The sequence below is a fragment of the Stegostoma tigrinum genome, unplaced genomic scaffold, assembly GCF_030684315.1.
Source record: "Stegostoma tigrinum isolate sSteTig4 unplaced genomic scaffold, sSteTig4.hap1 scaffold_149, whole genome shotgun sequence".
Taxonomy (NCBI): Eukaryota; Metazoa; Chordata; class Chondrichthyes; order Orectolobiformes; family Stegostomatidae; genus Stegostoma; species Stegostoma tigrinum.
Window position 1 is genome coordinate 574297 of NW_026728092.1, and position 134765 is coordinate 709061.

Here is a 134765-nt window from a genome sequence, read left to right on the forward strand (position 1 = left end):
GACAGTGAGGCACTCCCTCAGTACTGACCGTCTGACAGTGACGTACTCCCTCAGTACTGATTCTCTGACAGTGAGGTACCCCCTCAGTACTGACCCTCTGACAGTGAGGTGCTCTCTCACTCCAGTACTCTCACAGTGCTGCAATAACCATCATCCAATGGTACTCCCTCAAATCTGACTCTATGACAAAGAGACCCTGCCTCAGAACTGACTTGCTGACTGAGGTACTAACTCAATCCGACTAATTCGCAGTGCTGCAGTGGGAGCTGTGTTTTTTCATGTTGATTTACAGTGGGCTTTCTGTTTTAGGCTTTATTAACTGGAGGTCCTGTGTTTTGGGGTTTGTTGCAGTCGCCTCTGCGAGTTTATTTGCAGGAGCCTTAGTTTAAGGGAGGATTTGCTGGGGGCACTGTGTTTCAGGATTTATTTACTTGGAGCTCTATGTTTTACACTTTATTTGCAGGGACTCTGGCTTTTATGGTTTCTTTTACATTTTATTTCCTGAATGACCCTTCTTAGGATTTATTTAAAGGGGTGTCTGTGCTTGAGAGCATATTTACAGGGTTAACAAGGTGTAGAGCTGGATAAACACAGCAGGCCAAGCAGCAGCAAAGGAGCAGGAAGGCTGGCGTTTTGGGTGAGACCCTTCTTCAGAAATGGTAGGGGGAGGGGGATCTGAAATAAATAGGGAGAGAGGGGGAGGCAGACAGAAAATGGATAGAGGAGAAGATCGGTGGAGAGGAGACAGACAAGCCAAAGAGGCAGGGATGGAGCTAGTAAAGGTGAATGTAGGTGGGAGTTAGGGAGGAGATAGGTCAGTCCAGGGAGGATGGACGGGCCAAGGGGGCAGGATGAGGTTAGTAGGTAGGAGATGGGGCTGGGTTTTGAGGTGGGAGGAATGACAGGTTAGGGACCCTGTACCCCAATGGTGTCAATGTGGACTTGACAAACTTCAAAATCTCCCCTCCCCTGACCGCATTTCAAAACCAACCCAGCTGGTCCCTGCCTCCCTAACCTGTCCTTCCTCCCACCTATCCCGTCCTCCCACTTAATTTCTCCTCTATCCGTCTTCTATCGGCCTCTCGTCTCTCCCTATTTCCTTCACAACCCCCTTCCCCTCCCCCATTTCTGAAGAAGGGTCTCGGCCCGAAATGTCAGCTTTTCTGCTCCTCTGGTGCTGCTTTTCCTGCTGCGTTCATCCAGCTCTTCACCTTGTGACCACAGTCACAATGATCTTTAATTGTAAACTAATCTGTCATATAATTTGATCTGTTAAGGTTACAATGGTTCCCGTGCCTCCTATGGAATACACAGATGCTCTCCCTCAGCTCTGTCTCTGGGAATGCAAAGCTGCTTTCTTCCACGCTACCCTCAGAGATAACACCAGCTTTAAACCTAAGCCTAGCCTCAGCCCTAATGTTCACACTTGCATAAACATGAAACCAAGCCTCAGCCCTAAATCTTATTTACTGGGGGCTGTGCGTTTATGGTTATGTACTTTATGTACTTGAGCTCTGTGCTTTAGGTTTTATCTAATGTGGGTTCTGTGTTTAATAAGAATCAAAAGAACTGTGGATGCTGTAAATCAGGAACAAAAACAAAGTTGCTGGAAAAGCTCAGCAGGTCTGCCAGCATCTGTGGAGGAGAAAAACGAGTTAACTTTTCAGGTCCAGCAACCCTTCCTCAGAATAGAAGGGTACCCAGGCTCGAAAAGTTAACTCATTTTTCTCCTCCACAGATGCTGCCAGACCTGCTGAGCTTTTCCAGCAACTTTGTTTCTGTGTTTAATAGTTTATTTACAGAAGGTTCTGTGTTCTCGGTTTTAATTACAGGAGGTTCTGTGTTTTCGGGCTTTTTACAAGGGACTCTGTGTTTTAGGAAAATTTACGAGCGGCTCTTTGTTCTGAGTTTCTTTTTTACAGTGATCTCCGTGTTTTAGGGAATATTTACGGTGAACTCTGATTTAGAGCTTGTTTATAGAGGGCACTGTGTTTTAGGGTTTATTTACAGCTAGCTTTGTGTTAGGGTTTATTTACAGGGAGCTCTCTGATTGAGCGTTTGTCGGTAGTGAGATCTGTGTTTAGGGTTTATTTACGGTGAGATCTGTGTTTTTAGAGTTTATTCACAGGGTTTTCTGTATTTCATGGTTTATTTACAGGGTTTTCTGTGTCTTTGGGTTTGTTTACAGTGATCTGTGTTTTAGGGTTTATTTACAGTGAACTCAGCGTTACAGGGTTTATCTTCAGGGCCCTCTCTTTTTTGGGCTGATTAACACGGTACTCTGTGATTTAGGGCATATTTACTGGAAACTCTTGTGTTTTCGGGTGTACATAGATATTAGAGGGTCAGTATGGAGGGAGTGCCAGGCATCAGCCCTCACCCTAACCTGAGCCCAAACCCTAACCTTCGCCATCGGCCTAACCCTAACCAGAACAGGAAAGAGCCGAAGGGGCCAAATTGTGGGTACGTACCCTTAAATGGAAGGAGAGGGGCACCTTCTTCCCCCTCTCCCCCAACCCGACCTACACCCCCACCCCCACACCCTATCTCAGCCCCCATCCCAAAACCCTATTCACACTCCCCCTCTACTTTTTTTTCTAAAGAGGAATCCAAAATTAGCGGTGTGCACCCATAATCCCTATTTCTGGGGGCGCTAGATAACCCCCAGATTAGGGTTGCGCCAAAATAAATGCAGCCTCTGGCTCCCTCTCGCCGTGCACCCCCCCCCCCCCCCACCCCGCAACCTGACCTTTATGATAAGGGGGTGGGTGCCTTCCGCCTTTAAAGGGTTGGTTTGTCGGGAGGGCGGGGATGGGGAACCGATGCTGCCTTTCGGGGACCGATCCGGCCGATCGCAGCAAAGATGAGCACCACCACGGGCGGGCCGCCAGGGGGCTGCAGTCACAAGAAACATCGCATGGGCCCAAGCTATGCCTGCCTTTTTGTAGGTCGCACGGAACAGTCCCTCTTCCGCAGTTACACTCGCCCTAAACCCACCTCTTCCTCCATAACATTAACGACTGTATCGGCGCCGCCTCGTGCTCCCACCAGGAGCTTGAACAGTTCATCCACTTCACCAACACCTTCCACTCCAACCAGAAGTTCACCTGGACTATTTCGAATACCTGTTCACCTGGACTATTTCTAATACCTGTCTCACCTTCCTGGACCTCTCTGTTTCCATCTCCGGCAACAACCTAGAAACTGATATCTATTTCACCGACTCCCACAGCTACCTAGAATACATCTCCTCCCACCCACCTTCCTGCAAAAATAACACCCCCTGTTCTCAATTCCTTCACCTCCACCACACCTGCTCCCAGGATGAGGCATTCCACTCCAATACATCTCAGGTTTCCTAATATTTCAAGGACCGCAAATCCTCCCCCCGACCCCCACAGTGGTCGAGAACGCCCTTGACCGCGTCTCCCACATTTCCCGTAATTCATGCCCCCTCTCCGCAATAACAACCAAAACACAATCCCCCTCATCCTCACGTATCACGCCACCAACCTCTGGATCTAACGTATCATCCTCCAACCATCATCTTCAATCCGACTCCACCAAAGACATTTCTCCCTCCCCACCCTTATCTGCTTTCTGGAGGGACCACTGTCTCTGTGACTGCCTTGTCTGCTCCGCACTCCCCTCCAGCCCCAACACACCTGGCACATTTTTCCCTGCAACTGCAAGAAGTGCTACACCTGCCCCTACACCACTCCCCTCACTCCCCATCCCAGGCCCTAAGAACACTTTCCACCTCAAGCAGATGTTCACCTGCACATCTGCCAATGTGGTATACTGCATCCACCGTTCGCGTTGTGGCATCCTCTACATTGGGGAAACCAAGTGGAGGCTTGGGGACTGCTTTGCAGAATACCGACACTTAGTTTGCACTGAAAACTGCGCCTCCCAGTCGCGAACTGTTTCAACACCCCCTCCCATTCCTCAGATGACATGTCCATCTTGAGCCTCCTGCAGTGCCACAACGATGTCAGCCGAAGGTTGCAGGAACAGCATCTCATATTCCGCTTGGGAACCCTGCGGCCCAATGGTGTCAATGTGGGATTCATAAGCTTCAAACTCTCTCCTCCCCCTATCGCATCCCAAAACCAGCCCAGCTCACCCTTGCCTCCCTACCCTTGTCCTTCCTCCTACCTCAAGCCCCAACCTCCGCCTCCTACCGACTAACCTCATCCCGCTCCCTTGACCTGTCCATCTTCCCTGGACTGACCCAGCTCCTTCCTACATCCCCATCTACACTCACCTTTACTGGCTCCATCCCCACCTCTTTGACCTGTCTGTCTCCTCTCCACCTACCTTCTCCTCTATGCGTCTTCTATCCGTCTCCCCCTCTCTCCCTCGTTATCTCAGAACTTCCTTCCCCTTCCCAATTTCTGAAGAAGCACCTAGGCCTGAAACATCAATCTTCCTGCTCCTCTGATGCTTGACCTGCTGTGTTCATCCACCTCTACACTTTGTTATCTCAGATTCTCCAGCATCTGCTGTTCCTACTATCTCTGCTAATGCAGAAAACTTGTTTGATATCCTGCAAGCTATTCAAGCCCTGGGAGACGGTTGCTGAGGGCTGATTAATATTATGCTTCTTCAAACAATGACACGATGGTATTGTTCTGAATAGGTTAGAAAATTAACATGTACTCAGGGATAGACACTGATGTAGACACACGTTTTGCAGCTGTCAGCAAAATAAAGCTGTGAGGATTAAAACTGTGAAAGGGCTGTAAATGGGGTGGAAGGAGCATTTTAATTCAGTCTCCCTTTCATAGTGAAAGGTATGACAAGATGGCAATTTTATGAATGAAATGCGGTAATATTAAACAAGGTACGCCAGTCAGAGGTCAGTAAAGTTATGGATGAATGAGAGCGTGAGAGCGCTAATATGTAGTGCTTGTGGGTGCATTGGTAAAGAGGACCTTTAGTACAAAAGTATAGTAAAGAGGCTTGCACCAGTAATTATTTACCAAAATTCACTGGAATCTGGGTTGGTTCCCGCAGATTGTAAACTTCCTTTTTAAACAGTGGTGTCACATTAGCTGTTTTCCAAAAAGCACGTAACTATAGGTCAGTTAGCTTAATTTCGGTTGCTGGGAGAATGCGTGAATCCATCATTAAGCAAGACAACTGGATATAAATTGTCTCATTGGGAACAGCCAGCATGGGTTGATGAAGGGGAGGTCATGATTAACTAATTTGGTGGAATTCTTTGCGGACATACTTGCATGGCGGACAATGGTGAACCTGTGGATATCATGTATCTGGATTTCAAGAAGGCATTTGACTAGATGCCAAGGCTGCAACATGAGATAAAGTTGCATGACCTTACAGGTAATGTATTGGCATGGACAGAGGATTGATTGACTAGCAGAAAACAAAGAGTACGGGTAAATGGGTGTTTATCTGGTTGGCGGTCAGTGGCTAGTAGTGTGTCTCAGGGATCAGTGTTGGGACTGCAAATGTTTACAATTGATACAGATGATTTATAGTCGGGGATGAAGTGTGGTGTGTCAACATTTGCAGATGACACTAAGATGAGCGGTAGAGCAAAGTGTGCAGAAGAACTGAAGGCCTGCAGATGGTTATACAGTCTCAGTGAGTGGGCAATTGTCTGGCAGATGGAGTTCAATGTCAATAAATGTGAGGTCATCCATTTTGATAGGAATAACAACAAAGTAGGCTATGGTTCAAATGGTAAAAAAATTGCAGCATGTTACTGTGCAAAGTGACTTGGGTGTCGTTGTGCAGGAATCGCTCAAAGTAATATTGTAGCAGGTAATTATAAAGGCAAATAGAATTTTGTCTGTCATTGCGAGAAGGATGGAGTTTAAAAACAGGGAGGCTATGCTGCAGCTGTATAGGGTCCTGATGAAGCTCCACCTGGACTACTGTGTGCAGTTTTGGTCTCCTGACTTGAGAAGGGATATACTCTCACTGGAGGGGGCACAGAGGAGACTGACTTGGTTGATTCTAGAGTTGAGAGGGTTGGAATATGAGGAGAGACTGAGTTGGCTGGGATTATACTCATTGGAATTCAGAAGAATGAGGGGAGAGCTTATAGAAACATACAAGATTATGAAGGGAATCGATAAGGTGGAGACAGGGAGGTTGTTTCCACTGGCAGGTGAAACGAGGACGAGGCGGGTAGAGCTCAAAATAAAAGGAAGCAGATGTCAGGACAGGAGGAACTTCTTCACCCAAAGGGTTGTCAATCTGTGGAATACCCTGCCCAGTGAAGCAGTTGAAACTACCTCGCTGAATGTGTTTAAGGCAAGACCAGATCACGTTATGAACATGAAAGGAATTTAGGCTTATGGTGAGCGAGTGGGTGAGTGGAGCTGAGTCTCAAAAAGATCAGCCAGGATCTTATTGAACAGCGGGGCAGTCTCGAGGGGCCGGATGGCCTACCCCTGCTTAGTTCTGATGTTTTTCTATTATAATGTTATAGAGCCTCACAGAAAAAGGATATTTTAAAGCAACTGACCCTGCATTACTGAAGACGCGCCAGCCAGAGGTTCTGAGGAAGGATCACCTGACCCAAAACGTTAACTCTTTCTTTTCCCTCACAGATGCTGTCAGACTTGCTGAGCTTTTCCAGCAACTTTGGATATTTTCCCTGATTTGCAGCATCCGCAGTTCTTCCGGTTTTTACTGTGTGTTTTGGTATTTATTTACAAGGGGCTCTTTATTTACAGCCAGCTCTGTCTTTTAGGGTTTATTTGTAAGGGGCCCTGTTTTACGGATAATATACAGGTCGGCTCGATGTTGGGGTGTATTGACAGGTGCTCTGTGCCTGCGGCTTTGTTTAGAAGGAGCCCGGTATTTCACCTTTTACTTCCAGGGGGATTTGTGTTCGTGTTCGTTAGATACGGGGCCTCTGTTTTCGGGTTTAGTTAAAGGGGCCTTTTTTTGAGGAGTTATTTACAGGGCGCTCGATGTTTTAGGGTTAGACACCAGCGACCATCTCACAATGATCACTCCCACAGATCTGACCCGCCGACAGTCCAGCAATCTGTTTGTCCTGAGCATCTAATCATGTAGCACTCCCATCAATTCTGACCCTCTGAGAAAGAGGCACTTTCTCAGACCAACACAGTGACAATGCCACAAGAGGCACTTTCTCAGACCAACACAGTGACAATGCCACAATTCCTCACTACTGACAAAGTACTAACTTCTGACAGAGGTAATTCCTCAGTATTGAGCCTCCAATAGAAATGCAATACTTCCGTACTGACCTTCTGAATGGGTTGCTCACCATTAATTCTGAACCCGTTCCAATGAAGCTCCTCCTCTGTGTTCAGTCTCTCATAATAATACACTCTGGCTGTTCTGATCCTCTGACAATGCTGCAATTATGTATGAATTATTATCTTGTATTATCAGTACAGGACTCCCTCAATGCTTCCTCCATTACACTGAGGTCTATCGTTTATATAGGCTCCAGCAAACCTGCTCTTATTTATCGGGCCAGGCATTGCTTCACTTGTACAGATTTTGTCAAGTCCTGCTGATGTTTGTGGGAGGACTTTTTCTGACACCTCAGAATTGACCCCTGACCATGTTGCACTCCCCCCTCCCTTATGACTGCACCTGAGCTGCAATACCTCGGGGCTAAACTCCTAATTATGTAGCACCCATGAATTCTAAGCCCCTAAAATGAGATACTGCCTCAGTATTGACCCTCTGTTACTAATGCACTGAGTCAGAACAACCCTCCAGCAATGTGACCCTGCCTCAGAACTGACACTGAGAATGAGGCACTCCTTCAGCACTGCATCTCTAATCATACATTACATTGAGACATTCCTTGTGTACTGACCCTTTGAACAATCAGGCATTCCCTCAGTGCTGACAGTCTGACGATTGTGCACTCCCTCGGTACTGGACCTCTGATAATGAGGCACTCCCGTAGTACTGACCTCTCATAGACCTGTAACACCTCAGCCCTTCTGCTCTGACAGTGCTGATCTCCTGACAATGAGGAGCTCCATCAGATTTGACCACCTGACAGAACTGCAATACCTCAGTATTGCCCCTGTAATCAAGTGGCACTCCCTCAATTCTGACCCGATCACAATGAGGCTCTGCCTCGGTACGGAGTGTCTGAAAATGATGAGATCGCTCAGTGCAGACCCTGTGACAATGAGGCCCTCTCTCATTCTGACCATCTCACGAAGCTGCGATACATCATTACTGATTGTGTAATGTGTGGGTCTCTCGCAATTCTAACCCATTTTTCATGAGGCACTGCGTCAGTTTTGACGCTGTGACAATAAAACAGCCCCACAGTTCTGATACGCTGATAGTGATTCAATACTTCCGTCCTGACTCTCTGACAACGAGTCAGTGCCTCAGAACTGCCCCCCTGACAATAAGGGAAACCGTCATACTGACCCACTGCTTCTGAGGCCCTCCCTCCACACTGACCTCCCAGTGCAAAACTATTTCAGTACTGGCCCTTGAAATGTGTGCAACCTCCTTCATTCTGTCCCCCTTAAATGGCAGCACTCCCTCAGCATTGACCCTTTGACAATAACGCACTCCCACATTTCTGACCCTGTGACAATGAGGCACTCCCTACCCCTGATGCTCAGACAGCGCTTCAATACCTCAGTACTGATACTCTGGCAATGAGGCACTCTGTCAGGACTGACCCCAGGATAGAACTGTAATATGTCACAACTGACTTGATAATTGTTTAGCAGCCTCTCAGTCTGACCCCACTACAATGAGGCACTGGATCAGTGTGGACCGCCTCTGACAAATGCGCTCCATCAGAACTAAACCTCTGACAAAGAGGGACTGCCTCAAGACAATGCTGTGATTGAGTCAATCCCTTAGCCCTGAATCTCTGATCATGTGGCTCTGTCTCAGCTCTGTCACCATTACCTTGAGACTTACCCTCCGTAATGTTCCTCTAACAATGAGGCACTTCCTCAACGCTGACCATCCAGCATGGAGTCACTGCCTCAGCACTGACCACTTGACAACGAGACACTGGTTAAGAACTGACCTGCTCACAGAGCTGCAATACCTCAGTACTGACCCTCTCATCAAGGGACACTATCTGAATTCTGACACCTGCATAATGAGGCACTGCCTCAGCGTTCACCCTCTGACAAACTCCTGACGACCCCCTGTAAAGACTGACAGTCTCCCTGGACGTCCTATAATACTGACAGTCTCTCCTGGAGCCACAATGAACACTGAAACACTTCCCAGGGACTCTTTATAAATACCCACACACACACACACACACACACACACACACACGCGGACACCCTGTAAATATTGACACACACACACACAGGGACACCCTGTAAATATTGACACACACACACAACCTGTGACACCCTGGCAATGTCACACGACCTGGCAATCCCCTGTCAAGGCCAACAGAGTCCCCGGGGACACACTGTGAATATTGACACATCTGTGTGACCCCCTGGAAATACTGACAAAGTCCCTGAAATCACCTGTAAAACTGACACACTCCGTGGGACCCCCTGTAAATATTGACACAGTCCCACCAAATCCTGAAAATACTGACAGTCCCTGGGGCCCTCTGCAAAGACTGACGCATTTCCCGGGGCCCCCTTTAAATACTGAAAAATTCCCGCGACCTACAGGGGTTCAGGGACTGTGTCAGTATTGACAGGGGCTCTTGGTGAGAGTGTCAGTATTTACAGGGTGTTCCGGGGAATTTGTAATTATTTACAGGTGCTCCCGGGAGTGTGTCAGTAGTTGCAGGCGGTCCCATGGAGGGTCAGTATTTGCAGGGCGTCTCAGGGATTGTGTCAGGATTGACAGGGAGACTTGGGGAGAGCGTCAGTAGTTATTTGGGGGCCCGTGGACTTTGTTTTTTCAGCGGGTGTTAGGGAGAGCTACAGTATTTCAAGGTGGTCCCAGGGAGTGTGCCAGTGTTTACAGGGATTCCAGGGGAGTGTGTCAGTATGCACCGAGACCCAAAAATTCTGACACGCTCCGCAGGACTCCCTGTAAATACTGACATAGTACCTGAGAATCCCTGAAAATGCCACCACACTCCCAGGGACCCTCTGTAAACGCTGACACATTTCCCAGGGCCCGCTTTATACACTGAAAAATTCCCTCGGCCTCCTCTGTATACTGACACACATCCCCGGACCCTTGTACGTGTAGACACACTCTACGCAACTAACCACAAATACTGGGATATCCCGTAAATACCGACACACACCTCACGACACACTGTAACTACTGTCACATTCCCTGGAATCCGCTGTAAATACTGAGAAACTCCCTGGGGCTGCATGTAAATACGGACACATTTCCCAGGGACCCCTCTAAACACGAACACATTCCCCGGGACTTCACCTAAACACTGACACATTCCACGGAACCCCCGTGAACACTGATAAACTCCCTGGACCCCCGGGAAATAATTACACATTCCCCATTCCCCCTGTAAATACCGATACACACCACGGAACTCCCGGAAACACTGACACACTCCACCCCCTGTAACTACCGATACTCTCCCTGGGACACCCTGCAAATGCTGACGCAATCACCGGGACCCCTGTAAATTCTGTCACACTCCTCGGGAAGCCCTCGAAATACTGACACAGTCCCTAGACACCCTTTAAATACTGGCAACGTCCCAGAGAACCCCTGAAAATACTGCCACACTCCCCAGGACCCTTTGTAAATATTGATATATTCCCCGGGACCAGCTGCAAATATTGACACATTCCCTGTCCCCGCGAAAAGTACTGAGAAACTCCCCGGGACTCCCTGTATATAATGACACATTTCCCAGGGTCCCCTCGAAACACTGACACATTCCCCAGGAGCTCCTTCAAATACTGACACACAGCCCCAGACCCCTGTACAGACAAACTCCCTGCGACCCACTGTAAATCTTGACATACTCCCTGAGACCCCCTAGAAATACCGACACACCACCCCTCCCGGGACCCCCTGGAAATACTGTAGGGATTCTCTGATTCTATTCTATGATGCCCTTGTCCTGTGAATGAATAAATAAAAAAACCTGGTGAAGCCGCCAAACAGCATAACCAAGTGATAGGTATAGCAAAGTGACCCCACCATCAATGGATCAAATCTGAGCTCTGCAGTCCTGCCACATCTCTTCATTTACTGTGGTGCACAATTAAACAACTGATTGGACGTGAAGACTCCACACATATCCCCATCCTCAATGATGGAAGAGCCCAGCACATCAGTGCAAAAGATAAGGCTGAAGTATTCATAGCAATCTTCAGCCAGAAGGGCCAAGTGGATGATTCATCTCGGGCTCCGCCAGCATCACAGATACCGGTCTTCAGTAAATTCAATTCACCCCACGTGATGTCAGGAAACACTTGGAGACACTGGATACTGCAAAGGTCACAGGCCCTGACAATATTCTGGCAATAATACTGAAGACTTGTGCTCCAGAACGTGCCGCTCCCCGTGCCAAGCTGTTGCAGTGCAGTTTCAACACTGGTATCGACCCGACAATGTGGAAAATTGCCCACGTATGTGCTGGATTGCAAACATAGGACAAATCCAACCTGGCCCTATACTGCCCCATCAGGCTGTACTCAATCATCAGGAAAGTGATCGAAGGTGTTATCAAGCAGCACCTGCTCAGCGACGGCCAGTTTGGGTTACGTCAGGGCAGCTCAGCTCCTGACCTCATTACAGCCTTGGTTCAAACATGGACAATACAGCTGCATTCCAGAGGGGAAGTGAGAGCTCCAGCCTTTTACAACAAGACTACATTTGACCAAGTGTGGCATCATGAAGCCCGAGCAAAGCTGGACTCAGTGGGTCTCAGGGGACAAATTCTCCACTTGCTGGAGTCATACCTGGCACGCAGGAAAATGAATGATCTTATTGGAGGTCAGGTATCTTAGCTCCAGGGGATCCCTGCAGGAGTTTCTCGTGGCAGTGTCTGAGATATAACCATCTTCAGCTGCTTCATCAATGAACTTGCGTTCATCATAAGGCCAGAAGTTGGGATGTTCCTGATGATTGCACAATGTTCAGCATCATTCATGATTCCTCAGATCCTAAAGCAGTCCTTGTCCAAATGCAACTAGATCTGGGCAATACCCAGGCTTGGTCAGACAAGTGGAAGTTACATTCACACCACAGAAATACCAGGCAATAACCGTCACCAACAAGAGACAACCACCCCTTGACAAACAATTTGTTACATTCACTGCATCCCACACTGTCACCGTCGTAGGGGTGAGCTTTGAACAAAAACTGAACCAGACTCACCAGATAAACACAGTGACTATAAGAGCAGGTCAGAGGTGAGGAATGCTGCGGCGATGAACTCACCTCCTGATTCCCCAAAATGTGTCCACTGTCTGCAAGGCACAAGTCAGGACTGTGATGGAATGCTCCCCATTTGCCAGGATGGCCGCAGCTGTAACAACATGCAAGAAGCTTGACTCCATCCAGGACAAAGCAGCCCAGTTGACTGACACGATATCGACAATCATCCACTCCCTCCACCGCCAATGATGAGCGGCCTCAGCAGCACTGTGGACGATCTACAAGATGCATGGCAGAAATTCGCCAAAGCTCCTCATGCAGTCCCTTCCAAACCCATGACAGCTTCCTTCTCGAAGGACAAGGGCATCAAGTACACGGGAACACCTCCTTCTATCCCACTCCAAGCCACTCGTGATTCTGACTTCGAAATATATCCGGAATACTTCACTGCGACTGTTCAATAGCTGGGAATTCCCTCCCTCATGGCACTGTGGGGGCAACCCACAGCAGGTGAACTACAGCAGTTCGAGAAGGCAGCTCACCACCAACATCTCCAGGGCAATTCGGGATGGGCAATAAATGCTGGACCAGTCAGTGACACACACATCCAACAAATAATTGAAGAAACAAACTCTTATTAATTACTCAGTGATTTTTCACAGTCTCACAGCCAGCCATGCCTCATATACACACATCTTAGTGACAATATGGTGACCGTAACCAGACCCACAGTGAGCCTGGGCTCATCCACACTCCTCCCAGTCACATTTCTGATTTGAAAAATACACCTTTTTCACAAGAAATCTCTTTGTATATGTACAATGTCACAACTGCAGTTGCGTTCTGTCCAGCTGCATATCAAATAAACAAATAAAGCATTGGACTTTGGCTCCACCCAACAAACCAAAGACCTCTCTTAGACATACAACAAAACTATTTACATACATGTGAGACACGGGGAGGGTCCGATAACTGAATGGACCCTCATTTACCTTCAGCAGGAAAACCTCAGACAGTGGTCCTTCCCGACTGTGCCTCAGCAGCAGCAGCCCCATCGTCCCAGTTATGCCCCAAGCTTTTCGTGCATCAGTGGTAGCAGGAAGGCCAACCCCTCACTCTTTCCCAGTGGGGTCTACATGTTAATTACTCCGGGAAGCGTTTCTGTATGAGCCTGGCCTGATCTACACATCTCCCACGAACTATATGGTAACTGTAAACAGTCTTAAAGTGAGCCCGATTGATTCACCCTCCTATCAGTAATTGCCAATGATTATTGCCTGTTTCATAATCAGTCCAGTCTCATCTACTCTTCCTCTGAGTGAATCCTTTCTGTCCTCTTCCATTCAGCCCGTGCCTTGGAGAATACAGCCAGATTCCCCTTCAGGCTGCATTTCATTCTCCTCACTGTCTCGGTGCTGCCACATACATCACCTGTCTCTCCACTTCCCTCTGTAATAGTTCTTGTGAAACCCATCCCCCTCCCCGCCCCACCTTCCAGCTGCAATGTTGGAATATCACCACATTGGGCATTGCCATTAGTGCTCCAGCTCATTCATATTTCTTCACAAAACAGAAACACAACTCATCAACAAGAGTAAGTGGCAGGCAAATGAGATACATCATACATCGAAAAGCAGTTTGTTGTTCAAAAGTGGAACTAACTTTAATTTGTATGCGTATAATAGAATCAGGAAGAATAATACATATATAGCATGCAGCTCATTTCACTGAACACATTTGTGCAAATAAATGATATCTCTGCAGTTCAACCAATTCCAACAGCATAACATTAGAGACAGAGCATTTGGAAATGATACAGAAATTTCAGATACTAATGATTTAAAGAGGAGTACAGATTAAGATCGGGGAAACTGAACATGGTGTACACACAAAAATCCATTTCGCAATTGGAATGCCTCATTCAGGCAATTACATCTCTCTCCCTCAGTCTCAAATGGTGGTCTTCCCATTCGATTTTCTTCCACTCTCTGGGCCACCCCCAATAAGCAGTTCCCTTCCCTCCCCAGTTTAGCCTCATGCCTTCCTTTGCACTGGTATGTAATGGTACCTTTCGAGTACTTGTTTGATTTTCGACGAACACACCGCACTGGTTTGTGATCAGGTCGGCCAGTTGAACATCACAGAATATGAGTTGCCTGATTGGTCCATATTAATAGCCCAAATCAGGGAGCCCTGGCTGACAGATAAGTCGTGTGAGGGTCAGAGATGCTGACACCCTGGCAACTATCTCTGAATGAGGCAGTGCTAAAGTTGAAGACAGTTCATTTGTAAATACAAGTTGAATTGGAGATCGACACTGGCCTCAGTGTATTTAAAATACATCTCCAGCACTGGGTTTGAATATTATTGTTATCCTTTTGTTAACAAACATCTCTGTGTGCAGTGATCAGCAGGGTTATAACATGGAGATGTTGGAACAGGATTGTTTAGATTCCCTACAGTGTGGAAACAGGCCCTTTGGCCCAACAAGTGCACACCAAACCTTGGAGCATCCCACCCAGACCCATGCCCCTGAACACTATGGGCAATTTAGCATGGCCAATCCACCTAGCGTGCACCTCTTTGGACTGTGGGAGGAGACCGGTGCACCTGGAGGAAACCCACGCAGACACAGGGACAAGGTGCAAATTCCACACAAACAGTTGCCTGAGGCTGGAATTGAACCTGAGCCCCCAGTGCTGTGAAGCTGCAGTGATAACCACTGAGCCACCGTGCCGCCCCATATCGTGTTGCTTTTGCACAAACTTTGACAAAGAGGAAAGGCCACTGATAATGGCAGATGCTGGAGAATCCAAAATAACCAAGTGTGGAGCTGGATGAACACAGCAGGCCAAGCAGCATGTCAGGAGCACAAAAGCTGACATTTCAGGCCTAGACCCTTCATCAGAGAGGGGGATGGGAGAGGGAAGTGGAATAAATAGGGAGAGGGGGGGATGCGGACCAAAGATGGAGAGAAAACAAGATAGGTAGAGAGGACAGTACAGGTGAGGAGGGAGGGAGGGGATAGGACAGTCCAGGAAAGACGGACAAGTCAAGGAGGCAGGATGAGGTGGTAGGTAGGAAATGGAGGTGTGGCTTGAGGTGGGAGGAAGGGATGGGTGAGAGGAACAACAGGTTAGGGAGGCGGAGACAGGCTGGGCTGGTTTTGTGATGCAGTCGCGGGAGGGGAAGAACTGGGCTGGTTTTGGGATGCAGTTGGGGAGGGGGAGATTTTGAAGCTTGTCAAGTCCACATTGATACCATTGGGTTGCAGAGTTCACAAGCGGATGAGGAGTTGCTGTCCTTGCAACCTTCGGGTGGCATTAGTGTGGCACTGCAGGAGGCCCATGATGGGCATGTCGTCTAAGGAATGGGAGGGGGAGTTAAAATGGTTCGCGACTGGGAGGTGCAGTTGTTTGTTGCGAACCGAGCGGAGGTGTTCTGCAAAGCAGTCCCCAAGCCTCCGCTTGGTTTCCTCAATGCAGAGCGGGTCAGGAGTGAGGGGGCAGGTCACTGTGAGGGGGGTCAGGACTGCAGGGGCAAGTCACTGTGAGCGGGTCAGCACGGAGGGGTAGGTTGCTGTGAGGGGGTCAGGACAGAGGGGGGAGACGGCTGTGAGCGGGTCAAGACTGAGGTGGGCAAGTCGCTGTGAGTGAGTGAGGTCGGAGAGGGCAAGTCCCTGTGATTGGGACAGGACTGAAGGGGCGTGTCGCAGTGAGCGGGTAAGGACTGCAGAGAGAAGTCGCTGTGAGCAGGTCAGGACTGCAGGGGCCAGTCACTGTGAGTGGGTCAGGACTGCAGGGGTGAGTCAGTGTGAGCGGGTCAGGACTGCAGGGGCAGGTCGCTGCGAGCGGGTCAGGACAGAGGGGACAATTCGCTGCAAGCGGGTCAGGACTGCAGGGGCAGGTCGCTGCGAGCGGGTCAGGACAGAGGGGGCAAGTCGCTGAGAGCGGGTCTGGACTGGAGGGGCAAGTCGCTGTGAGCGGGTCAGGATGGAGGGGGCAATTCGCTGTGAGCATCTCACTGAGGCACTGCATCCCACTTCACTCCGTCACGGCATCCATTCTGCGTGGTCCATGCTATGCATAAATGTGGCATAAAATCCTTACTTGGATGTTCATTTCCTCTTGTAATAACATGTGGCATCATTCGCACCCTTAATCACTTGCATTTAATCGGAAAGCCTGGTACAAACACCAGATAACATGACAGTCCTAACAGAGTGCATTTTCCAATGCTTTCAACATATAGTCATGTGTGTCTCAGTGAATAAAAATCCTCCTCATTTTACCCCAATTATATCTCATAATAAAGGGAGTATGTCTGAAAGTCGTCTCATCCGAAGGAAAACAGACTTGCTCCAGGAAAGCTGCTAAAATATATCAAGAAAAATATATATGAAATGATTCTAGAAATTTCTGCAACACAAAGATCAAAGGAAACAATAGTTTGATGAACACACTGTTAAGTGTTGCACTTACACATCACATTTTGGAAAACAAACCACACTGATTTTCCACTTTATATAAAAAAATTGTTCCAAGTCTTCATTATGCAGCACTGCAGTGAACTGAAAAGGTGTAGACTTTTAACCTGCATAGAAAGCATGTGCAGAAATTAAAACAAACAAAAAAAAGCCACTTCTGTCCTAAAAAGACAGTATTATATTACAAAAGGCCAGGGAAGTTGGAGAATGCAGCATCATGCTTCCTGCAGAGATCAAGTTTTGTCTGTGTTGTAAAAAACAAAAGAACTGTGGGCACTGTAAATCAGCAACAAAAGCAGAAGTTGCTGGAAAAGCTCAGCAGGTCTGGCAGCATCAGTGAAGAGTGAGATCTGAGGAAGGGTCACAGGACGCGAAACATTAACTCTGACATTGTCGACGTCATAGTGAGTTATGTCTATTGCTTCAGCAAAATCGAACCAACTCTGAATGAAAATCAATGCTTAAGAAATATCCAAAACATCCGCTGTCCCCGTTGTGGCTTCCTCTACATTGGGGTAACGATGCAGAGGCTTGGGGACCGCTTTTCAGAACACCTGCGCTCAGTTTGCAATAAACAACTGCACCTCCCAGTCACGAACCATTTCAACTCCCCCTCCCATTCCTGAGAGGACACGTCCAACCTGGGCCTCCTGCAGTGCCATAATGACGCCACCCCAAGGTTGCAGGAACAGCAACTCATATTCTGCTTGGGAACCCTGCAGCCCAATGGTATCAGTGTGGATTTCACAAGCTTCCAAATCTCCTGTCCTCCCACTGCATCCCAAAACCAGCCCAGCTCGTCCCCGCCTCCCTAACCTATTCTTCCTCTCACCCATCCTCCCTCCCACCTCATGCCGCACCCCTATTTCCCCTCATCCCGCTCCCTTGACCTGTCCGGCCTCCCCAGACTGACCTATCCCCTCCCTGCCTCCCTACCCATACTCTCCTCTCCACCTACCTTCTCCTCCATCCATCTTCCATCCGCCTCCCCCTCTCTTCCTATTTATTCCAGAACCCGCACCCCCTCCCCATTTTCTGAAGAAGGTTTTCGGCCCGAAACATCAGCTTTTGTGCTCCTAAGATGATGCTTGGCCTGCTGTCTTCATCCAGTTCCACACGGTGTTATCTCGCATTCTCCAGCATCTGCAGTTCCCATTATCTCTCCAAAACAAAGGCTGCTGTCTTTCAAAACCCAATCTCAGATTTTGCAGATAGTCCTTACCCTGAAAAAATACCAAATATGTATAAACAGGAAAACTGGAGGTGAAACCATTCAAAAAATTTTCATTGGCACAACAAATGTTCAAACTGTAAAAGCAGGTTAAGCACCTGTATATAAGGAAACTTTAAACAGACACTTACAGCCAACAAATGTGAGAAATATCCATTTCTTGCTGGATTACCAATTTTGCTGTTGGGAAAATAGGCCTAGGCTTAGCAATGTAAATTCAAACAAGATAGCCCCCTCTCAGAACTCAGAACTCAACACTCACAGTCGTAGAGTTCTGTTTTCACAGGTTGGAGTATAATAGCATCAAGCACAATACACCAAATCTTCTTTGGCACCTTTTCCTTCCATAAAACTGCTTTTAGTAGATGCGCACAGAATTCATTTTATACACGTTGAACAGTTGCTAAGTTCAAGAGGCCAGTTCCAGCACTTTGACTTGCATCTGCTTCATCATCAAAACAGAACAAAATAAAGACCCACTCTTTGTAAGTCACGTTTTCCATTTTTAGTGACAAGGTGAAGTGCAAGAACTGCTCACTTGATGTTAAAATCTCTTAAGTATGTACCTATATATTTCAATTCTGTGAAATATGTGGAATGAGTTCGAGAGAAGGATTAATTTTGTTGCGCTGGGAGAGAGCTGGGACAGATAAAATAGGTTGAATGGCCTCCTCCCATGCTAAAAATGTCCATAACTGTTCTTGGCCCTGCTAAATTGAAGTGGCCATCCTTTCATTATGACTGTGAGACGCAGCATGTTACAATAGATGGCATAATGAAGAAATCCTTTGTTATTAATGAACTTTTCAGCACTCGGCATTCTTCCCAAGTCAAATGTTCGATATGTACCTGTTGCACTGACTTGGTTCCAAACAGTTATGTGGAGGTGCTGGTGTTGGACTAGGATAGACAAAGTCAGAAGTCACATGACATCAGGTTATAATCTGACACGTTTATTTGAAATCACACAAGCTTTGGGAGTGCTGTCCCTTCATCAGGTGCGGTCAGGGAGGAAAACACACAGACACACAATTGATAAGCAGACAGATCAAAACATCATACAACTGGTGTGAGTGGAGTGTCAGATAATAAGTCTTCATCCAGGATGTTTGTTTGTTTGCAGATATTTTGTTGAAGAAACACACAACTTGTAGTTACAGTCAGTGTGGTATCTTATAAATTCTTGCTTTTGAAATAAAGGTTAAAACTCTAAGACAGATTCTGAACACAAGCCTCGAACCTACAAGTCAGAGTCTGACCTGAGATGTCACCTTTTGTACATTCCTGTTGCGCTGCCTGATTATCATGACAACACAGCACTGACATTGACTTTATAAACGCTTTACTTGCCTCTAACACTCTTGGTCACCTGCATAGAGTTATTATCTGACACTCCACTCACGCCAATTCTATGATCTTTTGATCTCTCTGCTGATAAGCTGTGTCTCTCGGTGGTCACCTCACTAACTGCACCTGATGAAGGGGCTGCACTCCAAAAGCTTGTGTGATTTCAAATGAACCTGTTGGACGACAAGCTGGTGTCATGTGACTTCTGACTTCAAACAGTTATAGAATGTGTTTTCAATCCTATCGTGACTTGACAATAAGTCAGCTTCTTAAAATTTATAAAATGAGAATGTCAAGTGAAGTATGTCTAACCTTGAGCGCTTAGAAAAGGAAATATTGCAACCATAGTCTAGTCAGACAGTAAAGACAGAAGGAATGAATTCATCGACTGTGTCTGACACCACACAATTAATCCCCCTGATGGAAGAAAGGTTGGCTGCGTTCTCTTTCTTCAGGAACATCCAGCTAATACCACCTTACTACTGCTTGTTTTATTCATCTGGTGTTCCATCTAATTCCTTGCAGTCTTGGTCAAACCTTCATGTAATTTATTTAGATTTTCAATAAAATAAATTTAACTTTATATTCCACAATTTTAACATCTCCTTTTAAGGTTTGAACGGTTCACTTCGTACACTGCACATGTTGTGTCAACAATTGGAGAACATGGTGGAAAAATCAAGATATATTGACAAGTAAACAAATGGCTAACTTCTGTTTCCTTGTCAGTAATGCCTTTTGAACAGAACATAAAGTTGCGCAACTATGTAGAGATAACAATTTAAAACTGGGAAGACCACTTTGTGGTCCCCACACCAATCTCTATTCACGACCTACTGACTGCATTACTCCGCCTTGGCAACAATGTAATATTACACTTGTGTCAGCACAACCTTGGCATCTTGTTTATCCCATGATGAACGTCCGACCACACATTCATGCAATCCCTAAAGCTGTCTCTTTACATCTTTTCAATCCTGCCTACCTGTCTTTTGTCTCGGCTCATTAGCAGTGAAACCTTCACCTGGAACTACTTCACTTCTGGACCTGACTATTCCAATGCATTCCCTGATGGAGACCCACATTTGTCCATTGAACACTTGAGGTCGTCTAAAACTCCACTGCCTGAGTCTCAACTTGAACCAATTCCTATTCTCTGTCCTTTCTACCTGACTGATATTATTAACAGTAATTGTATTAACTTCTCATTTTTGTTTACAAATCGTTACTTGGCTATGCCTATCGCTATTTTGGTAATCTCCACCAGTCCAACCATACTTCAGGATATCTGCACTCGTCTAATTATGTCCTCTTGCCCACTCTTGATTTTGAACGGCCCACTACTAGTTGCCAAACATTTAATTGTGTCGGCTTCAAACCCAAGAAGAGACTTCCTACACCTTCAGCGAGCAAACTCACATCCAGAACCTCAACCCAAGCAACAAATCCTCTCAAAACTCGCTAACTTCCTACACCTCTTAGCCTCTGTACATTTCCTCTTTTCAGGCACTTTTTCAAACAATCCTCTTTCATCAAGCTCTTGATCATCAGAACTAACAACTTAATAAGGCTCAGTTGTATTCTGGGATCGTTAATACTCCAATCAGATGCCTTCAAAGTTTCCCTCCATTAAAGAGATTTTATTATTGGTTGAAGTCATTGCCAAGCAGAGGAGGACGAATTGGGGAGTTATTTCAAAGAGCTACGATATGCCAAACGACCTCCTTCCACACTGGCCAACTCTGATTGTACAAAAACAAAAATGATTTTCAGACTTGGGAAGATCCCTCAAAAATGTCACAAGTAACCAGCTTTTGGGCAGAGTCGAGCTGCTGAGATGATAGACCAGGATTTAGGGGTACCAGGAGTGATAATATGCTGAACACAATCAAATTTTGAGGTTGTAGAATGATGTGGTCTTCGGCATTTTTGACACTTGGACCAGTTTCCTTCCTTTCCACAGAACAAGTCAAATAGCGGCAGCACAATGTTGCATGGCCGCTCAAGCTTGCTCCACCGTTGATGATGATTGTGGCTGGTCTTCCACATCAATTCAACTTTTGCTCATATCTCATCCTCTTTTCAAAACATCGATCTATTCACGTGTAGTATCCCTCTTGCTAACTTACTGAGAATTCATTCCAATCAATGAACTCCTAACGCTGACCCACCCCACGTCAAAAAATTCAGCTGAGATCAGGAACTGATCTCGCCTGTATGGCTGAGCTGGCTTTTAAAAAGTTTGCCGGTGAGAAAGTCCCAGTGAGAAACATTCATTAAAAAAAAAATTGCATGGATTGCTCTCCAATCCTAAACTCTATTCAAATTCAGTTGGTTTGTGATGCAGAGTGATGCCCTGCAGAGAGGGCTCAATTGCCACACCAGTGAGCTGACCACAAAGGGTCTTCGCCTCAACCCCTCTACTTCCCTGACGCATGGTGATCTTCAGGTTAAATCATAACCAGTTGTCTCTCTCTAAGGAGTCGCCAAATGGCGTGCTAAGACTTTACCTTTCACCCTGATAACATGGCAACAAGCAGATAACTCAGCTGATGTCACTGACTAATAGAATCCTCAACTATACTAATATTAACCATGTGATATCATCAGAAGGCATGCTCAACTAAGTTTTAATTTGCAAATTAAGTTAACAACCATTCAATCAATATTACTGAAGTACTCATATTACTGATCGTCTCGATACAACATTGTGGTTACATCTGTTCATAAGTGAAGTGTAATGTAATTGCACTTACTGTGGTTTTATCAATGTGATCCTGCAATGCATCAATAAGCAGGTCACCCACAGGTTGCCAATCAGTGTGGACCCCCTCAGCTGTTCTCACATGGGCCTCAAGATCATCCAGAGCTTTCTGCAGTTCTTGAAGTTTCTCCAACGCCCTTTTCCACCTGTTTCTGCCAGTTGCTCGCACGGATTTTCACTTGTTCCCAATTTTCCTTCACTTCTGTTGACTGTTTGCGGTCAGCTTTGGCAATTCTCTGGGCTCTCTCTTCCGGGGCACATTCTGGAAATATGGAATGCAAATAATTTATCAACTATTCATGATTTTGATCGATAGATTTTCTTTCTAATCCCCTTTCCTTTAAAAGGTCTCTCTGGACTTTCTCCTGAAATTGGGATATATAGTATAAGACGAAAGATTTTGGTACAGGCTCATCAATGATAAATTCTGTAATTAGCTGGCAGGTCGCGGAGCCATCAACAGACAATCACAGAGAACCAATACAAAGCCAAATAAAATTCTGCAGATATTTGAAATTTGTCACTACCAAGGAAACTTTAAAGAATGAAAAGGATTAGTGACTAAATGGGTACAATTCTCAACAAAAGATTTGAAAAATCCTTTCAGGATATCTTTCATAGCTATGAGACAAACATCCAACACAAACCAACTTTCATCTTTCAGGACTGGCAAGTTAGAATGATAAACCCAAAGTCGACCCTGCATAGTTCGCTCTAGAACTCACTTCATGAGGTTGTTAAGAGATGTAGAGATAACAAAGTGCGCAGCTGGATGAACACAGCAGGCCAAGCAGCATCTGAGGAGCACAAAAGCTGACATGTTGGGCCGAGACCTTTCATCAGAAAAGGGGGAGGGGGAGAGAGTTCTGAAATAAATAGTGAGAAAGGGGGAGGCGGATCGAAGATGGATAGAGGAGAAGATAGGTGGAGAGGAGACAGACAAGTTAAAGAGGTGGGGATGGAGCCAGCAGAGGTGAGTGTAGGTGGGGAGGTAGGGAGGGGATAGGTCAGTCTGGGGAGGACGAACAGGTCTCCGGGGCGGGAAGAGGTTAGGAGGTAGCAAATGGGGGTGGGGTTTGAGGTGGCAGGATGGGATAGGTGGGCTGGTTTTGGGATGCGGGAGGGGGAGGGGTGATTTTGAAGCTTGTGAAGTCCACATTGATACCATGGAGTGCAGGGTTCCAAGCGCAATATGAGGTGCTGCTCCTGCAACCTTCAGGTGGCATCGTTGTGGCACTGCAGGAGGCCCAGGATGGACGTGTTCCCTGAGGATTGGTAGGGAGAGTCGAAACAGTTCGCGACTGGGAGGTGCAGTTCTTTCGTGCAAACTGAGCACAGGTGAAGCGGTCCCCAAACGTCTGTTTGGTTTCCCCGATGTAGAGGGAGCCACAATGGCAACAGTGGATACAGTCTACCACATTAGCAGATGTGCAGGTAAACATCTGTTTGATGAGGAAATTCTTCCTGGGGCCTGGGATGGGGGTGAGGGGGGAGGTATCGGGACCAGTGAATTTTAAACGTTGTGATGACAACATTTATGGATATGCAGGGAAAAGTGCTGGGTGTAGGGAGTGCTAGAGGGGAGTGTGGAGCGGATAAGGGGGGGGGTCACCTAACGGTGGTGGGAAAAATGTCTTTGGTGGTGGGGTCGGATTGCGGATGGCAGAAGGGTCGGAGGACGACGCATTGAATCCGGATGTTGGTGGGGTGGTACGTGAGGGCGAGGACGACACTGTTTTGGTAGTTATTATGGGGTGCGGGTGTGAGGGATGAGTTGTGGGAAACGCGGGTGACACGGTCGAGGGCGTTTTTGACCACTGAGGAGGGGGAAGTTCCGGTCCTTGAACAACCCTCAACAGTTTCTCTTTCAATTCCTCCCACTTCCTACAGACAAAGAGGGTGGCCAGGGTAGCCAAATGGGCCCAAGCTATGCCTGCCTCTTTGTAGGTTACATGGAACGCTCCCTCTTCCGTACCTACACTGGCCCTCAACCCCACCTCTTCCTCCGTTACATTGATGACTGTATCGGCACCGCCTCGTGTTCCCACAAGGGGCTCTAACAGTTCATCCACTTCACCAACACCTTCCTCCCGAACTTGAAGTTAACCTGGACAATCTCTGATACCTCTCTCTCCTACCTGGACCACTCTATTTCCAACCACTGAGAAACAAATATCCATTTCAACTCCACCAATTCCCACAGCTACCAAGATTACACCTCCTCCCACCATATTCCTGCAACAATTCATCCCCTATTCCCCATTCCTTTGCCTCTGCATCTGCACTCCCAGGATGAGGTATTCTATTCCTGTATATCTCAGATGTCCTCATTTTCCAAGGACCACAACTTGCCCCGCTCTGTGGTTGATAACGCCCTCGACCGTGTCTCCAGCATTTCCTGCAACAAATCCCTCTCACCCCCACCCCGCAACAACAACCAAAACAACGTCTCCCTCGTCCTAACGTACCACCCCACCAGCCTCCGGATACAACGCATCATCCTTCGAAACTTTCAGATTCTCTGGGAGGCTACGGAACAGGCGGTGGAGCCTTTGGCCTTGATCTTTGAATCCTCATTGTCTACAGGTTTAGTACCAGAAGGCTGGAGGGTTGCAAATGTTGTGCCCTTGTTCAAAGAGGGCAGTAGAGATGACCCAGGTAATTATAAACCCAATGAGCCTTCCGTCTGTTGCAGGAAAAGTTTTGGAAAGGATTATAAGAGATAGGATTTATAATCATCGAGCAAGCACCAATTTGATGGGAGATAGTCAACATGGATTTGTCAAGGGCAGGTCGTGTCTCACAAGCCTCATTGAGTAATTTTGGAAGGTGACCAAGCACGTGGATGAGGGTCGGGCAGTTGACGTGGTGGACATGGACTTCAGAAAAGCCTTCGATAAGGTTCCACATGGTAGGCTATTGGAGAAAACGTGGAGACATGGGATTGAGGGAGATTTAGCAGGTTGGATTAGAAACTGGCTTTGGCTAAGGAGGCAACCAGTGGTGGTTGATAGAAAATATTCAGCCTGGAGTCTGGTTACTACTGGTTTGTCTCAAGGATCTGTTTTGGGACCACTGCTGTTTGTCATTTTTAGAAATGACTTGGACGGAGGCATTGGTAGATCGGTTACTAAGTTTGCAGATGACACTCAAGTCGGTGGAGTGGTGGACAATGTGGAAGAATGTTGCAGGTGACAGGTAGACTTGGATGAACTGCAGAATTGGGCGGAAAGGTGGCAGATGGAGTTCAATGCGGATAAATGTGAGGTGATTCACTTTGGGATGAATAATAGGAAGGCAGAATATTGGGTCAATGCAAAGATTCTTGGTAGTGTTGCTGTGCAGAGGGTGTCCATCTATGTCGATCCCTGAAAATTGCCATCCAGGTTGATAGTGCTGTGAAGGCGGCTTACGGTGTTTTAGGTTTTATTGGCAGTGGGATTGAGATCCAGAGCAACTGTCCAAAAAGCTGGTGCGGTCTCATTTCGAATACTGCGTACAGTTCTGGTCGCCCCATTACAGGAAGGATGTGGAAGCATTGGAAAAGGTGCAGAGGAGATGTTGCCTGGTCCGGAGCGAAGGTCTTCTGAAGAAAGGCTGAGGGACTTGGGTCTGTACTCATTGGAGAGAAGTTGGTTCAGAGGGGATTTAATAGAGACATACAAGATGATCAGTGGATGAGACAGGGTGGACAGTGTGCGTCTTTTTCCGAGGATGATGACGTCAGCTTGTATGAGGGGGCACAGCTAAACAGTGAGGGATAATATATTTGAGATAGATATCAGAGGCAGGTTCTTTACTCAGAGAGTGGTAAGGATGTGGAACCCCCTGCCTGCCAATGCAGTTAGCTCAGCCACATTCGGGGCATTTCAACAGTCCTTGGATAAGCATATGGATGATAATGGGATCGTGTCGGGGGGATGGGCTTAGATTAGTTCACTGGTCCATCCACATCATCGCAATGAGCAAAAAAGCACACCGTTGTCTCTACTTCACAGGAGGCTAAGGCAATTGCGTGTGCCCACAAGGGCAACTTTCATTGATGTACCACAGAAAGCATCCTATCTGGATGCATATCACAGCACGGTTCCTCTAGCAAAACAATCCCTAATTATTATGGCTCCTGCCTTTCTTCTTCCAGGCAGAATTGGTTCTGCTTTGTCATAACTAATTTGGGAGAAAATCCACGCTCAGTCTAAGTTAATTCTTCCAACAATTCAGATACCATGGAATACTGAGCAATGAGTTGGTGTGTGAGAAAAAGAGAGAGAGAGAGAGACAAAGCCAGAGAGGTTGGGGGGGTGGGGGAGGGAGACAGAGAGAGCGCGCGCGAGAGAGCGAGCACGAGAGAGAGACAGCGCGAGAGAGAGACAGCGCGAGAGAGAGCGAGCGAGCGCGAGAGAGAGAGCGAGCGCGAGAGAGAGAGCGAGCGCGAGAGAGAGAGCGAGCGCGAGAGAGAGAGCGAGAGAGAGAGACAGACAGACAGAATAGGTGACAGAATGTGAGTGTGTGAGCGCCTGCATCAGACAGTGAGGTGTTGCTGAGGTGGAGACAGTTGAGAGTGTCGATCACCAACAATCTCTCCTGGTCCATCCAGATCGTCGCAATGGGCAAAAAAGCACACCACATGTCTCTATTTCCCCAGCAGGCCAAGGTAATTTGGAGTGTCCGCAAGGTCAACTTTCATTCATGTACCAGAGAAAGCATCCTATCTGGATGCATGTCACAGCATGGTTTGGCAACAGCTCTTCCTAAGACCACAAGAAACTGCAGAGTCATGAACACAGCATAGTCCATCATGCAAACCAGCCTTCCATTCGTTGATTCCACCTCTACTTCCCGCTGCCTCGGGAAAGAAACTGACATAATCAAAGGCCCTTCTCACCCCACAATTACACTCTCTTCTCCCTTTTTCTGAAGGGAAGATGTAAAAAAAGTTTGTATACATGCGTGAAAAGATTCAAGAACAGCTTCTTCACCGCTGTTATTGGACATCTGAATAGGACACTGAAAAGCTTAAATCTAATTTTGATCTTGCTCTCTGTGCATCTTCTCTGTCGCTGTCACTATGTTCCGTTTCACTAATGCGGCTTGTTTGATATCACCTGTCTATACTGCATGCAGAAGAAAACTTTTCACTGTACCTGGGCACATGTGACAAAGATGACTCAAATCAAGATAATAAAATGTGAGGCTGGATGAACACAGCAGGCCAAGCAGCATCACAGGAGCACAAAAGCTGACGTTTCGGGCCAAGACCCTTCATCAGAGATGCTGCTTGGCCTGCTGTGTTCATCCAGACTCACATTTTATTATCTCGGATTCTCCAGCATCTGCAGCTCCCATTGTCTCTGACTCAAATCAAATTGACTGTGTGCAAGAGAGAGGTGAGCATATGATTGTGCTCAAGAGTGCAAAGACAGTGCATGAAAGTGTGTGTGTGCGCACGACAGAATGTGTGTGCCAGTGACTGTGCTTGAGAGTGTGTGAAAGGGAGTTAGCACAAGAAGGGAGTGTTACAGCATGCATGAGGGAGTGAGTGTGTCTGTAAGTGTGAGTGAGCTTGACAGCAAGTGAATTTGCAAACCTAAGTGTGTGAGGGAGAGATTTGTGGTAGTGTGTGTGTACTTGAGAGTAAGAGCATTGGCAAAAGATCCTGCGACAGTGCATGCAAGTGTGCCACAGAATGTGTGCAAGACCGTGTACGACTGTGTGACGGTATGGAGTATGAATGAGTGAGAATGTGACAGAGCGTGTTCGTGAGAGACTGTGTTCCTGACTCTTTTTTTGTGTGTGTTTAGTGTGTTTGTGCATGAGGGACAGAATATGCATGCGCAACATAGTGTGACTGTGAACCTCTGTTGGTGCCTGTGAGTGAAGTGATGGGGGAGAACAGGGAGAGGAGAGATGAAGAGAGAGAGAGAGAGAGAGAGAGAGAGAGAGAGAGAGAGAGAGAGAGAGGGAGAGTGAGAGAGAGAGCGCGCCTGAGAGAGAGATGAGATGAGGAATTAGAAATTATGAGTGGTCAATACCTGGAGGAAAAAAAGAACAGTGTGTGAGTGTTAAGAGAAGTCGCTGGATGTAATATGGAGGCTATTGTTTTATTGATTGTACTAAATGAAAAGCAAGTGTCACCTCTCAGTGTTAGGGGACAAGAGATGTGCATGAGAGAAGGAGATATAGTCAGCCTTGTCAGAGACAGCAGACAAGTTGCAAATGCACAGAAACTGACATTAAAGCTTTCTTATCAATGTGTAAAGAGGTGAGACAAATATGACGAGTCAATATTGTACCTTTGCGCTCAGTAAAATCATGGAATCATGAATCAGGAGAACCCTTACAGTGTGGAAACAGGTCGGTCAGCCCAACATGTCCACACTGCCCCTCACAGCATCCCACCCAGACCCATCCACCTATAACTCACCTAACCTACACATCATTGAACACCTTGGGAAATTTAGCATGGCCAATCCACCGACCTTGCACATCTTTTGACTGTGGGAGCAAACTCGAGCACCTGGAGAAAACCCATGCAGGCACATGGAGAATGTGCAGACTCCACACAGAAAGTCACCAAAGGGTGGAATTGAGACAGTGGTGTTAACCAGAGCCACTGTGCTCTATATTATGCGAATTCAGCTGCAAGCATTTTTTTTTAAAGAAGGGAAACTTACCATCGTCACAGGATTAGAGTGGTTTCAATCTTCTATCAGCTTTGAGAACCTTATCCATATCTGCCTTCACAAGGGCAAGGTGAAGGTAATGGTGAGAGACCGGTTAGTATGCAGCAGCTCGCCGTGCAAAACATTAACGGCACTTTCATTGCTTTTTTCCTAGGGGCATAACAGAAAGACAAGAACATGAAAAAATCCTGAAATCTTTCTCCAATTTCAATCTCAAAGGGACCATCCGTTCCTCAAAAGTCATAACCAAACTGAACATGGGCCTCCTGCAGTGCCACAAATGATGCCACCCCAAAGTTGCAGGAACAGCAACTCATATTCCGCTTGGGAACCCTGCAGCACAATGGACATGGCTGACAGCTCTGTCAACACGAATGCAAGGAATGCTCAGTTGAGGAAGAATGCAGACATTTCGGAATCCCTCCAGCAGAAGATGATATCATTAGAACAAATGGATCTGTCTGGACAGTCCTGTTTGTAGATTTTGGGAAGTAAGACTCTATTGTTTGTCATCAAGGATATGGTTGAGTGATCATATTCAGACTGAAGAGACCAAGAATGTGAGGCTGGAGAACGGGTGCAGAACCATGCCTCTCGGAATTCCTGTGCGTGTCTATGCTTGGCTTGGGCTACTACGGTTACCTTGTCGCAGTGTCCTCTGAGAGGCGTGATTCTCCACCCATAATGCAACCAACAAACAGATACAATTGGACCCCCACAGACAAACCCATACAGATCAAAACCGGAAATGACAGTACTCATGGTAACAGACTGGACAGTGTCAATTCCAGACAGAGTAGAATAACATCGTTTCATTGGAGGCTGTACCGATGATGTCACCGATCATGGTGACGAAACGTCTGAATGAGAAGAAGCCAGCTCGGCGAGCAAGTCCACAACCTCAATCAGAGAACTGGCTGTTTTGAACTACCTTGTTCAAGAGTTTCAGTTTTGATTTTGAATGTTAAATCTCGCTCCCACATAGGGATGGAGGATTACTGTTAACAGCTGCATTCTAACTAATTCATATCGAATCATTATTGTTTTGACCAGTCTTCGGGTCAGGCTCCCTCGGTGACTGAGTCTCCCAAATTGTTAAGTTCCCTCGTGAAAGACTCCCCTTCTTTGCACACCCAACTAGATCCACCTCAGTTGGTACGAATTAAGCTGATTAAAAAGGATCTTGGTCTTGTGGATACCTTCCTATGTTTCAGAAGGAGTCAAGATAACTCAGGGTGACACGGTGACTCAGTAGTTAGTAACGCTACCTCACAGCACCAGGGACCTGAGTTCCATTCCAGCCTCCGATGACTGTCTGTGTGGAGTTTGCACATTCTCCCCTTGTCTGTGTGGGTTTCTGCTGGGTGCTCTGGTTTCCTCCCACAGTCCAGAGATGTGCAGGTTAGGTGGATTGGCAATGCTGAATTACCCACAGTGCCCACGGATGTCTAGGTTAGGTACATTAGCCATGGGAAATGCAGGCTGACAGGGATAGAGTAGGGGAATGGGGATGGGTCTAGGTGGGACGCTCTTTGGAGGGTTGCTGTGGGCTTGTTGAACTGAGTGGCCTGTTTCCACACTGGGGATTCTATAAAACTAGCTTCTCCTGAACTCGTGAGAGAGTGAGTTTATCAATTGCTAAATGCAAGAAGTCATAAGGCACCACAAATATGCACAAGTCAGAAACAAGAAATTAGCTCAAAAACCATAAAAGTTAAGAGGGATACGGATACTTCAGCCTTTGGATTGTTTGTGAAGACTAGAAAGTGGGATGTTGTGGCCACTAAGTTGGGCGATCCCCGTAATGTTGATATGAATTCAGCAGTTAATTTTGAGATTCTTGTTGAAATTCTTTTGACCTTGTTTCCCTTTTGACATTGCCCAGGTTTGCAGAGCTCAGAGCAAGAGATTTTCTTTTCTTCTTACCTGCAGCATAGGGCGATGAAACGGCTGTCCCAGAGCCGTGACCTCCGCAACTCCTGAGACCACACGAGCACATTCGCCCAGGAATACACACGGACTGATACGAAAGAACTATCGGGATAACAATACTCAGCGTGGTACTGGAAAAGACAGCATGTACAAACAGAAAACAGCTGTAAATAGTGTCAAGAGGTGAAATCAAGTGATAAAGCTAAATTCATGGCTCTTTGCTTGCGTGCTCATTGTATTCAGAACAAAATCAACAAATTAATAGCACATTTCTAGGTTGACGGGCATGATTTTATAGCTATTACAAACACATGGTTACAAGGAGATCAACACTGGAGCTAAGTGCGCAGGGCTATACGACATTCCAAAAAGACAGGCAGGAGGGAAAGTGACTGTAAGCAAAGAAATTACTATGAGAGCAAGAAACGATCTTGGATCGGAAGATGTAGAATCCAATTTTATTTATTTGTTAATGGGAGGAGGACATCCCTAGCTACGCAGTGTTTATTGTCCATCCCTAATTGCCTAGGGGACAGTTCAAAGTCAATCATATTGCTGTGGGTCTGCAGTCACATGTAGGCCAGATCATGTAAGGGTGGCAGTTTCCTTCCCTAAAGCACATCAGTGAACCAGGTGAGTTTTTCTGACATTTGGCAATGAATTCATGGTCATCATTATATTCTTAATTCATGATTTTCTTTTATATTGAATTCAAATTCCACCATCTGCTGTGCTGGGATTTGAACACAGGTCCCCAGAATGTTATCTCAGTCTCTGAATTAACAGTCCAGCAATAATACCACTAGGCCATTTCCTCCCCCATCGTGGAACAAGAAAGCCTGCAGCTGACTCCCACTTGGGAAAAACAGTGAACCAGGAGCTTCTTAAATGGGCGATCGCATCTCCTTACATTTTAAGACAGCCATGGATAATCAGGACCTTGTGGGAAGGGACGAAATTGGGGGAGGGAAAATTACATCAGTGTTAGGTAGGAGCTGAGCAGTATTAATTGGGAGGAGCTTTGATTGAACAAGTCAACATTTGATACGTGGGAGTTATTTAAAGACCTACTCTTCAGTTCAGAACTGGCCTATTCCAGGGAAGGAGGAATGACAAGGATGGCAATCTAAGGACATACGGACATAAGAAATAAAACAGGAGTAGGCCATCTGTCTCTTCCAGCTCGTTCCGCTGATCTTTTTTGCGGACTCAGCTCCACTTACCCTCCCATTCACCATAACCCTCAATTCCTTTCCTGTTCAAAGATCTATCTGTTTTGGCTTTCAAAACATTCAACAAGGGAACCTCAACTGTTTCAGTGGGCAGAGAATTCCACAGATTCACAACCCTTTGGATGAAGAAGCTCATCCTCAACTCAGTTTTAAATCCGTTCACACTTATTTTGAGGCTGTGCCCCCGAGTTGGAATTTCGCCCATCAGTGGAAACAATTTCCGATCCATTTGTTTCATAATTTTAAAAGTTTCTATTAGATCACCCCTCATTCTTCTAAATTCCAGTGACTGCAATCCTAGTCTACTCAATCTCTCCCCATACAGCGACATTTTTAGTTCTGGAATCAACCTCGTGAACCTCCTTTGCACCCCCTCCAGTGCCAGTACATCCTTTCTCCAGTGAGGAGACTAAAACTGTACAAACTACTCCACACCAAGCCTCACCAGCACCCTATACAACTGTAGCATACCCTCCTGGTTTTTAAACTGCATCACTCTCGCAATGAAGGACACTATTCCATTTGCTGTCTCAATTACCAGCCGCATCTGCAAACTACCTGATTCAGACACAAGGCTGCCCAGCTCCCTCTGCGGAGCAGCATGCTACAATTTTTCACCATTTAAGCAAGACTCCATTTTTCCATAATTGCTACCAAAATGGATACCCTCACATCTACCATCATTGGACTCCATCTGCTAGACCCTTGTCCATTCACTTAAACTTTCTGCATCCTTCCGCAGATTTTCATTGTCCTCTTCAGACTTTACTCTCTCACTCATTTTAGTGTCATCTGTGAACATAGAAAAATACAGTGCAGAACAGGTCCTTCGGACCTCGATGTTGCGCCAACCTGTGAACTAATCTAAGCCCGTTCCCTCACACTATCCCATCATCATCTATATGCTTATCCAAGGACTGTTTAAATGCCCTGAATGTGGCTGAGTTAACTGCATTGGCAGGCAGGGCATTCCACGCCCTTACCACTCTCTGGGTAAAGAACCTGCCTCTGACATCTGTCTTCAATCCATCACCCCTCAATTTGTAGCTGAGCCCCCTCGTACAAGCCAACATCATCATCCTAGGAAAAAGACTCTCACCGTCCACCCTGACTCATCTTTCTCTGATCGTCTTGTATGTTTCCATTAAAGGTCCTCTTAGCCGCCTTCTCTCCAATGAGGACAGACTCGAGTCGCTCAGCCTTCTCTCATAAGACCTTCACTCCAGACCAGGCAACATCCTGGTAAATCTCCTCTGCTCCTTTTCCAATGCTTCCGAATTCGTCCCGCAATGGAGCGACCAGAACAGGTCGCACGAGCGTTTTGTGCAGTTGCAGCATGACATCACGGCTCTGGAACTCAATCCCTCTACAAATAAAGTCTAACACACCGTATGCCTTCTTCACAGCACGATCAACATGGGTGGCAACTTTCAGAGATCTGTGTACATGGACGCCAAGGTCCCTCTGCACATCCGCACGACCAAGAATCTTTCCATTGGCCCAGTATTGTACCTTCCTATTATTCCTCCCAAAGCGAATCACCTCACATTGAACTCCATTTGCCACCTTTCCGCCCAATTTCGCACTTTATCCAAGTCTCCCTGCAACATGCGACATTCTTCCACATTGTCCACCACTCCACCGACTTTAGTGTCATTTGCAAACTTACTAACCCATCCACCTCTGCCTGCGTCCAAGTCATTTATAAAAATGACAAACAGCAGTGGGCCAAAAACAGATCCTTGAGGCACACCACCAGTAACCGGACTCCAGGCTGAACATTTTCCATCAAACACCACTGGTTGCCTTTTTACCGAAAGCCAGTTTCTCATCCAAACTGCTAAATCTCCCTCAATCACATGGCTCCATATTTTCTCCAATAGCCTACCATGTGGAACCTTGTCAAAGGCTTTACTGAAGTCCATGTACACTACATCAACTGGCCTTCTCTCATCCACATGCTTGGTCACCTCCTCAAAATCTCCATGAGGTTTGTGAGACACGACCTGCCCTTGACAAATCCATGTTGACTATCTCCAATCAAATTGTTGCTTCCGAGATGATTATAAACCCTATCTCTTATAACCCTTTCCAAAACTTTTCCTGCAACAGACGTAAGGCTCACTGGCTGTAATTGCCTGGCTCATCTCTACTGCCCTTCTTGAACAAGGGCACAACATTTGCAATCCTCCAGTCCTCTGGTGTTAAACCTGCAGACAATGAGGACTCAAAGATCAAAGCCAAGGGCTCCGCCACCTCCTCCCGAGCTTTCCAGAGAATTCTCAGAAAAATCCTCTCAGGCCCAGGGGATTTATCTAGCTTCACACCTTCTAGAATTGATAACATCTCCTCCTTACTAACCTGAATCCTTTCAAGTCTAATAGCACGTATCTCAGTCGTCTCCTCGATGATATTCTCCTCTTTCTCAGTGAAAACAGATGAGAAATATTCATTTAGCACCTCTCCGATCTCTACCCGGTCCACACACAACTTCCCACTTCTGTCTTTGATTGGCCCTATTCCTACCCCAGTCATCCTTATATTCCTCACATACCTTGAGAAAACTTTATGGATCTCCTTTATTCTACCTGCGAATGACTGCTCAGGACCCCTCCTTGCTCTTCTTAACTCTCTTTAAATCCTTCCTTGCTCATCTGTAACTCTCCATTGCATCAACTGATCCATCTCATCTCAACATCACATAAGCCTCATTCTTCTGCTTAACGCGAGATACAATTTCTTTAGTAAACCACGGTTCCCCTACCTTATCACTGACCCCTGCCTGACAGGGACGTACCTATCAAGGACACGCAATATCTGTTACTTAAACCAGCTCCCCATTTCGATTGTCCCCATCCCCTGCACTTTGCTACCCCATTGTTTGCCTCCTAAGTCTTGCCCAATTATAATTGCCTTCCCCCATCTCTAAGTCTTGCCCTGTGGCATGTTCCTCTCCCACTCCATCGCTGAACTAAACGTAACCGAATTAAGGTCACTCTCTCCAAAGTGCTCATCTACCAGTAAATCAAACACCTGGCCTGGTTCACTGTCAAGTACCAGATCCAGTGTGGCCTCCCCTCTTGTCGGCCCTTCGACGTACCCTGTCGGGAAACGGTCCTGCGTGCATTGGACGAAAACTCATCCATCCGACGTACCAGAGTTACAGCATTTCCAGTCAATGCTTAGGAAGTTAAAGTCTCCCATAATGACCACCCTGTTCCTTTCACTCCTGCCCAGAATCGTTTTGCCAATCCTCTCCTTCAGATCCCTGGAACTTTGCAGAGGCCTATTAAAAAACTCCCAACAGTGTGGCCTCTCCTCTCCTGTTTCTGACATCAGCCCATCCCACCTCAGTAGACCAGTCCTCCTCAAAAGTTTTTTCAGCCTCCGTTATACTGTCCTCGACAAACAAAGCCACACCTCCCCCTCTTTTCCCACCTTACCTGATCTTACTCAAAGATCTGAACCCTGGAACCTGCAACATCCATTCCTGACCTTGCTCTATCCATGTCTCCGTAATGGCCACAACATCGAAGCCCCAGGTACCTATCCATGCTGCAAGCTCACCTCGCTTATTCCGGATACTCCTGGCAGTCAAGTTGACACACTTCAATTCAGCTTGCTGTTTGCCAGCACACTCCTGTGACACTGAGATCCTGTCCATGTCCTCTCTATTCTCTTTCTCCTGTGTACTGAAACTACACCACAGTTTCCCATCCCCTTGCTAAGCTCGTTTAAACCCACCCGAACAGCACTAGCAAATTTCCCGCCCAGGATATTAGTGCCCCTCTGGTTCAAGTGGATACCGTCCTGTTTGTCGAGGTCCCACCTTCCCCAGAATGAGCCCCAATTGTCCATGTACCTGAAGCCCTCCCACCTGCAGCATCCCTGCAGCCACGTGTTCAGCTGAAATCTCTCCCTGTTCTTTGCCTCGCTATCACTTGGCACGGGTAACAAACCAGAGATAACCACTCCGTTTGTTTGAGCTCTCAGCTTCCAGCGGAGCTCCCTGAAATCCTGCCTGACGTCCCTATCCCTCTTTCTACCGATGTCGTTGGTACCTGTGTGGACCATGGCTTGGGGCCGGTCACCCTCTCCCTTCAGGACCCCAAAGACACTATCCGAGACAACACGGACCCTAGCACCTGGAGGCAACGCACCAATCGTGAGTCTCTTCGGTTCCAAACAAGCCTTCTATCTGTCCCTCTAACTATTCAGTCCCCAATGACGAACACTCTCCTCCTATACCCCCTTCCCTTCGTTGCAAGAGCGACAGACTCTGTGCCAGAGACCTGCACCCCGGTCAGTATTGAGGTAATGCCTCATCGTAAGGAGGTCAGAATTGACGGAGTGGCAGATATTTAGAGGGTCAGTACTGAGGCAGTGCACAACCGTCAGAGGGTCAGTACTTAAGGAGAACCCCATTATCAGAAGGTCAACACGAATGGAGAGTCACATCGTCAATGGTTCAGTCCTGAGGAACACTTCATTATCATAGGGTCAGTCCTGAGGCAGTGCTTCATTGTCAGAGGGTCAGTATTAAGGTTTAGAATTGAGGGAGTGCTATCTGATTATGTCACTCTGACAATGAGGCACTGCCTCAGGAATGAGCCTCTGACAATGAGGCACTTTCTCAGTTCTGAATCTCTGACAAGGAAGCATTCCCTCAGTGCAAACTCTCTGTATGGACCCGATGTCAATGAGGCACTCGCTGAGTACTGACCCTCTGACAAAGTTCCAATAGCTTACTACTGACCTTCTGATCATGTGCCCCCTACCCCATTTCTAAATCTGTTACATTGAGGGCACTGCCTCAGAATTGACACACTGGCTATAAGGCAGTCCGTAAAGACTGGCCCGCTGATCATGAAGCTGTCCCTCAGTGAAGCCCCTCTAAATATGAGGCACTCCCGTAATTCTGACCGTCAGGAGCTACCTCAATGTTGACTCACTGCTTTGGAGGCACTGCCTCAGAGTTGACATGCTGACGATGGGGCACTTGCTCAGGACAGACCCTCTGATAGAGCTGCAGGTTTGATATTAGAGCAGTGATGCACCGCGAGCAGGTCAGTATTAAGGGAGTGCCACACAGTCAGTGGACCAATATTACGGGAGTGCCACACTGTCAGAGGATCACTCTTAATGGAGTGCTGCACTTGTGGTGAGTGAGTACTGAGGCAGTGCAGCACTGCAAAGGGTCAGTAATGAGAGAAAGCTCCATTTTCAGAGGGTTAGCACAGAGGAAGTGCTTAATCAGAGAGCTATTTCAGAGAGAGTGCTGTATTGTCAGAGTTTCGCACTGAGGGAGTATCACACAATCAGAGGTCCAATATTAAGGAAACAGTGCACTGTTGGAGGGTTGATATAAAGGGAGGGCTGCACTGTCAGAGGGTTAATGATGTGGGAGTGCTGAAATATCACAGAATCAGAGATAATGGGAACTGCAGATGCTGGAGATTCCAAGATAATAAAATGTGAGGCTGGATGAACACAGCAGGCCAAGCAGCATCTCAGGAGCACAAAAGCTGACGTTTCGGGCCTAGACCCTTCATCAGAGAGGGGGATGGGGGGAGGGAACTGGAATAAATAGGGAGAGAGGGGGAGGCGGACCGAAGATGGAGAGCAAAGAAGATAGGTGGAGAGGGTGTAGGTGGGGAGGTAGGGAGGGGATAGGTCAGTCCAGGGAAGACGGACAGGTCAAGGAGGTGGGATGAGGTTAGTAGGTAGCTGGGGGTGCGGCTGGGGGTGGGAGGAAGGGATGGGTGAGAGGAAGAACCGGTTAGGGAGGCAGAGACAGGTTGGACTGGTTTTGGGATGCAGTGGGTGGGGGGGAAGAGCTGGGCTGGTTGTGTGGTGCAGTGGGGGGAGGGGATGAACTGGGCTGGTTTAGGGATGCAGTGGGGGAAGGGGAGATTTTGAAACTGGTGAAGTCCACATTGATACCATATGGCTGCAGGGTTCCCAGGCGGAATATGAGTTGCTGTTCCTGCAACCTTCGGGTGGCATCATTGTGGCAGTGCAGGAGGCCCATGATGGACATGTCATCAAGAGAATGGGAGGGGGAGTGGAAATGGTTTGCGACTGGGAGGTGCAGTTGTTTGTTGCGAACTGAGCGGAGGTGTTCTGCAAAGCGGTCCCCAAGCCTCCGCTTGGTTTCCCCAATGTAGAGAAAGCCGCACCGGGTACAGTGGATGCAGTATACCACATTGGCAGATGTGCAGGTGAACCTCTGCTTAATGTGGAATGTCATCTTGGGGCCTGGGATGGGGGTGAGGGAGGAGGTGTGGGGACAAGTGTAGCATTTCCTGCGGTTGCAGGGGAAGGTGCCGGGTGTGGTGGGGTTGGAGGGCAGTGTGGAGCGAACAAGGGAGTCACGGAGAGAGTGGTCTCTCCGGAAAGCAGACAGGGGTGGGGATGGAAAAATGTCTTGGGTGGTGGGGTCGGATTGTAAATGGCGGAAGTGTCGGAGGATAATGCGTTGTATCCGGAGGTTGGTAGGGTGGTGTGTGAGAACGAGGGGGATCCTCTTGGGGCGGTTGTGGCGGGGGCGGGGTGTGAGGGATGTGTCGCGGGAAATGCGGGAGACGCGGTCAAGGGCGTTCTCAATCACCGTGGGGGGGAAGTTGCGGTCCTTAAAGAACTTGGACATCTGGGATGTGCGGGAGTGGAATGTCTTATCGTGGGAGCAGATGCGGCGGAGGCGGAGGAATTGGGAATAGGGGATGGAGTTTTTGCAGGAGGGTGGGTGGGAGGAGGTGTATTCTAGGTAGCTGTGGGAGTCGGTGGGCTTGAAATGGACATCAGTTACAAGCTGGTTGCCTGAGATGGAGACTGAGAGGTCCAGGAAGGTGAGGGATGTGCTGGAGATGGCCCAGGTGAACTGAAGGTTGGGGTGGAAGGTGTTGGTGAAGTGGATGAACTGTTCGAGCTCCTCTGGGGAGCAAGAGGCGGCGCCGATACAGTCATCAATGTACCGGAGGAAGAGGTGGGGTTTGGGGCCTGTGTAGGTGCGGAAGATGGACTGTTCCACGTAACCTACAAAGAGGCAGGCATAGCTGGGGCCCATGCGGGTGCCCATGGCCACCCCCTTAGTCTGTAGGAAGTGGGAGGAGTCAAAAGAGAAGTTGTTGAGTGTGAGGACGAGTTCCGCTAGGCGGATGAGAGTGTCGGTGGAGGGGGCCTGGTCGGGCCTGCGGGACAGGAAGAAGCGGAGGGCCTTGAGGCCATCTCCATGCGGAATGCAGGTGTACAGGGACTGGACGTCCATGGTGAATATGAGGTGTTGGGGGCCAGGGAATTGGAAGTCCTGGAGGAGGTGGAGGGCGTGGGTGGTGTCACGGACATAGGTGGGGAGTTCCTGGACCAAAGGGGAGAAAATGGAGTCCAGATAGGTGGAGATGAGTTCGGTGGGGCAGGAGCAGGCTGAGACGATGGGTCGACCAGGGCAGGCAGGTTTGTGGATTTTGGGAAGGAGATAGAAACGGGCTGTGCGGGGTTGGGGAACAATGAGGTTGGAGGCTGTGGGTGGGAGGTCCCCTGAGGTGATGAGGTCATGAATGGTGTTGGAGATGATGGTTTGGTGCTCGGGTGTGGGGTCATGATCGAGGAGGCGGTAGGAGGTGGTGTCGGAGAGTTGGCGTCTGGCCTCGGCGATGTATGCCATACTACCACTGCGCCACCCTTGTCTGCGGGTTTGATGGTGAGGTTGGGGTTGGAGCGGAGGGAGCGGAGGGCTGCCCGTTCTGCGGGGGAGAGGTTGGAGTGGGTGAGAGGGGTGGAGAGGTTGAGGCGGTTAATGTCTCGACGGCAGTTGGAGATGAAGAGGTCGAGGGAGGGTAGGAGGCCTGGGGGTGGTGTCCAGGAGGAGGACTTGTGTTGGAAGCGGGTGAAGGGGTCAGTGGAAGGAGGGTTGGGTTCCCGGTTGAAGAAGTAGGCATGCAGGCGAAGACGGCGGAAAAACTGCTCTATGTCCGACCGTGACTGGTATTCGTTGATGTGTGGTTGTAGGGGGACAAAGGTGAGCCCCTTGCTCAGGACTGACCGTTCGTCCTCAGTCAGTGGGAGGTCTGGGGGGAAGGTGAAGATTCGGCAGGACTCAGGGTGGCTGTCTCCTCTGGGGTTGCAGGCTGTGGAGGTTGTGGGCGGAGCGATGATGTCGTCGGCCGTGGGCGGGGTTCCGTCGGCCGTGGGCGGGGTTCCGTCGGCGTCGGCCGTGGGCGGGGTTCCGTCGGCGTCGGCCGTGGGCGGGGTTCCGTCGGCGTCGGCCGTGGGCGGGGTTCCGTCGGCGTCGGCCGTGGGCGGGGTTCCGTCGGCGTCGGCCGTGGGCGGGGTTCCGTCGGCGTCGGCCGTGGGCGGGGTTCCGTCGGCGTCGGCCGTGGGCGGGGTTCCGTCGGCGGTGGGAGGATCGGGGTGGGCGGCAGCAGCTGAGGTGAGGGTGGTGTGTGGGCTGTAGTACCTGGACGTGGAGGTGGACTGCAGCAGCGGTTCCGGAAGTTCTGTGGCCGGCGGAGGCCGATGTGACGTCATCGGTGGGGTCTCCGGCCGTGTCCTCATGGTCAATGGCGGCGGGTGCATGGTGGGGGAGGGGCAGGGACAGAGTCGGGATTTGGGAGGCGCAGGAATCCTCTTGTGGGTGGCAGGGGCCCGTGAGTTGGTTGTACTTACGATTTTTGGTGTCCAGTAAAGCTGAGTGGAACTGGGTGTTCAGTCTGTGGATCCTGCGGAGGATAAAAAACAGCAGAGGTCCTTTGCAGGTCTGGGAGAGGGAGGCTCTGAGCTGGGGCAGGCTGGATTGCAGTGCCTGGAGGTGCCGGCGCATGGCTGCAAGTGTCTGTTTCAGGACTCGCAGGGAGAACCGCTTCTGAAGGGTCTGAATATTCTGGGTGTAGAGGTGGTCACGGTTGGGGCCAAATTGGGAAGGCTGAAATGTGGACTGTAGTCCCTTGGGGATGATCTGGTTCCGTAGGCAGGTGCTGAGAAAGGTGATGTGGCTGTGGTACCTGGTTTGCTTCAGGACATGGTCGAGCAGTTTCAAGGCCGAAGAGATTACAAGAGAGTTGCAATGGGAGAGAGATTCCCTGAGGTTGGTCCGGAGGGAGGAGGGTAACTTCTTCAGGTTAGGCATCCCTGGCAGAGGCTTCGCAGTGAGGTTAAAATAGTATCAGAGATAATGGGAACTGCAGATGCTGGAGATTCCAAGATAATAAAATGTGAGGCTGGATGAACACAGCAGGCCAAGCAGCATCTCAGGAGCACAAAAGCTGACGTTTCGGGCCTAGACCCTTCATCAGAGAGGGGGATGGGGGGAGGGAACTGGAATAAATAGGGAGAGAGGGGGAGGCGGACCGAAGATGGAGAGCAAAGAAGATAGGTGGAGAGGGTGTAGGTGGGGAGGTAGGGAGGGGATAGGTCAGTCCAGGGAAGACGGACAGGTCAAGGAGGTGGGATGAGGTTAGTAGGTAGCTGGGGGTGCGGCTGGGGGTGGGAGGAAGGGATGGGTGAGAGGAAGAACCGGTGAGGAAGGCAGAGACAGGTTGGACTGGTTTTGGGATGCAGTGGGTGGGGGGGAAGAGCTGGGCTGGTTGTGTGGTGCAGTGGGGGGAGGGGATGAACTGGGCTGGTTTAGGGATGCAGTGGGGGAAGGGGAGATTTTGAAACTGGTGAAGTCCACATTGATACCATATGGCTGCAGGGTTCCCAGGCGGAATATGAGTTGCTGTTCCTGCAACCTTCGGGTGGCATCATTGTGGCAGTGCAGGAGGCCCATGATGGACATGTCATCAAGAGAATGGGAGGGGGAGTGGAAATGGTTTGCGACTGGGAGGTGCAGTTGTTTGTTGCGAACTGAGCGGAGGTGTTCTGCAAAGCGGTCCCCAAGCCTCCGCTTGGTTTCCCCAATGTAGAGAAAGCCGCACCGGGTACAGTGGATGCAGTATACCACATTGGCAGATGTGCAGGTGAACCTCTGCTTAATGTGGAATGTCATCTTGGGGCCTGGGATGGGGGTGAGGGAGGAGGTGTGGGGACAAGTGTAGCATTTCCTGCGGTTGCAGGGGAAGGTGCCGGGTGTGGTGGGGTTGGAGGGCAGTGTGGAGCGAACAAGGGAGTCACGGAGAGAGTGGTCTCTCCGGAAAGCAGACAGGGGTGGGGATGGAAAAATGTCTTGGGTGGTGGGGTCGGATTGTAAATGGCGGAAGTGTCGGAGGATAATGCGTTGTATCCGGAGGTTGGTAGGGTGGTGTGTGAGAACGAGGGGGATCCTCTTGGGGCGGTTGTGGCGGGGGCGGGGTGTGAGGGATGTGTCGCGGGAAATGCGGGAGACGCGGTCAAGGGCGTTCTCAATCACCCTGCAGCCATATGGTATCAATGTGGACTTCACCAGTTTCAAAATCTCCCCTTCCCCCACTGCATCCCTAAACCAGCCCAGTTCATCCCCTCCCCCCACTGCACCACACAACCAGCCCAGCTCTTCCCCCCCACCCACTGCATCCCAAAACCAGTCCAACCTGTCTCTGCCTCCCTAACCGGTTCTTCCTCTCACCCATCCCTTCCTCCCACCCCCAGCCGCACCCCCAGCTACCTACTAACCTCATCCCACCTCCTTGACCTGTCCGTCTTCCCTGGACTGACCTATCCCCTCCCTACCTCCCCACCTACACCCTCTCCACCTATCTTCTTTGCTCTCCATCTTCGGTCCGCCTCCCCCTCTCTCCCTATTTATTCCAGTTCCCTCCCCCCATCCCCCTCTCTGATGAAGGGTCTAGGCCCGAAACGTCAGCTTTTGTGCTCCTGAGATGCTGCTTGGCCTGCTGTGTTCATCCAGCCTCACATTTTATTATCACAGAATCAGTCCTGACAAGTGCTGCACATTCAGAGAGTTAGTGCTGAGGGAGTGGTCTAATGTGAAAAGATTGATATCAAGGGGCACTGCCGAAGGATCAGTAGTGCAATACTGTCAGAAAAACAATATTGAGGCAGTTCTGCTGTGTCAGTGGGTCAATATTACAGGATTGCTGCACGATCCACGTATCAATGTCAGACAGTCAGTCCTGAGGGAGTGCTGCACTGTTGGAGGGCCAATATTGAGTGTGTGCGACTCTCAAGAGCATCATTTTGTTGGACTTGTGCACTGTCACAAGTTCAATTGTCAGCAAGTGCCACACTGGTAGCGGGTTAATATTATGGGAGTGCTGCACTGTCAGACGGTTAAAGATGAGGGAAAGCTCATCATCTGACAGGGCATCACTCCCTTCAGACGAACCCTCAGGCGGTGCAGCACTCCAACAAGTTAGTTTCAGAGGCATGTTGTCCCATCAAATTGACCCTCTGAGACAGGAGCATGCACTAAATATCGACCCTCTCACAATGCTGCACTGCCTTAATATAGGCCCTCTGGCAGGGCGGCTCCCTTTCAGTACACACCTTCCAACAGCACAGCACTCTCCCATCATTGACTCTCTGACAGTGCAGTACTCTCTTAATACTGAATGTGTCACACTGCACAACTCCATTAAAATTGACCCAAGCAATCCATGAATATTTGCCCATTGACAGTGCAGCTCTTCCTCAGTTCTGACTCTCTGACAGTGCAGCACTCCCCGAAATACTGTCAGAGGGTCAATACTGAGAGAATGCTGCACTGTCAGAGTCAGCTCCCTGCAGTCCTATCAGATGTTCAGTATTAAAGGTATGCCGCATTGGGAGTGCGTGAGCGTCAGTGAATTCTGCACTGCAAGAGGGTCAACAATGAGGAAGAACTGCAATGTCAATGTAACAGGGTCAGAACCGAGTGCCTCACAATCAGAGGGTCAGGATTGAGGTCAGAATTGAGACAGTTATGCAGGATTAGAGTGTCAGTGCTGTGGTCGAGTAGCACTCAGAGGGTCAGTACCGAGGGAAAGCTTCATTGTCAATGGATCACTTCTGAGGCTGTGCTACTTCGTCAGAGGGCCGTAAGAATGCGGTGTCTCATTGTAATGGGATAAGAATTGAGGGAATCGCACAATCGGAGGATCAGTACTGAGGTCCTGCAGCACTATCAGCAGAGGGTCACTACTGATGGAGTGCCTTATTGTCAGAGGGTCAGTGCTGAGGGAGTGCATCGTTGTCAAAGGATCAAATTGAGATGATGCCTCATTTTAATATGGTCAGTTTGAGGTAGTGCAACACTGTCAGGGGGCCAGGAGTACTGAGGAAGTGCTGAAAATCCCCATGATTAAGGGAAGACCCTCATGTTTAAAATGTCAAAACAGAGAGAGGGCAGAATGGCCAGAGGGTCAGTTCTGAGTTTGTACCTTGTTGCCAGGCGGCTAGTTATGAGGGAGTACCGAATCTCTGGGAGTGGCTAATCTGTCAGAGAGTCAGGACTTGAGGGACTGCTGACCGTCTCTCAGTGCTGTAATTCCCCAGCACTGACCCGCTGGCACACTCTTACTCTTGACCCTCTCAGAGGGCAGTTTCCCTTTGTACTGACTCCCCTCAGTGTAGCACTCCCTCATTGCTAACCCAACTCTGTGTAGCATACCATTAATATTGACCCTCTGACAGTGCAGTGCTCTGTGATGACTCACTGTTCTGACAGTGCAGTTCTCCCTCAGTAGTGACACTCTGACAGTGCAGCACTTGCTAAAAATTGGCCTTCCGACAGTGTGGAGCTCACTCATTGATGACACTGACAATGCAGCACTCCCGCAACTTACTCTGCAACACTTCAGCACGTGCTCATCATTGACCCTCTGACAGTATTGCAGTCACTTAATATTGAGCCTCAGTCCTGGAGCACTGTCTGAAGATTGACCTCCTGACAGTGAAGCTCTCCCTCAATATTGACCCTGAGAGGGTGACTTTCTCTCAGTGCTGACCCTTCAGTGGTGTCGCATGACTTACCACTTTCCCATCACCACCTTATGCTACCGCTCCCCCCCCCCCCCCACCGCATCAACATCACCTTTCTGAAATTGTTGCATTCCCTGAATTTTAACACACTGATAATGCAGAATTCCTTCATTATTGACCCCATGAAAACATAGCAGACCCTTCTTCTTGACGCTCTGACAGTGCAGTTCTCCCTGAAAACTGGCCCTCCCTCAGTGCAGCACTCCCGTAGTAAAGAGCTCCCCCCCGGCCCGACCCCTATTCAGTGCTGAGCTGCACTCAGTGCTGAACCCCCCCACCCCGAGTGCTGACCTCCCGTAAGCTGAACCACTACAGTGCTGCACTCCCTCATTGTTGACCGGCCACTGAGTGCACATCCCCGCTTAGTGCAGCTCTCCCACTGTGCTGGCTCCCCCTCAGTGCTAACAACCCACAGTGCAGTACCCGATCAGTGCTGGCCACTTTCAATTCTGACACCGCACTCCTTGTCAAGGAGACAGAATCAAGGCAGTGCGACAGAATTAGAGTGTCAGTGCTGTGGTACAGTAGTACTCTGAGGGTCAGTACACAGGGAAAGATTCATTGTCAATGGGTCAGTTCTGAGGCTGTGCTACTTTGTCAGAGGGCCATACTAATGCGGTGCCTCATTGTGGGGTTGACACTGAGGGCGGTGTGGGTGAAAAGAATGAGAGAGTGTTGCACTGAGCAGGGACAGCATCGAAAGAGTGCTGCACTGAGCAGGGTCAACACTGAGGGAGTGCTGCACTGAGGTCGGGTTAGCATTGAGAGGCGGTCAGCACTGAGGCAGTGATGGGGTGTTAGCACCGAGGGAGTGCTGCACTGAGGTCGGGTTAGCATTGAGAGGCGGTCAGCACTGAGGCAGTGATGGGGTGTTAGCACTGAGGGAGTGCTGCACTGAGGTCGGGTTAGCATTGAGAGGCGGTCAGCACTGAGGCAGAGATGGGGTGTTAGCACCGAGGGAGTGCTGCACTGAGGTCGGGTTAGCATTGAGAGGCGGTCAGCACTGAGGCAGTGATGGGGTGTTAGCACTGAGGGAGTGCTGCACTGAGGTCGGGTTAGCATTGAGAGGCGGTCAGCACTGAGGCAGAGATGGGGTGTTAGCACCGAGGGAGTGCTGCACTGAGGAGTACTCAGCACTGGGATGGTGTCAGCACTGGGGAAGTGCTCCATGAAGGGGGTTTCAGCCATGAGGGGCGAGTTTGCACCGAGGGGGATCCAATATGAAGGAAGTACCGCACTATCTGACGATCAATAATAAGGGTGTGCTCCACTCTCGGAGGGTCATTCTTGAGGAAGCGCCGCGTTGTTGGACAGTCAGTACTGAGGGAGTGTTGCATGGTCAGTGTCATCACTGCGGGAGCTCTACACTGTTGGAAGGTCAATACTAAGAGTGTGCTGCACTGTTAGACAGTCTCTGATGAGCTAGTGATGCATGTGCGACATTCCCTCAACTCTTATCCCATTACAATGAGGCACTGCATTAGTATGGCCCTCTGACAAAGTAGCACAGCTTTAGAACAGACCCATTGATCATGAAGCTTTCCCTCAGTACTGAACCTCAGAGTGCTCCTCAGCCACAACACTGACTCTCTAATCCTGCTGTACTGTCTCAATTCTGACCTCAGTCCTGACCCTGTTACATTGACATTGCAGTTCTTCCTTACCATGGACACTCTGGCCATGGGACAACACTGTTGGCCCTGTTGCAGTGCAGAATTCACTGACACTCACCCTCTCCCATACCTTCAATACTGAATGTCTGATAGGACTGCGGGCAGCTGACTCTGACAGTGCAGCATTCTCTCAGTATCGACCCTCTGACAGTAATTAGGGGACTGCTGCATTGTCAGAGAGTCAGGACTGAGCAAGAGCTGCACTGTCAGAGGGCAAATATTAATGGAGTTGTGCACTGTCACAAATTCAATATTAACAGAGGGCTGCACTGTCAGAGAATCAATGATGACGGGGCAGTGCGTTGTGAAAAGACCTGTAATAAAAGGCATGCGGCCTGTCAGAGGGACTAAACGGAGAGCTTCACTGTGAGAGGGCCAACATTAGTAAATGCTCCAGTCTCAGAGGGTCAATGTGATGGGAGAACATCTCTCTGACATGATCTTGTTGGCGGGTCAGCGCTGACGTAGTGCTGCACCGTCCGAGGGGTCGGAGAAAGGGAGTGATGCACGACCAGGTGATCAGGGAGTGCTGAAGTGAGGGGGTCGTCAGCGATAACTGGGTGAGCTCTGAGGGAGTGCAGCACAGTGTGGGGTCAGCACTGCGGGAGTGCTGTTCTGAGGGGGATCAGGACTGAAGGGGGTCAGCACTGAAGCAGGTCAGCGTTGAGGGAGTGCTGCACTGAGGGGTTCAGAATAAAGGGTATGCTACACTGAATGGGTCAGAAATGAGAGGGGGGTCAGCACTGAGGGAGAGCGGCACTTGAAGATGTTCAATATTACTGTGTCCTGCACTGTGAAAGGGTCAGTATGAAGGCAGCACTGCAATATCAGAGAGGCAATGATGAGTGTGTGCTGCACTGCTGAAGGGTTAAATTTGAAGTGGTGTCCCACGGCCAGAGTGTCAATGGTAAGGGAGCGTGGCATTCTCAGAGTGTTATTGCTGAGAGAATACCAGTATGACGGAGGGTTAATACTGTGGCAGAGATGCACCGTCAGAGAATCAGTCATCAGAGAGTACGCAGTGTTGGAGGGTCAGTACTGAGGGAGTGTTTCACAATCAGAGCGTCAGTTGTCTGGCAGTGCTGGAAAAGCTCAGCAGGTCTGGCAGCATCTGTGGAGGCAAAAACAGAGCTAACATTTCGGGTCCAGTGACCCTTCCTCAGAACTGTTCTGAGGAAGATCCCCAGTTCTGAGGAAGGGTCAATGGACTCGAAACGTTGAATCTGTTTTCTCCTGCACAGATGCTGCCAGGCCTGCTGAGATTTTCCGGCAACTTTCTTTTTGTTCCCGACTTACAGCATCCGCAGTTCTTTTGGTTTTTATGTCTGGCAGTGCTTGTTTGCTTGTGACCTTCTGAAAGCACAGCACACCCATAATCTTGGCCCTGTGACAGGCCAGCACTCCCTCAGTACTGATCCTCCAACAATGGAGCATTCCTTCAAGACTGACCACCAGCGCAGCACTTTATTTCCGAGAGTAGTCTGAAAGAAACTACCTTTGCTTACCGAGAGACACAGGGAGAGCAAGTGCGTATTCTGTAGGTGACTCAGGATGTATTGTAACCTTAACAAGTCAAACAGTATTTCAGATTAGTTTATAATTAAAGATTATTCTAACTGTCTTCCTGGAAAAGTACAGTCCCTACAACATGGGGCTGATACTAATACACTCACTCAGAAGTGACCCTCCAGCAAAGCAGCCCTGCCTCAGAACTGAGCCTGTGACAATGAGCTACTCCATCAGCAGTGAATCTGTAATCACGTGGCACTCCCTCAATTCTGAAAACATTACACTGAGGCACTCCTACAAAGGCCTCTGCGTTTTAGGGATTATTTACAGTGATCCCTGTGTTTTACAGGTTATTGAAAGGGGTCACTGTTTTCAGGTTTATTTTCACCCTCCAATCTTGCAGCACTCCCTCAATTCAGGCGTGTAGCAGTAACGTCTCCAGACTGAATCTCGACAAGTGTTGCAAACCCTCAATTCTGATCTGCTCAAAATGAGCCACTGACTGAGTATTGGCCTTCTGACAAAAAGTCACTTATTCAGAACTGGCCTTCTGACAATGTGACACTCGTCCACATCTGACCCTCCAGCAATGAGGTACTGCCGCAGAACTGATCCGCTGACAGTAAAGCACTGCCCCCTCAGTTCTGACCCTCTGACAGAGCTGCAATACTTCAGGACTGAACTTCTAATCATCTTGTACTCCATCAACTCTGAATCCAATGCACTGAGCTCCTGACTCAGTATTTACAGTCTGCTCCTAATACACCCTCAGAATTGACCCTAAGGCAATGTGACCCTGCCTCAGAACCAACTCTGTGACAATGAGGCACTTACTCAGCGCTGAATCTATAATTGTGTAGCACTCCCTCAGTTTTTAGGCACTCCTTCCAGACTGGCACACTCTCAAGGCTGATCCTGCAGCAATGAGGAATTGCCTTACAACACAGCCACGAACAACAAGGCCCTCTTTAGGACAGTGTCTGATAACGAGGCACTCACTTGCTTCTGAGCCTCTGACAATGAAGCACTTGCTCAAGTCTGACCACATTAAAATGAGGCACCCTCAAACTGATCTGAAACACCTCAGTTTCGACCTTCTGATGGCTCTGAAATGCCTCAGTTTATATCCTCTGACCGGTCTTTTAATTCTGACACAATTACAGTGAAGGTCAGCCTCCGTGCTGACACTCAGAATACATCACTCCCTCTGACAGTGTTGCACACCCTGAGCATCACTGACAGTTTCAGCGTTCCCTTCATATGGACCGACTCACAATGCAGCACTCCCCTAACATTATTATTTATATTGACGATCTGACAGCACAGCCCACCTCAGTGCTGACCCTCCGACAGCGCAGCATTCCCTCATTACTCACCCTTTGATACTGTAGCCCACCTTTGGTCATGACACTCTGACAGTGTCACACTCCCTTACTATCGGCCCTTCAACAGTGCAGCACTCCCTCAACGATGACACCGTAACGATGCAGGATTCCCTCAGTCCTGGCTCTGCAACAGTCAAGCATTCAATCAACACTGACCCTCTGTTAGTGCAGCACACCCCTAATATTGATCCTGTGACAGTGCAGCACTCCCTGAATATTGGCCTTCCGACAGAGTGGCACTTTCTTGACGAAGACACTCTGACAATACAGTTTTCCCTCATTGCTGATCCTCTGGCAGTGCAGCATTCTGTCATCATTGGCACCTTGCCAGTGGAGCTACATGCTTCTTATTGACCCTCCACAGTGCAGCACTGCCTCTCTACTGACTCTACAACATGAATATTGATCCCTGAACTGGAGGTTCTCTTTCATACCCACCCCCACAAAGAGAAGCCCTCCCTCATCTTTAACCCTCTGACAGTGCAGCACTCCCTTAATATTAACCCGCTGCCGGTGTGGCACTCCGTTACAGAGCAGAACTCCAACAAAGTGATCATCTGAGTGTCACGCACACACTCAATATTGACCCTCCAACAGCGTAGCCCTCCCTCAGAACTGACCGTCTGACATCCATACACTGATAGTGTCGCAATTCTGTAATATCGACCCCCACTGACGCAGCAGAACTCTCTCAATATTGGCCTTCGGACAGTACTGCGCTACTGATCCTTCGGCGGTGCCTCTTGATATCAATCCTCTGACATTGTAGCACTCCCTCAGTACTAACTCTCTGAACGTGCAGCACTCTCTCAGGTCTGATTCTGCGCTATTTCAGCACTCCCACGTCATTAACCCTCTGACAGTGCAGCACTCCCTTTATATTATATTGTATTTATCAACCCTCCAACAGTGCACTATTTCCTTAATATTGGACCTCTGATTGGACAAGCTGACAGCATCTCATGTTCTTTATCGACAGAGAGTCAGTTCTGTGGTAGTACTTCATTGTAATGGGTCAGAGTGGGTCTAATCAATCCAACCCCAAACCTAACCGCGGCTTCAGGTCTAAGCCTAGCCTCAGGCCTAACACTCACCCTCAACCTCAGCAGAAGCCTCAGCCCCAAACCTAAATGTGGTCTGAGCTCTAACCCTAACCATAGACTCAGCCCTAAGCCTAACCTCAGCCTTAACCCAAAACCTCTCCCGAGCCCGACCCCGAACTCCAAACTTAACCTCATTAGTAACCCTAACACAAGTCTCATCCCTCACCCTAACTCTACCCTCATCCAAAACCTTGTCCAATCCTCACACCTAACCCCTAGCCTCGGTCCTAACCCAAACCCTAACCCTCGCCACCCTCTCACGCTAATCCTCATTGTTAATTAGTGAGTACTGAGGTATAGCAGCACTGTCAGAGCATCAGAATAGTGGGAGTGAACTATTGTCAGACTGTCGATACTGAGGCAGTGCCTCATTATAGAAGGGTCAGAATTGAAGCAGTGCCACACTAACAGAGACTCAGTACTGAGGTACTGCAACAGCGTCATAGAATCTGAACTGTGGGCGTGCATTATTGTCACAGGGTCATGAACTGAGGCAGTGTCTCCTTGTGAGAGGGTCAGTACTGACAGAGAGCCTTCCTTGCCTGACGGTCAGTACTGAGGCACTGCTTCTTTGTCAGGGGGTCTGGAGGGATAGTGTCTCATTGTTGGTCAGTCCAGTGTGAGGCAGTAGCTCATTGGTGGAGGGTCAGTCCTCAGGGTGGGCGGATGATGTGGAGGTGCTGGTGTTGGACTTGGGCGGACAAGGCTGAGTATTGACACTCTGCTACAAATGCACTCTCTCGTTCTGACCCTCTGATAAAGGCAAACTCCCTAATTGCTGACACTCTGCCAAGTAGGCACTGGCTCAAACAGACCCTCTGACAATAGGCCACTGACCCTCTGACAGAGCTGCAGTACCTCAGTGAGGCAGTGGCACTCCTTGAATTCTGATCCCATCATAATCAGGCACTGCGTCAGTACTGACGGAAAACTGATCCAATGACAATGAGGCACTCCATCAGGACTTACCTCTGACAGTGCTAGATTACCTCTGTACTGACCTTCTAAAATGGGTGGCACTCCTTCAATTCTGACCCCCTTACAACATAGCCCTGCTGCAGTGCCGACCCTCTGACAACAAGGCATTCTCTGAAGCCTGATCCCCTCAAGATGAGGTCACATTTCAGTATTAACACTGACAAAGAGTCACTTCCTCTATATTGACCCTCTCATCGTGCGGCACACCCTCAGTTCTGATCTTACGACAATGGGGCACTTTTGACCAGCTGACAATGGTGCTCTCCCTCAGTTCTGACACCTCCACAGTTCTGCACTACCTCTGTACTGACTCTCAGTACTGACCCTATTCTGATCCATTACAATGAGGCGCTGCCTCACTTGTGGTTGTATAACAATGATGCACTCCATCGATTCTGCGCCGCACACAGTGCTGTAATACTTCCGTACTGCCCTGTAATTGTGTGGCACTCCCTTAATTTTGACCCCCTTACACTGAGGCTGTGCCTCAGTATTCACCTCTGAAAATAATGCACTCCTACAGATCTGGCCCTCTGATGCTACTGCAATAACTTGGTTTTTATCGGCTCGTCACGTGGTTAGCTTCAATGCTGATGCCATTACACGGAGGCAGTTTCTCAGAACTGACCTTCTAACAATGGCACTCCCTTCGGACTGTCAGATACAGCCACACTACCTCCGTTTTGACCCTCTCATCACGTGGCAGTCCCTCAATTCTGAACTCCTCACAATGAGTCGCTAACTCAGTATTGACCCTCTGACAAAGAGGCACTCCCTTAGGGCTGACCTTGCACCAATCAGATACTGCCTCACACCAAACCCTCTCGAATAATGAGGCACTGCTTCAGCACAGACCCTCTGACAAAGACGCACTGCCTCAGAACTTACTCTCCAGCTATGGCGACCGGCCAGGCCACAAAACGGACCTGCTGACAATGAGGCACTTCCTACCATCTTGAATCATGTGGCATATCTCTAATCCTGTGGCCCTCTCTCAGTTCTGTTGCCACTGCATTGAGGCATTCCCTCTTCGTTGATCCTCTGAACTCCCTCAAGACTGACCATCCACCGTTGATGCACTACCTCAGATCTGACCCACTGACAGTCCTACAATCTGTCACCATTCCATGTAGCATTCCAGCAATTCTGACCCCATTTCAATGAGACGCTGTTTCAGATGGTCACTCTGAAAACGAAGCGCATTCTCAGGACTAAATCTCTGAAACTAAAGCACTTCCTCAGTACTAACTCTCTGGCAGGCAAGAATTGGAGGTTAGGTTAGGGCTGAGGTTAGACTTGGAGCTTAGGCGAGGGTTGGGGTTGAGGCTAAGCGTTAATTGGGGCTGTGTGTTACGGTTCATTTTAGGGCTGAGGCCATAGCTGGTGGTAGGGCTGAGGCTCACTTTAGGGCTGAGACTAGATGTTCGGTCTGAGGATCAGCATTAGGGCTGAGGGTAGGGAGGGTTTACGCTGAGGATAGGGTTAGGGTTAAAGTTAATGCTGAGGTGAGGGTTAGCCTGAGGCGAGCGTTTGTATGGGTTTAGGGCAGAGGCTGGGTTTAGAGTCAGGGTTCGGGCAAAGAGACGCTGCCTCAGAACTGACCTGCTGACAATTAGCCAGTACCTTAGGTACTGATGAGCTAATAAAAAGGCACTGACACTGCAGCAATGAAGTCTTGCCTCACAACTAATTCACAAAGGGCTCATAATTGAGGAAGTGCCGAATGATGAAAGGGTGCGGACTGAGGTGTTGCACAACTGTCAGAGGGTCAGAACTAAGGTATTGCGTCATTATCAGATGGTCAATACTGCAGCAGTGGCCCACTGTAATAGGGTCAGAAAGGTCATACTGAGGTCTTGCAAGATAGGGTCAGAACTGTTGGAGTGATTCATTATCAGAGGGTGGGCACTGAGGCATTGAAGCATTGACAGAGGATCAACACACTGTCTGTATTGAATATGTGGCAATAATGTTCTGACTCCATAACATCAAGGCACTGCCTCAAAACTGACCCTTAATACTGACCCTCGCACAGTGCTGCATTGCCTCAGTCGTGATGCTGCATTCGTGTGGTACTAGCAGTTCCAACCCCATGAATAGGATGGGCTGAAGGGTAAAAGTTCTTGATATTTGAGAAATGGTTGACTTTGAATGAGTCCTGTCAGCATTCCTGTTTTACAGTTAGTTTTATTTCTGTAACTGGTTTTTTGCTTTGCCAAGTCGTTTGTTACACCGGAGCAGAGGGAGCATTTTGTTCCTCGGCACTGGACGTCATCTCGGAATGAGACCACGAACGGTGCCAGGAACAACCTCAGCCTCCAGGCCAGCCATTGATCGAGGGGTCCCTCACGGCCAGAAGAACATGAGGCTTATTCTTTTTTACTCTCTACTTGTTATTCTTTTTCATTACTCTTTCTCCATCTTTTATTTCCTCAATAAATGTTCATCTTTCAGAAAATTGGCAAGCAGAAAACTGCACTTGATAGAATCATAAAAGAACCACTTCGATGCACGCTGTCATCAAAAACACACCATTATTATGAGCCACTGCCTCAGCATTATCCTCTGACAATATCGCACTCCCACAGATTTGACCCTTTGACAACGAAGCAAGGCCTCAGTATTGAAGCTCTGACAATGCTTCAATCCCTCAGTTCTGACCATCTGACAAGGAGGCACCTTTATTTCTGACCCTCTCACAGTAGCAATATCTCAGGACTGACCTTCTATTTGTATGGCATTGCCTCACCTTAGAATGAGGTGCTGCCTCAGTCTTCACCTTCTGACAATAATGCACTCCCACAGTTCGGACCCTCTCATACTGCTGCATTTCTTCAATACTGACACTAAAAATGTGTGGCAGATCTTTAGTGCTGATCCTTTTTGCAAGGAAGCATTGTCTCAGTATTGACCATCTGACAATGATGAACTCTCACAGGGGTCAGGACTGAACCCCTGTCCATGAGGCACTTCTTCAGTGCCCGCACTCATTATTCGCCTTCTGACAAAGCTTCAATACCTCAGTACTGACCCTCTCACAGGGCCGATCTTCTGTCAAATCGAGAGAATTAATACAGAGGAAGTGCCTCTTATTAGAGGGTCTGCCTGAACTCTTGGTTGAAGTGTTCAAAAAATTGCTACAACCTGAAAGAAGCAATTCTTCCCTGAATTAATGGGCAACCAATTTGAAAATGTGGCCTCTGGTCGTAAAATCTTTCACAAATGGGAGTAATCTCTCCGGATATACACTATCAAGCCTCTTCAGAATCTTAAATGTCGAAAAAATAAGTTTTTTTTCAATCTTATGAACTCCAATGAATGTAGCCCAACTTTCCTAAGCATAGCAATCCCCTCCGCCATTTCCGAAATCAACCCAGTCAACATGAGGTGTTCGGACTACGCAGCACTCGCTCTGTGGCCGTACATGACTTGTAAGTTACCATCCTGCTGCTACGACTCTACTTCTATTTACGATGCAGTCCTCCGTCCATCGGAACGTACTACCCTTGAACACATGGGCTCTTTTCTTTTGAGACACCTTATCAGCTGTACCTTATCAAATGCTTTGTTGAAATATCAATGTACTACATCAACTGGTGGTCCTTCATCAGTAATGTTTGTTTCCTTCTCAAAGCACTGTAGCAAGTTTGTCAAGTATTATTTCCCCTTTATGAAAGGATGTTAACTCTGTAGGATGTTATAGCACACTCAGTACCCTATTATTTCATCTTTCATTGCCGGCATGAACATCTACCCAGGTTGACCTAAATTGGCAATACTTGCTTACTATTTTGTCCAAGTATCTTTGTAATAATGGTGTTATGTTCACAATCTTTCAATCCTCTGTGAATTTTCCACAATCTAAGGATTCTTGGAAGATTATCATCAGTGCCTCCATTGTATCTGTAGCTGCATTGTTCAACATGAGAGGATACAACTCATCACACCCCTTGGATATTTTCTCTACTGATTGGAGTCATGTTTGGAATTCTGTGCAGTGACATTCACTTTTAACAGTTTGCTAAATACTACCAGGAACAGAAATTGTCATCCAGCTGCAACTAAACTAAAGCTTTCAGCACAGAAGGAAGTGTTTCAATTCATAATGAACCTATTACCTCCTGAAAAGGGCAATACGATTTGCCTCAGTCCATAAATGTTCTTTCTCCAACATCCTGAGATGCATTATCTGTATTTCTTCAAATTTACCACAGAATCTGTTTCAATCATCCTTTCAGCAATACGCATGACAACAATTCGGCATTCTTAGTCCCCCTGTAGCCTCCGTTGCACACGTGCATTGTTAGATGATTATTTATTTGTGTGCCTGCTTTTTTGCTCAAATGGATAAAGGTAAATTTCTGTTCTTTTGTCATCAGAACTATTGCCTCCTCACTCTCATCTTCCTTGTTTTATCCTGTGCTGGAATATTTAATTTGTTGACATATCTGAAATATGTTGTTGAATGGATCGGGTTTTGTAACATTGTATTCCCCATAGACCATCTAACGATGCTGTTGCTTGTTCTAACAGTTATTATCTCGCAGAGTGGAAAATGCAGTCTGAAAGCAATGGAACGTTATCGATGAAGAAGTTGATGCATAAATTGCTGCGATCTTCCAAACTACAAACTCACCTTCAATTCTTTCTCAGTCAGAGCATTATGCCGGCGCAAATGAATCGTGTTCTCAAAGGGACTTCCAAAACCATGGAATTGAATTTATATTGATTTCTTCTTCCCTCTTCAGAAATGCAAAGTAGTATCGTGATGAAGCTTCCAAGGCGATGATTGTGTCCTTCAATGAACGGAAAAGTGACTTTTAGATTCATGGAAATATTTCACTACTTCTATAGACATGAAAGGCAAACATTCTCCCTGCATCTGACCCAGTCTCATTTTATCGTATCTTTCTGATTTTACACGCCACGGGACAATCATTGCAGTGTAACAGAAATGTTGATCATGGAAAATATATCACTGTTTTCATAAATAATGGCAAATTTTCAACATCTTGCAATTGTATGAAGGCTCAGTCTCATCACCCCTCGCCTGCTGCACAAAGGCATTCTTACACTGCTTTGAATGTTAGGGCTCAAACAAAACACAATCATGACACAAATGCATCAACACACTACTTTCAATAGGATCTGATATCCTTGCCAGGCACTGGAGGGGTTGCGGAGACTGGTGAGTGGATAAAGTCGTTCCTCTGTTCAAGCAGGAAAACAGGGACTTTCCAGGAAACTACAGACTGGTGAGTGTCTCATGTCTCATAAGTATGGGCTAAGAAGGGACAGCCAGCATGGCATTATGCGGGGCAGGTTATGTCTTACCAAGTCAGTTGAAGTTTTCAAGGAGGTGACAAGGGTGATCAATTCGGGTAGAACAGTTGATAACATATACATGGATTTTACGAACGTTTTCAACAAGGTTCCTCATGGTATGCTCATCCAGAAGATTAGGATCCATGAGATCCATGGTGACTTGGCCTGCCCATATAAGGCAGACGGTCGCGGTGGAAGGCTAACAAAGATAACACAGTGTAGGGCTGGAGGAACACAGCAGGCCAGGCAGCATCAACAATGTCAGCTTTCCTGTTCCTCTGATGCTGCCTGACCTGCTGCGTTCCTCCAGCTCCACACTTGGTTAACTCTGATTCCAGCATCTACAGTTCTTGCCGTCTCAGTGGTGGAAAGCTGTTTTTCTGGCTGCAGCTCAGTGACGAGTGGTGTTCCGCATCGATGTGACTTCTGCTGTTTGTGATATATGTAAATGACTTGGTGGCAAATGTAGACGGGGGATTACTAAGTTTGCAGATGATATAAGGACCAATGGACTTGTGGACAGCATGGAAGGTTGTCAAAGGACACAGCAAGATACAGACCAATTGCAAACTCGAGCGGAGAAATGGCCGATGGAATTTAATCTGGGCAGGCATGAGGTGTTGCATTTTCGGAGACCAAGTGTTAAGGAAAGGGATACACAGTTAATGGCAGGACCCCAAACAGCAGTGATGTCCAGAGGGATCTTGGGGTCCTAGACCATAACTCCCTGACAGTAGCCACACAAGTAGATAGGGTGGTCAAGAAGGCATATCGCATGCTTGCCTTTATGCTGAGGGAAACTCAGTGCAAGAGTCAGGATGTCACATTGCAGCTTTACAAGACTTTGTTGAGACCACACAGAGTATTGCATTCAATTCTGGCCGCCACATTACACTCAGGACGTGCAGGCTTTGGACAGGGTGCAGAAGAGATTTACCAGCATGCTGACTGGAATAGAGGGTATGAACGAGAAGGAGGAGCTGGAAAAACTCTTCGTTTTCTCTGGGGCCGTAGAAGCCGAGGGCAGGCTTGATAGAAGTCTATAAAATTAGGAGATACATAAATACAGCTAACGGTCAGAAAATTTCTCCCCCGGCGTTGAAGTGTCCACTATTAGGGGGCATGCATTTAAGCTGGGGCGGCGGGGTGGGGGGGGGGGGGGGTGGGGGGGTGGAGTTCAAAAGAGATGTGAGGGGCAAATATTTCACACTGAGCATGTTAAAAGTGTGGAATACATTGCCCGGGGTGGTAGTGGATGCAGATACGATGAAAGCATTTAAAAGGGTCTTTTAGTTAAGTGCACGAATATGCAAGGAATGGAGGACTATGGATCAAGGACAGGCAGAAGGGATTATTTCATTTGTCGTCATGTTTGGCCCAACACGGTGGGCCAAAGGGCACATTCCTGTTGCTGTCGTGTTCCAAGTTTTATGCTCACTTGTATCATGATTACAAAAAGTAGGATTGGGAAGAATTTTTGAGAAGCGTTTGAGAACATTATTTCATGTAAGGACAAACGGGATAAGGATTAGGTGACACAGCACAAACAGATTTTGGAGCCCATGATGAATCATAGGGACCTCACAAGCACCAATGATCAGAGGGATCTCAGGATCTTGATGTGTATGCCTGTTGATCCCCCAATGTAATGGACCAGGTCGTTGAAGTGGTTTGGAAGGCACACTGGATACTTGTCTTTATTAGACTTAATATTAAGTGACAGAGTTTCAGAATAGGCAGGGTATGTGCAAAATGTTGGTTTGACCCAACAGTGAAGTCAATGATGAGAAAATACAGTGAGACTTGGACAACGATCAGGCTTGGCCTGGTAAAGGATAAGTTACATTTGCACCATAAAAGTACTAAGCAGCAATCAGCTCCAACAAGAGAGAATATGACCATAACAAAAAAATTCCATGTCCTTCCACTCACATCATCCTTACATTTATTTTTTTTTTAAATGTGCAAGTGCTATGCAAGCCATGCAAGGCTACGGGCCAGGTGTTGGAAATCAGGTTAGCACCATTCAGTGCTTGTCCTTGACTGTCACAGAATCCGTGAGCTTAAGAATGTATTTCTCCTGTATTGTTGACTACTGAGGTGCTTGGCTATCCACTAAACCAAGGTTAACACTGATCTAAAACTAAACTGGGTCAGTTATATAACCAGCAGTAGCCAGGTCCATGGTACAAACCACCCTGCTGTGGGACAGGGTCAGGCAAATCCAAGTGAGCGAGCGTGGTTGGAGACTCATTCATTGGGGGCATAGATTCTGTCGCCACATTTGAGACACCAGGGCTGTCTGTTGCTTCCCTGGTGCCAAGGTCAAGGACATCTCTGAGTGGTTGCAACAAATTCTTAAGGTGGAGGGTGAGCAGCCAAGGGCACCGTGCACGTTGGTACCAATGACATAGGCACAAAGAGGGAAGACATCCTGCGGACTATGGACAAGGAGTTAGCAAAGAGGCTGAAAGGCAGGACCCAGAGGGTAATAATTTATGGGTTGCCACGAGTGCCACATGTTAGAGAGTTGTCATAGAAAGATAGGTGAGATGAATGCATGGTTAAGGAGCTGAAACAGGGGGCAGGGTTTCCGGCTCATGGATAATTGGGATGACCTGTGCAAGAGGGATGGGAGGCAAGACGCTGTGAGCGGGACAGGACAGAGGGAACAAGTCGTTGTGAGCGGGTTACGACGGAGAGGACAAGTGCCTGTGAGGAGGTCAGGAAGGAGGGGCAAGTCGCTGTCAGCGGGACTGGGCTGCGGGGGGCCAGTCCCTGTGAGCGCGACAGGACTGCAGGGGGCAAGTCGCTGCGAGCGGGTCAGGGCTGCGGGGGCCAAGTCGCTGTGAGCGCGACAGGACTGCAGGGGGCAAATCGCTGTGAGCGGGACAGGGCTGTGGGGGGCAAATCGCTGTGAGCGGGACAGGGCTGTGGGGGCAAATCGCTGTCAGCGGGACAGGGCTGCGGGGGCCAGTACCTGTGAGCTGGTCAGGACTAAGGGGGCACATGGCTGTCAGCGGGACAGGGCTGCGGGGGCAAATCGCTGTCAGCGGGACAGGGCTGCGGGGGCCAGTCCCTGTGAGGGGGTCAGGGCTGCGGGGGCAGGCCGCTGTGAGCGGGTCAGGACTGTGGGGGCAGGCTGCTGTGAACGGGACAGGGCTGCAGGGGCAAGTCTTGGTGAGCGGGTCAGGGCTGCGGGGGCTAGTCGCTGTCAGCGGGTCAGGACTGCAGGGGGCAATACACTGTGAGCGGTACAGGGCTGCGGGGGCAAGTCGCTTTGAGCGGGACAGGGCTGCAGGGGCAAGCCGCTGTGAGCGGGTCAGGGCTTCGTGGCCCAGGCCGCTGTGAGCGGGTCAGTGCTGCGGGGCCCAGGCCCTGTCAGCGGGTCAGGGCGGCGGGGGCAGGCCGCTGTGAGCGGGTCAAGGCGCAGGGGTCAGGCCGCTGTGAGCGGGTTAGGGCTGCGGGGCCCAGTCCGCGGTGAGCGGGTCAGGGCGCAGGGGGCAGGCCGCTGTGAGCGGGTCAGGGCGCAGGGGCCCAGGCCACTGCGAGCGGGTCAGGGAGGCGGGGCCCAGTCCCTGTGAGCGGGACAGGGCTGCCGGGCACAGGCCGCTGAGAGCGGGTCAGGGCTGCGGGGCCCAGTCCCTGTGAGCGGGTCAGGGCTGCGGGGGCCAGTCCCTGTGAGCGGGTCAGGGCTGCGGGGGCCAGTCCCTGTGAGCGGGTCAGGGCTGCGGGGGCCAGTCCCTGTGAGCGGGTCAGGGCTGCGGGGGCAGGCCGCTGTGAGCGGGTCAGGGCGGCGGGGGCAGGTCGCTGCGATCGGCTCAGGGCAGTGGGGGCAGGCCGCTGTGAGCCGGACAGGGCAGCGGGGCCCCACAGGACTGCAGGGGGCAATACGCTGGGAGCGGGACAGGGCGGCGGGGGGCAATACGCTGTGAGCGGGACAGGGCGGCCGGTGCAGGCCGCTGTAAGCGGGTCATGGTGGCGGGGGCAGGCCGCTGTGAGCGGGACAGAGCTGCGGGGCGCAGTCCCTGTGACCGGTTCAGGGCAGCAGGGGGCAAGTCGCTGTGAGCGGGTCAGGGCTGCAGGGGGCAAGTTGCTGTGAGCGGATCAGGGCTGTGGGACCGAGTCCCTGTGAGCGGGTCAGAGCTGCGGGGCCCAGGCCGCTGTGTGCGGGTCAGGGCGGCGGGTCCCAGTCCCTGCCAGCGGGTCAGGACGACGGGGGCAGGCCGCTGCGAGCCTGTCAGGGCGGCGGGGGCAGACGGCTACGAGCGGGTCAGGGCGCCGGGGCCCAGTCCCTGTGCGCGGGACAGGGCTGCGGGGCCCAGGTCGCTGAGCGCGGGTCAGGTCGGCGGGGCCCACGCCGCTGCAAGCGGGTCAGGGCAGCGGGGGCAGGCCGCTGCGAGCGGGTCAGGACTGCAGTGGGCATTACGCTGTGAGCGGGACCGGGTTGCGGGGGCTGACCGCCGTGAGCGGGTCAGAGCCGGCCGCTGTGCGCGGGTCAGGGCGGCAGGGGCCAGTCCGGGAGCGGGTCAGGGCTGCGGGGCAAGTCGCTGTCAGCGGGACAGGGCTGCGGGGCAAGTCGCTGTCAGGGGAGAGGGCTGCGGGGGAAAGTCGCTGCAAGCGGGTCAGGGCAGCGGGGGCAGGCCGCTATGAGCCAGTCAGGGCGGCGGGGGCAGGCCACTGTGAGCGAGTCAGGGCTTCGGGGCTGAGGCCACTGCGAGCGGGTCAGGGCGGCACGGCCAGGGTCCCTGTGAGCAGGACAGTGCTGCGGGGCTCAGAACGCTGTGAGAGGGTCAGGGCAGCGGGGGCAGGCCGCTGGGAGTGGGTCAGGGTGGCGGGGCGCAGTCCCTGTGAGCGGAACAGGACTGCAGAGGGCAATACGCTGTGAGCGGGTCAGGGCGGCGGGGGCAGGCCACTGCGAGCCTGTCAGGGCGCCGGGGCCCAGTCCCTGTGCGCGGGACAGGGCTGCGGGGCCCAGGCCGCTGTGAGCGGGTCAGGGCGGCGGGGCCCAGGCCGCTGCAAGCGGGTCAGGGCGGCGGGGCCCAGGCCGCTGCAAGCGGGTCAGGACTGAGAGGGCAATACGCTGTGAGCGGGTCAGGACAGAGAGGGCAATACGCTGTGAGCGGGTCAGGGCTTCGGGGCCCAGGCCACAGCGAGCGGGTCAGGGCGGCGGGACCAGGGTCCCTGTGAGCGGGACAGGGCTGCGGGGCCCAGGCCGCTGTTAGCAGGTCAGGGCGGTGGGGCCTGGTCCCTGTCAGGGCGACAGGGCTGCGGGGGCCAGTCCCTGTTAGTGGGTCAGGGCTGCGGGGGGCAATACGCTATGAGCGGGACAGGGCTGCGGGGGCAAGTCGCTTTGAGCGGGACAGGGCTTGCGGGGGGCAATACGCTGTGAGCGGGCCAGGGCTGCAGGGGGCAGGTGCTGTGCGCGGGTCAGGGCTGCGGGGCCCAGTCCCTGTGAGCGGGACAGGGCTGCGGGACCCAGTCCCTGTGAGTGGGACAGGGCTGCGGGACCCAGTCCCTGTCAGAGGGACAGGGCTGCAGGGGCAAGCCTCTGTGAGCGGGTCAGGGCATCGGGGCCCAGGCCGCTTTAAGCGGCTCACGGCTGCGGGGCCCAGTCCCTGTCAGCGGGTCAGGGCGGCGGGGGCAGGCCGCTGTGAGCGGGTCAAGGCGCAGGGGTCAGGCCGCTGTGAGCGGGACAGGGCTGCGGGGCCCAGGCCGCGGTGAGTGGGTCAGGGCGCAGGGGGCAAGCCGCTGTGAGCGGGTCAGGGCGGCGGGGTCCAGGCCGCTGCAAGCGGGTCAGGGCGGCGGGGGCAGGCCGCTGCGAGCGGGTCAGGGCGCCGGGGCCCAGTCCCTGCCAGCGGGTCAGGACTGAGGGGGCAGGCCGCTGTGAGCGGGTCAGGACTGCAGGGGGCAATACGCTGTGAGCGGTTCAGTGCTTCGGGGCCCAGGCCACTGCGAGCGGGTCAGGGCGGCGGGGCCAGGGTCCCTGTGAGCGGGACAGGGCTGCGGGGCCCAGGCCGCTGTTAGCAGGTCAGGGCGGTGGGGCCTGGTCCCTGTCAGGGTGACAGGGCTGCGGGGGCCAGTCCCTGTTAGTGGGTCAGGGCTGCGGGGGTCAGTCACTGTGAGCGGGACAGGGCTGCGGGGGCCAGTACGCTGTGAGCGGGTCAGGACTGCAGCGGGCAAGTCGCTGTGAGCGGGTCAGGACTGCGGGGCCAAGTCCGTGTGAGTGGGTCAGGGCTCCGGGGGCCAGACCCTGTAAGCGGGACAGGACTGCGGGGGGCAAGTCGCTGTGAGCGGGTCAGGACTGCTGGGGGCCAGGCCCTGTGAGCGGGTCAGGGCTGCGGGGGCCCGTCCCTGTGAGCGGGACACGGCTGCGGGGAGGCAATACCATGTGAGCGGGACAGGGCTGCGGGGCCCAGTCCGCTGTGAGCGGGACACGGCTGCGCGGGCCAGTCCCTGTGAGCGGGACACGGCTGCGGGAGGCAGTACGCTGTGAGTGGGACAGGGCTGCAGGGCCCAGGCCGCTGTGAGCGGGTCAGGGCGGCGGGGCCCAGTCCCTGCCAGCGGGTCAGGGCGGTGGGGGCAGGCCGCTGCGAGCGGGTCAGGGCGGCGGAGCCCAGGCCGCAGCAAGCGGGTCAGGGCAGCGGGGGCAGGCCGCTGCGAGCGGGTCAAGGCGCAGGGGTCAGGCCGCTGTGAGCGGGACAGGGCTGCGAGGCCCAGGCCGCGGTGAGCGGGTCAGGGCTGCGGGGGCCCAGTCCCTGTGAGCGGGACAGGGCTGCGAGGCCCAATTCCTGTGAGCGGGACAGGGCTGCGGGGCCCAGTCCCTGTGAGCGGGCCAGGGCTGCGGGGGCCATACCCTGTGAGCGGGAAACGTCTGCGGTGGCGAGTCCCTGTTAGTGGGTCAGGGCTGCGGGGGCCAGTCGCTGTGAGCGGGACAGTGCTCCGGGGCCCAGTCCCTGTGAGCGGGACATGGCTGAGAGGCCCAGTCCGCTGTGAGCGGGACAAGGCTGTTGGGCCCAGTCCCTGTGAGCGGGCCAGGGCTGCGGTGGCCATACCCTGTGAGCGGGAAACGTCTGCGGTGGCTAGTCCCGGTGAGCGGGACAGGGCTGCGGGGGGCAGTCCGCTGTGAGCAGGACACGGCTGCGGGCGGCAGTACGCTGTGAGCGGGACAGGACTGCTGAGGGCCAGTCCCTGTTAGTGGTCCACAGCTACGGGGGGCAGTCCCTGTGAGTGGGTCAGGGCTGCTGGGGGCAGTACTCTTTGAGCGGGACAGGGCTGCGGGTCCCAGTCCCTGTGAGCAGATCAGGGCTGTGGGGGCCAGTCCCTGTGAGCGGGACACGGCGGAGGGGGGCAGTCGCTGTGAGCAGATCAGGGCTTTTGGGGCCACTTTCTGTGAGCAGGACACGGCTGCGGGGGGCAGTACGCTGTGAGCAGGTCAGGGCTGCGGGGGCAAGTGCCTGTTAGTGGGTCAGGGCTGCAGGCGCCAGTCGCTGTGAGCGGGACATGGCTGAGAGGCGCAGTCCGCTGTGAGCGGGACATGGCTGAGAGGCGCAGTCCGCTGTGAGCGGGACAAGGCTGCCGGGGGCAGTACGCTGTGAGCGGGTCAGGGCTGCGGGGCCCAGTCCTTGTTAGTGGGACACGGCTGCGGGGGGCAGTACCTGTGAGCGGGTCAGGGCTGCAGGGGGCAGTACGCTGTGAGCGGGACAGGACTGCAGGGGGCAAGTCGCTGTGAGCGGGTCAGGACTGCTGGGGGCCAGGCCCTGTGAGCGGGTCAGGACTGCTGGGGGCCAGGCCCTGTGAGCGGGTCAGGGCTGCGGGGGGCAATACCTTGTGAGCGGGACAGGGCTGTGCGGGCCAGTCCCTGTTAGTGGGTCAGGGGTGCGGGGGTCAGTCACTGTGAGCGGGACAGGGCTGCGGGGGCCAGTACGCTGTGAGCGGGTCAGGACTGCAGGGGGCAAGTCGCTGTGAGCGGGTCAGGACTGCGGGGACAAGTCACTGTGAACGCTCAGGGCTACGGGCTCCAGTCCCTGGGAGTGGGACACGGCTGCGGGGGCCAGTCCCTGTGAGCGGGACACGTCAACGGGGGGCAGTACGCGGTGAGCGGGACACCACTGCGGGGGGGGGGGGCAAGTCGGTGTGAGCGGGTCAGGACTGCGGGGGGCAAGTCGCTGTGAGCGGGTCAGGACTGCGGGGGGCAAGTCCCTGTGAGCAGATCAGGGCTGTGGGGACCAGTCCCTGTGAGCGGGACACGGCTGCGGGGGGCAGTACGCTGTGAGCGGGTCAGGGCTGCGGGGGCAAGTCCCTGTGAGCGGGTCAGGGCTGCCCGGGCCAGGACCTGTGAGCGGGTCAGGGCTGCAGGGGCCAGTATGCTGTGTGCGGGAGAGGGCTGCAGGGCCTAGGCCCTGTGAGCGGGACACGTCTGCGGGGGGCAGTACGTGGTGAGCGGGACAGGGCTGCGGGGCCCAGGCCGCTGTTAGCAGGTCAGGGCGGTGGGGCCTGGTCCCTGTCAGGGTGACAGGGCTGCGGGGGCCAGTCCCTGTTAGTGGGTCAGGGCTGCGGGGGTCAGTCACTGTGAGCGGGACAGGGCTGCGGGGGCCAGTACGCTGTGAGCGGGTCAGGACTGCAGCGGGCAAGTCGCTGTGAGCGGGTCAGGACTGCGGGGCCAAGTCCGTGTGAGTGGGTCAGGGCTCCGGGGGCCAGACCCTGTAAGCGGGACAGGACTGCGGGGGGCAAGTCGCTGTGAGCGGGTCAGGACTGCTGGGGGCCAGGCCCTGTGAGCGGGTCAGGGCTGCGGGGGCCCGTCCCTGTGAGCGGGACACGGCTGCGGGGAGGCAATACCATGTGAGCGGGACAGGGCTGCGGGGCCCAGTCCGCTGTGAGCGGGACACGGCTGCGCGGGCCAGTCCCTGTGAGCGGGACACGGCTGCGGGAGGCAGTACGCTGTGAGTGGGACAGGGCTGCAGGGCCCAGGCCGCTGTGAGCGGGTCAGGGCGGCGGGGCCCAGTCCCTGCCAGCGGGTCAGGGCGGTGGGGGCAGGCCGCTGCGAGCGGGTCAGGGCGGCGGAGCCCAGGCCGCAGCAAGCGGGTCAGGGCAGCGGGGGCAGGCCGCTGCGAGCGGGTCAAGGCGCAGGGGTCAGGCCGCTGTGAGCGGGACAGGGCTGCGAGGCCCAGGCCGCGGTGAGCGGGTCAGGGCTGCGGGGGCCCAGTCCCTGTGAGCGGGACAGGGCTGCGAGGCCCAATTCCTGTGAGCGGGACAGGGCTGCGGGGCCCAGTCCCTGTGAGCGGGCCAGGGCTGCGGGGGCCATACCCTGTGAGCGGGAAACGTCTGCGGTGGCGAGTCCCTGTTAGTGGGTCAGGGCTGCGGGGGCCAGTCGCTGTGAGCGGGACAGTGCTCCGGGGCCCAGTCCCTGTGAGCGGGACATGGCTGAGAGGCCCAGTCCGCTGTGAGCGGGACAAGGCTGTTGGGCCCAGTCCCTGTGAGCGGGCCAGGGCTGCGGTGGCCATACCCTGTGAGCGGGAAACGTCTGCGGTGGCTAGTCCCGGTGAGCGGGACAGGGCTGCGGGGGGCAGTCCGCTGTGAGCAGGACACGGCTGCGGGCGGCAGTACGCTGTGAGCGGGACAGGACTGCTGAGGGCCAGTCCCTGTTAGTGGTCCACAGCTACGGGGGGCAGTCCCTGTGAGTGGGTCAGGGCTGCTGGGGGCAGTACTCTTTGAGCGGGACAGGGCTGCGGGTCCCAGTCCCTGTGAGCAGATCAGGGCTGTGGGGGCCAGTCCCTGTGAGCGGGACACGGCGGAGGGGGGCAGTACGCTGTGAGCGGGTCAGGGCTGCGGGGGCAAGTCCCTGTTAGTGGGTCAGGGCTGCGGGGGCCAGTCGCTGTGAGCAGATCAGGGCTTTTGGGGCCACTTTCTGTGAACAGGACACGGCTGCGGGGGGCAGTACGCTGTGAGCAGGTCAGGGCTGCGGGGGCAAGTGCCTGTTAGTGGGTCAGGGCTGCAGGCGCCAGTCGCTGTGAGCGGGACATGGCTGAGAGGCGCAGTCCGCTGTGAGCGGGACATGGCTGAGAGGCGCAGTCCGCTGTGAGCGGGACAAGGCTGCCGGGGGCAGTACGCTGTGAGCGGGTCAGGGCTGCGGGGCCCAGTCCTTGTTAGTGGGACACGGCTGCGGGGGGCAGTACCTGTGAGCGGGTCAGGGCTGCAGGGGGCAGTACGCTGTGAGCGGGACAGGACTGCAGGGGGCAAGTCGCTGTGAGCGGGTCAGGACTGCTGGGGGCCAGGCCCTGTGAGCGGGTCAGGACTGCTGGGGGCCAGGCCCTGTGAGCGGGTCAGGGCTGCGGGGGGCAATACCTTGTGAGCGGGACAGGGCTGTGCGGGCCAGTCCCTGTTAGTGGGTCAGGGGTGCGGGGGTCAGTCACTGTGAGCGGGACAGGGCTGCGGGGGCCAGTACGCTGTGAGCGGGTCAGGACTGCAGGGGGCAAGTCGCTGTGAGCGGGTCAGGACTGCGGGGACAAGTCACTGTGAACGCTCAGGGCTACGGGCTCCAGTCCCTGGGAGTGGGACACGGCTGCGGGGGCCAGTCCCTGTGAGCGGGACACGTCAACGGGGGGCAGTACGCGGTGAGCGGGACACCACTGCGGGGGGGGGGGGGGGGGCAAGTCGGTGTGAGCGGGTCAGGACTGCGGGGGGCAAGTCGCTGTGAGCGGGTCAGGACTGCGGGGGGCAAGTCCCTGTGAGCAGATCAGGGCTGTGGGGACCAGTCCCTGTGAGCGGGACACGGCTGCGGGGGGCAGTACGCTGTGAGCGGGTCAGGGCTGCGGGGGCAAGTCCCTGTGAGCGGGTCAGGGCTGCCCGGGCCAGGACCTGTGAGCGGGTCAGGGCTGCAGGGGCCAGTATGCTGTGTGCGGGAGAGGGCTGCAGGGCCTAGGCCCTGTGAGCGGGACACGTCTGCGGGGGGCAGTACGTGGTGAGCGGGACAGGACTGCGGGGGGGGCAAGTCGCTGTGAGCGGGTCAGGACTGGGGGGGGCAAGTCGCTGTGAGCGGGACACGTCTGCGGGGGGCAGTACGTGGTGAGCGGGACAGGACTGCGGGGGGGGCAAGTCGCTGTGAGCGGGTCAGGACTGGGGGGGGCAAGTCGCTGTGAGCGGGTCAGGGCTGCGGGGCCAGTCCCTGTGAGCGCCAGCTCCAGTTCCCTAACGCTGTTTTCAAGGAGCTGGAGTTGGGTGCACTTCCCGCCGCTGTAGTCAGCAGGGACACTAGTGGTGACCCTTACCTCCCACATTCTGCAGGAGGAGCATTCAACTGCCCTGACCTCCGTTCCCATTATTCTAAATTCCCAAAGAGACTGTTTAAAATAAAGAATAAAAAATAAACTAGTTACCTTCTGTCGCACAGAAACTTTTTTTTGCTTCGAGGAGGAGGATGGGTGGGAGACACTACCCGAGTAGTGTTTCGGGTAATGCAACCACACAAGTATATTCATATAAATATTATATATATGTAATATATAAAATATTATATGTATAAATATTATATACACAAATATAAATTAGTACATATATTTTCATTAGGTTTACCCATGCAACGAATTATCTTGGTTAATAGTGACGATGTAGAGTGTTTAAAGGAGTTTAAATTGCTTACTCCCTGTGCACAATGTCCACGAGCATTCATCAAATGCCACTTTAAACAGAAACACATGAGGAAACCACAATAATAGTGAAAACAATGCAAGGTACAATGGCTGGAATATTGAACTCTCATGTTAATGAAATAATAACTTACAACTAGCAGCAGCTAACCACTATTTCACCATACACAGTTCGAATGAGAAACACTCCACTTTCCATAGTGGAGAACAAATTTAAAACAACCATTGATCCAACTTTGTCCACGAAGACATTCTACGAATTCGGGAAATGTTTTCTGTGTGGTGTATTCCTGAGGAAGTTGATGCTAATAATGAAGCATCATTTCACTGAACTCTTGAACTTCCTGGTACGGTTACAGCCAGGAAACGTACAGATTTATCACCAATGCAGCACTGCAGGACAAGAAATGAGAATTGTTACGATTCCAGCTGCTTCAGCAAGTGGAATAGTCAAACCCCAGAATAAAACCTGCCTCGCTAGATCTTTTTCCCCTTTGTCAAACCTTGTGGTCTTTCACTGAAACATTAGCACATCAGACTACAGATTAGATTTTACCAATAAAACAAAAGTTTATTACATTGAAGAAATAAAATAAACCAAAATATCAAATATAGCAGTTTCAAATATTTCAGAACACATTGCAAAAGAAAGTTACCCATGAGAACTTTCCCCTTGACTACTCACAAACTTAAAGCTTAGCCTTCCTCAGTTTTTTCATAGTCTGCAGAATTCTAACAAAATACTTTAACTGTTCTAAACAATCGCCTTTTCTAGAGAGAATGTGCTTAATTCTGAAGTCAATGCTGAACAAACAGAGCTTGCAGTACAGAAACAGGCTCATGATGTTATCTATGTTTCACACAAGACTCTTTCTACCCCTTTTTAACCCTACCATCCCCTTTACCTCATGTGCTCCTCTAGCTTCCTCTGAAAAGTATCTGTGCTATCATTTCAGCCACTCTTCCTGGTTCAAATTTTAACCACTTTCTGGGCAAAGTTGCTTCTCCTGAGTTTCCTGTTAGATTTATTAGTGGCTATGTAGCATCTATATGAATAAAACATTCTTCTATCTGGTCTCAAGAATGAAGCTCCAATAATGGAATTACGAGGTGTGAAGATTTGATAGAGCATAAAACTTGTGCTCTTTCCCCAACATTTTCCACTGAGGAATGAACAAGGAGAGTTCAAGAGCATCCCTGTTACATCCATTGATCAGGAGACTAAAATATCCATTAAACATTCAGGAGGCATTCCACAGCAGTAACACTGATCATATTGTAGTATTCCTCAGAGAGTTTCATGACTGATTCACTGAGAAGCAATCTTGGCTGAGGTTTCTCAGTGGATATTATTCAGAATAAAGCAACATGTTGCCTTCGGCTGTATTGGAAAGCTGCTGGTAATGGAACTGTTGAAAGCATTCACACCTTTTCTGGATCCATCTTTTATTCCTGTACTTATCTCATTGCTACACTTTTTGCGCTTTACAAAAGCATTTCCTTTGTCATTTAAAACAATGCAGTCTCTGTCTCTGTAGCTTCTATCTCTTGTTTAGAACAGTTAAAGTATTTTGTTAGAATTCTGCAGACTATGAAAATACTGAGGAAGGCTAAGCTTTAAGTTTGAGAGTAGTCAAGGGGAAAGTTCTCATGGGTAACTTTCTTTTGCAATGTGTTCTGAAATTTTTGAAACTGCTATATTTGATATTTTGGTTTATTTTATTTCTTCAATGTAATAAACTTCTGTTTTATTGGTAAAATCTAATCTGTAGTCTGATGTGCTTATGTTTCAGTGAAAGACCACAAGGTTTGACAAAGGGGAAAAGGGTTTGACTATTCCACTTGCTGAAGCAGCTGGAATCGTAACAATTCTCATTTCTTGTCCTGCTGTGCTGCATTGGTGATAAATCTGTACCTTTGTTTGCTCTCCCAGGTGGAAGTAAAAAAAATCACATGGTATTCTTTAGAGGAAAAACAGGTGAGATCTCACTGGAATCAACATTGCTAAAAGTGATTATCAGGTCATTATCACATGACAGTTTGTGGGAGCTCATGCAAGTAAATTTACTGTTTGTAGGAACTTATGTAAATACATTCTCTATGTTACAGCAGTGACTACACTTTGTCTGTTTCAAAGCACTTTGGTTTGTCTTTATTGGGGAATATCAATCAAGTCTGAATCCTATTTATGTGTGTTTGGAACTAGATCAGTGAGTTATAAATGTTCCGTTTAATTTTATGCTTAAAGCAATGATTAATTAACTACCGGATTATCCATTCCCCTTTCCCAATTTAACATGGAAACAGAGAAAATTAGACTGGGAGTAGGCCATTCAGTTCTTGAGCCTGCTCCACCATTAAATATGAGCATGCCTGCTCATTCCTGTTCCTGCTTTCTCCCCATATTCTTTGATCTCTTTAGCTCGAAGAACAATATCTAACTCTGTCTTAAAAATATTCAATGATAGAAAATTCCACTGGCTCACCATTCTCTTGGCGAAGACATTTCTCCTCATCTTCGTTCTACTGTGTATCCTTAGTCTGTGACCTTTGGTTCTGCAATCTCCAGTCATTAGGAACACCCTTCTTCACTCACCCTCTTTGATACTCTCCAGCTGTGTGACTTGAATCCACAACCTTTTGACTCAATGGTGATATTTCTACTAAGCCAATACAGTAACAATGGAATCTGTCATGTACCTTCACATCACAGCTATTTCTTTTCTCCATGACTTCATCTTGATTGGCAGCTTGTAAACAGTCAGCACCATACAATACTAGCATAGTAAGTGGCTCCCTACACTCAGAATAGAGAATCTTGAATGAGCATGCAAGTAGATGCCTTAAAGTGGATGCTCCAACTGGAATCTACAAGATACAGTGCAGTAACGCAACAACATTTCTTCAAAGGTTTCTCCAGAACCCACAACATCTACCAACCGGCAGGGCAAGGACAGCAGGCACATGGGGGCATCACTTCTCAGTTTCCCTCCAATCTTCGGATGTACACACAATCCTGACATGAAAATGTTGCCATTCCATCATCTTTACTGATTGAGAATTCTGCAGCTCCCTCCTTATCATCGCTTTGAGAATACTGTGGTTTTGGAAGGCAGCTCAGGAGCATTTGCTCATCAGCAATTAATGCTGGCCCCGTATCAGTGATGCCCACATTCAATAAATAAATAATATTTTAAAAAGAGGCATTCAGAATGAATCACCTCTCTTGCCACCCACTTTGCCAATAGTGTTTCTAGGGCAACTCAAGCAGCACAATGAAAGCAAGATGCTCTGAGGCAGGAGGAATGAAGTAGTTTAAAATGGGAAATATTTGCAGTGGTGCAGAGAAAAGACTGGGAAGTGGGGCAGATCAGAAATCTCTTTTCGCCAGTCAACCCAGGCATAATGGATTGAATGGACTCATTCTGTGCTGTACAATTTTATGATTTTAACCATTGTGGAAAGTGGATGGCAAAGCACAAAGCCATCTATACAAAGTCTAAGTGCTTCAACAAGCAGCTAGGCTGCCACATTACTTTCTGATTTATTGTGCAATTCCATTTCTTTGGTTTAATAGCTTTTTTAAAAAATAAATCTGCATGTACTTACAATGTGTTCTGCAAAACCCACAGCAATTGCTATTCTCCTTCCTTGAAGTTATAAGCAGTTTTACGACAAGGTACGAGAGGCAAGCAAAATCAATAAGGCCATACAAAGCAACCAATTCTGTTCAGGCCAGCATTCATTTCCTCAATCTGAATACACCTTTTACTTTCCCTCACCATGATACAGTACATTCCACATGCACCCACAAAAAAACTATTCATTTCCTGAGTTAGATGCTATAACACTTAAAAGACACTTAGAATCGTACATGAACAGGAAAGATTTGGAGAGTTATGGACCAGGAGCAGGCAGGTGGGACTAGTTTAGCTCGAAAATATGTTTGGCACGGGCTGGTTTGACTGAAGAGTCTGTTTCCATGCTGTATGATTCTATGACTCTGTTTCTCAAGCAGTTCTCAGAAATATTATAAAAAGATTGAATCTAAAATGAGAAGAACAAAAGGTACTCATATACTCCTTTTTCCTCTCTCCAAGTTTAATAAGTGACACCCAGAAAAAAAGAGTCACAATTTTGGCTATTTGATCTGAGCTTACAAGCTAAGAGATTCTGGACAGCAGCAGGAAGAGGGGTCAACCTATGTGCAGTTGGATGATGGATGTTAGAACGGAATATAGGAACATGTCATTTGAGAGCAACAGAAAGCCATTCAGCCCTTTAACTCTGCTCCACCATTCAGTGGCTGATCTGCTTGTGGACTCAAGCCCCTCTGTCCCTTTTCCCCAAGCCCTCGTCTCCCACATCTATCAAAAAACCATCTAACTCAACCTAGAATAAAGTCAATGGTACAGCCGCCAATACTTTTTGGGGAAGAGAATTCCACAGACCCATACACCTCTGATGGAAATCCTCCTTGTCTCCATCTTGGAAGAAGACCTCCTGTTCTTAAATTGTACCCCCTTTTTTGAGATTCCCTCACAAGAGGAAACATTTTCCCTGTACACAATGTATCAAGTCCCCTCAGGATTTTATATATTGCCATAGGATCAATTCTCATTCTTCTAAGTTCCAACTGGTCCAGATCCAACCTTTCCTCACAGGAGAACCCTATCTTCCCAGGAACAGGTCACAGAGTGGTGTCACAGAATGGCTGCCAACAAACCACAACCGATGTATGAGGGTGGCATAAGACAGACAGAATTGGCACACCATGACAGCAGGTCTCCTGGCAGGAGCGGCTACAAGCAGCAGCTTAATAAGAAGGTGCACTCACTATCTACTGGCAAGTTTCTGAAAATTTGCTCCGAGTGAGTGAATGAGAGCAGGCTGCACAGTGTGGTGTTTACACCATTTTCCTTTCACTCACTATACAGATCAATCATTGGATATGAACCCTTTGAAGAGCAGGTGTGCATGCTGGAATGGATAGAGATAGAGGAAGCTGATGTGCTGAAAATTTTGTCAAACATTAAGATTGACAAGTCGCCAGGCCCGGACCAGATTTGTCCTCGGCTGCTTTGGGAAGCGAGAAATGCAATTGCTTCGCCACTTGCAAAGATCTTTGCATCCTCGCTCTCCACTGGAGTCGTACCTGAGGACTGGAGAGAGGCAAATGTAATTCCTCTCTTCAAGAAAGGAAATAGGGAAATCCCCGGCAATTATAGACCAGTAAGTCTCACGTCTGTCGTCTGCAAGGTGTTAGAAAGGATTCTGAGGGATAAGATTTATGACCATCTGGAAGAGCATGGCTTGATCAAATACAGTCAACACGGCTTTGTGAGGGGTAGGTCATGCCTTACAAACCTTATCGAGTTTTTTGAGGATGTGACTAGAAAAGTTGATGAGGGTCGAGCTGTGGATGTGGTGTATACGGATTTCAGTAAGGCATTTGATAAGGTTCCCCATGGTAGGCTCATTCAGAAGGTCAGGAGGAATGGGATACAGGGGAACTTAGCTGCTTGGATACAGAATTGGCTGGCCAACAGAAGACAGCGAGTGGTAGTAGAAGGAAAATATTCTGCCTGGAAGTCAGTGGTGAGTGGGGTTCCACAGGGCTCTGTCCTTGGGCCTCTACTGTTTGTAATTTTTATTAATGACTTGGATGAGGGGATTGAAGGATGGGTCAGCAAGTTTGCAGATGACACAAAGGTCGGAGGTGTCGTTGACAGTGTAGAGGGCTGTTGTAGGATGCAGCGGGACATTGACAGGATGCAGAGATGGGCTGAGAGGTGGCAGATGGAGTTCAACCTGGATAAATGCGAGGTGATGCATTTTGGAAGGTCGAATTTGAAAGCTGAGTACAGGATTAAGGATAGGATTCTTGGCAGCGTGGAGGAACAGAGGGATCTTGGTGTGCAGATACATAGATCCCTTAAAATGGCCACCCAAGTGGACAGGGTTGTTAAGAAAGCATATGGTGTTTTGGCTTTCATTAACAGGGGGATTGAGTTTAAGAGTCGTGAGATCTTGTTGCAGCTCTATAAAACTTTGGTTAGACCGCACTTGGAATACTGCGTCCAGTTCTGGGCGCCCTATTATAGAAAAGATGTGGATGCTTTGGAGAGGGTTCAGAGGAGGTTTACCAGGATGCTGCCTGGACTGGAGGGCTTATCTTATGAAGAGAGGTTGACTGAGCTCGGTCTCTTTTCATTGGAGAAAAGGAGGAGGAGAGGGGACCTAATTGAGGTATACAAGATAATGAGAGGCATAGATAGAGTTGATAGCCAGAGACTATTTCCCAGGGCAGAAATGGCTAGCACGAGGGGTCATAGTTTTAAGCTGGTTGGTGGAAAGTATCGAGGGGATGTCAGAGGCAGGTTCTTTACGGAGAGCGTTGTGAGAGCATGGAATGCGTTGCCAGCAGCAGTTGTGGAAGCAAGGTCATTGGGGTCATTTAAGAGACTGCTGGACATGTATATGGTCACAGAAATTTGAGGGTGCATACATGAGGATCAATGGTCGGCACAACATTGTGGGCTGAAGGGCCTGTTCTGTGCTGTACTGTTCTATGTTCTATGTTCTATGTTCTATATTAGCTGCAGCTCAGTGGGTTTCACTCCAACCGTTAAGACAGAATGTCATTGTTCAAGTCAGGATCTATAGACCTGAGAAGAAAATCTAGGCTAACATACCCAGTGCTCCATTGTTGGAGGTGCTGACCTTTGGATGATACCATTTGAACCAACACTCTACCCTTGGAAATTGTGGCTTCAGGTGTCTAGTTGTTAAATACTCGTATTCCCTCTCAGGTAATGTAATGCCTCTGTTGTCAAGCAGAGTTATCCTGGTGTTTTGGTCAATACTAAGCTCTGAACTGATATTACTGAAGGGGTTTTCTGGTCACTGTGATGTTGCCGTTTGTGAGATCTCACTGTGCACAAATGGACTGCCGTGTTTCCACATTACGACAGTGACTCCAATTCTCAACTATTCTCTTGGCCAGAAGTTGTTTGGGATATCCTAAAGCTGTGAAATGCACAATGTTAAGAAAGAAAGCCTTCTCTTTCCTGTCTTTCATGACCTCAGGACATTCCAAAGCACTTTACAGCCAATGAAGTATTTTGGCAGTAATCAGTTGGTAATACAGAACTTGAAAAATATACATTTTGTTTATCCTTTTCATCTTGCACTTATTGGGGCAATTTGCAAGAAGTGACGGGAAAAGCTGTACACAAAGAGTGTGCTGATTCATTTGGAAGTGGAACCACATCAATATTTAGGAACAGGTACAGCAAATGGTTGAAGTAAAGATGAATAAAGCAATTACAGTGGACTCTGAGGTGTTTCCACAGGGAAAACACCAGGACTCACTTCTTATTTACTATAATAGTTGATCCTTTTACATTGTATTTGATGTGAATTGTCCTGTTAAGTGCAAGTTGAAAAACTGTAGCAAAATATGCCTTTTCTCAGCAGTATGCATATTTTGGAAGTGTAGTCACTATTGCAATGTCAGGAAATGCAGCAGTCAATTTAGGCACAGCAAGCTGCTACAGTTAACAAAGCAACAGCGAGAAAAATTCATTCCCTCCACCAGTGATGGGAAGTAGCAGCTGTGCACATCATCGACAAAATCCCCTGCATAAATTCACCAAGGCTCTTTAGAAACCAACACTTTCATAAATACTACCATCTAGAAGGATAAGGGCAGCAAATTTATGGGAATACCACCACCTGCAAGTTGCCCTCCAAGCCATGGTTCAAGAAGGCAGCTCACCAACACCTTGTCAAGGGCAGCTATGAGTGGGCAATAAATACTGGCCAGCCAGCAGCAGCTCCATTCTAAGAATGAATACAAAAAAACCCCAGGTAATTTATTCAGTGCCAGTTCTTCCTTTCTTTCGTGACTGTTTAAAGTCTCTATTGATGGTATAACTAAAGCAGCACAAGCCCTTGTTTCCAACTGCTGCATCAAACACATAGAGTTCAAAATGTGCAACCAGAATTAATGACTGAACAGGCAACCAAGTCAATATTTAGGAATAGGTTAAGCAAGTGGTCAAAGTAAGGATGAATAAAGCATTCACTGGAACAGAGTGGGCACATGGGATTAAGACTCATGTCCATGTAGAGGGTAAAATCTTTATACAAAAACGTTGGTTAGAGTGAGTGGCAACTGTTCGCCTTTATTCACGTCTTTAATGGATTCTAAGGCATGTCTCAGAAACTGATACTGCAATAACAAGTAGATAGTAGCAAGGGGAAGAGGTAGGTTTTCATCAGACTGATGCTCTATGTCATTAGCGAAACTTCTGGAAGAGCTTTACATTCTACTTCAATATTCAAATGGGAGACCAAAACCTCTCCAAAGTAACGCCACTGATTATATCAAATATCACAAGGTACACACACACACACACACACACACACACACACACACACACACACACACACACACACACACACACACACACACACACACACACACACACACACACACAGTATCCATATTGTAATTTCCACGTCATTTTCACTGTGATTGTGTTGAAGGTCAAAAGGCATGGAACTGTCACAGCAAACCTCAAACTGCTGAAGTCTGGCAGAAATCCAAGAATCATCCCAACTGAAATAAAATGCACCTTTCAATCTGTAAAGACATGTCACAGCACAGGAGTTGACATAGGTGCAGTTGGAATTTTGAGTTTTATCATTAAGAGAATAAAAATGTCTCATGATTTTAATTTGTCATACCAACTTGCAGAGAAATCACGTACTACACATCTGGCATGATAGTAAAATAACAGTGGGACACATAGATGCTCTACAATAGAGATAACAAGGTGTAGAGCTGGATGTACACAGCAGGCCAAGCAACATCAGAGGAGCAGGAAGGCTGATGTTTCAAGCCAAGACCCTTCTTCAGAAATCTTTGACATGATTTTGGAGTATCGTGGAAATTTGCAGCAATGGAAGGAGAGCATTTGGCCCAGCGCATCTTTGCCAGCCAAATTAAAACTATCAAGTTGAATCCTGTTTTCCAGCTCTTGGCCCTCTACATTAATGTTAGTTCAAATACAGATCCACGTTATTTTTAAACTCTAGCAGCTTTTATGTCTTCAGTTGCAAAACTTTATGGACCCTCTCGACACTCTTCTAAATATTTTGTCCCATCCTCTCCTAAAAACACTGCTTCGTGTTTTTGGCTGCAAAGTAAGTGGCCACAGTCTCAGCCAAGAAACCAATCAGTCAGTACCTTGTATTATCATGGGAGGTGGAGACAGAACACTGGGCTTAGCCAGGATCTGTACTTCATTAGCATTGCACACACCACACAGAGTTCCCAATTTAGTAAAGAAAAGTTCTAATTATGTGGATTATGCTGGCAAAGTCACCATTTTATTGCCCATTTTTATGAACTATTTGCTATACTACTTCAGAAGGCAAGTAGGCGTCAACTGCCTCAGGGCTGAATTACACAAGACTCTGGGTTCCCCACCTCTTTGACTAAAAGCACAGAGGTGGGGAAGTCTGCCAAGCTCTGCAACCATCTGATGGGTTGATTGCTCCGCTTACACATGAAGATGTCCTGCCTCAGAGAGATTCAGGCCAGTAAGAGATTGGCAGCATTCCAGCACTGGTACTGGTATTACATTACTGGTATTGCACTTGGGACTTGGACAATTGTTCCAGATTCAGCTCACCAAGTGAGAAGAATTGGTAGGCCCTAGTGAGGATATGTTGGGGAGTTGGGGTGTTGTCAGAATTTTGAAGACTGGTGATAAGCAAGGCATTACATATGATCCTCTAATGGGAGCATGGGCTAATTTAGAAGAGACAGTCACCATCTGCCACCCCACCCTCAAACCCAGCCCCAACACAGCTACCTGCTGGGTATTTGGCGTTAGGCCTCTCCAGCCATTTAAAACCCAATGATACCGCACCCTCCCACCTCGATTTATTGTCTAATAACAACAGCATGTATGCATCTTGCATTGCTAAAAGTAAAATGTCTCACAATATTTCATAGGAGGAATGATCTAATCAAACGTGACACTGGCAATATCAACACAAGTCACTGCTCTGGTATTTTATAACCAATAATGTAAAGGAGAACATGGTCGGGGGGGCGGGGTGGTAAAGGAGTGGTGAGGTTTATGGAAGAAATTCCAGAGCTTAAGGCATTGTCAGCTGAAGGCATGGTCACCAATTATGGAGCACCAATAGACACGAAGACAGACTTTGTGAAGCATGGAGAGTTTCATTATCTGTCCCAAGGAAAATAGCATCATCATCACAGATATGATCATTATTGGTAAACATTGGTACAGTGTTGCATTCAGTCAGTGAACTTAGAGAACCAATAGAGAGAAATCCAACAAATGCACAGGCCACGCATTCAAAATCTAAAGTCAACAGGGATCATGAGGTCAAAGGGAGAGTCAACCCACAAAGGTTCTCAACACCAGAGAATAAGCCAGAAAATTACAAATCAAAGTACTGTGTGTGACATGATAAATCAGTAAGAAACTATTTTTAAAGGGACATGGTGTCTTCTCCTGAAAGACTTCCACTGCATCCAACAATTGGAGTCTTGTAGAACACAACTACAGCAGCTCTTCATAACTGGATAGCAGAGCAGCGCATCTCCAGACTATGACAGAATCTCATCCTGGCAAATAATGCTTTTAGTTTATTCCATCATCCTTAATCACAATATGTTTTACTCATGTAGGAGCAAGTCACATCAAAATAAATTAACATTTTCCCACGATTTACTCGCAGTGTACCCTTCAAATCCCATTATTCTTTTATTTTTAACAAAATATCTGGAGTGAAGCTTTAGGCAAATATAGAACTGAATAAGATTCCCCCTCCCACATTGTGGCGTACATTATCAAGTTTCCAGTTAAGCGATACATAAATGTTTCAGAAATCCTCACTGTGCCTTGTTCGGAAAGGGTTGCCTTTTCATCCTCCTTGCAGCCAGGATAGCTGGGAGAGACATCACTCCTGCGTCTCAGACAATCTTTCCGAAAATACTGTTATTACTACATCATAGATCAGCCAGCTCGAGGTCTCCCCCGTTTAATCCTGGTTAATTTTAGAATTGAAATCTATCATTTAAAGCGTCTCCCAGCAAAACTGCTTCGAATTACCAGATCTGCAGCATCTATTGCTTTGTCGTCAACAGGCACTTGTCAGCCCATCAATCAAGGGGTTAAATCTAAAATAGCCCCGGTCGTTTGGGGCGTGCGAGCCAGTGAGCATCCGGCAGTAAGGGAACAGCGTCAGAGGGCTGCAAGCTAACGGGGTCCGAATCATGTTGCCAAACCACTGCCCGGGTGTGGAGTCACTGCATTTGTCACATCCAAGTCCCCCCTCACGTCTCTAGGCTCTCTTTGCAACACAGCAGCAACAACATGCACAGAGTGGGTCAAACAAGATCTCCAGTTTGCACTTACTCAGAAGCGAGACTCTGAGCTATTACCTTCTTGACAGCTTTCCACTAGAATTAGCTGTTTAACCATCTTAGTCACTGGCCTGATATTCTCTGGTCGGGCACTTTTTTTGCCGAAACAGAACAGTGCAAACCTCCAGAACCACCTTTCCCCTTATACGAACTGATTCTGTGCGTTGTATCTCAACCGTGGATTCGCTACAAACCATCTGCAATCTCTTGCCCGGTTGATAGGGAATCTAGGATTCCCAGTATTGACCTTATCAATCCTCAACGTCCAATCTGCGCTGTTAGGAGCAGAAAGCGCCGGCTTGTGAAGCTAATGGATGCAGGGGAGCTGTCTGAGGGAGAGAGAACGCACTATTCAGGCTAATGCTACATTCCCACCGATTGCACTGTATCAAGAGTCGCTAACAGCATCGGTCAAGATAGGAGAGCCCATATTGAACAACAGACCAAACTCCCTCCCCTCCTACTCCACAATAACAGGACATTTGCAAAACACACACACAAAAAAAAACGCAGGCACATTCACATCAACCAATGGAACGGTGTGTAAAGGGTACTCACTCGCTTTGCCTTGTTTCGGCCTTTGCAACAGCTTCTGCACTGCAGCTACATCTTCGGTTTTGACAGCTTGCAGTAATTCCTGATCTTTCCCCATGGCTTGTTGATGTGTGTGTGTGTGTTTATATGCGTGTTTTTATATCCGATGCATCTTAGGTTTTAGGAGCTGAAGCGAGAGAGAGACACACACACACACACACAGAGGGAGGAAGACTATTCCTGGCAGTGTGTGTGCGTAGAGTCAGAGGCAGGGACAGGAGGAGAGCTACCGATGGGTGAAAGGCATAGACAGCCTCGCCTCGTGTATCACAAACCAAAACAGCTCTCTCTCCCAAGATAATAAAATGTGAGGCTGGATGAACACAGCAGGCCAAGCAGCATCTCAGGAGCACAAAAGCTGACGTTTCGGGCCTAGACCCTTCATCAGAGAGGGGGATGGGGAGAGGGAACTGGAATAAATAGGGAGAGAGGGGGAGGCGGACCGAAGATAGAGAGTAAAGAAGATAGGTGGAGAGAGTATAGGTGGGGAGGTAGGGAGGGGATAGGTCAGTCCAGGGAAGACGGACAGGTCAAGGAGGCGGGATGAGGTTAGGAGGTAGATGGGGGTGCGGCTTGGGGTGGGAGGAAGGGATGGGTGAGAGGAAGAACCGGTTAGGAAGGCAGAGACAGGTTGGACTGGTTTTGGGATGTAGTGGGTGGGGGGGAAGAGCTGGGCTGGTTGTGTGGTGCAGTGGGGGGAGGGGACGAACTGGGCTGGCTTAGGGATGCAGTAGGGGAAGGGGAGATTTAGCATCCTGGTCCCTTTTCACTGGGGGTTGCCAACCTGCTGTCTCAGGAGTCAGCATAACATTTGGCGATTGCAATTTTACGCTGCAAATAGCGCCAATTTGAAAATAATACCGGCGTCTCCGGAAGTGAATTAAACTTGGACAAGAAGCAAATGCGGCTTCCATGAATCATTCCACCCGCCACCACAGCCCTCTCCCACTTCTTACGCCCCTTCAATTATACTTAACACACAAATACAGCTCAATTCCGATTAGCACGTCTCGTTATTTTTTCACTCCCTTCCCCGCCATGTTAACCAGTTATCACTGAGCACCCTGGCTGGTTCCTTATCTGGTCAATCCATAATTGTACATCCCATCTGTGGTCTGGGATCAAACTAGCTATTTGGGAATTATCTCCACACCTGTCTGAAAGGCAGTGTCTTGTTCTCCCTGGGTTATTGTTAATCTGGAAGCAATGCTAATGATGCTGTCTGACTTGGAGTCATGCTTGTCATCAAGATTTGTATGTGCACTCTGCGCAGGGTGGCAATTAACTCGGAAATGTTTTCAGCTAGCGGCTGAATGGCTCTAAGTGTCTGCACCCCTCTCATGTGTGTAAATTATCACCGACATGTAAATCTCTGATGGTTCTAATTTGGGATACCACATTATCAATGAGTTATTTTCCGTGTCTTCAGATCCAATAACATCAGTATCCACTTGCCCACATCATTTGGATGCTTGAGATAGTCGCAGGTAACAGAGAAGGTTGAAAAGGACAAAGATGCTGTTGTGCTGTGCATGGGCTATCCAAAAGCATTTTGTACAATTTTTGAAGAAAATCTTAGAATGAAAGGGACAGCAGCAAAATGGATCCAAAATTGTCTGAGGGATGAGAAAGAGAGTGTAATATAACAAAGTGTGTAGCTGGATGAACACAGCAGGCCAAGCAGCATCTCAGGAGCACAAAAGCTGACGTCAGCTTCTGTGCTCCTGAGATGCTGCTCAGCCTGCTGTGTTCATCCAGCTACACACTTTGTTATCCTGGATTCTCCAGCATCTGCAATTCCCATTATCTCTGATCACAAGAAAGAGAGTGTGATGGGTGTTTTTCTGATTGAGAGGATGTTTGTTGTGGAGTTCCCCTGAAGCTGGTATTGAGACCCTTGCTTTCCTGATACGTACATAAATGATCTAGGCTTGGGTGTGCAGGGGACAACATTGTACTGTACAGATGACACAAAACTCCAATGTACTGCGACCTGTTACGAGACATAGAGTCATAGAAATGTACAGCACAGTCGTTGGTCCATTTCATGGGCGCCATTAGACTTTCATTCCTGGGTGTTGTTTTTAAATTGAAATTGGATTCAAACATGCGTCATGGTGAAAGTTGATTCTGATTACCTGAATCTCCGGATTACTAGTCCAGTGATGTTGTCACAACGCCTCCAGTTATGAGAATGATTCTCAGGGATGAGAAACTCAGTTATGAGGATTTTTTCAAGGTACTGGGACTGCTTTCCTTGGAAACTTGATAGAAACTTTCCAAAACCATGAGTGCTCAGGAGAAAGCAGATAGGAATAAAATGCTTCAGAGATAGAAGGAACTGCAGATGCTGGGGAATCTGAGATAACAAGGTGCTGAGCTGGATGAACGCAGCAGGCCCAGCAGCATCAGAGGAGCAGGAAGGCTGACATTTCAGGCCTAGACCCTTCTTCATTTTTCTGAAGAAAGTTCAGAAAGCTCTTCATCCAGTTCTACACCTTGTTATCTAGGAATAAAATGTTCCCACTCCTAAAATGAATCTAGAACCAGAGGGCACAGTTTCAAAGATGCTAACAAAAGAAGCAAATGGGCAGTGAGAAAAAATACTTTATTCAGCCAGTGAGTGATCTGGGCCTGGAATCCACTGCCTGGAAATGTGGTGGTGGCAGATTCAGCGAAGGCACGCAAGAGGGATGGTTACTTAAACAGAAAAAAAAATACATGCAGGGTTTTTGGAAAAAGGTAGAAGATTGGCCTTAAATTAGAGTGCTCAGAGAGCTTGGCAAGTATGATGGGCTGAATGTCCTCCTTCTGCGTTGTAGCAATTCTGCGTTCTGCCAGGTTCACTCTTCTGTTGTGGGCAGTGATGGATGGCATTTTAGCAGGCAATCACGTAGGTGCTGGATTTTGTACATGACGGGTAGAATTTAACACCCCTCTCTTTATGCGGGGTTTGAGCTGGAGAGTGTAAGTACGGACCTGACTGTCTTTCAAGTTTTACCCTGATGCAGTCTCGATTGGGAAGGCTGGTAAATGGTCTTTACTCCCCTGAGTGGGCAATTAATAACTGAGGTTGAACAAATATCACACAGAAAGTTTGAGAAGTAAAACTCTTAATTATAGAATCCCTACAGTGTACAATCAGACCCTTTGACCCAACATTGACCTTTGCAGCATTCCACCCACACCCATTCCACTATAACCCACCTAACCCACACATATCTGGACACTCTGGGCAACTTGGCATGGCCAAGCCATCTAACCTGCACATCTTTGGACTGTGGGAGGAAACTGGAGCACCCAGAGGAAACCCATGCAGACATATACAGAATGTGCAAACTCCACACAGACAGTCACCTGAGGTTGGAATTGAACCTGGGTCCCTGGAGCTGTGAGGCAGCAGTGCTAACCATTGATCCGCCATGCCATATTAGTAGCGACGGCAAACAGATAGCACCTGACTACCTTTTCTTACAACCTCCTGATTCCCTGGCCAGAAAACCTCTCCCACGACCCCAATTTGTTCATGACTCACTCATAGCATTGGATTAATTGCAGTACCAGCATCAGCCACCCTTCCTGGTGGCACCACCTGCAATGGCGAGACACTAGTCTCTGTTTGGCCAGCATCTCCCAGTGAGTGGGGTTTTAGCCACAGACTGCCCCCGAATGGTTAAGTGCTCGGTTGGCACTTCATTCACTGGAACTTTCCTGACAAGGTAACCTGGGGTTTCTGTCAGTTCTCCAAGTGCTAGGTATAATCCCTGTCATCTGATTCACATTCTGATGGAAGTATGCGTAATGCTGCTTGGATGCCAATGGTATATGTTTTGACCTCAGTATTCCAGTTACAATCCTCTCTGGACATGCATATGGTCACAGAAATTTGAGGGTGCATACATGAGGATCAATGGTCGGCACAACATTGTGGGCTGAAGGGCCTGTTCTGTGCTGTACTGTTCTACTGTTCTATGTTAATCCAGTGCAGTGAGCATAGAGATATCACCAACCACTTACAGGTTAGATGCAAGTGGATTTCCGCTGACTCTTGTAAAAGTGTTCAGTGGTTTTCAGAGCTGTTTAAGCCAGCTGAAATCTCTCAGGAATGGGGAAGCATTCCCTGACTGTGAGGATACTGCACAAGTCAACAACAGGGCTACAGCAGTGGCTATCCCCTCAGACAAGCATGACTGAGAGAATGGACAGAAATCACACAGAGCAGGACAGGTGACTGGAATAAGGTGAATGATGAAGGAGACAACGATTCTCAGTGGGATACCTGAATCTCCAGAGTCTGAATGGAGCCATTTTTCCCGTCGTGAAGCGTGAGCTTTCACCTTAGTACAGACATCCTCACTGGAATTGATCACTTCTGAAACTGTAACTACAACCTCCAAGCAGGGTCACAAGGTCATGGCCAGAGGATGGGAAGATTCCAGGCTGGCCCAAAGATTACTTGCAAAATTTTCCAGCTTGTCATTTTTCCTGTTCCCATAAGGACCTGTAATGGGAATCAAAATTACATGAAAATCAAGTACATTTCAGTTTTCCTTGTCAGAGAGCAGCAGGATACTGAACAGAAGACTTTGTAATAATTCTTCAATATTCTGCCCTGCCATCCTCATTTGAACAACTTGAAGTAATGAGGAGGTGACAAGAGCCTTTGTTTGATGACGTGGTCCATATGGGAGTGTGTATTACACACTCAGAGGGGCTGCATAAAGTACCACAGGAAATGTAATGGTGCAGACCACTGGAGTAGTTCAATGTTGTTTCTGCTGCCTGGAGCACTCTGGGGCAGTCCTGCAGTACAGAGAAGGGCCGGTGTCGTCATGATTCTTGATAGTCTCCAACCTTGGCATCATGAGGGTACGCTGTCGCTTCCAGTGATAGGGCACCAGCTGAGAAAAAGGAGGAGTTGGAAGCAGTGAGGAGGTAACCATTGCAGCTTTTTTGTTGCCAGACTTTCTGTGATCCACTCGACCAACTGTAATACAGGTAAATGTTCGCTCAAATTCCACTAACAAGGCTGAACCTTCCCTCTCCTTGGCTGTTGACTACCACTGCACCACTTGTCTACAAACAACAGTAAGTGCCATCACAATATCGATATTTCAAAACAATAATGTTGAACAATCTATGCCATAATGCATGCAAATATCAACTGCCCTCATTTATTTCCTTCATACCAGTATTACAGGTGCCTTTTTCTTGCTTAATGCTCCCACAGAGTGCGATCCCTGTGACTGTGGCACTGCAGGTGAAAGCTGATGATTTTTATTGTGTTTATCCTGAGTAACTCTAGCTCCAGAAGGGCCCACCCACGACTGTACCACAACAGCAAGGTGTGGCAGAAATCAGGGCTGGCTGGCTGACCAGCAATGTTAGCAAGGGCACTAACAAGGCAAAGGATTGGCAATAAGGGAAGGACACTTGCAGACATGTGCTTCATGACCCATTGCATCACTGCCACTTCTTGCTGTGACTGTCACCCCCACCACCCCCCCACCACCCAGCCCTGGGCAGCAGTGCTGGAAATGCACTGCACTTTGAGCACTGGAATTGCTGGGCATGATGACATGAGTCTGACCTTGCAGCCATTTCATTGGCTTCTGCTTTTTCTGGAGCAGAGATACCAGTCATGACTCAATCTGTAACTGTTCCCATCAGGTTGGCCACAACTCAGTGCTGGAGTGGATGGGTTCCAAACACTGCGCCAGATTGAAGCCAGAGTCTTTCATGCTCCGTGACATTAATGGCAGGCTTTCTAACCTGCCAATGCACCAATCCTTCTTCTGTCGGCCACCCCATCCCCATTGCAGTTCTCATCTGAATCCCCTGTAGCTGAAATGGAGTGTGACTTCATCCTCTGGTGAACTGGCTCCAATTCTTTGAGACCTCACTGCAGGTCACTCATGCTCAGTGTCCGAAATGAGGAATAACTGGTTGAGGGACAGAGTGGTTGAGGAAAGAAATTCCAGTGTTAGTACCTTGGCAGCTCACAGCAATGCAACCTGTGAGCTAACTACAACTGGAAATGTTCAGGAATGAGTTAGTGTAAGACTGTAGATAGCTCTGAAAACTAGGAGACTGGAGGGGATTACAGAGATTAGGGGAGGGATTCAAGACCGTGGAGGGATTTGAAACCGAAACTAGAGTTTATTAATTAATATTAAAATTGAGGATTTGCTGAACTTGGAATTGATGCAGGTCAAGGGGCACAGGATGTGCTATGAACGGTTAACATAAACAGCAGAAGACCCTGATTTTATCGAGAATAGAAAGCGGGAGGTGCGCAGGGTGCATTGGAATAATTCAGTGCAAAGAGACCAATAGCAAGAAAGTCTGTTTCAGCAACAAATAAACTAGGATTGGAACAAAGTAAGATGTTACAACAGCATTCGTTTGATCGTTCTTTGTGAAAGGGGTGGGGAGCGGTTGTGAGGAAAGAAGGGGTGAGGGCAGGACATTTCCATAATTCTTCTTTCTTTGAATTAGAGTTTCTTTATTTAGTTTTACTGTCTTCTGTCCCTGTAGAGTGCACTGGGTTAATGGCAGGAAATGTACAAGGAGAAGTCCCCTCAGTGACAGCCAACTGTGTGAGAGCTATTAAAAGAGGAATTACTAAATAATGGTTACTAAATCTGGAGAACTATGATTTTGTTTACTAATGAGATTTATCAGCTCTGGTTTCTTTCAGTTGACAGCAAGAGGTTTGTTGATGAATCTCTAACATTCACAGCTTTGACTTTCAACCAACTTTCCACAAGGGGTGGGGGGGGTGGGGTTCGAGAATGGAAGGAGCTGCCAACAGATGTGGTCGAGGCAGATAAAATTGCTGTATTTAAAAGACATTTGGACAGGTACACAATTAGGAAAGGTTTAGACGGATATCAAACACAGGCAAATGGGACCGGTTAAGTTTGGGACACCTGATCAGTACAGATGATTGGGACTGAAGGTCCTGATTCTGTGCTGTATGACTCTATGAATCTATGACTGAAGAGCTAACTGGGTGTGTGCATGAGGGCAATGCATTTGATACAGTCTACTTGGGCATCAGCAAAGCTTTTGACAAGATCCCCCATTTGAAGACTGTTAGAACAGGAAACAGTCCATGGGATCCGAGGACACATGTGCACAGGAAATCATAACTCATGTAATTTGATTGAGTTTTTTAAAGTCGTAATCAAGAGCATTGATTAAGGCAGAAAGATGGACGCATACGGGCTTCAGTAAGGCGTTCAAGAAGGTTCCTCACGGTAGTCCAAGAGGGAAGTTAAATCACACGGAGCACAGGGAGAGCTAGCCATAGAACATAGAACATTACAGCACAGTACAGGCCCTTCGGCCCTCGATCTTGTGCCGACCTGTCATGCCGATCTCAAGCCCATCTACCTGCACTATTCCATGTACGCCCATATGCTTATCCAATGGCAACTTAAATGTACCTAAAGTTGGCAAATCTACGACCATTGCAGGCAAAGCGTTCCATTCCCTTACTACTCTCTGAGTAAAGAAACTACCTCTGACATCTGTCCTATATCTTTCACCCCTCAATTTAAAGCTACGCCCCCTCGTGTTCGCCGTCACCATCCGAGGAAAAAGGCTCTCCCTATCCACCCTATCTAACCTTCTGATTATTTTATATGTCTCAATTAAGTCACCTCTCAACCTTCTTCTCTCTAATGAAAACAGCCTCAAGTCCCTCAGCCATTCATTCTAAGACCTTCCCTCTATACCAGGCAACATCCTAGTAAATCTCCTCTGCACCCTTTTCAAAGCTTCCACATCCTTCTTATAATGCGGTGACCAGAACTGTACACAATACTCCAAGTGCGGCCGCACCAGAGTTTTGTACAGCTTCACCATAATCTCTTGGTTCCGGAACTCGATCCCTCTATTAATCAAAGCTAAAACACTGTATGCCTTCTGAACAGCCCTGTCACCCTGGGTGGCAACTTTCAAGGATCTGTGTTCATGGACACCAAGATCTCTCTGCTCATCTATACTACTAAGCATCTTACCATTAGCCCTGTACTTTGCCTTCTGGTTACTCCTACCAAAGTGCATCACCTCACACTTGTCTGCATTAAACTCCATTTGCCACCTCTCAGACCAGCTCTGCAGCTTATCTATGTCCCTCTGCAACCAATCCTTTGTCACTATCCACAAGTCCACCGATCTGAGTGTCATCTGCAAATTTACTAACCCATCCTTCTACGCCCTCATCCAGGTCATTTATAAAAATGACAAACAGCAGTGGACCCAACACCCACCCTTGCGGTACACCACCAGTAACTGGTCTCCAGGATGAACGTTTCCCATCAACTACCACCCTCTGTCTTCTTTCAGCAAGCTAATTTCCGATCCAAACTGCTATATCTCCCACAATTCCATTCCTCTGCATTTTGTACAATAGTCTGTTATGGGGAACCTTATCGAACGCCTTGCTGAAATCCATATACACCACATCAACCGGTTTACTCTCATCCACCTGTTTGGTCACCTTCTCAAAGAACTCAATAAGGTTTGTGAAGCACGACCTTCCCTTCACAAAACCGTGCTGACTATCCCGAATCAATTTATTCTTTTCTAGATGATTGTAAATCCTATCCCACATAACCTTTTTCAACACTTTACCGACAAGTGAGGTAAGGCTCACTGGCCGATAATTACCAGGGTTGTCTCTACTCCCCTTCTTGAACAGGGGAACCACAATTGCTATCCTCCAGTCATCTGGCACTATTCCTGTAGACAATGATGAGTTAAAGATCAATGCCAAAGGCTCGGCAATCTCCTCCCTGGATTCTCAGAGGATCCGAGGATAAATCCCATCCGGCCCAGGGGACATAGCTATCTTCACCCTCTGTAGGATTTCAAATACCTCTTCCTTCTGAACCTCAATCCCACTTAGTCCAGTAGCCTGTTTGTCTGTCTTCTCCTCGACAACATTGTGGTTTTCCAGAGTGAATACTGTTGAAAAATATTCATTTAGCGCTTCCCCTATCTCATCTGACTCCACACACAACTTACCACTACTATCCTTCATTGGGCCTCATCTTACTTTTGTCATTCTTTAATTCCTTAAATACCGATAGAAAGCCTGAGGGTTTACCCTGATCCTATCCACCAACAACTTCTCATGTCTCCTCCTGGATCTTCTGAGCTCTCTCTTTCGGTCTTTCCTGGCTACCTTGTAACCCTCAATCACCCTAACTGAGCCTTCACATCTGAAAGTAACAGAAGCCGCCTTCTTCCTCTTGACCAGAGATTCCACTTCCTTCGTAAACCACGGCTCCCGCACCCTACAGCTTACTGCCTGCCTGACAGGTACATACTTATCTAGGACACACAGGAGCTTTTCCTTGAATAAGCTCCACATTTCTATTCTGCCCATCCACTGCAGTTTCCTTCCCCATCCTATGCTCCCTAAATCTTGCATAATCTCTTCGTAATTGCCTTTCCGCCAGCTATAACTCTTGCCCAGTGGTGTACACCTATCCCTTTCCATCACTGAAGTAAACATAACAGAATTGTGATCGCTATCACCAAGGTGATCAACGACTTTGAAATCTAACACCTGGCCAGGATCATCACCCAGTACTGATGTGGTCACTGCACCCCAATTCCATCAGTCAATACATCCCATTTCACTCAGTCACTGCATCCCACTTCCCTCAGTCACTGCATCCCATTTCACTCAGTCACTGTATCCCGTTTCTCACTGAGGCTGCATTCAATTTCCGTCAATCACTGCATCCCATTTCCGTCAGTCAAGGCATCCCAATTCCCATAGTCACTGCATCCCATTTACCTCAGTCACTGCATCCCATGTCCCTCAGTCACTGCATCCCATTTCACTCAATCACTGCATCTCCTTCACCACAGTCACTGGATCCAATTTCCATCAGTCACTGTTTCCTATATCTCACAGACGCTGCATTCAATTTCCCACACTCACTGTACCCCATTTTCCATCGTCACAGCATCTCCTTTCCCTCAGTCTCTGCATCGCATTTCACTCAGTGATTGCATCCCATTTCCCTCAGTCACTGCATCCCATTTCCCTCAGTCACTGCATCCCATTTCCGTCAGTCACTGCATCCCATTTCACTCAGTCACTGCATCCCAGGTCCCTCGGTCACTGCACCCCAAGCCCGCTCAGGCACTGCACCCCAAGCCCGCTCGGGCACTGCATCCCTATTAACACACTCACTCCTTCCCAGTACCTCAGTCACTGCATCACATTTACATCAGACACTGCATCTCATTTCACTCAGTCACTGCAGCTCATGTCACTCTGTCAGTGCATCCAATTTCCATCAGTCACTGCATCCAATTTCCATCAGTCACTGCATCTCATTTCACTCATTCAGTTCATCCCATTTCACGCAGTCACCGCATCCCATTTCACTCAGTGACTGAATCAAATTTCACTCAGTCACTGCATCCCATTTCACTCAGTCACTGGATCCCATTTCACGCAGTCACTGCATCCCATTTCACGCAGTCACTGCATCCCATTTCACGCTGTCACTGCGTCCCATTTCACTCAGTCACTGCATCGCATTTCACGCAGTCACTGCATCCCATTTCACTCAGTCACTGCATCCCATTTCACTCAGTCACTGCATTTCCTTTCCCCGAGACACTGCATCTCCTTTCGCCGAGACACTGCATCCCATTTCCATGAGACACTGCATCCCATTTCCATCAGACAATGCATCCCATTTCACTCAGTCACTCCATTCAATTTCCTACAGTCACTGCATCCCATTTCCATCAGTCACTGCATCGCATTTCACGCAGTCACTGCATCCCATTTCACTCAGTCACTGCATCTCATTTCACTCAGTCACTGCATTTCCTTTCCCCGAGACACTGCATCCCATTTCCATCAGACAATGCATCCCATTTCACTCAGTCACTACATTCAATTTCCTACAGTCACTGCATCCTATTTCCATCAGTCACTGCATCACATTTCTGTCAATCACTGGATCCCATTTCATTCAGTGATGCGTCCCATTTCACTCAGTGACTGCAACACATTTCACTCAGTCACAGCATCCCACTTCACTCAGTCACTGCATCCCATTTCACTCAGTCACTGCATCACATTTCTCTCAGTCACTGCATCACATTTCACTCAGTCACTGCATCCCCTTCACCATAGTCACTGCATTCCATTTCCATCAGTCACTGTTTCCCGTATCTCACAGGCGCTGCATTCAATTTCCCACACTCACTGCATCCCATTTCCCATAGTCACAGCATCTCCTTTCCCTCAGTCTCTGCATCTCATTTCACTCAGTCACTGCATCCCATTTCCCTCAGTCACTGCATCTCATTTCACTCAGGCACTGTATCCCATTTCCCTCACTCACTGCACCCCAAGTCCGCTCGGGCACTGCATCCCCATGAACTCAGTCAGTCACTCCTTCCCAGTACCTCAGTCACTGCATCCCATTTCCATCAGGTCCTGCATCACATTTCCATCAGACACTGCAGCTCATGTCACTCTGTCACTGCATCCGATTTCCCTCAGTCACTGCATTCCATTTCACACAGTCACTGCATCACTTTTCACTCAGTCACTGCATCCCATTTCACTCAGCCACTGCATCCCATTTCACTCAGCCACTGCATCCCATTTCACTCAGCCACTGCATCTTATTTCACTCAGCCACTGCATCTTATTTCACTCAGCCACTGCATCTTATTTCACTCAGCCACTGCATCCCATTTCACTCGGTGACTGCATCACAGTTTTCTCAGTGACTGAATCACAGTACACTCAGTGAGTGCATCATATTTTACTCAGTGACAGAATCACATTTCACTCAGTGACTGAATCACATTTCACTGAGTCACTGCGTCCCATTTCACGCAGTCACTGCATCCCATTTCACGCAGTCACTGCATCGCATTTCGTGCAGTCACTGCATCGCAATTCCCACAGTCACTGCATCCCATTTCACTCAGTCACTGCCTCCCAATTAACTCCATCACTGCATCTCCTTCACCACAGTCACAGCATCCCATTTCCATCAGTCACTGGTTCCTGTATCTCACAGACGCTGCATTCAATTTTCGACACTCACTGTATCCCATTTCCCATAGACACAGCATCTCCTTTCCCACAGTCTCTGCATCTCATTTCAATCAGTGATTGCATCCTACTTCCCAAAAATAGTGCATCCCATTTTGCTCAGTCACTGCATCTCATTTCACTCGGTCACTGCATCCCATTTCCCTCAGTCACTGCATCCAATTTCCCTCAGTCACTGCATCCAATTTCCGTCAGTTACTGCAGACCATTTCCATCAAACAATGCATCTCATTTCACTCAGTGACTGCAGCTCATGTCACTCTGTCACTGCATCCAATTTCCATCAGTCAGTTCATCTCATTTCACTCATTCACTGCATCGCATTTCACTCAGTCACTGCATCCCATTTCACTCAGTCGCTGCATCCCCTTCACCACAGTCACTGCATCCCATTTCCATCAGTCACTGTTTCCCGTATCTCACAGACAGTGCAATCAATGCTTCTCATTTCACTCAGTGACTGCAGCTCATGTCACTCTGTCACTGCATCCAATTTCCATCAGTCAGTGCATCTCATTTCACTCAGTCTCGGCATCTCATTTCCCTCAGTCACTGCATCCCATTTCCTCAGTCACGGCAATCCCATTTCACTCAGTCACTGCATCCCATTTCCCTCAATCACTTCATCCCATTTCCTCAGTCACTGCATCACATTTCACTCAGTCACTGCATCCCACTTCACTCAATCACTGCATCCAATTTCCATCAGTCACTGTTTCCCGTATCTCACAGACGCTGCATTCAATTTCCCACCCTCACTGCATCCCATTTCCCATCGTCACAGCATCACCTTTCCCTCATTCTTTGCATTGCAATTCACTCAGTGATTGCATCCCATTTCCCTCAGTCACTGCATCCCATTGTCCTCAGTCACTGCATCCCATTTCCCTCAGTCACTGCATCCCATTTCCCTCAGTCACTGCATCCCATTTCCGTCAGTCACTGCATCCCATTTCCGTCAGTCACTGCATCCCATTTCCCTCAGTCACTGCATCCCATTTCACTCAGCCACTGCATCCCATTTCACTCGGTGACTGCATCACAGTTTTCTCAGTGACTGAATCACAGTACACTCAGTGAGTGCATCATATTTCACTCAGTGACAGAATCACATTTCACTCAGTGACTGAATCACATTTCACTGAGTCACTGCGTCCCATTTCACGCAGGCACTGCATCCCATTTCACGCAGTCACTGCATCGCATTTCGTGCAGTCACTGCATCGCAATTCACGCAGTCACTGCATCCCATTTCACTCAGTCACTGCATCCCAATTAACTCCATCACTGCATCTCCTTCACCACAGTCACAGCAACCCGTTTCCATCAGTCACTGGTTCCTGTATCTCACAGACGCTGCATTCAATTTCCGACACTCACTGTATCCCATTTCCCATAGACACAGCATCTCCTTTCCCACAGTCTCTGCATCTCATTTCAATCAGTGATTGCATCCTACTTCCCAAAAATAGTGCATCCCATTTTGCTCAGTCACTGCATCTCATTTCACTCGGTCACTGCATCCCATTTCCCTCAGTCACTGCATCCAATTTCCCTCAGTCACTGCATCTCATTTCCGTCAGTTACTGCAGACCATTTCCATCAAACAATGCATCTCATTTCACTCAGTGACTGCAGCTCATGTCACTCTGTCACTGCATCCAATTTCCATCAGTCAGTTCATCTCATTTCACTCATTCACTGCATCGCATTTCACTCAGTCACTGCATCCCATTTCACTCAGTCACTGCATCCCATTTCACTCAGTCACTGCATCCCATTTCACTCAGTCACTGCATCCCATTTCACTCAGTCACTGCATCCCCTTCACCACAGTCACTGCATCCCATTTCCATCAGTCACTGTTTCCCGTATCTCACAGACAGTGCAATCAATGCTTCTCATTTCACTCAGTGACTGCAGCTCATGTCACTATGTCACTGCATCCAATTTCCATCAGTCAGTGCATCTCATTTCACTCAGTCTCGGCATCTCATTTCCCTCAGTCACTGCATCCCATTTCCGTCAGTTACTGCAGCTCATTTCACTCAGTCACTGCATCTGATTTCCCTCAGTCACTGCATCCCATTTCCCTCAGGAACTGCATCCTATTTCCCTCAGTCACTGCATCCCATTTCAAGCAGTCACTGCATCACATTTCACTCAGTCACTGCATCCCATTTCACTCAATCACTGCATCTCCTTCACCACAGTCACAGCATCCCATTTCCATCAGTCACTGGTTCCTGTATCTCACAGACGCTGCATTCAATTTCCGACACTCACTGTATCCCATTTCCCATAGACACAGCATCTCCTTTCCCACAGTCTCTGCATCTCATTTCAATCAGTGATTGCATCCTACTTCCCAAAAATAGTGCATCCCATTTTGCTCAGTCACTGCATCTCATTTCACTCGGTCAAGGCATCCCATTTCCCTCAGTCACTGCATCCAATTTCCCTCAGTCACTGCATCCAATTTCCGTCAGTTACTGCAGACCATTTCCATCAAACAATGCATCTCATTTCACTCAGTGACTGCAGCTCATGTCACTCTGTCACTGCATCCAATTTCCATCAGTCAGTTCATCTCATTTCACTCATTCACTGCATCGCATTTCACTCAGTCACTGCATCCCATTTCACTCAGTCGCTGCATCCCCTTCACCACAGTCACTGCATCCCATTTCCATCAGTCACTGTTTCCCGTATCTCACAGACAGTGCAATCAATGCTTCTCATTTCACTCAGTGACTGCAGCTCATGTCACTCTGTCACTGCATCCAATTTCCATCAGTCAGTGCATCTCATTTCACTCAGTCTCGGCATCTCATTTCCCTCAGTCACTGCATCCCATTTCCCTCAGTCACTGCATCCCATTTCCTCAGTCACGGCATCCCATTTCCACAGTCACGGCAATCCCATTTCACTCAGTCACTGCATCCCATTTCCCTCAATCACTTCATCCCATTTCCTCAGTCACTGCATCACATTTCACTCAGTCACTGCATCCCACTTCACTCAATCACTGCATCCAATTTCCATCAGTCACTGTTTCCCGTATCTCACAGACGCTGCATTCAATTTCCCACCCTCACTGCATCCCATTTCCCATCGTCACAGCATCACCTTTCCCTCATTCTTTGCATTGCAATTCACTCAGTGATTGCATCCCATTTCCCTCAGTCACTGCATCCCATTGTCCTCAGTCACTGCATCCCATTTCCCTCAGTCACTGCATCCCATTTCCGTCAGTCACTGCATCCCATTTCCGTCAGTCACTGCATCCCATTTCCCTCAGTCACTGCATCCCATTTCACTCAGCCACTGCATCCCATTTCACTCGGTGACTGCATCACAGTTTTCTCAGTGACTGAATCACAGTACACTCAGTGAGTGCATCATATTTCACTCAGTGACAGAATCACATTTCACTCAGTGACTGAATCACATTTCACTGAGTCACTGCGTCCCATTTCACGCAGTCACTGCATCCCATTTCACGCAGTCACTGCATCGCATTTCGTGCAGTCACTGCATCGCAATTCACGCAGTCACTGCATCCCATTTCACTCAGTCACTGCATCCCAATTAACTCCATCACTGCATCTCCTTCACCACAGTCACAGCAACCCGTTTCCATCAGTCACTGGTTCCTGTATCTCACAGACGCTGCATTCAATTTCCGACACTCACTGTATCCCATTTCCCATAGACACAGCATCTCCTTTCCCACAGTCTCTGCATCTCATTTCAATCAGTGATTGCATCCTACTTCCCAAAAATAGTGCATCCCATTTTGCTCAGTCACTGCATCTCATTTCACTCGGTCACTGCATCCCATTTCCCTCAGTCACTGCATCCAATTTCCCTCAGTCACTGCATCTCATTTCCGTCAGTTACTGCAGACCATTTCCATCAAACAATGCATCTCATTTCACTCAGTGACTGCAGCTCATGTCACTCTGTCACTGCATCCAATTTCCATCAGTCAGTTCATCTCATTTCACTCATTCACTGCATCGCATTTCACTCAGTCACTGCATCCCATTTCACTCAGTCACTGCATCCCATTTCACTCAGTCACTGCATCCCATTTCACTCAGTCACTGCATCCCATTTCACTCAGTCACTGCATCCCCTTCACCACAGTCACTGCATCCCATTTCCATCAGTCACTGTTTCCCGTATCTCACAGACAGTGCAATCAATGCTTCTCATTTCACTCAGTGACTGCAGCTCATGTCACTATGTCACTGCATCCAATTTCCATCAGTCAGTGCATCTCATTTCACTCAGTCTCGGCATCTCATTTCCCTCAGTCACTGCATCCCATTTCCGTCAGTTACTGCAGCTCATTTCACTCAGTCACTGCATCTGATTTCCCTCAGTCACTGCATCCCATTTCCCTCAGGAACTGCATCCTATTTCCCTCAGTCACTGCATCCCATTTCAAGCAGTCACTGCATCACATTTCACTCAGTCACTGCATCCCATTTCACTCAATCACTGCATCTCCTTCACCACAGTCACTGCATCCCATTTCACTCAGTCACTGCGTCCCATTTCACTCAGTCACTGCGTCCCATTTCACTCAGTCACTGCGTCCCATTTCACGCAGTCACTGCATCCCATTTAACGCCGTCACTGCTTCGCATTTCACTCAGTCACTGCATCCCATTTCACTCAATCGCTGCATCTCCTTCACCACAGTCACTGCGTCCCATTTCCAACAGTCACTGCATCGCATTTCACTCAGTCACTGCATCGCATTTCACTCAGTCACTGCATCACATTTCACTCAATCACTGCATCCCATGTCCCACAGTCACTGCATCCCATTTCCATCAGTCACTGTTTCCCCTATCTCTCAGACGCTGTATTGAATTTCCCACACTCACTGCATCCCATTCCCCTCAGTCACTGCATCCCATTACCCTGAGTCACAATATGCCATTTCCCACAGTCACTGCATCTTCTTTCCCTCAGTCACTGCATCCCATTTCCCTCAGTCACTGCATCCCATCTCCCTCACTCAGTGCATCCCATCTCCCTCACTCAGTGCATCCCATCTCCCTCAGTCACTGCATCCCATCTCCCTCAGTCACTGCATCCCATCTCCCTCAGTCACTGCATCCCATGTCCCTCAGTCACTGCATCCCATGTCCCTCAGTCACTGCATCTCATTTCACTCAGTCACTGCATCCCATTCCACTCAGCCACTGCATCACAGTTCACTCAGTGACTGAATCATAGTTCACTCAGTGACTGAATCACAGTACACTCAGTCACTGCATCCCATTGTCCTCAGTCACTGCATCCCATTTCCATCAGTCAGTGCATCCCATTTCCCACAGTCACTGCATCTCCTTTCCTCAATCACTGCATGTCATTTCACTCAGTCTCTGCAGCCCATTTCACCTCAGTCACTGCATCCCATTACCATCAGTCACTACATCCCATTACCCTCAGTCACTGCATCCCACTACGCTCAGTCACTGCATCCCACTACGCTCAGTCACTGCATCCCATTTCCCTCAGACACTGCATCCCATTTGCCTCAGACACTGCATCTGATTTCCATCTGTCACTGCATCCCATTTCCCTCAGTCATTGCATCCCATTTCCCACAGTCAGTGCATCTCCTATCCCTCATTCACTGCATCCCATTAACCACAGTCACTGCATCGCGTTACCCTCAATCACTGCATCAAATTACCCTCAGCCAGAGCATCCCATTTCCCACATTCACTGCATCTCCTTTCCCTCAGTCAATGCTTCACATTCCACTGAGTCACTGCATCCCATTCCACAGTGTCACAGCATCCCATTTCACTGTGACTGCAACCCATTACCCTCAGTCACTGCATCCCATTTCCATTAGTCACTGCGTCCCATTCATCTCAGTCACTGAATCCCATTTCCCTCATTCACTGCATCCCATTTCCATCAGTCACTGCATCCCATTTATCTCAGTCACTGAATTCCATTTCCCTCAGTCACTGCATCCCATTCCCTACAGTCACTGAATCCCATTTCCCACATTCACTGCATCCCATTTCCATCAGTCACTGCATCCCATTTATCTCAGTCACTGCATCCCATTCCCCACAGTCACTGCATCCCATTCCCCACAGTCACTGCATCCCATTCCCCACAGACACGGCATCCCATTCACTGGAGTCGCAGCATCCCATTTCAAACAGACATTGCATCTCCTTTCCCTCAGTCACTGCATCCCTATTCACACAGTCACTGCATCCCAGTTCACACAGCCACTGCATCCCATTTCACACAGCCACTGCATCCCATTTCACACAGCCACTGCATCCCATTTCACTCAATGCTTCACTTTACACTCAGTCAGGGTATCCCATTTCCATCCGTCACTGCGTCCCATTTCCTCAGTCACTGCATCTCCTTTCCACAGTCACGGCAATCCCATTTCACTCAGTCACTGCATCCCATTGCCCTCAGTCACTGCAGCCCATTGTCCTCAGTCACTGCAGCCCATTGTCCTCAGTCACTGCAGCCCATTGTCCTCAGTCACTGCAGCCCATTGTCCTCAGTCACTGCAGCCCATTGTCCTCAGTCACTGCATCCCATTGTCCTCAGTCACTGCATCCCATTGTCCTCATTCACTGCATCCGATTCCCCTCAGTCACTGCATCCCATTACCCTCAGTCACTGCATCCCATTATCCTCAGTCACTGCATCCCATTACCCTCAGTCACTGCATCCCATTACCTTCAGTCGCTGGATCCCAATTCCAACAGACACTGCATACCATTTCACTCAGTCACTGCATCCCAGTTCACTCAGTCTCGGCATCTCATTTCCATCAATCACTGCATCCCATTTCCCAGTCACTGCATCCCATTTCATTCAGTCACTGCATCACATTACCCTCAGTCACTGCATCCCATTGTCCTCAGTCACTGCATCCCATTACCCTCAGTCACTGCATCCCACTTCACTCAGTCACTGCATCCCACTTCACTCAGTCACTGCATCCCACTTCACTCAGTCACTGCATCCCATTAACTTCAGTCGCAGGATCCCATTTCAAACAGACACTGCATCTCATTTCAAACAGACACTGCATCTCATTTCCCTCAGTCACTGCATCCCATTTCCCTCAGTCACTGCATCCCACTTCACTCAATCACTGCAGGCCATTTCACTCATTGACTGCATCCTATTTCACTCTGACGCTGCGTCCCGTTTCCATCAGTCACTGCATCCCATTACCGTCCGTCACTCCATCCAATTACTGTCAGTCACTGCATCCCATTTTGATCAGTCACTGCATCCCATTTCCCTCAGTCACTGCATCCCATTTCCACCAATTACTGCATCCCATTTCACTCAGCCACTGCATCCCATTTCACTCGGCCACCGCATCCTAGATCACACAGTCACTGCATTACAGTTCACACAGACACTGCAGCCCATTTCACACAGTCACTGCATCCCATTTCACCGAGTCACTGCATCCCATTTCCCACAGACACTGCATCTCCTTTCCCTCAGTCACTGCTTCTGCTTTCCCTCAGTCACGGCATCTCCTTTCCCTCAGTCACGGCATCCCATTTCACTCAGTCACGGGATCCCATTTCACTCAGTCACGGGATCCCGTTAAACGGAGACAGTAAATCCCATTCAATTGAGACAGTGCATCCATTTCCCTCAGTCACTGCAGCCCATTTCACTCAGTCACTGAAACCCATTTCCACAGTCACTGCATCTCCTTTCCCTCAGTCACAGCATCCCATTTCCATGAGTCACTGTATCGCATTCCCCTCAGTCACTGCATCGCATTCCCCTCAGTCACTGCATCGCATACCCCTCAGTCACTGCATCGCATTCCCCTCAGTCAGTGCGTCCCATTTCCATCAGTCATGCATCCCATTTAGCTCAGTCACTGCATCCCATTTCACTCAGTCACTGCATCCAATGTCACTCAGTCACTGCATCCCAGGTCACTCAGTCACTGCATCCCAGGTCACTCAGTCACTGCATCCCAGGTCACTCAGTCACTGCATCCCAGGTCACTCAGTCACTGCGTCCCATTTCAGACAGTCACTGCATCTCCTTTCCTCAGTCACTGCATCCCAATTCACGAAGTCACTGCTGCCCATTTCACTCAGTCACTGCGGCCCATTTAACAGTCACTGCATCCCATTTCCACAGTCACTGCATCCCATTCCCCTCAGACACAGCATGCTATTTCCCACAGTCTCCGCATCTCCTTTCCTCCGTGACTGCATCCCATTTCACTCAGTAAGGGCAGCGCATTTCACTCATTCACTGCATCCCATTGCACTCAGTCACTGGATCCCATTTCCATCAGACACTGCATCCCATTTCCCTCAGTCACAGCACCCCTTTTTCCACAGTCAGTTCATTTCCATTCCTCAGTCACTGCACCCCATTTCACTCAGACACTGCATCCCATTTCCCTGAGTCACTGCATCCCATTACCGTCAGTCACTGCATCCCATTACCGTCAGTCACTGCATCCCATTTGCATAAGTCACTGCATCCCATTTGCATAAGTCACTGCATCCCATTTGCATAAGTCACTGCATCCCATTACCCTCAGTCACTGCATCCCAGTTCACACAGTCACTGCATCCCGTTTCACTGAGTCACTGAATCACATTTGTTGTTCTCACTTGAATGCAATGGTCATGAATCTCCTCCAATGGCTGGTCATGTATTTCCAATGCAAAATTTTACCAAGTTTTGATTTTCAATTTTGATTACATGTGTCTCCTCTATTCTATAAGATGCTGCAATAAACTCAAATTTGACAAATCATAATTCAACCACCATTCCCTACAGAGTTAATTTAATCAAACAGATCCAATTAGAATTGTCACATTCCCAAATCCTGATTCAAGTTTTTCTAACTATGGGCCACGTGGTTAAGAAAAAAGACACTTAGGATCAGAGAGATGTACAGTCGGGAAACAGATCCTTTGGCCCAATTTGTCTATGTTGACCAGATATCCTAAATTAATTTAGTCCCATTTGCCAGCATTTGGCCCATATTCCTCTCAACCCATCCTATTCATATACCCATCCACATGCCTTTTAAACGTACAAGCCTCCACCACTTCCTCTGGCAGCTCACTCCATACATGCACCACTCTGAAAAAAATCCGGTCCATTTTAAATCTTCCCTCTCTCATTTTTAACCTATTCCCTCCAGTTTTGGCTTCCAGCAATCCGGGGAAAAGATCTTGGCTGTTCGCTCTATCCACGTCCCTCGTAATTGTAGAAACTTCTATATGGTCAGCCCTGAACTCCAAAGTTCAAAGAAATAGCTGCCTGTTCAATCCCACGGTATACCTCCAACCTCCGATGCTGGCAACATCCTTGTAGATCTTCTCTGAACCCTTTCAAGTTTACAACATACAACAATACAGCGCAGAACAGGCCCTTCGGCCCTCAATGTTGCGCCGACATCCTTCCTCTCGCAAGGAGACCAAAATCGATTGCAGTATTCCAAACGCAGCCGAACCAACGTCCTACATGGCTGCTAAGTGATCTCCCAACTCCTATACTCAATGCACTGACCGATAAAGGCGAGCACACCAAATGTCTCCTTCATATCCTTTCTACCGGTGGCTGTACTTTGATGGAACTACGAAACTGCACTCCAGCGTCTCTTTATTAAGCAACACTCCCCACAACCTTCAGTGTAAACGTGCTGCCCTGATTTGCCTTTCCAAAATGTAGCACCTCACATTTAGCTAACCTCAACACCATCTGCCATTCCTCAGTTTATTGGCCCTTGTCAATGTCCCATTGTATTCTGACGTGACCTTCTTGGCTGGCTCCTACACCTTCAATCATTGGGAAACTTACTAACCACACCTTCTATTTTCATATCCAAATCATTGCATCACTTCAACTCCCCCTCCCACTCCCTGAATGACATGTCCATCCTGGGCCTCTTCCAGTGTCACAACCAAACCACCCAGAAACTGGAGGAGCAGCACCTCATATTCTGCCTCGGGAGCTTCCAACTCAATAGCCTCAATGTGGACTTGGCCACCCTCAAAATCTCCCCACCCGCCAGCCTCATCCCAAGACTAGTTCCTCCCCTCATCCCCGCCTCCATGACCTGTCCGCCTTCTCTCCCACCTATCCACTCCTCCCACCTCACTGACCAAAACCCACCACTGCTTGGAATTATTGTTCTTTTCACACTTCATCAGCTCGATGTTATTTCTAAAATCTATTTTCCAATTGTTGGAAAAAGTGAGATAAAGAGAAGTAAAAGAAGTTACATTCTTACCACTCGGGAAATCTCTGAATATTCTTCTGTTGAAAGGCCGCCAAGGAACGATGCAATTCTTGTGTCACAAACGCTGTGAGGGAGACATCTTTTTCGGTTCCACTAACTCCAGCCTAAGGAAGACAAACCCACGTAACATATCTAGTGACTTAAAGCATACTCTATTGTTGCCCAAGGTGGAGAGCTGGATGAACACAGCAGGTCAAGCAGCATCAGAGAAGCAAGAAAGCTGATGTTTCGGAACGAGACCCTACTTCAGAAAATTGGCGCTGGAGAATCTGAGATAACAAGGTGTAGAGCTGAATGATACTGCTTGGCCTGCTCTGTTCATCCAGCTTTACACCTTATCTCAGATTCTCCAGCATCTGCAGTTCCTACGACCTCTATTGTTGCCCTTTCACTTTACTGAACTAATATGAGCCAGTCGTTTTGTTTCGGCTCGTGCAATCTTACGGTTATTGGCCTGTCCAAAATCCTGAATTAATTTTGATCGACTGACGGGAGGAGAGATGAATTTTCTAGAAATTTTTGTTTTCTACCAATTTGCAGAGGGCATCGTGGGCGATTGAAGGACAGTGTTATTATCCTCCAGGTCTGCGGACTGCATCATTACCAACTTGCCCATTTGCATATACATACAGTATTCATGATGTACCAATGAAACATAATAAACCAATACTGCGTACTAAAAACAAGGTTCACATATCAATGGAAATTTAAATATTTATCGTAGAGTTTGAAGGATTGAATTCAATGATACAAAGCAAAAACCAGTGAAGATGAGTGCAGTTGGTCAGCACTTTTGCCACTAAGTGGAGGTTGGCAGTTTGAGGCCACCCAGGAACAAGCAAGCTCTGTCTAACTCCAAGGGCAGCACGGTGGCTCAGTGGTTAGCACTGCTGACTCACAGCGCCAGGGACGCAGGTTCGATCCCACCGGTGGACGATTTTCTGTGCGGAGTTTGTACATTCTGCCCATGCCTGCATGGGTTCCTGCTGGGTGCTCTGGTTTCCTCCCACAGTCCAAAGATGTGCAGGCTCGGTGTATGGGCCATGCCAAACTTGCCCATTGTGTTTAGGGATGTGTAGATTAGGTGTGTTAGTCATGGGAAATGTACGGTTACTGAGGAAAGGGTCGGGGGATGAGTCAGGGTGAGATGCTCTTTGGAGCGTGGCCGTGGACTTCTTGGGTCAAAAGGGGCTTGTTTCCACACCGTAGGGATTCTATGATATGGAAGTATCTTTTGAAGTGGACATTCATGGGTATGCTGTAACAGAGACCTTGAAATACTGCACAACAAATATTTGGAACTAGACTGTCAATTCAGACACAGCATCAAAAAAGGTCATGGAAGTTGTCACTGATATAAAGCAGGATTGATGAAAATCCAGCAGGAAATGGTGTCAAAAGGCACAGTATCTTTTATTCATCTCCAGTTATTTTGTCCAAGGCACTGGATGCTGGCAGGATTGAAACATTTAAGAAATGCTTCACAAATCACATATAAGGACCTGCACATCTTTGAACAATGGGAGGAAACTGCAGCACCTGGCAAAAGCCCCTCGCAGACGCGGGGAGGACGTGTCAATTCCACACAGATAGTTACCCAAGACTGGAATCTCAATTGGCTCCCCAGTGCATGAGCAGCTCTAACCACTGAGCAACTACCTTGCCCAGAAGGGGTTTTATAAGCGCATACATTATTTCCATTAAGACAGATCCAATCCTCTATGTCCAATCAAAATAACATATTGTAGATATCATGACAACAATCATGAATGATTTTGAATAAGTAAATCAAAAAACTTGAAATAGTTTCCAAGCCTAAATACTAGATATGTTGCAGTTAAGATGAATAGTGCAACAACAAAAAGGCCATATTTTATGTGACGATCGGTAACACTTGAAAACTTGCAACAATTCGTCGCCAGTAGTGCTCTGAAGTGGCTTGATGGTGCACTCCTTCAGACACTGGAATGAAACTCCAAAGATCACAAATTCTCCTTCAATACCGTGTTGTAACAGTGACTGCATCAACCTGTGTTTATGGGCCTGACTGGAAACCCACACAACATGCATAAACAAAAAAATAATCTCAGGTGATAGGAGAAAAAAATGTATGTATGCAACGTCTTTGAAAAGCAATTATTTGTAGCGGCTGCAAGCCCATAAGAAATCTCATTTCGCAGATTATATTCATTTGCACTGCAGGTCATGCCAGTCAGAATCAGTTTTCGTTTCATGACAGATAACTAAAATGTCCATTACAATGAACTTTGGTTGATCAGAAGATTTTAAGTAAGGACTATGTCTTGTGTGAGCTGACGGCTTTAGGGGATGGAGAAGGTACATGCACTGCTGGCATCTTGACACCATTGAATGAGCAAGCGTGGACGCAAAGGTTGTAACAGGTAACAATTGTACAGGCAATATCTTTTGAGCTCCTTCCGAGCAGGCCTGTAATACTCTAAGGCTGTGCCAGACCCTCACTTCCTCCACCTTACGTACGCTGCCTTTTCTTTTTGACAAGAAGCACCTCTGTACCCGTCATCTGAGGCTCCTTAATCTTACCCCTTCTTACCTGTCTCAGAGGAACAAATTTATACATCACTCGCAAAAACTGCTCCTTGACCAGCCTCCACGTCTGCTACGCCCTTTCTGTGGAACAATTGCTCCCAATCTGTACTTCCCAACTCCTGTCTGATAGCAGCATAGTTTCCTTGACCCCAGTGAAATATCTTCCCCTGGTAACTGCTCCTTTCCCTTTCCATGGCTATGGTAAATGGGAGGGTCTTGCGGTCACTGTCGCCAAAGTGTTCTCCCACCATGATATCTGACACCTGTCCTGGCTCATCGCCGAGCACCAAATCCAAAATGGCCTCCCCCCCTCGTCGGCCTGTCCACATACTGAGTCAGGAAACCCTCCTGAACACACCTGACAAAAACGGCTCCATCCAAACCATCTGCACTGAGGAGGTTTCAATCTATAATGGGAAAGTTGAAGTCACCCATAACAACAACCCTGCTACATTTGCACTTTTCAACAATCTGCCGGCCAATGAGTTCTTCGATCTCTCAACTGCTTTTTGGGGTCTGTCGAAAACCCCCAGTGAGGTGACTGCTGCCTTGCTGTTCCGAACTTCCACCCACACTGACTCAGTCGACAAACCTTCCTTGGCAACCTCAGCCCATACCACCGCAGGAGACGAGTCCTCAAAGGTTCTTTCAGCCGCCATTATACTGTCCTTGACCAACAAAGCCACACCTCCCCATCTTTTGCCACCTTCCCAGACCTTAATGAAAGATCGAAACCCGAGAACCTGCAACATCCATTCCTGACCCTGCTCTATCCATGCCTCCGAAATGGCCACAACATCGAAGTCCCAGGTACCTATCCAAGCTGCAAGCTCACCTACATTATTCCAGATACTCCCGGCATTAACGTCATCACACTTCAATCCAGCTTGCTGTCTGCCAGCACACTTCTGTGACAGTGAGGTCCTGACCATGTCCTCCCTACGCTCATCCTCCTGTGTACTAGGACTACACCTCAGTTTCCCATCCCCCTTCCGAGCTCGTTTAAATCCAACCGAATGGCACTAGCCAATTTCCCACCCAGGATATTCGTGCCCTCTCATTCAAGTGGAGACCGTCCTGTTTGTACAGGTACCACCTTCCCCAGAATGAGCCCCAATTGTCCATGTACCTGAAGCCCTCCCACCTGCACCATCCCTGCAGCCACGTCTTCAGCTGAAATCTCTCCCTGTTCTTTGCCTCGCTATCACGTGGTACGGGTGACAAACCAGAGATGACCACTCTGTTTGTTCTAGCTCTCGGCTTCCACCCTCGCTCCCTCAAATCCTGCCTGACATCCCTATCCCTCTTTCTACATATGTCGTTGGTGCCTATGTGGATCACGACTTGGGGCTGGTCACCCTCTCCCTTCAGGACCCGAAAGAGACGATCCGAGACATCACAGACCCTGGCACCTGGTAGGCAACACACCAATCGTGAGTCTCTTTCATTCCCGGCAAATCTTCTATCAGTCCCTCTTACGACTGAGTCCCCAATGACTATCACTCTCTTCCTATCCCCGCTTCCCTTCTGTGCAAGAGGGACAGACTCTGTGCCAGAGACCTGCACCCTACTGCATACCCCTGCTAACTCGTCCCCCGGAACAGTATCCAAAATGGTATCGTTGTTTTTCAGGGGAGCTACCGCAGGGGATTTCAGGGGAACGACCACAGGGGAAGGTTAGTCAAGCTACACCGGGTAAACGTGCATTTTTGGCTGAAGAAACATGTGTTTCAATGTGAGCTAATGGAAGAAGCCATGGAGTCAAAGCTAAACATTTCGACAATAAGACAACCATTCTTAAAAGCAGCATACAGCGTGAAAAAGAAATGAGCTGTTTTAATATCCACTTAAAATTTCTGTGGAATATCAGATGGAATCTTCTTATTGACTCCATTGTGCAATCATGTCGAGCTAAAAATGTTAACTGCATTAATTAATACTAACCAGAAACGGACTTTGTAGTAAATGGTTTGACGGTTTTCTGTCTCTGGAACATCCCTTTTCTTTCTCGAACGAAGATCGTACCAACCTATGGTACCAAACGGTGAGTCAAACGGATGGGACACATAATCTTTAAATTCCTCATCAAAACAGTCTAATCGTATGGTTCTGTGCAATAAAAGAGAAAGAATAAACATGTTTCCCACAATTTTGCTCATGTTTACGAACAGAATGCTCAAATTCAAAAAGTTTGGGCTGGCATGTCTGCTTCCTCCAGCCTGTTTAAACTGTTCCATTCAATGTGAAATTTGTGATAAGTTTTAGCACACCGGTCTATGTGATCTGCGCCACCACCTTCTATTAGTCATACATGCTTTCCCCCTCTTCCTGTAATACATTCCTTGAAGTGTTCAATGAGATTTTGATTTTAAATCTTATCGTCATATTCTTTTTATTCTCAAGCATCAATGAATCTGATGTTGCCGCCATTCCATGCAGTGCACAGGAGTCTTACTCTTGCCATGAGCACTGAGGTAGTATGGGGTCACAACTGTCTCATAGTTCAGAATGAAATTCTACATATAGGGCTGTGAAGAGTCATGCAGTTAATTTTATTTGACATGCTATTTCTTTTCTTCACAAATATGCTGGATTTAAAGTGATCTTCACCCTCATTTAAAATGAATTCAATATCCAACCATCTGTAAAACTAGCATATCCAAATTTTAATTTGAGTTCAGTGTTACACAAAGATATTACTTTTTTAAAAATTATATTCGAGTCAACATTAACATTTCATTCCCTGACAGCGGGTGAACTTACTTTTGAACTCCAATTTTCCTTCGGTATTAATGGAGAGGTGAGCCTTTTTGCAAGCACCGAAAGGCTGCACCAGTTTATGCTAAAACTTACGGAACTGTAAGTTTCACAAATATGTTCCTATTAAACACTAATTCCTATTGAAGCAGTATGAAGCTAAATTCATTCAACTGGACAGCAAAAACGGTCAAAATTTTAAAAGCAAGCAACTATTTTGAAGTCACTCTTCGAACTAAATTCCATCTTGGTGTGTGAGAGTCCATCGGTTCCTCACTCTCAACGAACCATTCAACAGTCATGCAATTACTGAAACACACAGACAAAAAACATGAATGTTAACAGTCACTAAGATTTTGAGAGTGATTTGGAATTCGTACTCAATACCCCCTGGGGAAAATCTGTTCCAATCCGGATAGTACTCACTTATTACCATCCCACCTATCTTCCCCAGCACCTCCTCCCCCTCCACGCGATTTGTTTCTGAGCTCCCTTCCACCCTCCATTTCTCAGGAAGGGTCCTGACCCAAAACCTCAACTTTCTTGAGCCTCTGATGCTGCCTGCCCTGCTGTGTTCCTCCAGCTCCACAATGTGTTATCTCAGACACCAACATTGGCAGTTCTTACTATCTGGATAACTCATTCTCACCTTGTCACAAGTGATTTATACTCATTATCTTTTCAGATGACGCATGTACATGTAGAAACATAAATATACATATTGCACTTTTATGCCTGAACCACTAACCTGGAGGATATTTTAAAAGAGTCTCTTCATGTCTGCATGAAAGAGAAATCATCAAGGTCATAACTTTCATTTTAGGAATAACTCGAACATTCAAAGTACTCACAGTCAGTGTCCCATTTCCTTGACCAGTCAATTTGATGTGAATCTTTCTTCCAAGTGGAAACTGTAACAGCAATTATATTTGAGAGTCAAACACTTCATTGCATCACCAATATTTCCTTGTCTGTTTGAAGCATAACATAATGAAATAATCATGGACAGATTGGCCAACAGTGTAATTTAATGTGTGTTATGGCAACTCAAAATCACAACCATTGAAGTGATCTTTAAAAAGCTGTTGTCATACAACAGAGCACTTTTTGAGGTGCAGTGATGAACATACTTCCTGAAATGCAAATAATATATGCCGAATTAATTCCAAAGAAAACCTTTACAATTAAAAAGAAGCTAAAAATCTCTTTACATTGCGAAGATTGTCAGATTGCTATTAGTCAATGGAAATCGTTCAGAACAATTATTTATTCCCAGATGAAAAGGAAGTGTATACATTTCATGACAACAAAATGTGAGGCTGGATGAACACAGCAGGCCAAGCAGCATCTCAGGAGCACTTTTGTCCTCCTGAGATGCTGCTTGGCCTGCTGTGTTCATCCAGCCTCACATTTTGTTGTCTGGGATTCTTCAGCATCTGCAGTTCCCATTATCTCGTATACATTTCATTTTCACATCTTATCCAAGAGTGAAAAAAAAACACCTTCATGAATGCATTGTCAAACAAGAAGGCTCACAAAAAAAGCCATTTGGCCCATTGAATATTCCTCCATCATTCGGTGAGATCATGGTTGATCTCATTACATTTATCATGACACAGCATTTCCACCAAACCCTCCTTATAGCTAATACATTCCGATCCAAGTAACATCCTGGTAAAGATAATAAAATGTGAGGCTGGATGAACACAGCAGGCCAAGCAGCATCTCAGGAGCACAAAAGCTGACGTTTCGGGCCTAGACCCTTCATCAGAGACCCTTCATCCTCTCTGATGAAGGGTCTAGGCCCGAAACGTCAGCTTTTGTGCTCCTGAGATGCTGCTTGGCCTGCTGTGTTCATCCAGCCTCACATTTTATTATCTTGGAATCTCCAGCATCTGCAGTTCCCATTATCTCTAACATCCTGGTAAATCTCTGTTTCTGTGCCATGCCTTGTCTTTCTAAATATTTTTTCAGTCATCTACAAATTTAGCCACAGCACATGCACCTCTTTCCTCCAAGTCATTAATAAACAAGCACAAGAGCTGTGGTTCCTTCAGCGCGACCTCATTTCTGACTGACAAGCCAACCCTGGCATCTCTGTCCATTTGTATCGGAGATAATGGGAACTGCAGATGCTTCAGAATCCAAGATAACAAAGTGTGGATCTGGATGAACACAGCAGGATGAACACACAGAAGTAGAAGGGTCTCGGCACAAAACGTCAGCTTTTACGCTCCTGAGATGCTGCTTGGCCTACTGTGCTCATACAGCTCCACACTTTGTTATCTCTGTCCATTTGCCTGTTCTTTCTATCGGACATGAATCATTGGGTATTTCGTTCCCAACACTTATCCCCTAACAACCACCTCTCTGTGATACCCAGAGTGATGTATCTGTCAATTTCAATCTGCACCACAAACTCATTCACTTTGTTTCATACACTCCCTGCAATTCAATACAAGATCTTCAGTCTGGCATTTACAGCCACCCTTCTTATCTGCTGCAGCTGAAGTGAGACTCCTGACCATTTCCATACTTTTTGTCCTATTACTTGCTCTGGAAACTTTGCTGAGCACTTACCAGCTTCTAGCTTTTTCCACAATTTTCCATGCAACTGAGCTCACCCACTCCACACTTTTTATTTTAACGCCCTAGCCCCAGACCTAGCTCTGTATTTTGCGAGGATACTTGTCCCAATATGATTCTCGTCGAGCCTATAACACCAGAACGACTCCCTCCTCCCCCATACCGATGCCAATGTCCCATGAATTCAAACACATTTCTGCCATGCCACCATTTGAACAATGTACATCTATAATTATGTTCACACCGTGCCAAAGTGCTCAGATAATAATCCAGAGATTATTACCATTCTGGTTCTGCTTTCTCACCTCAGCACCTCGGTGCTCATAATCCCTCAGCAGAACCTCTTTCCTCTTTCTTCCATATCAATGGTACCTGTGTGGACCACGATAGCTGGACTTCTACTCCTCCCACTTCAAGTTCCTTTGTAGCCGAGATGGAATATCCTGAACCTGGGCACCAGGCAGGCAACACTACTTTCGAGACTCTCGATCCTGGTCACAACGAACAGTGTTCATTCCCCAAACTATACTACCTCTGATTATGACCACATTTCACTTTTTATCCCCTCCTGAATGTCCCACCTGTACCACAGTGCTACAGTCAGTTTACTCATCTTCCCTATACCCTGCACTCTCATCCACACACGAAGAAAGAATCTCAAACCTGTTAGATAAGATCAAAGACCAAGGTTCCTTCTGCACTACATCCTGGATCCTTCCACCTGCCCTGTTCTTTGTCATTGGCCACTGACCAAGTTTCAGCTAGTTAATCTAAGGTGTGTGACTGCCTCCTGAAGCACAGCATTCCCTGGTAACTCTGCCCCACATGATTTGTTGATTGGTCAAAACTGAGATTCCAGTTCATCAACCGTAAGCTGGAGTCTGGGGCCTGACCACTCCCCCGTCATGTAGGTACAAATCATCATCTGGCCTGGCATCTCCATTTCAATTACTTCGATCTTAATTTGATTTGAAAACATTCTGGTCTTTTAGTTTGTAGCCTGTAAATATTTCTCCGATTTACTTTCAATCTGAAAGCTACCGATAATAGATTCTTAAACCAGTAGCGATCACCAACCAATGAACCTGGTTCACCCTCTCGGTCCCTGATTCTGGCTTCAATTCACCCTGTCTCAAAAAAAAAATGCTTACGAACTATCAGGCAAAAAAAGCAAGCAAATGGCACCTCTTACCCTCTGCACTGACTTACCGCGTTGCCACCAAGTTCCCCAAAATATATATTCACTTGGTGCATTTCACTCGAGATGTGATCTCTTCTTCCAGAACGTGCAAAGCATACTGATCCATAGCAATATACTACCTTCAAAACCTCAGCTCTTAGCTTATTACTTTTGAATACATTCTCAATGCTTTCTCCAAGTCCAAACACAACACATTTACTGGTTTTCCTCTATTAATTCTCCTCCCAAAACTTCCTCCAAAAACCCAAACAAATTAGCCAGACATAATTTCTCTTTCATCAGGCTATGGTGATTCTGTTTGGTTAGATTATGATTTTCCAAATGTCCTGCTATTATTTTCTTCATAGTTGATTGCCACATATTTCCAACAATAGATGTTCGGCTGGTTCGGTTGTAGTTATCTTCTTGTTGCCTCTCTCCTTTTTGAATAGGGACGTCACATCAGAATTTTTCCAGCCCTCAGATGCTTCGAGAATCTGAACCTTTTTGGGAAATTACAGTCAATGCATATAACGACTCTGAAGCTCATTGTTTAGAATCTTAGAAAGTAAACCATCACAGCAAAGAGTCCAATCTGCTTTCACTCCATTAGATTGTCTACTGCTACTTCTCTCATGGTAGTGATGGTGTGGTAGTGATGTGTTTAATTCCTCCCTGTATTCTTTAGTAATAAGGGGATCCTTGAAGTATCTTCCACTGTAAAGGCTACCCTTTTCTCATTGTCATTGTTCCTTGATTTAAAAATTAACCTGGCCATCTCAGGCGAGCATATAATTAATGGCATTACCTCTAAAACCTTCTCTGCTAAAGTGTTCAACAGATTGCTACAACCTGAAAGAAGTAATTCTTCCCCTAAATTAATAGGCAACCAATTTGAAAATGTGGCCTCTGGTCGTAAAATCTTTCACAATATTAAGGGAGTGCTGCACTGTCACTGGAGGCCCCAAACCCCACCTCTTCCTCCGGTACATTGATGACTGTATCGGTACCGCCTCTTGCTCCCCAGAGGAGCTCAAACAGTTCATCCACTTCACCAACACCTTCCACCCCAACCTTCAGTTCACCTGGGCCATCTTCAGCACATCCCTCACCTTCCTGGACCTCTCAGTCTCCATCTCAGGCAACCAGCTTGTACCTGATGTCCATTTCAAGCCCACCGACTCCCACAGCTACCTAGAATACACCTCCTCCCACCCACCATCCTGCAAAAATTCCATCCCCTATTCTCAATTCCTCCGCCTCCGCCGCTTCTGCTCCCACGATAAGACATTCCACTCCCGCACATCCCAGATGTCCAAGTTCTTCAAGGACCGCAACTTCCCCCCCACAGTGATCGAGAACACCCTTGACCGCATCTCCCATATTTCCCGCAACACATCCCTCACACCCCGTCACACCAAAGAGGATCCCCCTCGTTCTCACACACCACCCCACCAGCATCCGGATACAACGCATCATCCTCTGACACTTCCGCCATCTACAATCCGACCCCACCACCCAACACATTTTTCCATCCCCACCCCTGTCTGCTTTCCGGAGAGACCACTCTCTCCGTGACTCCCTTGTTCGCTCCACACTGCCCTCCAACCCCACCACCTTCCCCTGCAACCACAGGAAATGCTACACTTGCCCCCACACCTCCTCCCTCACCCCTATCCCAGGCCCCAAGATGACATTCCACATTAAGCAGAGGTTCACCTGCACATCTGCCAATGTGGTATACTGCATCCACTGTACCCGGTGTGGCTTCCTTCACAGTGGGGAAACCAAGCGGAGGCTTGGGGACCGCTTTGCAGAACACCTCCGCTTAGTTCGCAACAAACAACTGCACCTCCCAGTCGCAAACCATTTCCACTCCCCCTCCCATTCTTTAGATGACATGTCCATCATGGGCCTCCTGCACTGCCACAATGATGCCACCCAAAGGTTGCAGGAACAGCAACTCATATTCCGCCTGGGAACCCTGCAGCATAATGGTATCAACGTGGACTTCACCAGTTTCAAAATCTCTCCCACCGCATCCCTCAACCAGTCCAATTCGTCCCCTCCCCCCACTGCACCACACAACCAGCCCAGCTCTTCCCCTCCACCCACTGCATCCCAAAACCAATCCAACCTGTCTCTGCCTCCCTAACCTGTTCTTCCTCTCACCCATCCCTTCCTCCCACCCCCATCTACCTACTAACCTCATCCCACCTCCTTGACCTGTCCGTCTTCCCTGGACTGACCTATCCCCTCCCTACCTCCCCACCTATACTCTCTCCACCTATCTTCTTTTCTCTCCATCTTCGGTCCGCCTCCCCTTCTCTCCCTATTTATTTCAGAACCCTCTCCCCATCCCCCTCTCTGATGAAGGGTCTAGGCCCGAAACGTCAGCTTTTGTGCTCCTGAGATGCTGCTTGGCCTGTTATGTTCATCCAGCCTCACATTTTATTATCTTGGATTCTCCAGCATCTGCAGTTCCCATTATGTATGGTGATTCTGTCTGATTAGATTCTGATTTTCCAAATGTCCTGCTATTATTTTCTTCATAGTTGATTGCCACATATTTCCAACAAGAGATGTTAGGCTGTTTTGATTGTAGTTATCTTCTTTTTGCCTCTCTCCTTTTTAAATAGGGATGTCACATCAGCATTTTTCCAGCCCTCGGATGCTTCTCTAGAATCTAAACCTGTTTGGGAAATTACAATCAATGCATACACCGACTCTGAAGCTCATTGTTGAGAATCTTAGAAAGTAAACCATCACGGCAAAGAGTCGAATCTGCTTTTACTCCATCGGATTGTCTACTGCTACTTCTCTCATGGTACTGATGGTGTGGTAGTGACGGGCTTAATTCCTCCCTGTATTCTGTAGTAATAAGGGGATCCTTGAAGTATCTTCCACTGTAAAGAGTACCCTTTTCTCATTATCACTGATAATGGGAACTGCAGATGCTGGAGAATCCAAGATAACAAAATGTGAGGCTGGATGAACACAGCAGGCCCAGCAGCATCTCAGGAGCACAAAAGCTGACGTTTCAGGCCTAGACCCTTTTCTCATTATCATTGTTTCTTGATTTAAAAATTAACCTGGCCATTACAGCCTAGCATATAATTAATGGCATTACCTCTAAAACCTTCTTGGCTAAAGTGTTCAATAAATTGCGACAACCTGAAAGAAGTCATTCTTCCCTGAAATAATGGGCAACCAATTTGAAAATGTGGCGTCTGGTCGTAAAATCTTTCACAAATGGGAGTAATCTCTACGGATATACACCATCAAGCCTCTTAAGAATCTTAAATGTCGAAAAAATAAGATTTTTTTCAATCTTATAAACGCCAATGAACGTAGTCCCACCCTGCCCAACATTCATAAGCATAGCAATCCCCTGCGCCATTTCTGAAATCAACCCAGTCAACATGAGGCGTACGGCCTCCGCAGCATTCGCTCTGTGGCCGTACATGACTTCTAAGTTACCATCCTGCTGCTGCGACTCTACTTCCATTTACGATGCAGTCCTCTGTCCATCCTAACATACTACCCTTGAACACATGGGCTCTTTTCTTTTGAGACACCTTATGAGCTGTACCTTCTCAAATGCTTTTTTGAAATCTCCATGTACTACATCAACTGATGGTCCTTCATCAGTAATGTTTGTTTCCTTCTCAAAGCACTGTAGCAAGTTTGTCAAGTATTATTTCCCCTTTATGAAAGGATGTTAACTCTGTAGGATGTTATAGCACACTCAGTACCCTGTTATTTCATCTTTCATTGCCGGCATGAACATCTACCCAGGTTGACCTAAATTGGCAATACTGGCTTACTATTTTGTCCAAGTATCTTTGGAATAATGGTGTTATGTTCACAATCTTTCAATCCTCTGAGAATTTTCCACAATCTAAGGATTCTTGGAACATTATCATCAGTGCCTCCATTGTATCTGTAGCTGCGCTGTTCAACATGAGAGGATACAACTCATCATACCCCTTGGATATTTTCTCGACTGATTGGAGTCATGTTTGGAATTCTGTGCAGTGACATTCACTTTTAACAGTTTGCTAAATACTACCAGGAACAGAAATTGTGATCCAGGTGCAACTAAACTAAAGCTTTCAGCACGGAAGAAAGTCTTTCAATTCATTATGAACCTAATAACTCCTGAAAAGGGCAATACAATTTGCCTCAGTCCATAATGTTCTTTCTCGAACATCCTGAGATGTATTATCTGTATTTCTTCAAATTTACCACAGAATCTGTTTCACTCACCCTTTCAGCAACACGCATGACAACAATTCGGCATTTTTAGTCCCCCTGTAGCCTCCGATGCACATGTGCATTGTTCGCTGATTATTTGTTTGTGTGCCTGCTTTATTGCTCAAATGGATAAAGGTAAATTGGTGTTCTTTTGTCATCAAAACTATTGCCTCCTCACTCTCATCTTCCTTGTTTTATCCCTCTGCTGGAATATTTAATTTGTCGACATATCTGAAATATGTTGTTGAATGGTGATAATAAACTCATATTCCACTTGGGAACCCTGCAGCCCAATGGCATCAATGTGGACTTCACCAGCTTCAAAATCTCCCCTTCCCCCACCGCATCCCTAAACCAGCCCAGCTCGTCCCCTCCCCCCACTGCACCACACAACCAGCCCAGCTCTTCCCCTCCACCCACTGCATCCTAAAATCAGTCCAACCTGTCTCTGCCTCCCTAACTTGTTCATCCTCTCACCCATCCCTTCCTCCCACCCCAAGCCGCACCTCCATCTCCTACCTACTAACCTCATCCCACCTCCTTGATCTGTCCGTCTTCCCTGGACTGACCTATCCCCTCCCTACCTCCCCACCTATACTCTCCTCTCCACCTATCTTCTTTTCTCTCCATCTTCGGTCCGCCTCCCCCTCTCTCCCTGTTTATTCCAGAACCCTCACCCCATCCCCCTCTCTGATGAAGGGTCTAGGCCCGAAACGTCAGCTTTTGTGCTCCTGAGATGCTGCTGGGCCTGCTGTGTTCATCCAGCCTCACATTTCACTATGTTGTTGAATGGATTGGGTTTTGTAACATTGCATTCCCCATAGGCCATCTACCAATACTCTTGCTTGTTCTAACAGTTATTACCTTGCAGAGTGGAAAATGCAGTTTGAAAGCAAAGGAACATTTTTGATGAAGACGTTGATGCATAAATTGCTGTGATCTTCTAAACAACAAACTCACCTTCAATTCTTTCTCAGTCAGAGCATTATGCTGGCACAAATGAATCGTTTTCTCAATGGGACTTCCAAAAACATGGAATTGAATTTGCATATTGATTTCTTCTTCCCTCTTCAGAAATGCAATGTCGCATCGTGATGAAGCTTCCAAGGAAATGATTGTGTCCTTCAATGAAGGGAAATGTGACTTTTAGATTCATGGAAATATTTCAGTACTTCCATATACATGAAAGGCAAACATTCCCTCTGCATGCTGACCCAAGTCCGCAAGACGAGAGCATGACCCAGTCTCATTTTATCGTATCTTTCTGATTTTACATGCCACGGGATCATCATTGCAGTGTAACAGAAATGTTGATCATGGACATTTATCACCGTTTTCATAAATAATGGCAAATTTTCAACACCTTGCAAGTCTATGAAGGCTCAATCTCATGACACCTTGCCTGCTGCACAAAGACATTCTTACACTGCTTTCAATGTTAGGGCTCAAACAAAACACAATCATTACACAATTGCATCAACACACTACTTTCAATAGGATCTGGCGCAGGCTTGGAGGGCCGAAGGGCCTGTTCCTGTGCTGTAATTTTCTTTGTTCTTTGACCAGATAAAAAGGAAAACAGAGGTGTATAACAGTCATCAAGGGAACAAGAGTCCCTGTAGACGCACTAACGTCAACCAGGCCAACATCCCCAGCACTGAGGCACTGACCATCCTCGATCAGCTACAATGGGCTGGACACTTCATCTGTATGACTGACACAAGACTCTCCCCACGTTCTCATCCGAGCTTCAAAACAGCAGGCGAGACCCAGATGTGCAGAGGAAGCACTCGCTGATAAACTCAAGGCCTCAATGGTGAAGTGCAACATTCCTGCAGACACCTGGGAATCGCCAGCCTAAGACGGTCCAAAGCCTGAAGAGCACCTGGGAAGGCATCAAACACCTCGAGGCTTGCCTTTGGAAGCAGTGGAAGCCATGCAGCCATACCAAACCTCCCTCACCCCTTCCCACGACTGCCTTCTGACCCGAGTGCAACAGAGCCTACGGTAGCTGCATCGGTCTGTACAGCCGGCGATCAATTCAGCCTGAGAGTGGGAGAGTGTCAGAGTGTCATCCATATCTGCGAGAAACCACCATGATCATGATGTATAGTGTGCAGGGGCATCTCGTCATAGCAATTCAGAGAACAAATACAGGGCAACAGAACGCTGGTGACCAAGATTAGGATTAGGGAGAATCTCAAAATCTTCTACAAGTGTCTCAGAGGGAAAGAGAAAACCCAGGGAAAACCAAGTCTCATTAGGGATGAAGAGGCAAATCAATGGTTTGAACTGGAGAGCAATTGTCCGGTGTTAAACGAGAACTTCACATCAGCTTTTACATGTGAGAAGGAGCACACAATTCCCGAGCAGAATTAACAGAGACTGGGGAGATGTTAGGTGTTTTGGTGAATTTAAAATTGGACAAATCCCAGGTTTGGATGAAGTGTATGCCAAGATGCCCAGGGAGATGAGAGAAAAAATTCCACTCGCCCTCATACAGAGCTTTCACAAGTACCAAGGGACTGGAGAACAGGTAACATAGTTCCACTTATCAAAATGCGTGACAAACATAAAGCAGAGTATTACAGACCGGTGAGTATCACATCAGTAGATAGGAAAATATTGGAGAAAATTCTGAACGGCAGGCTTAATTTCCTTTGAAAGAAGCAGGGTTTGATCAGCGACGGTCAGCATAGCTTTGTCAGACGGAGGTCATGCCTCACAAACCGAGATGATCCTTTCAAAGAGGTGACGGAGTGTTCAGATGGGAGTTGATGTGGTGAAAATAGATTTCAGCAAAGACTTGGACAGCGTCCCAAATGGGAGCGTGGCAAAGAAGGTAAAGCTCATGGGGTCCAGGAAAATACAGCAAGTTGAATCCAAAGTTACAGATTGGTCAAATGGGCAGGTCAGTGGTAGATGGAATGTTAACCCTGATCAGTCAGGTAATGCAATTTGGACAAACTAACAAGGCAAGGAATCATTCAAAGAAATGCCAGGACACTAGGAAGGTCAGAGGAATGGTGTGATCTTGGGGTACTCGGCCACAGATTCCTGAACATGGAATGGCAGCTTAAAAGGACAGTTCAGAAAGCATATGGCTCAAGAGCTGTACAGGACTTTGGTTAGGCCCCAGCTGAAGTGCTCAGTGCAGTTCTGGTCTCTCCATTATAGGAAGGAGGTGTTTGCATTTGAGCATGTGTGGAGGACATTCATCAAGATGTTCTGCAGGGGTGAAGCATTTTAACTCTTGGGAGAGTCTGGATAAGTTTGTGTTCGTAATAACTGCCAATGCTGGAGTCTGAGATCACACAGTGTGGAGCTGGAGGAACACTGCAGGCCAGGCAGCATCACTGTTGCTGATCTCTGATTAAGGGTTTAGGCCTGAAACATCAGCTTTTGCGCTCCTGAGATGCTGCTTGGCCTGTTGTGTTCAGCCAGCTCCACACTATGTTTTCTTTTGTATTCTCCAGCATCTGCAGTTTCCATTGTCTCGAGCATCACTGTTTTATCTGGATAAGGTTGGATTGTTTTCTTTCGAGTAGAGAGGGTTGAAGGAGGTCCTGAAAAAATTGTTTGGATTAATATGGGTGTAGGCGAGGTAAAAAGAAGGTTCATAATGGGGTCGGTGGCGGGGGGGCGGTGGTGGTAGAGGAAGAGATACCTACATTTAAGTTAAAAGCTCAGAAGGAATTTCAGGAAAGAAAAGACACCCAGAAGGTGCTGGGTGTTTGGAATTCATTGTCTGGGACTTTAGTTGAGGTGGTGGATAATCTTTTCACATTAAAGAAAAAGGGTTGGTACAGCACTTAAAATGAAATAACATTCAAGGCAATTGGCCTATTGCTGGAACATGAGCCGAATGTCAACTTAGTGTGGCTTCAGTGGTTACAGACACAATGGAATGAAGTGCCTGTTCAATTCTGTAGAATTCTCTGATTCTGGAGCAGGGGACAGTGAGGGGACAGCACGGGACAGTTCACCTATCTTCTCCTTTATCCATCTTCTGTCTGCCTCCCGACTTCTCCCTATGTTTTACAGAATCCCCTTCACCTCCCCCGGTTTTCAAGAAGGGTCTCAATCTGAAACGTCAGCTTTCTTCCTTCTCTGATGCTGCTCGGCCCGCTGTGTTCATCCAGTTCTGCACCTTGTTCTCTCAGATTCTCCTACTACCTCTGAGGAAACTTCCTTGTTTTTGCACCAAAACTGTGGTCAGAATGTGGAACGCACTGACTGTGTGGGTGGTAGAGGCAGAAACCATGATAACATTTAACAAGTCTTTGATTGGGCATTTGCGATGCCAAGGCATACAAGGCTCTGGGTCGAGTGCTGGGAAATGTGATGAGAATAGTTCGGGACTTGCATCTTGTGAGGGCACATACAATTTGCTGAAGGGTCTGTTCCATTGCCACAGCACTCTATTATGCTGTCCCTCAATGATCCTGTGACAAGTAAGTGAAGGTTTACAGAAACAGGTAGTTTTCAAGGACAATGCCAAGAGGAAAAGTGATGCACAGGCAAAGTGCATGTAAGAATTTAACCAAGGATTAACACCACTGAAGAACTGGAATTTGTGCCAATGCACCAAACCTGCAGATGAAAATGCAGTGTCCAGTTTGATTGCAAACTGCAACAACCACCAGTTAGTAACATGATCAATGGAAATATCTGAATGCCTGTTGTTGTGATCTCAAGCATTTACCTGCGTCGAGTGAAATCCACCACCATAGTTCTGTTGCATCGTTAGCCACCTCGCAATCGGTGTTGCATCGTCGATATCATTCCTTGACAATGCTTGAAGCAAGGCATAAGCAGTGGTTTCCACAGTCATCGCAGAAGCCTGTGCTGCTTCAATTGGATACGGCTTCTCGTCCTCCAACAATGGAGGCTTTCCAGTTACCAACATAAGAATCTGTCATTTGACAAAGGGATTAGCTGAAAATAAAGTTTACATCATATAGATTTTTGTTTGCATTTCACCAACACAACAATGGTTTTGCTGGTCAAGATCCAGCATTATCTCACCACTGATGTCTATAACATTCTCCATACTTCCCGCTCAGTGATGGGTCCTTTTCTTTGGGAAAAATAGGCACCTTCGAATGCAAATGAATCAAGGTGAGCTTTAGTTTCTCATCAGGCTACATGGCAGTTATTACAAGATGTTATGAACAAAAGGTGTAGGAGCAGATGAAACCATTCATAGCATCAGTCTGGATGATCTTCTTGCCCTCATCCTGAGGAGGCATCACAGATCTTAACTTACACGCAATTCAAATTATTTCACGCAATGACAAGACTGAATGCTCTGGATACTGCAAATGCCATGGCACCTGGCAGCATCCCACAAACTGTATTGGAACAATGAGCCCCAAGGTCACCACACCAACAGTAAATGTTTTCCAGTACATTTTTAAACACTCGCAATACTCATATTTCAGAGAAAGATGACCTATCACGCAATCGGCAGACAAATTGTCCTGACCAATTATGACCTCAATGTATTCTCAATCATCAGCAAAGTGATGCAACATCTGGATGACAGTGCTGTCAAACAGTTGCACACTAAGGCTCAGTTTACTTTTCGTCATGCCCACACTTCTCGTAACCTCATTCAGGATTTACCACAAATATGATCAGAGATCCTGAGCTTGAAAAGGAAGGAAAGTGCAATCTGTCATTTCCACCAAGGCAACTTCTGATTGAATGTGGTGTGAAGCAGAGGAATAGGAAGTTGAGTCAGTGGCATTCACTGGATACCTGCACTGGTTGAAGTCATGTCTTCATTTGAACCAAAGTGGAGACATGAACGTTCATTGAATATTGTCCAGGTGTCCAGCAGAATTCATGACTTTTCCAACAGTGAAGTCAACGATGAGAAAATACAGTGAGACTTGGACAACGATCAGGCTTGGCCTGATAAAGGATAAGTTACATTTGCACCATACAAGTGCTCAGCAGCAATCAGCTCCAACAAGAGCGAATATGACCATGTCAAAAAAATTCCATGTCCTTACCCTAACTGGGTCAGTTATATAATCAGCAGCAGCCAGGTCCGTGGTACAAACCGCCCTGCTGTGGAACAGGGTCAGGCAAATCCAAGTGAGTGATTGTGGTTGGAGACTCATTCGTTGGGGCATAGTTTCTGTAGCCACATTTGAGACACCAGGGCTGTGTGTTGCTTCCCTGGTACCAAGGTCAAGGACATCTCCGAGTGGTTGCAACAAATGAATGCGTGGTTAAGGAGCTGGTACTGGGGGCAGGCTTTCAGGTTCATGGATAATTGCGACCTTCTTCGGCAAGGGGTGACCTGTGTGAGAGGGATGGCTTGCACCTAAACTGAACAGGAACAAATACCCTCACAGGGAGGTTTGCTAGTGCTACTTGGGAGGATTTAAAGACTGGCAGGCAGCTGGGAACCAGAGCAGCAGGTCAGCAAGTAGATGAATTGATGGCAGGTACATGTTAGGGCCAATAAATCAGAAAAGCATGGCAGTCAGAGACAGGTACATGAACATGATGGCACAAACAAGCTGAAATATGTTTATTTCACTGCAAAGAGTATTATAGGTAAGGCAGATGAGCTTAGAGCCTGGATCAGTATATGGGACTCTGACGTTGAGGCTATTACAGGGGCTTGGTTGAGACAGAGACAGGACTGGCTGCTCAATGTTCCAGGGTTTCATTGCTTTAGACAAGATAGAGGGGAAGATAAAAGAAGGAGGTGCACTCCTAACCTCTGGGAAATGTTACATCTGCACCTGGAGAGGACATTCTGGAGGGCTTGCCCACTGAGGCAATCGAGGGAGTGTTCAAAAGTAAGATAGGCACAATCACTCTGATCGGATGAAACTAATGGCCTGCTCCCCTGTTGCCACTGACACACTGAGGAACAAATATGTAGGCAGCTTTTGAAACGATGCAATAAGTCAGAGTTGTCACAGTCAGTGAATTTAACCTCCACGGTATTGACTGGGACTCCCTGACAACAAGAGTTTAAATGAGGCTGAATGAACACAGCAGGCCAAGCAGCATCTCAGGAGCACAAAAGCTGACGTTTCGGGCCTAGACCCTTCATCAGAGAGAGGGATGGGGTGAGGGTTCTGGAATAAATAGGGAGAGAGGGGGAGGCGGACCGAAGATGGAGAGAAAAGAAGATAGGTGGAGAGAGTATACGTGGGGAGGTCGGGAGGGGATAGGTCAGTCCAGGGAAGATGGACAGGGCAAGGAGGTGGGGTGAGGTTAGTAGGTAGATGGGGGTGAGGCTTGGGCTGGGAGGAAGGGATGGGTGAGAGGAAGAACCGGTTAGGGAGGCAGAGACAGGTTGGACTGGTTTTAGGATGCAGTGGGTCGGGGGGAAGAGCTGGGCTGGTTGTGTGGTGCAGTGGGGGGAGGGGATGAACTGGGCTGGTTTAGGGATGCAGTAGGGGAAGGGGAGATTTTGAAACTGGTGAAGTCCACATTGATACCATTAGGCTGCAGGGTTCCCAGGCGGAATATGAGTTGCTGTTCCTGCAACCTTCGGGTGGCATCATTGTGGCAGTGCAGGAGGCCCATGATGGACATGTCATCTAAAGAATGGGAGGGGGAGTGGAAATGGTTTGCGACTGGGAGGTGCAGTTGTTTGTTGCGAACTGAGCGGAGGTGTTCTGCAAAGCGGTCTCCAAGCCTCCGCTTGGTTTCCCCAACGTAGAGGAAACCACACCGCGTACAGTGGATGCAGTATACCACATTGGCAGATGTGCAGGTGAACCTCTGCTTAATGTGGAATGTCTTCTTGGGGCCTGGGATCGGGGTGAGGGAGGAGGTGTGGGGGCAAGTGTAGCATTTCCTGCGGTTGCAGGGGAAGGTGCCGGGTGTGGTGGGGTTCGAGGGCAGTGTGGAGCGAACAACGGAGTCACGGAGAGAGTGGTCTCTCCAGAAAGCAGACAGGGGTGGGGATGGAAAAATGTCTTGGGTGGTGGGGTCGGATTGTAGATGGCGAAAGTGTCGGAGGATGATGCGTTGTATCCGGAGGTTGGCAAGGTTGTGTGTGAGAACGAGGGGGATCCTCTTGGGGCGGTTGTGGCGGGGGCGGGGTGTGAGGGATGTGTTGCGGGAAATACGGGAGACGCGGTCAAGGGCGTTCTCGATCACTGTGGGGGGAAAGTTGCGGTCCTTGAAGAACTTGGACATCTGGGATGTGCGGGAGTGGAATGTCTTATCGTGGGAGCAGATGCGGCGGAGGCGGAGGAATTGAGAATAGAGAATGGAATTTTTGCAGAAGGGTGGGTGGGAGGAGGTGTATTCGAGGTAGCTGTGGGAGTCGGTGGGCTTGAAATGGACATCAGTTACAAGCTGGTTGCCTGAGATGGAGACTGAGAGGTCCAGGAAGGTGAGGGATGTGCTGGAGATGGCCCAGGTGAACTGAAGGTTGGGGTGGAAGGTGTTGGTGAAGTGGATGAACTGTTCGAGCTCCTCTGGGGAGCAAGAGGCGGCGCCGATACAGTCATCAATGTACCGGAGGAAGAGGTGGGTTTTGGGGCCTGTGTAGGTACTTTCACCATTTACAATCCGACCCCACCACCCAAGACATTTTTCCATCCCCACCCCTGTCTGCTTTCCGGAGAGACCACTCTCTCCGTGACTCCGTTGTTCGCTCCACACTGCCCTCCAACCCCACCACACCCGGCACCTTCCCCTGCAACCGCAGGAAATGCTACACTTGTCCCCACACCTCCTCCCTCACCCCTATCCCAGGCCCCAAGAAGACATTCCACATTAAGCAGAGGTTCACCTGCACATCTGCCAATGTGGTATACTGCATCCACTGTACCCGGTGTGGCTTCCTCTACATTGGGGTAACCAAGCGGAGGCTTGGAGACCGCTTTGCAGAACACCTCCGCTCAGTTCGCAACAAACAACTGCACCTCCCAGTCGCAAACCATTTCCACTCCCCCTCCCCTTCTCTAGATGACATGTCCATCATGGGCCTCCTGCACTGCCACAATGATGCCACCCGAAGGTTGCAGGAACATCAACTCATATTCTGCCTGGGAACCCTGCAGCCTGATGGTATCAATGTGGACTTCACCAGTTTCAAAATCTCCCCTTCCCCTACTGCATCCCTAAACCAGCCCAGTTCATCCCCTCCCCCCACTGCACCACACAACCAGCCCAGCTCTTCCCCCCAACCCACTGCATCCCAAAACCAGTCCAACCTGTCTCTGCCTCCCTAACCGGTTCTTCCTCTCACCCATCCCTTCCTCCCACCCCAAGCCGCACCCCCATCTACCTGCTAACCTCATCCCACCTCCTTGACCTGTCCGTCTTCCCTGGACTGACCTATCCCCTCCCTATCTCCCCACCTCTACTCTCTCCACCTATCTTCTTTACTCTCCATCTTCGGTCCGCCTCCCCCTCTCTCCCTATTTATTCCAGAACCCTCCCCATCCCCCTCTCTGATGAAGGGTCTAGGCCCGAAACGTCAGCTTTTGTGCTCCTGAGATGCTGCTTGGCCTGCTGTATTCATCCAGCCTCACATTTGATGATCTTGGAATTCTCCAGCATCTGCAGTTCCCATTGTCTTAAAATGAGGCTGAATTTGTTAAGTCTATCCAAGAGAGTTTCTTGACACAGTATATGGATAGAAGATGGGCCATACTGGACTTTGTCCTGGTCAGGTAACTGTTGAGAAGGGTGGGAAAGCATTTTGGAAATAGTGATCACAACTCCTTCAATTTTAAGATTGCGATGAAGAAGTATAAGTAAGGACCTTGGGGGAGAGTAAATTATATCAGTTTTAGGTCGGAGCTGAGGAGTGTTAATTTGGAGGAGCTGTCACATTTGCCATATGGGAATTGTTTAAAGGCCTGCTTGTGAGTTTAGGATCAGGAAGGAGGAAGGACAAGGATGGCAAGGTAAAGGACCCTTGGATAATTGCGGAGGCTGTGAAGTTAGTCAAAAGGGAAAAACAAAAATATGTCAGGTTTAGGAAGCTAAAATCGAAAAGGGCCGACATAAAGAAAACAGAAAAAGAAAGGCGATGAAATGACCTTGGCAAGGAGGGTTGAAGGAATTCCCAAGGCATTCTGTGCATACATCTAAAACAAGGGGATAAATAGGGAGAAAGTAGGACCATTCAGGATAAAGGAGGGAACTTGTGTTTGGAAGCAGACGATGTGGGCAAGATCCGAAATGAGTACCGTGCATCACTATTCACTCGGCGAAGGGTGTGGAGGATAGTGGGATTTGTGTGGAGCATGCTCATATGATAACAGCATTTTGAGATCAACAAAGAGCATTAAGGTGGAGAAGTCCTCAGGACCCAAAGGTATCTCCTCAAGGTTTTTGAGCGAGGTGAGAGAGGAGATTGTCGGGGCATTCAGCAATATCTTTGTATCCTTGGTAGCCACTGGAGGGGTACTGGAGGACTAGCAAGTTGCCAAATGTTCTTCTTCTGTTCAAGAAGGGAAATAGGGTCAATCCAGGAAACTGGAGACGAGTGAGTCTCTCATCGTTCATTGGGAAGCTATTGGAGAGAATTCTTAGGGGTTGTATTTATCTGTAATAGGAACAGCATGGCCCAATTAGGGACAGTCAGCATGGCTTTGTGCAGGGCAGGTCATGTCTTACTAACTTGATCGAATTTTTTGAGGAGGTAACTAATGTGATCATTGAAGGTAGAGTAGTGGATATTGTCGACATTGATTTTTAGCAAGGCTTTCCACAAGGTGCCTGACGGTAGGATCATCCAGAAGATTAAGATCCATGGGGTCCCTGGTCACTCAGCTGCTTGGATTCACAACTGGCTTGCCCAGAGAAGACAGAGGGTGGTGGTGGAAAGGTGCTTTTCCGGCTGCAGATCCAGGACTATTCTGTTCTGCAGGGATCTGTACTGGGACCTCTGCTGTTGGGGTACATATAAAATGACCGAGGTGAAAATATAGATGGATGGGTTAGTAGGTTTGTAGGCGATAGAATGATTGGTAGAGTGGTAGTTAGGGTAGAAAGTCATAAAAGGATACAGAAGGATACAGATCAGTTGCAGAAATGGCAAGTGAATTTTAATCCGTTAAGTGTGAAGTGCTCCACTTTGGGAAATTAAATGTTAAGGAAAAATATACAGTTAATGGCAGGACCCTGAACAGCATTTGTGTATACAGGGATCTTGGGATTCAGTTCATAGCTCCCCGAAAGGGGCCACACAAGTTGATAGAGTGGTAAAGAAGACGCATGGCATGCTTGCCTTTATTAGTTGGGGAATCGAGCACAAGAATCAGGATGTCATGTTCCAGCTTTAGAAGACTTTGGTTAGGCCTTAAGTATTGCACTCTTAAGAATCGTATCCAATTCTGGTCGTCATGTTACAGGAAGGATGTGGAGGTTTTGAATAGCGTGCAAAAGAGGTGGCCTGGGTTTGAGGGCTTGAGCTAGAAAGGGGAGGCTGGAAAGACTCAGACTATTTTCTCTGCAGACGTTGAGGGAAGACTTGATAGAGGTTTACAAATTTATGACATGCATAGACAGATTCTCACTGTAACCCTTCTCCCAGATTTGAAATGTCTAAAACTGGGGGCATGTATTTAAGGTGAGAGGGGGCAAGTTCAAACGAGATGTCAGAGACAATTCTTATATACAGAAAGTGGTAGGAGTCTGAAAAGCACTGCCGGGGTGGCTGTGGAAGCAGGTACAATAGGGCGTTTAAGACACTTTTATATAAGTACATGAATATACAAGGAATGTGGGATATGAATCAAGGACATTCAGAAGGGTTTAGCTAAATTTGGCATCATGTTTGGCACAACATTGCATGCCAAAGGGCCTGTTCCTCTGCTGAAGTGTTCTCGGATCTATGTTAATCAATGTGACTGGAGCCATAGATCAGAGACAATAGATTCTACAGCAAGTAACTCACTTTGGACTTCTCAACATCTGTCCACTGCCGATAAACTCCAAATCCGGGTGTCAATGAAATACTCTTCACTCAGCTGAACGAGTGCGACTCTGACAACACTATCGATAAACGACAGCAATGCAATGCAGTCAAATCATCCCATTGATTGATCCCCCTTCTTACATCAGGATCTAGGAAAACAAGTAGGCCATTCAACCCTTCAAACACTTTCTACCATCCAATGAGATTATGACTTAATTGTGGCCTACCTCCATATTGCTTTTGGTCCATATCCCTCAATACTTTGTTTCCTTTTGGTCGAACTGAAAATTTACAATTAACAATGGATCGAGAATTAACTGTTGTTTGAGATGGGGAGTTACAATGAGACAATGCACCAATTCATCAAACTCCTTCCACAGTACCTGATAATTGTGTGATCCCTACCACCCAAAAATATTTAAAGAGCAGCTCCAGAATCTGCATGTTCCCTGTCAAAATCAGCAGAATCCTGATGTGGAACTGTACGACTGTTACTTCATTTCCACTGAGTAAAAGCAATTCATCTCCTGTCCTCAGTATTTCATTAATATATTCATACCACGTGCATTGCAGCTATTCAACAGGCCAATTCTCCACAACCTTCTCAACAGCAATTCTGGATGGATAGCAAATGCAGCCCAAGAAAGCAACATCAATGACACGCTCGTGAATTTTAAAAATTATAATGACAATATTTATGGATTATAACAAATCCCAGACTTCATGACGTCTCAAATCCGTTCTCCCCCTCTCCCCACTGCTTTGATGTGCATTCATGATTGTGATTTACAAAGAACAGCAACTAATTTGAAACAATTAACTTGCAAAAATAGAACAGAAATCTAGTTCTGTGCAAAACCGATGCGAAACAGATTGGAGCAGATAGCGAAGGGGACTGTTGGAGAATGCAGAATATAGACAGATTGGAGAGTTAGGTGGAGAAATGGCAGATGGAGTTCAATCCGGGCAAATGCAAGGTGATGCATTTTGGAAAATCCAATTCAAGAGCGAACTGTACGGTGAATGGAAAAGGCCTGGGGAAAACTGATGCACAGAGACATCTGGGTGTTCAGGTCCATTGCACCCAGACGGTGGCAATGCAGGTCAATAGAGTGGTCAAGAAGGCATACGGCATGCTTTCATTCATCAGACAGGGTATCAAGTACAAGATTTGGCACGTCATGTTACAGTTTTATAGGACTTGGGTTCATATTTGGAATACGGCATACAGTTCTGGTCGCCACATTACCAATAGGACGTGAATGCTTTGGAGATGGTGCAGAGGAGGTTCACCAGGACGATACCTGGTATGGAGGGCACTAGTTACGAAGACAGGTTGAGTAGATTGGGATTATTTACATGAGAAAGACGGAGATTGAAGGGGGGGACCTGATTGATGTCGACAAAATCATGAGAGGTATAGACAGGGTGGATAGCAAGAAGCTTTCTATCCCAGAGTGGGGGGACTCAATTACTGGTCGTCACAATTTCAAGGTGAGAGGGGAAAAGTTTAAGGCATACGCGTGGAAAGTTCTTTATGCAGAGAGTCGTGGGTGCCTGAAACGCATTGCCAACGCAGGCGGTAGAGGCGGGCACAATAGCGTCATTTAAGATGTATCTAGACAGAAACATGAATGGGCAGGGAGCAAAGGGAACAGATCCTTGGAAAATAGGCGACAGGTTTACATAAAGGATCTGGAACGGCGCAAGCTTGGAGGGCCAAAGGGCCTGTTGCTGTGCTGTAATTTTCTTTGTTCTTTTCCTCTTTGAAACAGTTTGAAGGCTGGCTATCAGCTAGACAACAGCAGCGATCCCTGGGATTCGTCATTCGAAACAGGAAGGAGTTTCCAACATCAATTGGACAGAGAGCATACTTGAAGATTCAAGTCACTGTTTCATCTACAACTTTCCACCCACACCGGTGCAATGCCCTTTCAGAACTACAGTGCACGTTAGTCCAGAACATGCTGCACTCAAGCCACTTCCATTTTTCCACTTCCTGAACTACAATTTGATCCCTTCATTTCCTGCTTTGTTTGCTTTTATGTTTTTCTAGTCTTGAAGATTTCTACAGTACAAATTTATAGTTGCCCTATTATAGGAAGGATATTTTTAAGCAAGAGTGGGCACAGAAGAAATTTACCAGATCGTTGCTGAGCATGGAAGGTTTCAGTGATAAAGGAAGGTTGGGTCAGCTGGAACTTTTTTCACTGGAGCAAAGGGGGATGAAAGGTGACCTGATCGAGGTTAATAAATAGGACAGGGTTGGAGGGATATGGACCAGGAAGAGGCTCGTTGGGACTAGTTTAGTTTGGGATTATGTTGGACCTAAGGGCCCATTTCCACGCTGTACGACTATGACTCTATAAAATAGGCTGACAAGGTCAAGTAACACATACCGTACCAAAACGAGAAAAAAAAAAGCACAGCATCCCCTTCAAATTACATCTCACAACAGGACAAGTTAAGGCCAGGCTACTACATAGAACAAACATCAACACTGCATCTCAAACCTCCACTGGAATTGAATAGTTTTGCATTTATCTTGATAAGTGAAACCACATTCTGTTCTCCAACCCTCTGGTACTTCCCTTGTGAGAGGAATTGAAAAACTGGTCAGAGCCACTGAGATTTTCTTTCTGAAGTAACAAGGTGTACAGCTGGACGAAAACAGCCGGCCAAGCAGCATCAGAGGAACAGGAAGGCTGACGTTTCAGGCCTAGACACTTCTTCAGAAATGGAGGAGGGAGAGGGGGTTCGGAAATAAATAGGGAGAGAGCGGGAGGCGGATAGAAGTTGGATAAAGGAAAAGATAGATGGACAGGAGACAGACAGGTCAAAGAGGCAGGGATGGAGTGCAGGTGGGAAGTTAGGGAGCAGACAGGTCAGTTCAGATAGGACGAACAGGTCAAGGCGGTGGGAAGAGGTTAGTAGGTAGGAGGTGGGGGTGGGGCTTGAGGTGGCAGGATGGAATAGGTGGGTTGGTTTTGGGTTGCGGGAGCAGGAGGGGAGATTTTGAAGCTTGTCAAGTCCACATTGATACCACTGAGCTGCGGGGTTCCCAAGCGGAATATGAGGCGCTGCTCCTGCAATCTTCAGGTGGCACTGCAGGAGACCCAGGATGGACATGTAATCTGAGGATTGGGAGGGAGAGTTGAAACGGTTCGCGACTGGTAGGTGCAGTTCTTTCGTGCATCGGTGACTTGCAAAGGTCCCCAGGCCTCCGCTTGGTTTCCCCGATGTAGAGAGGGCCATAATGGGAACAGCGAATACAGTATATCACATTAGCAGATGTGCAGGTGAACATCTGCTTGATGTGGAATTTCTTCTTGGGGCCTGGGATGGGGGTGAGGGGCGAGGTATCGAGACAGGTGAAGCACTTTCTGCAGTTGCAGGAAAAAGTGCCGCGTGTAGAGTGCTGGAGGGGAGTGTGGAGCACATAAGGGAGTCACCTAAGGGTGGGGAGGGAAAAAATGTCTTTGGTGGTGGGGTCAGAGTGCAGATGGCAGAAGTGTCGGCGACGATGCATTGAATCCCAAGGTTGGTGGGGTGGTACGTGAGGGCAAGGAGGACTCTGTTTTGGTTGTTTTATGGGGAGCGGGTGTGAGGGGTGAGTTGTGGGAAATGCGGGTGACCCGGTCGAGGGTGTTTTCGACCACTGCCGGGGGGTGGAGTTGCGGTCCTTGAAAACTAAAACTTCTCTTTCAAATCCTCCCACCTCCGACAGACAAAGTGGGTGGCCAGGGGATCCACATGGGCCCAAGCTATGCCTGCCTCTTTGTAGGTTACATGGAACGATCCCTCTTCCGTACCTACACTGGCCCTAAACCCCACCTCTTCCTCCGTTACATTGATGACTGTATCGGCGCCACTAATGTGGTAGCTGCATCCGCTGTTCCCATTGTGGCCTCCTCAACATCAGGGAAACCAAGCGGAGGCTTGGGGACCACTTTGCACATCACCTATGCTCACTTCACACTAAGCAACTCCCCCTCGCAGTCCTCAGATGACATGTCCATGCTGGGCCTCCTGCAGTGCCGCAATGATGCCACCCGAAGGTTGCAGGAAGGCACCTCATATTCTGCTTGGGAACCCTGCAGCCCAATGCTATCAATGTGGACTTCACAAGCTTCAAAATCACCCGTCCCCACAACTGCATCCCAAAACCAGCCCAGCTCACCCCCGCCTCCCGAACCTGTCTTTTCTCCCTCCTATCCCCTCCTCCCACATCAAGCCCCACCACCATCTCCTATCCTCTTGATCTTTGGCCTTGATTTTTGAGTCTTCATTTTCTGCAGATTTTGTACCAGAGGCCTGGAGGGCTGCAAATGTTCAAGAAGGGCAGGAGAGATGACCCAGGCGATTATAGACCAGTGAGCCTTATGTCTGTTGTTGGAAAAGTTTTGGAAAGGATGAGAAGAGATAGGATTTATAAACATCAAGCAAGCAACAATTTGATTGGAGATCGTCAACATGGGTTCGTCAAGGGCAGGTCGTGTCTCACAAACCTCACTGAGTTTTCAGAAGGTGACCAAGCATGTGGACGAGGGAAGGGCCGTTGACGTGGTGTACATGGACTTCAGTAAAGCCTTTGATAAGGTTCCACGTGGTTGGCCATTGGAGCAAATATGGACGCATGGGACTGAGGGACATTTAGCAGTTTGGATTAGAAACTGGCTTTCTGTAAGAAGGCAACTAGTGGTGGTTGATGGAAAATATTCAGCCTGGAGTCACTTCGCTAGTGGTGTGCACAAAGATTTGTTTTGGGACCACTGCTGTTTGTCATTTTTATAAATGATTTGGATGCAGGCACAGGTGGATGGATTACTCAGTTTGCAGGTGACACTAAAGTTGGCGGAGTGGTGGGCAGTGTGGAAGAATGTCGCAGCTTGCAAGGAGACTTGGATAAACTGCAGAATTGGGCTGAAAGGTGGCAAATGGAGTTCAATGCGGATAAATGTGAGGTGATTCACTTTGGGAAGAATAATAGGAAGGCAGAATACTGGGTCAATGGAAAGATTCTGGGCAGTGTGGATGTGCAGAGGGATCTTGGTGTCCATTTACATAGATCCCTGAAAGTTGTCACCCAGGTTGATGGTGCTGTTGAGAGGGCTTACAGTGCGTTAGGTTTCATTGGTAGAAGGAATGAGTTCCGGAGCCAAGATGCAACGCTGCAACTGTACAAAATGCTAGTGCGGTCTCATTTTGGAATATTGCGTGCAGTTCTGGTCGCCCCATTCCAGGAAGGATGTGGAAGCATTGGAAAAGGTGCAGAGGAGATTTACCAGGATGTTGCCTGGTCTGGAGCAAAGGTCTTATGAAGAAAGGCTGAGGGGCTTGGTCAGTTCTCATCGGAGAGAAGAAGACTAAGAGGGGATTCAATAGACACATACAAGATGATCAGAGGATTAGATAGGGTGGACAGTGAGAGTCTTTTTCCGAGGATGATGACATCAGCTGGTGCGAGCGGGCATAGCTACAAATTGAGGGGTGATAGATTTAAGACAGCTGTCAGAGGCAGGTTCTTTCCTCAGAGAGTGGTAAGGGCATGGAATGCCCTGCCTGCCAATGTAGTTAACTCAGCCACATTAGGGGCATTTTAACAGTCCTTGGATAAGCATATGGATGATGAAGGGATAGTGTAGGGGGATGGGCTTCGATTAGTTCACAGGTCAGCGCAACATCAAGGACCGAAGGGCCTGTTCTGCACTGTATTGCTCTATGTTCTATCTCCCCACCTGCACTCTTCTTCAGTGGTTCCATCCCCGTCTCTTTGAACTGTCTGTCTCCTCTCCACCTATCTTCGATCCGCCTCCCCTTCTCTCCCTATTTATTTCAGAATCCCCTTCCCCTGCCCTATTTCTGAAGAAGGGTCCAGATTCAAAACATCAGCCGTCCTGTTCCTCTATGCTGCTTGGCCTGCTGCGCTCATCCAGCTCTGCACCTTGTTTCCACAGATTCTCCGGCATCTGCAGTTCCTACTATCTCTGAAGAGATTTTCTTTCTCTTCTCCCACAGCATTCTTGGAAACAACTCATCTGGGCATGGGGATTTGTTCACTTTTAAACCAGCCAAAAATTTCAATTTCACACTGCATCTTCCTGCTTTATAGACATGAATGCTCCTCCTTGAAGGGAGAGCAGACAGGAGGGACTTGTCTACTGTATCAATGCCCTTCAGTTCTGAACACAGATTGCTCCCTCACCCCGTGTACACCCCGGTTTCTAATTGGAGCTACTCTTTCCCTGGTTATTCTCCTGCTTCATGTACCTGTGGAATATCTTGATATTCTCTCCAATATTGGCCACCACCGTTTCTTCACACTTCCTTTTTATACGCCACTAGTCATCCATTCATTTGCTTCCTTCGCACTTGTCGTAAACACGTCCTGAACATTCCTCAAGATCCAGGGTTTTCCAGGCTTGTCGATTATAAATTTCACCCAAAATGGAATATAACTGGCCTTTACTCTCCCATTCCTTTCCTGGACGTATCCGACTATTCTGCTGCAGATTC

At 48.4% G+C, this 134765-nt stretch overlaps 2 protein-coding genes across 3 annotated transcripts; both read right to left on the bottom strand.

The window, feature by feature from the left end:
• Nucleotides 1-17806: 17806 nt before the first annotated feature.
• LOC132207764 (utrophin-like) lies at nucleotides 17807-103030 on the bottom strand. Its single transcript, XM_059643641.1, has 4 exons — nucleotides 102973-103030; nucleotides 30732-30868; nucleotides 22115-22384; nucleotides 17807-18003 (listed from the first exon to the last, which is right to left on the bottom strand). The coding sequence occupies exons 2-3, from the start codon at nucleotides 30802-30804 to the stop codon at nucleotides 22218-22220; spliced, it is 240 nt and encodes a 79-aa protein (XP_059499624.1). The 5' UTR covers nucleotides 30805-30868; nucleotides 102973-103030; the 3' UTR covers nucleotides 17807-18003; nucleotides 22115-22217.
• A 5528-nt stretch (nucleotides 103031-108558) lies between these two features.
• Nucleotides 108559-121116, bottom strand: LOC132207763 (complement C4-like). Of its 2 annotated transcripts, XM_059643640.1 has the most exons (4): nucleotides 121035-121090; nucleotides 117290-117451; nucleotides 109158-109217; nucleotides 108559-108615 (listed from the first exon to the last, which is right to left on the bottom strand). In XM_059643640.1, exons 1-4 carry the CDS (start codon nucleotides 121071-121073, stop codon nucleotides 108613-108615), a joined length of 264 nt encoding a protein of 87 aa, XP_059499623.1. In that variant the 5' UTR covers nucleotides 121074-121090; the 3' UTR covers nucleotides 108559-108612. The 2 variants fall into 2 exon arrangements, 1 of the variants encoding a protein (XP_059499623.1); XR_009443783.1 differs by lacking the exons at nucleotides 108559-108615; nucleotides 117290-117451 and having other exon boundaries at nucleotides 109155-109217; nucleotides 121035-121116.
• Between the last annotated feature and the right edge of the window lie 13649 nt (nucleotides 121117-134765).

What these genes read in the sequence shown, in the direction of transcription:
- LOC132207764 (XM_059643641.1), bottom strand. Translation starts at nt 30,804, where the DNA reads ATGTGCTCGTGTGGTCTCAGGAGTTGCGGAGGTCACGGCTCTGGGACA. An exon ending in TTCATCGCCCTATGCTGCAG is followed by an intron (nt 22,385 to 30,731) that starts GTAAGAAGAAAA and finishes CCATATTTCCAG; the next exon opens with AATGTGCCCCGGAAGAGAGA.
- LOC132207763 (XM_059643640.1), bottom strand. Translation starts at nt 121,073, where the DNA reads ATGCAACAGAACTATGGTGGTGGATTTCACTCGACGCAG. An exon ending in GTGGATTTCACTCGACGCAG is followed by an intron (nt 117,452 to 121,034) that starts GTAAATGCTTGA and finishes CCTTCATTGAAG; the next exon opens with GACACAATCATTTCCTTGGA. An exon ending in TGACTGAGAAAGAATTGAAG is followed by an intron (nt 109,218 to 117,289) that starts GTGAGTTTGTTG and finishes TTGCTGTTACAG; the next exon opens with TTTCCACTTGGAAGAAAGAT.